This window comes from Liolophura sinensis, chromosome 13, assembly GCF_032854445.1.
Source record: "Liolophura sinensis isolate JHLJ2023 chromosome 13, CUHK_Ljap_v2, whole genome shotgun sequence".
Classification (NCBI taxonomy): domain Eukaryota; kingdom Metazoa; phylum Mollusca; class Polyplacophora; order Chitonida; family Chitonidae; genus Liolophura; species Liolophura sinensis.
In genome coordinates this window covers 1239146-1343521 of record NC_088307.1, presented here as the reverse complement: position 1 = coordinate 1343521, position 104376 = coordinate 1239146, and the positions used below count along the sequence as shown (strand labels likewise).

Sequence of the window (104376 nt, the reverse complement as noted above, 5' to 3'; positions counted from 1 at the left end):
TGAAGGTGTAATCACATCGATACAGGCGACTGTGCATGTACTCCTACATTCACAGCCAAAGAAGGGAAAATGGAACGACAAAGTGGCATGCGACTGGATTACAAATTAACTTCAGCTGAGCGACATCCGTCTATATAACATTTGGGTTTACATTATACAAGAGAACAGACTCAAACTCCCCCCCCCCCAAACCCCTCCTCGTTTCGTTGTGGTTGAACTGAGGGGCCACAGAACACATGTAAGTGGACTATTACGGACAAAATAATTATTCCATGTTCTGTTTTAATGGCAGTAGCTTTAATACTGTGAAAAGAATGACTAATCGTTTGTTTTGTTTGACGTCATACACAAGAGTGTTTCACTGATTTGTTAACGGTCAGTTTTATGTTGGGAGGATACTGGATAAATAAATAAGTAAATAAATCATTGGTCAACGGCCTATTGTGTATGTGTTTGGAACGGGGGGGGGGGGGGGGGTAGTTGGCGGGGATGTCCCTATCCACTGTGCATGTTCCACATACACTGTAAGATTGGATCTATGTTTGTTATTTCCGACGTGAACTTTAATCAAAGTTTTACTGGACTATACACGAGTTATGATGTTCCAAGTGTTGAATGTCGAGTCCGGTACGATCACATGCTGATACCAACCCTTATCAATTAATATCGCAAACTATGTATTTGTCTTCGTTTCTGAGATAAGATTAAACGTTATCAAGATGTCACAATTTTTTAAGGTTTAAACTTATCTTGTTCAATAACCACGTGCGCGACTCTGTCTCCGCCAGAACCGTCTGTCGACGTCAGATTTAGAAGAGGTAGAAGTCACCATGGCCACATTAATATTATTCCTTTTCTCCAAAAATGCGACCAAAGACAAAAGCTTTTTTATTCTTTTTCTTAAAAGCAAAATGCACAAACTTGACTGTCTGGTTAATAAGATAAGGATATTATGTCGCCGAATTCAATCTGGTAGTCCAGCTGCAAAATTTAAAATGTCTCGGAAACAGTTTGAACTTGATACATGGAGTCTCTGATATGATCGACCAGCGAACAGTAGTGCTAGTGTGTTTAGGTCGCGGACTTCAGTGGCCCCTTGGTTGGAGCGTCCATCTCTGAGTCGGGAGGTTTGGGATTAAACCGCGGTCGGGTCATATCAAATACTTTAAAAAGACTACCGGGTATGGTGTCTGGAAAAAGGGCTGGTTCACCTGGTGTCAGTATAATGTGACTGGGTGAGTGTCATGTCTGGTGTCTTGGGGATGATACTTCAGGGACGGCAGCACTTCAGCGACATGGACGCACCTTGCCACAAGAAGACACGACAGATATACACACACCTACATGTAAATGACCCCTCGTTGTCATATGACTGAGGAATTGATGAGGGTGAAGCCAAACGCACAGCATACATATATTCATAAGCATGTGACTGAAAGAAAATTGTTCCCACATCAGCAAACTCAACGATAAGTTTAAATGAAACATGGTTGGACAAAAGCGTATACGTTTTACGCCTATAAAACTGTGATCACTAAAACTAGTGAATGAAATACTTCTCGTTTTTGGCACTTCTTGATGTGAAAACCTTACTGAATTCCAACATATATATTCTTCAGCTAACATTTGATCCATAAACTGGTAGATATTGACGTCGTCAAATATAATGTTCTACAAAATGCAAACAAACCCGACAGAATGTCCTTGATCGTTGATCGATGGATCGGCAATGCAGATGGGAACATTCCACGGCATCACAATGCTCTCACAGTTAATATTACCTGCGTCGACAGCTGTGAAATGTCATATTTATGAATTACACGAGGAGAGAGTAAACATGCCTGACGTTTCTAAAAGAGAATATGCCTCCCGTCCCTCAGGGCGACGGTACATACAGTGATAAACGACAGGTTAACTTCTAGAGTGGAAATCTCCTTGCGGGAATATCGGAGTGTGCGCCGCGAGAGACCGTGTGTGGCTACATTCATCTTACATTCAATCTCACGCCCGCTTAGTTCCAGATGATTACGGAATATTCAAGCCGCCTAGGAAAGGGCGATAACTGCTGTCAAACTTAGTCATGGCGTTTTCGTGAGAAAGCACTTTGAATATGTCAGCACTGTGGCCGGTTTGCTGCTAGGACACCACTACACGTCTATGACAAAATTAATGTTCAGACAAAATTAGAGCGTAAGCGAACAAAGAGTCATCCGAGGAAGTTATTGTCCACCTTGTCCGCCTGCTAAAATTTTTAACTACGTAGTACTGTTAGAATTAGAATGTAACAAAGTAATTAGTGTAGATGCTTCAGGAGAAGTAAGAAAGAACATTTAAAAACTATTGGAGAATGAAACTTTTATTGTTATTTACTTCAAAAGCACTCTTTATATTGCTTCTTTCTCAAGGACCCCATTTCTAACAATATACGCAAATAAACTTAAAAGACGAATTTTCTGGAATGATCAAAATAGTAAACAGAATTTCTTAAATAGCTATACAAACACGAACAGAAATTGTTTATCAAAGGGTGCGTTAGAAATGAGCAATTCTGTACAAAAATGCGAAAAGTGCAAATGTACACACTCTTAATAGAACGCAAAGACCTGGTCAATCATATCCACAGTTTACCACTAAATGCCGCACAAATTCACAGTAGCTGCGACATACCACAAAATGTCGCACAAAATGTCACTACAATCATTGTAACATTTCGGAATGATTGATTTATTTGGGACTGCTTCACCAGGCGGTGTTGTATCGTGCTTTTACTCTTTACGCTCATAGGTCTGTGTGAATCAGGTTGAAGTAAGACTGTACTACCGGGTGCAAATGTGTTTGCCATTCCAACGTCTCCACATCTGCACTTAGCAAGGATTGCCCCCAGCACTACCTAAAGCAGATGTTTAGTCTCTAATATTTCCAGATCGTTTCAAGTCTTGTGATGTCTACATGAGGTCATGTTTAAAAACGTGAGATGGATTTTTGTTTTATTACGATGAATGTTAAGCGACTGTTAAGCGTGCAGTGGAAATTTTTACATAACAAAGTGAACAAAATAAACTGAGAACTGACTTATTTCATGCTATACCTCTTATCTCGAATGAAATGATAGAGGGTTGGCATCCTCTGATCAAAACGTTTACTTGGCTTTGTTCTGTGGTTATAAAGAAATACTGGGGCCGGGGCTAATGTATTGCATATAAAATGTTGGTCATTTTTGAGTTTTTTATAACCAGTCAGGGAACTCAAATAGACTAAGGAAATATAGAGACTCCATGCTTATATTCATCACATATAATAACTGTTTTTACAACTGTGATACAAACGACTGTTTACTTTATTGCGCGATAACGGCCAAATTTGTCTTTTGTAGCATTGGTGTCCCGATTGGTACATAAATGTCCAGAGTTGCATCTTCAGATTTTCACAACAGAGTGGGTCGTTCGCGATTGTTTTTCAGTACCTAGGAGGCACGAGATGCGGGTTAAATCTTAATCTTGAGCACTGCTTGAGTGGCCTTAGAGTCCATTAGCTGTGGACTGTCAGATTTGATCCTTGTGTGGCCTTACAAGTCATTAGCTGATGACGATCCTTGTGTGGCCTTACAAGTCATTAGCTGATGACGGTCCTTGTGTGGCCTTACAAGTCATTAGCTGATGACGATCCTTGTGTGGCCTTACAAGTCATTAGGTGATGACGATCCTTGTGTGGCCTTACAAGTCATTAGCTGATGACGATCCTTGTGTGTCCTTACAAGTCATTAGGTGATGACGATCCTTGTGTGGCCTTACAAGTCATTAGCTGATGACGATCCTTGTGTGTCCTTACAAGTCATTAGCTGATGACGATGCTTGTGTGGCCATTATTTGTTGCCACTGGCAGTCCGATTTCGTTCATTCATAAAACTACACTGTACATACAGAGTACGTGGAAATGTCTAGGATATGGCGTTAAACATTGGAGAATTGAACAAAGAATTCCAACAAAGAATTAAATCAGATTCTGAGTCCGCTTATCCCCTTTTTTTAAATATTTAAATTTATTAGGCCTTTTTAAGTTTACCGGTCGGTTAGCTGAACGCGAAATAACCTGCTATATTTGACAGACAATGACCAAGTGTCTTGGGATTCGTGCAAGTAGCCTTCTCCAATCAATTGTGATCAGGGGCCAGTGAAGTATTTGCTCAGCCTAAGTGATCGGGAGAGTTGACAACCCGACTTGTTTTCAGTCTTAACGCTTCTCCAGAACACAAACATCAGCGAGCTGTGTATTGTGTACCGATAGTATTAAACGTGGGTGGCGGCCCGCCATTTCGGAATTTCGGCAGATGTGTAAAAGGGGACGAAAGCGGTCTAAGTTTAGGTAGAGCTTTTATGCGAAGTTGGATCTACTTGAGAGGTACAAGTGAGTGGTATGCATATGGAGAGTAAGGATTTGTTTGTCCTTCAACACAGTGTTTTCCAAACATATCTCCAGTTCGTGCGTCTAAAATGTAAGTGTCCGTGCCAGATCTAGACCGATTGTGAACGCGGGTTTTATTATCGGCAGTAAACTATGGGTGATAAATTCTCCACCGGATCTGGTATGGACCTCTGCAGTCGAGACTCTGCTCGTCATCGATTGGTTATATTGACTCAGTTTGGCCCCAGTCGCATGTAACACTTGTACCTATGTCAGAGATTTGGTGTTTTGTGTCAACTGAGATCGTGACGACGCCTGATGAACGAGTTGAACTAGTCGGATCTAGCTTTTTTATAAGGGAGGTCTCCTAATACGGTCTCTGACGTGTGCGTCATGTGCTTATATGTCTATATAAATGAGATGGCTACAATTCTATTAAAGTTCCGAGACTACCATATTACCCGTGCGTAACTTATCACGGCGAGCTCAGCGAGTGAAAGAGATTGCGGTATTCTAGTCCTCGTGTCAACACGGTACCTCTTATAACTACACCGTGTGTTCGGGCTACTTCTTACCGCTAATCATGGACCACCTGGCACGAATTGAGCTGACAAAAACTTAGGCCGACTGCAGATCCTCGTTTCCTGTAGCCTCTCGAGATGTCGACCAGAAGTTCCTCCGCGCCAACTATGTACTCCAAAGTCGTCGATGTCATTTCGAAAGCTCCGGATGTACGGAAGGATTTCGAGGTCCATTCAATTCTGCCATGGTTTCGTAAAAAATCACAACTGTTTCAAAAGTTAAAAACAGGTAGGTGCATGATGTACCTTTTTCAAAGAAAGTATTGGACAGTTTCAGTTTTTCTTTCGTGTGATTCGTTAATTTAATGTGTTTTTTTTTTCTTGTAATGTAATGTATAATGTAATGTGTTTGTAATTAATTGTTTGTTGTAGTTTGATATAATAACCCAATACAATATAATCGTGGTTTTGTGCTAACAAAAGTGGATAAACAATATAGATAAGAAGGATGGAATGAGTTATCATCTGGCGGGGACGATATTTGAAGTTGTATTTTAAATGTAATCTGATTCTAATCAAAACGCCCCACTACCACATCTGTAATCTCCATGGACACACTTCCATAACAAATGACATGAGTTCTTATTGTCTGGTTTTCTCTTGACATTAGTGTGTCAGTGAGGCTTTTGTATATCATGCATGTAGCGTGACCTACGGTGCGTCAAATAACCATATTGCAAATTAAGTGATACCATGCGCAGTATAATAGAAATATATACTCAACAACCGTGCAAAACAGTGCCTCCCATTGCAATGCTGGCCCCCGCAAAAAGGATGAAATTAATTTTGCTTGGCATTTTGTCTTCTTTTTTCATTCTGTTGATTTTTGTTACATTTGAATAATATAATTTATTCCCCACGAAAAAATGTGTTTTTTGGTGTGGCATTTTGATTGCATGCGTTGAGGTACTTTACATGGCATTGTGAACTTGTGATGTTTCTTCTTTTTAATTAGACTTACGCACGAATCAATTTTATATTGTTTTCTCTCAGTATTAAATCACTCAACGGTTAGGGTAAGTATTCATTCTCAATTGTGGCTTGAATTTTCACCAGATTTTCACATTCTAGGGCAAAAATCAAATGAGCTATGACAGCGTGTAAGCAGAGTAGTCTGTAATCACAGTTCACGCTCTTCATGATAGTAAAAAGTGGACATACTCGGAACTCTGCCCTGTGGACTCGGATTACTGACTGTTGTAGTAGCTCGCGCTCGCTGTTCCCTCAATCAAAGCAACTAAACTAGTGCTCAAAAGAAAGTATACAGCTGTTTGATCAGACATCAAATAAAAACGGAAAGAAATATATTTGAAATTATTTTTAATTCCATAAGAATATTCCATTTCACCTGAAACGTCCATACATACAGTTCATTAAATGGTAAAGGTTTGGTTTGATGGTCAGTCAAAGAGATGTGGTGTCAACAGAACATTTACACATTTGCAAAATTCAAATGAAGCATTTTTCCCTCTGGAAATGTCATTCAAATCATGCTCAGTAGCGAGTGTGGCCTCCACTGGCACTGATGCAGGCCACAACACGTCGCCGCATTGATGACGTCAGGCGTCGAATGACGTTAGGTGTGATTCGTTGCCATTCTTGTTGGAGACACTCTTCCAGCTGTTGAACGGTCACAGGTGGCACTGGCAGTCTTCTGACTTGTCTGCCCAGGTGATCCCACAAGTGCTCAATTGGATTGAGGTCGGGTGAACATGCCGGCCATGGTAAGAGATCGATGTTGGCGTTCTGTAGAAAGTGGTTCGTCAATCTTGCAGTATGAGGTCTTGCATTATCATGCTGGTACAAAATTCCTCTTTGCTGTTGGTGGATGAATGGCACTACAACCGTTCGTAAAACTTCAGCCGTGTATCTGCGAGCATTGAGGTTCTCATGAATCACCACCAGCCTCGTCTTCAGATCGCCGCAGATGCCTCCCCACACCATCACACTACCACCTCCAAACGCTCGAACTTGCTGAACGCAATTCGGCACCAAACGTTCTCCTACACGCCTGTATACCCTAGCCCAACCGTCATTTTTGTACACGCAAAACCTGCTCTCGTCGGAGAACATTACCCGTGCCCATTCACGCCTCTGTCAGCGTAGAACGCGCCTGGCCCATATCAGCCGACGACGTTGATTTTGAGGCGTCAGATAAACTCCACAATACGGTCGACGTGCCCTAATACCGTGTTGACGTACTCGACGGTAGACTGTGTGTCGACTAATCGGGTGCCCTAGTGCCGTCGCCGCCGTTGACGTTGCCGTTACGTTCCGATTGCGGAGGTGAATGGTCCGGATGTGTCGATCTTCAGCGGGGGTGGTGACGCGTGGTCGACCGCTCCTAGGCCTGTCGGATGTAACGCCTGTCTGCCGGAGTCGCTGCATAAGTCTGACGATAGTTGCTCTTGTGCAACCAAAGGTTCTGGCAATGGCGGCGTTGGTCGCTCCTTGCTGGGCCATGCCGACAGCTCTCTCTCGCTCAACTTGGCTCAAAAGTGGCATACCTCTGGTGTTTTTCTGACGACTGTGTTCCTAACGTTTCCCGTCGACTCATTTATACCGCCAAAATGCACGTTCATGTCGTGTTACACGTGGAAGGGCCATTTTTCGATTTTATGCTAAGTTTAGGCAAATCTTGCTTTGTTGGGCCAGTTTGTTCCCTGGATGGATCGGCGTTTACACGGGTAATAGGGCTCATCATGGATAATTTCTCAATTTTTTACTTTGCGCGATTTTTATGTATTTGTTTTGGTGTATACTTTCTTTTGAGCACTAGTATAGATCGCTTTCAAACAAGTGCAAGATTTTATAGTACCGCACGATACACCGATATTCTCTATGCGCTTGGCTTAATCAGGATAAGATGTGACAAGCACTGCTGTGGTTGTCTGTTTATCGTTTAACATAACGCCATAAAAACCACCTCGCCTGGCTTTGCAGACAGAACATAGACATGTTCTTAATGAGGCTGCGTTGGCTTCTGGCATATGGATGTCATTGAACTCTGTGGATTCCATAGCTTCGATGAAACATCGATTTCCTCTTATAACGGATTTTGGGTTTAGCGCGAAACAAAAACGCGGAACAAAAAACAAAAAATCAATACAGTAGAGGCGTGGAATTCAAGAACAAGCAGTAAACCAATCTGCCCAGATATCCCGAGGTGAGCCTTGTTACTGTGAGACCGTTGACAATACACCTTCATCCATCATGGGGACACCTGTCGGAAACAGTCGTCCCCTAACACAACGGCCTACTACGTCACCGATATAAAACGGTGGAAGGTTAATACAAACTGACACCGAGTCCGTTGTTAGTGGAAATTGAAAACGACAAAACGCTTTATGAAATCCAAAAGTGGCCACATCCATTAAAGAAACTAGCCTGGGCCAGATGTCAGTGGGTTCTTGTTGAACCCGAGCTCATGCAGTCTATGTTGCTAGGATTTTACTGTTGGTATAGCCGGTGAGTGCAAATGAATTCACCAAGGTCGCTGCTCATGCAGGAGCCGGCGAGTGTAAATGAACTCACCTAGGTCGCTACTCATGCAGGAGCCGGCGAGTGTAAATGAACTCACCAAGGTCGCTACTCATGCAGGAAAGGGCGAGTGTAAATGAACTCACCAAGGTCGCTACTCATGTAGGAGCCGGCGAGTGTAACTGAACTCACCAAAGATTTGTTGCTGCTCATACAGGAGCGAGATGTTTAAATGCACACGATACATTAGTCAGGACTGAAGTGTTATCTTATGTGTTAAAGAAAGACTGTTAAAATTTTTTTATTTTTTTCTATATTAATTTGATTGGTGTTTTACGCCGTACTCAAGAATATTTCGCTTACACGACGGCAGCCAGCATTATGGTGGGAGGAAACCCGGGGTGAAACCCACAATCATCCACAGGTTGCTTGCAGACCTTACCACGCGCCTAGAATGTAGTAGAATTTGAACAACCGTTTCCGGACATCAGTTACAAGGTTTTTATCTCTTGACTTCGGTAGTCTAGAGTTGCTCTTTAACTTTGATGAATTGTATCCTCTGTGAACCAGTGGGTTCCTACACAAAATTCCTTTTATTTACGTTGTACAATATTCCGTTGTAAATGCATGGGCTAAAAGGCAATGTGCAAGGAGATTATTCGTAGAAATCACTTTAATTAATACAGTTCATTTCTAGTTTAGTCTGACTTATACTGACGCACACTGTACTAAAACATTTATATTGTTACAGTAAAATGATGCTTTATTATGGCTGTGAATACGTGGTAACACAATCAAAGTGCCGTACTGACTGTGAATACATGGTAACGCATTCAAGATGCTGAAATAGCTTCGTGTTTTTTCGCAGTCATAAATTTCCGGACACGTTAATTGTTTTTGTATTATAACCCGACTGGGTCAGTGTAGAAAGCGTCTCACACACTGACCTCTCCTCCATAGCATCTTGCACGTATAAGTTTGACGACGAATAAGATTTATTTTCTCGAAGTCCTTAATACGCCAATGCTAACCTCCTGTAGGTCGGTCCGACCTGCCATAGTCAGGCGCTTATAAATCGCGGAATCTGGGTATATGCATCGACCCAACTAGTCCATCCAAATGTGTCCCGTTAAATGATACTTATGATATTGTTGTCATTAACATGACACAAACTGTGGCCCGAAGTTCTAGTCGTGGAAAGGATCCCCAAAAAACAGTCTGGTCTGCTTGAGAGAATGGCGGAGAAATAATGGGCTGTACACTCGCGATGCGTCTATACTGTGCAGATTTGGAGAGCAATATAAATGTATCTTAATTCCTAACATAAAGCATTTATTTCGCTCATAGCAGCCACCTTTCCACAGTCAATATTGACCTGATTTTGGTTGTTTCTTTTTTTTATGACCACATGACTTTTACCAAGTCTAAGTACAAATCGCATAATATAGAGTGCCGTCAAAAAGAAAAGGTGCACAGATCTCATCGGCGTAGGCCTACATCCCATTAACAAAATAGCCTGCGAATCATTAAACAAGGTATGTGCAAAACCATACAAGAGCATACCATCATGTCCAATATAAGACTTAACATTAAGCATAATGTCCCATTCAGCAATTAAAGTGTACTTCGTGCTGTAAGCCTTATCTTTAACACATCGGAGGGGAAAATGTGTTTGTATTTTAAGCTTGTGGAAAACAGTTGATTCTCTCACGGGAACAGTATGCAATCAAACTTTGTCTTCGGTTCGGACAACGCGTCCGAGTTTTTATTTTCACCGTCTCGTTGAAAGGTTATGAATTTAATGTCTTTCCTAATTCCTGACACACTAGCTGATGGCTTCACCTTTAGAAACAGTTTTATTTACTTCAGCTCATTCAGGACAGAAGGGACCCGCATACAGGGCGATGAACAGACTAAATATGACGTTTGAATTAAATAAACATATTAAATAAAATATCAGTGCTAGTTGTAAATTATCACAGGCTGAAAAAGAAAACAGCCATGTCAAATTTGTCAAATGGCAAACTTGGTCAGTACTTTACTTGTTGTGCATTGCCATACCTATTTGATTGCCATGGATTCAGAAGCTTATGGATGGGTTTACTTCGTGTAGGGGATTTAATCGCAGTTGTTTTCTGCATAGGAAGGATGTAGAAATACAGCACATTTATACAGTACATATATACAGTACATACAGAGATACAACTCATAAATACGGTGCGCCTACATAAATATACCAGGCCTGTACAGTACATAAAAACGGTCCGGTTCATGAATTATAAGCGCATATTTACAGCACATAAATCAGATCATCCAGCTTAATTAATCTGTCATGGCCATTTATCTGGAATAAAATTCCTCCAAGCCAGCGTGTAATTACCTTTATGTCGTCTAAGCGCTCATGTTTGATCACGCCATAAACGCTCAGCTCGAGTAGTAACCGGGTTAGATCTGAACGATAAAGCATGGGTGTTGACTTCGACGTTCAAGCCAAATGTCCATTCAGCTCTCTCCAACCGGTGACTTTTTGTTTGGGATGTCAACAATTGCTTGATGCTGGTTAAACTTTTCTCCGCGTTTATGTGTACAAACACCTGGGACATTTCGACTCGGTATATACTCGTTATATGACATTGCTACATTCTAAACTTCTAAACATTTTGATGTACTTGAAGTGTAGACTTTTTGTACCTCAGTTGACAGAACAGATCTCAAGTTGTAGCTAGAAGTATAAATGAAACCATGTTGACAGGGTTAGGGGACGTATATGCACCAATGACCCAGGCTATGCGACCGTAGTTAACGAGCTGTAAGGTCAGAAAGCGATGCGAGAAAAAAATGCCTACAGTATATTTACTGTGATACATTCTCTATATACATATACTCTACTTAAGCCAGCATTAATAGAGGCATTACGTCAGCGTGGTACATGTAGTTACACGGTGGTACTTTCGCATGGCAAATGTGATGACAACCCAGCATTTAGTGTTATCGTATGGTACATGTGATGACAACCCAACATTTAGTGTTATCGCATGGTAAATGTGATGACAACACGGCATTTAGTGTTATCGAATGGTAAATGTGATGACAACACAGCATTTAGTGTTATCATATGGTAAATGTGATGACAACCCAGCATTTAGTGTTATCGAATGGTAAATGTGATGACAACCCAGCATTTAGTGTTATCGTATGGTAAATGTGATGACAACACAGCATTTAGTGTTATAGTATGGTAAATGTGATGACAACACAGCATTTAGTGTTATCGAATGGTAAATGTGATGACAACCCAGCATTTAGTGTTATCGTATGGTAAATGTGATGACAACACAGCATTTAGTGTTATCGTATGGTAAATGTGATGACAACACAGCATTTTGAGTGAGTGAGTCAGAGCTTAGGGTTCAATGTCGTACTTAACAATTTTTCAGTCATAGACCTATGACGACAAAGGCACAGCACTTTGAGTAATTCTGGACTAGTGACGCCTTATAAATTGTAGACAACATGACTGCATTTTTACCTCACTGTTCTTAATCCTTGGTGCAAGGGGCGTGTTATTTGCTACCACTTAACAGTTTCAATACGCAGTTAGAATAAAACCCTAACTGAGGTAAGCTGACAAGAGGCCGATTTTCACAGGTTACGTTTGACCAATTGCCAATTGCCAGCTATCAGACTGTCGTCACTGCTCTGGTTTTACTCTCTGCACTATATGTGTTTTATTATATTACATATACGTGCATATCATATAAATTTGCGATGAGGTCCATAATAAAGAAATTTCAATTGAATCAAAGCTGGAAGCCTGACTTCTATCATCTATCTTCTAGCTAATAACACTTACGCGAAAACGTATGTCAACGCGAATCTGATACAATTTCTACTCTTATTGCTCAACGAATTAGCTCTAAATCTATACTTAATATTGTGACTAGTTTAACTGAATACACGTCTGGAGTCAGGTGGTTTGGTTCACATTGTAATGTAAGACGATACACCTTGAAATCTTCATCGTTCATATAACACCTGGTGAAGTCACCTCCACTGTTGACATATGGCTTGTCACAGTCGGCCCACATTCGCTGGGTAATGTATTTACCTACACGTTGGGTAATCGGACTAAAGTCATGTTTTATTACTGTTTTATCAGACCCTGGCAAGCGCAGAGTAATCCTGTGTTGAAATTAAAACCGATGTATATTAACTGTAGATATACTCCACTCCTGTGTAACGGGGTAATACCTGTTGTACAACAGGCGAGTTTGAACAAGCCACTGACATACTGGATTTTGCAAAAATTTCGCCTTCAGGCTAAAAGTGTTGGATATCTTAGCACTATGAAAGTATCTACAGCTTTAAGCTCTGTAGGGTTGTGGTTACTTATACTATCACTTGTTCCATAAGCTTACCTTGAACACCTCTGTTCTTCCCTTGCTGGCTTTAATATACTACCCCTGGGCACTAAATTATGTGTTTGTCCGAAGTCATAGTCCTCTCAGTTATCAATACCAGGTAGGCGCTCCGTAGTGACATCACTAAGAAATCCACGAAAGCATGAAACTAGTGGAAACTGGATAAATCTTAGCTTCAACCGCCATGTTTGAATGCATACTCCTCACAGTGAAACGTTAGACCTTCTGACACGCAAACTGGCTAATTGTTCAGGATCAGCCTCAGCAGTGATGACATAGAAGGAACCCATTATTAACATTGATGAATAAAAAAAATTCTCAAACAATTAAAGAATATATTAAAAAAGATGTACAAAATATACTAGCTAAACAGTAATGTCAGTAGTTATCTCCCTTGTATGGACTGTGAGGAGTATGCATTCAATTATGGCGGTTGGAGTTAGAATTTATTCAGTTTCCACTAGTCTCATACTTGTGTGGATTTATTAATAGCCTAATGACACATGGGAACACCTGCCTGGAACTGATGGCTGAAACGACCATGACTATGGACAAACACATTATTTGATGCCTAGCAGTAGTATGTTGAAGCCAGCAAAGGAGGTACAGAGGTGTTCAAGGTAAGCTTATGGAACAGGACAGGGCTGTGATAGTATGTAGGTCACAGCCCTACAGAGCTATTACAACTCGTATGTCGAAATTTATCCAATAGAGTGTCATAAGGAAACATTTGATAAATTGGGTGGTTTCTTACCGTATAAATTTGATGTCGGAAATTTGCGCTACTAAATTATGAACTTTCTGATTACAAAAATCTTGCAACGAGCCATAAACCCCGCTACGAATGCAGGTGCGGCTAAACACATGAATCAAACAGACAGAGATAATTATCGAACCTTTCTACCTAGCCACGATAAGCAGCCTGTTTGTCTGTAAGTCGGTCAGTCGGTCGGTCTATCTATCTGTCTGTATCTTTGTCTGTAAGTCGATCCGTCTGTAGACCTGTCTGCTTGTCTTTTTGTCTGTAAGTCGGCCGGTCTGTGGGTCCGTGTATCTGTGTGTTTCTCTGTCTGTATCTAAGTCGAACGGTCGGTGTGTGTTTCTGTATGCAATCCTGTCTGCTAGTCTGTCGGTTGCTTGGTCGCCCTGAGTGTCGGTCTGTTTGTTTGTTTATCTCTAAGTCGGTCGGTCGATCGGCCTGCGCATCGGTTTGCTCGGCCTGTGTGTCTGTCTCTTTCTCTGTCTGTCTGTAAGTCGATCGTTCGATCTGTGTGTCTGTCTGTTTGTTTATCTGACTGTAAATTGGTCGTCGGTCGGCTTGTTTATCGGTCTGGTTGCCTGTGTGTCTGTCTGTAAGTCGATCGGTCGGTCTGTGTATTTGTCTGTCTGTAGGTCTGTCTGTAAATCGGTTGGTCGGTCTGTGTGTCTGTTTATGTATCTTTCTGTCTGTAGGTATGCCTGTAAGTCGATCGGTTAGTTTGCCTGTGATTCGGTCTGATTTTTTATTTGTCTGTAAGTCGGTCGGTCGGTTGATTTGTCAGTCAAAATGTTGACATCCTTATCGTTTAACCTGTTGATTTAAAAAAGATTCCAAGTGCAAGGCAACACCGGCTTTGTGACCCAAAGAAACAAACAAAACAAACAAACAAAAAAACAACAACAACAAGAAATAAACAGGTTTATCACCTAATTCATGAGTACTCAATTGTATTTTATTTGTACACACATTCGTTTTCCTCGAAAGTGTTGCTACAAATGTGTCAGCTTTTAACAAGGCTTATAAAATGCGCACAAAGCTCATGTTTACACCACACTTGTGTATGCTCACTCCGTGGGACTCAAACACAAAGCAAACGAAGTTGTCTAATATCATCATCTCTATGCAAAATTCTTCTTCTTTTACTGCCGGGACCTCTGTGGTCGACGGGGTTAGAAGGATCCAAAAGCCTCTCATTAGTGCGGCCTCTGTCAGTTCTAGTCCAGCTCATGCTGACTTCTTCGCCGGCATTACGTTAGGAGGTTTGTCATCATTCTGCGGATGGTCATGGCTTTACCTCGGGCTCTGCCCGTGTGACTCCCACCATAATGCTGGCTGCGGTCGTAAAAGTGAAATATTCTTGAGTACGACGTAAAACAGCAGTCAAATAAAAAAATAAATGTATAAATATATAAATAAATAAAATAAAATACTTTATTACTCTTTATTATCAAAAATTTTTTTCTTCTCTGCAGATTTTCTGAAAGATATCATCCGGAATTGTCGGTTCATTACCAAACAGAAAGATGACGTCATCATAAAGCAAGGCGACCTGGGAGAATGGTGAGAAGGGCGCCCTTGACATCTTCATGTAGCTATCTGTAATGTGCTTAGTTGTACTCTTGTAGTGGCTAGAATTTTAATTTGATTTACTGTAATTTAATGTAATTTACTAGATTTTCGACTGATATAGATACTGAAAACCATACCACATAGGTCACAACAGCTCGGTTAAATGAAAGAAAGAGCCAGCCAGTGCTGAGAAAAGCTCTGCTGCTAATCCGCACCTGAGAAACATGCTGACCTAAGGCCGAGGCCTTTAGAAGGCGAAACACGCTGGATTCGAATCTTCAAATGGGCTGGTTGTTTTTCCGGACAATTCGTTACAGAGCTGGGCTATAGTCTGTTTCATTTAACTTGCCATCTATATTTCAAATTGGCTTTTTTAAAATCACTCATACGTGCTTCATACACTAGAGTTATGGTTGAAATGAAATATTCGTCTCAAAGACAAAGTTGTATGGAAATTAACATTATGAATTAGAAACGAATATTCTAACTTCTTCCAACCGATGATATTGGCTCCAAACATCAGTTTGTGAAGTTCGTCGTGTTACGTGTCACTAACGAAAAGCAATGTTAGTAATAAGCATGAGAGATTTTACAATTAGCTGAACGCAGGCGACAGGTTGGAAGAAAGCAGGAGTTCTTTATTGCTATGTGTAAATCAAAAGTCTTTTTACCGCTGATAGTTCTAAGAACGTATATCGTACATCCATTATTTCGTCGCGCTATGGAACTGGTATGGTAAGGCGGGGAATGGGTCCCAGAGCAAAAAATTGTGCACTTCAACAAGCTAACCGGAATATAGCTGTGAGTGACACACTCGTAAGGATACTTCCTTGTTTAGTTCTGTTTTACTATTTTTTTTTAGTTCTGTTTCTTCTCCTTTTTCTCGTTTGGCAAGCATGTGACTTATAAAGCCCCAAACATGCTCTAACGCGAAGTGTAGGTCATAAAGTGGAAAAAAGGACAGCCTGCTCCAGTCACACTGATATATATATATATATATATATATATATATATATATATATATATATATATATATATATATATATATATATATATATTTTTTTTTTTTTTTTTTTTGCATTGGACATTGTAGAGTGCCTTATAGTCTCGCTATGCATAACATGCTAAAGGAGAAGAAAATTTTATGAATGGCACTATAGGCTGAAGAGCAAATTTTTTACTATCTGGTGGAGTCTGCTGCATAATTTTGCGATTTTTCCTCGCCATACACGTAAAGCCTGAAAACGGCAAGGCTGGCATGAATCGCTGAGTCCATGGCGTCCTCCATCTTTAACACACTGTAATTTATACTGGGGGTGTTTAGCCTCTGAGCCAGTGAGAGTCGTTAAAACTGCCGGCTTGTTCGTGTAAACTCGGACCCTATGTCCAAGATTCCGGTTTCCCAATCGTCAAGCGGAAATCACCGAAGCAACGCGAAGTACCGCGGGGCGGTTGGCAGGTCAAGTACATTTTCTACCGGAAATGTACAAACTGTACTTCGGCGGTTTCCGACACAAAAGACTTTAGGACTAGTTCTTAGGCAAAATGGCGACGCCTACTGCGGATTTTGGCGCTGAATTTATTTAGAATTTTATCAACTTGAGGTACATATTAGAATTTTTATGGCATGCACATGCGAGGAAAAACTCTTTCCAAAGGTATTTGTTTGATATTTAAATTTTCTTCTGCTTTAATGTTATTGATAGCTCGAGGCCTCCATGGCTCATTGGGTTAGCAATCTAGCGCAGTGCAATGTCCAGCTCATGCTGGCTTCCTCACCGGCCGTACGTGGGAAGGTCTTGCAGCAACCTGCGGATGATCGTGGATTTCCCCCGGGCTCTGCCTGGTTTCTTCTCTCCATAATGCTGGCCGCCGTCAAATAAGTGAAATAGAGTACGGCGTAAAACTCCATTCAAATAAATCTAATATGAATAAATAAATTAAGGATATCCAGAGGACCGCATGTGTTCTCAACCAGGATTCACGTCTGATTTGGCTATAGTTGCCCCACGTCACGTAATACCATAGTTTATCCAGTGTAATTCGTGATAACACTTATTTAATGTACTTTGGCTTATATCTTTGCTCACACAAAGGTATGTTTCCAAATAAAAAAAATAAAAAAAGCAGAAGCAAGAGGATTCGAACTCTACCTTTCACTTCGTTAGTCCATTGTACCATAAAAACCTGTGAGACTACGGTAGAAATGCAGATTGTAAACTTGTCAAAATATGACAAAAGTGATAACATTATAAAGTTTTGGTTTTGCCTATGAAGACAAACGTTAAGCAAAACGAAACTTTGACAGCTCATCAAAATACAAATGTGGAAGTTTCAGTAAAGATATTTTCCTGGTTAACGTTGATCACATTGGCTCGTTTGAACGAAAAATTGATGCTCTTGATTAGGACTGCATCTTTTTGTGGCTTTTTACAACGCAGCCATCTCTTTCATGGCCATATGACTTTTGTGGATGCTTCGACTAAATTTTATACACCTGATTTGGAAAATTACAGAATTGTACTGGGATTTTGAAATTTGCACTTTCTTATCCTACCCATCTAGGGCCGATTCTCCGCCTTCTCCGTACCAGGTCCTTTATGTTTGTTTAATTTACACGATGATCTTCATTCCAGTTTCTACGTCATCCTCGGCCTGAAAATCCCCATTTGTTTAACACGATGGTCGTCATTCCAGTTTCTACATTATCCTCGGTGGGAAAATCCCTAATTGTTTAACACGATGATCTTCATTCCAGTTTCTACATTATTCTCGGTGGGAAAATCCCTAATTGTTCAACACGATGGTCTTCATTCCAGTTTCTACATTATTCTCGGTGGGAAAATCCCTAATTGTTTAACACGATGGTCTTCATCCCATTTTCTACATTATTCTCGGTCGGAAAACCCCTAACTGTTTAACACGATGGTCTTCATTCCAGTTTCTACATTATTCTCGGTGGGAAAATCCCTAATTGTTTAACACCATGGTCTTCATTACAGTTTCTACATCATCCTCGGTGGGAAAATTTCCATCTACATCCTCAACAAGGAGGACCTGGACAACCAGGCCCCGGGGATGGGAGAAGAAGCCCCAATCCAGGAACTAGAGGAGGAGAGGGTGATGAAGGTTACAGACAGGAAACAGCTGGGAAACTTTGTCTGTCATCTAGGTACATTTATTTGTATCATTACGCGTTTTTCTTTTTCCCATAGCTACTGGAGATATCAAACAGAATCTCTCCGCGCGAAATGGTCTTTAATGCCAGATAGGGGCATTTGTGTGATACTGACAACCACCCAACGTTACTGAAGAGGAGATGATGTTCACCTTAATGGCCCTAGCCAAGTGTATTCGCTAAAACAAATAACAAAATGCTAAAACAGCGTAATAACTGTCATGACACTCATATTTGTAACCTCAAAATAACAGTTACATAACAGTTTATTTACATATTTATGTGCTTGGTGTTTGAGGTCAGAACGGGAGTTAGATTTAAGTTTGAAGACACCTGAAGGTTTGCAATAAAACACCGTCTTTGCCAGTTATAAAAGTAAGGCAATTAGGAAATATATTACAAGTTTGCTAAATAACGAGTCAAATCTTTGTTGGATTGCTGAAATATCAGGGCTTACAAAACCATAAGATTTACCTGTCACAGTCGACAGTAAGTGAATGTTGTCGTGGTTAATTCATTTCCATAGTTCATGGTCGTGGCTCAATTTTTCAAATGATAAAATATGCATGCAAAACATCCTCTATTACACTGTGATTTAATGATCTTTTGCACAGGAGCGGGCGAGCCGTTTGGTGAGGTGGCCCTAGTCAGTGAGGACTGCGTGCGGACGGCCAGTATCATAGCGGAAGACACGACCGACCTTGTCGTTGTCGACCGAGCTTTGTACAACCGGTCTGTTAGAGACGTCCTCGCGCAGGAGTTCGAGGAGAAGACAAACTTCATCAAGGCAACCCCACTCTTTTCAAACTGGGCTCCAAAGTATCGTAAACAGCTGGCTATGGCGATGTACAAGGAGACATTCCCTTACGAATCGTGGCTCGTCAAGCAGGGAGAAAATGTTGAAAATATCTATTTTATTATCAGGTAACGGTTTTAATAGCTCAATAACTTCAAAGAGTTGTTTTCGTGGCCCCTTTCCCTCCCCTTCATAGTAGCTACACCCGTCAATAAATCACCGATTTTGATGACACTAGGCAATTTTTCTCTACGAACGTACCATGACCTAAGCTATGTCGTCAGTTATTTAGTCCTGTCTTTGCGATGAAATGTTGTGAGCATCCTGGTAGAGTATTTGTCACCTTCGCATTTGAGATGGCCGCCATTTTTTAACAGAAATATTGTGAGATCTCGCATTACACGGGAGCTGGGTGCTAATTTTCATTTAACAGCCTATGATTTAACCTTGCGGCGTCATGCTTACTACATAAACTACCTGTTTCCTTGAAACTCTGCATTGAAAACCAAACCGTGCTCTCATTCACAGTAACTTTTAGTAAAAACTGGAGAAACTGAAAATGCCAAGTAGAAAGTGTTTCTTTCAAATGTTACTGCTTTACTGGCCGTGAATAGCAGCTGCAACCTAAAACTTTAAAAGGCCACCTTCGGCGGCTGGGTGTTAACTTTGATCTCGGCAGCTCTGTTGTGGCGAGTGTAGAGACGCGCAACCTGGAGTGCGAATGTGGCTTATTAGTCATGTGCTGCATGACAAAGAAATCCAGTTCAGCTTGGATTTATTTATTTGGCTGGTGTTTTACGCCGTACTCAAGAATATTTTACTTATACGACGGCGGTCAGCATTATGGTGGGTGAAAACGGGGCACCGCTCGGGGGAAAACCACGACGATCTGCAGGTTGCTGCAAGATCTTCCCACGTACGGCCGGAGAGGAAGTCAGCATGAGCTGGACTTGAACTCACAGCGATCACATTGGTGAGAGGCTCCTGGGTCATTACGCTGCACTAGCGCGCTAATCAACTGAGCCACACATGCCCCCAGTTCAGCTTGGGCCCTCGTTGCACGCTACAGTGCGAGCAAAGCTGACTCATTGTCTCCCTGACTTTCAACATACGTTACTCCAGCTTTTAGCTGCGCATGTAATCCCGATTTACCTAAAGTTACATGTGCTTGTCTTCATCATCAAACTTATGGAGCTCAGTGCACACGTATAGGCTTCTGTGTAGACACTTTTTTACAAAATTATTTTCCCTGAAAAGGCTAATGAAAAAAAATGTAGTCTTTTTAAGACGTATTACCAATTGAAGCATCTAAATTGTATTTTCGCTACTTACTGTACTTTTTCAATTTATGTATATTGTCATTAGAAGTGTTTAAATTTTTGAATTGCAGGTTTGGATTTATGCACCGATTTTACATGCATTCTACCTTGCCATTTTGCTGTGGACCAAATTGTGTTATTGATACTATGAAATGCGGCCTGATTCCTATATAGAACCATTTTGACATTACTATATATTATATTTATGCAAATATATTGTCGGTTTGTCTTTGTCCTACAGCTAAGACGATATTTATTTAAGTATTTTACCCTAGAACAACTTTATTGATTGGTTTTACTGTATCTTCTTGTATTTGTAGAATGAAGTACAGTTATATCCTCATTTTTGATCAAGGAGGCCTCCCTGACCTGGTGGCCTCTTGGTGTTCAAATCCAGCTCTTGCTAGCTTCTTCTCCTGTGGGAAGGTCTGGCATCAACTTGCGGATGGTCGTGGGTTTTCACCGGGTTTCCTCCCACTACTATTATAAACGCGTATAAGTGAAATATTTACAACACCAATCAAAAAAATAAATAAATAGATTTTCTGACTACTTTTTGTAGCAATGTAAACGCTGGGCGGTGTTTTGTAGACTATAATTTTTGTCTTCAGCGGCCAGGTAGAGGTACAGATTGACCCTAGTTCTCACCCCAGGCAGTACCCCAAGCTTTTTCCGGAGGAAGAATCCGAGTTTGGAGAAAGGTAAGATTGACTCGTACGTTTGTCAGGTGTAGTTGCATTGACACCGATTTTACAAATCGAAACTGTATATATTGTATAAACACTTATCTTTTAAAGCGGCAAAGTAAATAAAACATGCAAAATTCTACTAAAAATATTGCACAATGTCAATTCCTAGATATTCCATATGGCATTGTGGTGTTTTAGTTTTATGGTGTAGAAAAGTAAGCGGTCGCTGTGAGTTCAAGTCCAGCTCATGCTGGCTTCCTCTCCGGCCGTATGTGGGAAGGTCTGACGGCAACCTGCGGATGGTCGTGGGTTCCACCAGGCTCTGCCCGTTTTCCTCTCACCATAATGCTGGCCGCCGTCGTATAAGTGAAATATTCTTGAGTACGGCGTAAAACACCAATCAAATAAATAAATAAATAAATAAATAAATAAAATAAATAGAAAAGTAAGGACTAAGCTGATTTTTGTGCTTTTCGTTACTACTCGGTCTGAGACGCGGATTATCTATCCAGACTCACTATCCCTTCATCACCGAGATCTTCAAACGAGGACATTTGTCGGCCACTTTGCGGCAGGCTCTGATCCTCCCTTCATGTCCTCCCTATACACCACTGCTCTGCACATTTCACCCCTGCCACCCCTTCGGTGTACCTCAAAATACGCGTATTACTGATGAAACCGATGAATTGTAAACGGTCAACATATTACACTCATTAAGTTTGTTCGTGGTGTGTTTCTCAGAGCGCTTCCTATTTTTGTACGTAAATTAAGAGCCAAGGAAATCGAACAATGTTTATCTGTAGAAACTACATATCCTCATTTTCCCTTTTGTTAAGATACACAAGGGCGGACCTGGATGTGCATGTGCAATTGTAACCGAGTAGTTAAGTACTTATATTGCAGCCTGTCTTTTGTGTGCTCTCTGGGTCGTCCTATCTTAATATTCTTAACACTGGGGTTAATTCGAATGGTATTAAGTTCAGATATTACGGAGGGACAAATGGAAGGTCAATATGTATGAACGGGCACAGTAAATTAGCGACAGTGTTGACGGTGGGTATTGTGTTGTGCTTTATGGCCCTTGTGTACGATCTCAGGAGGCTTACAACAAATACTCCCCGAACATTGTAAATCTGCATCTGCGTAGTCACGACTGGATTTATACACCAAATATATGACCAAGTTTGCTTCCCTTAAGGTCAGAAATCGAACAGGTGTAAGATTTTCCATCGCTCACATATACTGTATTTCCTCAGCCTTATTGATTTTTTCCTTTCGGGGTATTTTGATATCACAGTGTGGCGTGTAGTTTAGTCAAGTTATTGGCAGTAAAGGTAGAGGACTCACTCAAGAATATACTCAGGATCAATGTATACATGTGTGTCTACTTAGACCTACTTTGATCTTTGTACACTAACGACACTTGTTTGTATTATGAAAGGGTTTGATAACTTACACTTTGTCAACCTGTTTTAGTGGGCATGTTCTCAACTTACAGCTACAGAATACACACTGATGAATTGGAATGAATTTTACCGGACCACCGTCTTTACTGTTAAACCACTCCCCTCCGGTTTGAACATCTCACCGTCGACATTCACCATTAGGTCTTATCTATGATTTTGACACCGGAACTCTAAACTCGGCGCGACTTACATAGAATTATAATCGATATGTTTGTTAATCGAAAGGCCTCGTACAACCCCGTCAAATCCATCACCACTGGCACGATCTAAAATTGTACGCTTGTCAATCTAGCCATTGTATTCAGACATTGAAAGCGATTTATGGATTTGCGGGCCGATTCCAACGGGTTATTCCGGTGAATTTATGAGCCGTGTAAAACTGTACAGCATTCGCGTGTTAGATTCCACGTCATTAGACTTGCTGTAATGGAGCGGAGAGGACGGATGGCGCGGCAGTTGAGAAATTTATCACTGAACTATATAAAAAATACCTTTTGGCCGTAAGCCGGCTCATTTATTTATTTATCTATTTATTTGATTGGTGTTTTATGCCGTACCAAGGAATATTTTATTTATACGACGGCGGCCAGCATTATGGTTGGAGGAAACCGGTACTCATTAATAACTGAAAGAACTAATAACCGTTACGCTCGTAGAACATACTCACAGCATTTAAAGAAATGTGATAAAAATAGAATATGCAGGCAGACGGATCTATTCCGGGAAGATCAGTCCTAAGTGTTTTTTTTTTTTTAAATTTGCCTGTCTGTTCATTTCCTCGTATATAGATGGATAGGGTCATGTCGCTGGTCTTCCAGCTTCCCTTATATACAAGGGTTACTTAGTCATGAAATGTCTTATTGTACATCAAGTTGTTTGAATTTCCCATTCTGTGTGACAACACTGCAGAAGTATTCCAGTGAGCATACATAGTGCTTCCTGGCTGATCTATACTTCTTTTTGCATGATAACAACTGTTTGTAAAAATTATTAAAAATTAATTTTTCACCAATCTTGATATGGTGTATACTGGTGATCTACTAGTTTTAAACATCTCGCATATAGCAAAGGTTGTCACAGATATACGTGTATGTCCATCTTCGCTGAATCTAAAGGGAACTACAGAGTCCCCTGATCGTGCGTCTTACCTGGACATGTATTTGTACAAAGTTAAGAACGGTTTTCTGTCACATCGGCTTTACTACAAGATTGATACTTTCAGCTTGACATTTTCTAAAATTATCCTTGCCGTGGTAGCGATAAACCCAATGGGTGCGTCAAATGGCGTGTAATATCTCGCCTGGAAGCATTTGTTACATTTTATGTGCTATGATTTATGTGAATGTCTCAAGTTATTGCTGCAAAAACCGATTTGTGTCATCAGACGCTTTCGTTCTAAGTCTCTTAAGTTTTACAATGAGTGTAATCCTCTTGTAAGTAATTCCAGACACAATGCCCGCAGTTTGTGGCCCTCGACTTCTTAGCCGTGTTTAATTCCGCTCAGACCGTATATTCGTCGTGTTGAATGAGATAGTCACGTTGGATATGTGAAAAATTGCAGACAAAACACAAGTGAGATACATCCTTGTTCATTGAAACATTATAGACTAGCATAGTACACGATTTAAATGCCTGGATTACTCCCTGTGTCTTTCCAACATCACGGAAAACTGTTGACCTTTGCACGAGTCCATCCTAATTTCTTACTTTGTATACTATCTTGATTCTTTGGTGGTTTGTGTACGGCGTGAACTGACTGGGAACTTCCATTTTGCTTGAAGGCTGATATGCGAATGTTTTGGAAAATAGATTCTGTGGTGTGTTTAGCTAGGGTGTCGTGGTGGGTTTCTTCTGCGTGGCGTTTGAGTGACGCAAAGCTTTAAATATGTCGATTGTGGGATAACTTAAACGGTCCAAATCTTTCTGATCATCTACGACTAAAATCAAACAGGGGTTAATCCATGTAGAACCAATGTATGGGTCAATGAGCTCAGAAAGAATGTCTTGATGTTGTTTCTGTTGAAGCTTAACGACTGCTTATCTCAAAACAAGTGTACAACAATATATCGTGTCAAAACAACGCTTTGTCATGGCTGAAAGTTGCACATACAAATGGCTGTATAGGGATGTGGTACAGTTTGATCATGGCTGAAATATGCAAAATAACAGATGGTGCTATAGCGGTGTAATAGAGCTTGATCATGACTGAAATATGCAAAATAACCGATGGCTCTATGAGGGTGTGACTCAGCTTGATCATGACTGAAATATGCAAATAACAGATGGTTCTATAAGGGTGTGACCCAGCTTGATTATGGCTGAAATATGCAAAATAACAGATGGCTCTATGAGAGTGTTATACAGCTTGATCATGACTGAAACATGCAAATAACAGATGGCTCTATAAGGGTGTGACACAGCTTGATCATGACTGAAATATGCAAAATAACAGATGGTTCAATAAGGGTGTGATATAGTTTGATCATGGCTGAAATTTGCACAAATAACAGACTGATCACCCTACCAACAAGGTCTATAGAATGCCTTAATTGAAAGCAGAAAAGTAATTGTGTAATATTGTTTTGACTTGACCATACATATACAGGATTACACGTAAGGCGGAGAGAGTACGACCACCAGCTGAAATCCAGTATTCTCCAAAACATAAGAAACGAGACAATAGTCGGTGTATCAAAGTGTGCTACCTTGGGATTAATGCTAGTATAGGTAAGTATGTTACGTATTAAACCAGTCAGGAAACCTGTGAGTAATTCTACACCGTTAACCTCTAACATAGCCTAATTACTTTTTTACATTTTTTGTATCTAATTCTACTCAAGTCATGGTGCTAAGGAACTTGTAATTTGCCTTTAAGCTGATGTGTAAGAATTGTCACAAACAATCATAATAAAACCCTAAATGTGATATAGTAACCGTATTTGACTGGTTACGTGTGACCATATGCCAAATATCAAAATGGCTTCGATACCCTGGTTTACACTCCATGGTGTAGTCTTTCAGAAACAGTCTGGAATCTCTGATGATATTTTACTCTACAGGTGGTTTGGAAGAACGCAGTTTGGAAATTTTGGCGTTTCAAATCAAATACTGCTAGCATGATTCATATCGATTTTCTTGAGACAATTAAGATATGTTACAACATTCATCAGCAGGTAAATCTTGTGACAATTCGAATCTTTTTTTCTGACAGGTAAGTCCCTCAGCAAGGTCCTTAACGGTTTGACTCAGTCTGATACATTTCAGGTGACACTGAAGTCCTCATGGAGATGAACACATATCTGCAGTCCGCCATTTGTTCCGAGAAAACCGAAGTGTTGGTGCTTGAAATGAAACATTACGAGCGGCTTTTCGTAAAACGTCACCCAAAGACAATCGACGCCATGAGACGAATTTTAGAGGTCAAAATGGCGGCTCGGTTAGCTCTGTCCGTCAACAAGGATCTTCCTCTCCTGGACAACTTGGTAAAAAAACTTCGGGACATTAATAACCCCCCTCCCATGAAGGAGAAGCCCAAACGTGAGATCGTGACCTACCACGAAGCAGAGAAACAGTTTCTAAATCACAAAGGGCCGCTTATAGACATGTGGGGCCCCGGAAGTGTCTTTTACGCTATACGCCTGCGGGAAAAATTCAAATCACGCAGGAGGTTTCACGCTCGACCAGGAGGCATGAGAACGAGGCAGAACGTTCCCCGAGGACAACCTTTGCAGCTAGCTGCGTCAAGGATTGCTCTCGCGCAAAGGGGAGGTAATGCAGATGGTGGAGTCACAACAGTGACGACTATTGCAGCCGAAAACAAACAGATATCGCATGACGCGACCGAAACCTCTATGAGGAATTCAGAGGAAATCAACGAGTCTACTTTCGGACGTTTACATGATCATTTGTCCCAGAAGAGTCAGACCGCTTTAGGTTTCTATGACAACCGAGACGGTCGTCTATCCCGTGCTGGCTCGTTAGGAGAGGGCCTTGACAGACATTCGACTTTTATGACGGAAAGCCGTTTACAAGCACGCCGATTTACTTCCCCTGACGAAGAACTTTTCCTTCAGAGTCTGGAGGAGCGCATGAGAGAATGGCTTGTGAAATCAAATCCGAAAGGTCCAGTCCAAGTGCAGCAGTTAAGGCGAATGGCGCTTCAGGTACGTTCAGACATTAACTACATGTAAAAATTTTCCTTATACAACAAATATTGTATTTAAGCCGGCACAGATCACAGGAGTCTAGAGATACGTGTGACATGGATTCTGTTGTTCGACAATCAAGAGAAATCGCCCTTAATCGAGGGATTTCCCTTTTGCTTGTGTTTATTGTGTCTTTTCTGTAGGATGAAAGGAAATGTCAGTGTTTGTCTTGATCTGCTTTACAATAAAAGTGGATTGAGTTATCATAACAAAGTTGAGGAATACATTGATCCGTTTGTTTGAACGGAGTCCATTTAATAATAGAGATAAACATATATTAGAGCATATGATTTTAAAGGTACTTTGTACATATATAGAGCGTATAAACTGGTGAAATTAATCCTATATAAGAACATAAAGATCAACACTCTGTGCCTATGTATCTAGCAAATGTGTTGGTCCACTCAGTGAGTCAGCTAATGGAACTCCATCTCGGAATCACAACGCTCTCCAAACTGGCTTATCCTATCAGATGTGAAATCACTAGGTAACATGCACATTTGTCTAAGACTAACGTAATGCATCTTCGGAGATTAACAAAGTATATCTTATGTAAAAGTAAGTGCCATATAGTTTTATTCACCAGTGATTCAAATATTTGCTGATCTATTCGCGGTGTTTGATCTGTGGTTTTACAATTGGTAGGACCTACGCAAAGGGAGATAAATCCTGCAGATTCTGAAGCAATGGAGCTCCGTACAGAATATTAAAATCCATATGTGAAGTCGTTATTGACGTTTATTTCGAGGGTAATTTTGTTGTTTTCTAAACCAATATTTGTTAGTTAAACAGAGTCTTCTTTCCACTAAGTTAAAAGAAACGAGCACATTTACACAACCTATTCCTTAAATAAAAAAGCTGTACAACTGTGGGGAATTCCATTTTTTTGAAGATTTTATTGGAAGATTTCCTAAAGGGGAAAAACGATTTTAAAAATCGTCATTGTTTTCAAAATTGACCGATTCGAGGCAAATTGAAAGCTCCGTCATGTATTTAAATTGTCCAATGAAAAACCTCTTTTCCTCCTCTTAAATGTTCATTGTGCTAAAGGTTTTACTCCTACCATATAATTAACGTGTATTTCCAGTAAATACTCCACTAAATACCCAAACCCAAATAACATGCACTGCAGGCAGAAATTTGAGATATTTTATTTAACCTTGTAGAGCTCTTTCATTTAAGGTATAGGTTGTATAAATGTGTTCTTTTCTTGTAAATACAGCGATCTGACCTGACGTCTATATAGTGTCATGGAAATGTAAAACAAGACCGCTTGTAATAGTCATATCTTAGTTTTGTCCAAGATGTAAAGCAAGAATCCCCATGCGATGATACAGAACAAATAATATCACAGATAAATAATATTGTCAAAATGCCTATTGACGTGTCCCGGAAATGGCATTCTAGCACATGGCCGATAAGGTTATATTTACTTTTTTATTTATTTATTTATTTATGTATTTTATTGGTATTTTACGCCGTACTCAAGCATATTTCACTTATACGACGGCGGTAAGCATTATGGTGGGAGGAAACCGGGAAGAGCCTGGGCGAAACACACGACCATCTGCAGGCTGCTTCAAGAACTTTCCCACGTATGGCCGAAGAGGAAGCCAGCATGAGCTGGATTTGAACTCGCAGAGGGGTCTAATATAATATATAGATATATCTGGCACGGTCTCTGTTGTGAGTCCGAAGGTTTGTAAAGTTATGTGTGCTTGTTTCCCCCACAGTGTTGAACAAAGGTTCAGTATAGTGTAAATATAAAGGCAGAAATAAATAAATAAATAGTCAGCGGTAAAGACGAAACAACACATGTGCTTCAAGTAGAACCGCTTGATTTTACGAAGATGTTCTTACAGATGTTCAGTGCTGTTGGCCAGTTGATCTTGTATTTTGATGTCCATGTATATAGTAGTGTATATAGATAAAATCCAATGCAATTCAGTAGAGACAGCTCTGACCTTTCAATAGATTATTATCATTCAACTCGAGAGACGGCCTCTGTCTCAACTCTGGGATACATTTAAATGGGCTTTAAAGATAGAAACACGAGATTAGTCTACACCTATAGGATTTTTCTAGAAGTACCGCTTAAAGATAGAAACACGAGATTAGTCTACACCTATAGGATTTCACCAGAAGTACCGCTTAAAGATAGAAACACGAGATTAGTCTACACCTATAGGATTTCACTAGAAGTACCGCTTAAAGATAGAAACACGAGATTAGTCTACACCTATAGGATTTCACTAGAAGTACCGCTTAAAGATAGAAACACGAGATTAGTCTACACCTATAGGATTTCACCAGAAGTACCGCTTAAAGATAGAAACACGAGATTAGTCTACACCTATAGGATTTCACCAGAAGTACCGCTTAAAGATAGAAACACGAGATTAGTCTACACCTATAGGATTTCACTAGAAGTACCGCTTAAAGATAGAAACACGAGATTAGTCTACACCTATAGGATTTTTCTAGAAGTACCGCTTAAAGATAGAAACACGAGATTAGTCTACACCTATAGGATTTCACCAGAAGTACCGCTTAAAGATAGAAACACGAGATTAGTCTACACCTATAGGATTTCACTAGAAGTACCGCTTAAAGATAGAAACACGAGATTAGTCTACACCTATAGGATTTCACTAGAAGTACCGCTTAAAGATAGAAACACGAGATTAGTCTACACCTATAGGATTTCACTAGAAGTACCGCTTAAAGATAGAAACACGAGATTAGTCTACACCTATAGGATTTCACTAGAAGTACCGCTTAAAGATAGAAACACGAGATTAGTCTACACCTATAGGATTTCACCAGAAGTACCGCTTAAAGATAGAAACACGAGATTAGTCTACACCTATAGGATTTCACTAGAAGTACCGCTTAAAGATAGAAACACGAGATTAGTCTACACCTATAGGATTTCACTAGAAGTACCGCTTAAAGATAGAAACACGAGATTAGTCTACACCTATAGGATTTCACCAGAAGTACCGCTTAAAGATAGAAACACGAGATTAGTCTACACCTATAGGATTTCACTAGAAGTACCGCTTAAAGATAGAAACACGAGATTAGTCTACACCTATAGGATTTCACTAGAAGTACCGCTTAAAGATAGAAACACGAGATTAGTCCACACCTATAGGATTTCACCAGAAGTACCGCTTAAAGATAGAAACACGAGATTAGTCTACACCTATAGGATTTCACCAGAAGTACCGCTTAAAGATAGAAACACGAGATTAGTCTACACCTATAGGATTTCACTAGAAGTACCGCTTAAAGATAGAAACACGAGATTAGTCTACACCTATAGGATTTCACCTATAGTATCGCGGAAATCTGGTACCACATGCATTTGCATGCGTTTGGACGGAAGAGTTTTTTGTGACTTCACACCAGTAATTGTAGTGTTTCCCATCCGAGGACCGTTTGGTGACAGCACAGATCTACTGTCAAGCGGAAACAATGTAGATGTCTTTCCTCAATCTGGGAAACTTGGTCACGCCCAACGTTAGCTTTTACAGCTGTATAGATGTTGACACCACATTCTGCTTAAGTGTGTTGGATAAGACAGACATCAGACAATGTAGTCAAATAACATAATCAATTAAACACTTCCAGAAAATGTTTGATTCAAACTCGTATTACATGTTGATATTCGTTTCACAAACCGTTTCCATGCCTACTAGTACAGTAAGGTCACAGACGTCATATCGTTGTCATACTGGTAATGGAGGTCATTTCGATACCACACTGGTGACAGATCATAACGTCCACATGTTTGTTACAGAGGTCACAATGTTGCTATGGCATCAACGTCGTGATATTATTTACAGATATCACACATCATTTACAGTCATGACCTCGCCACACTAGTTATTGAGGTCATGACGTCGCCACTCTAGTCTTTGCGGTCAAGACGTCGCCATACTAGATACAGGGGTCATAACATCACCACACTAGTTATTGACATGACATCGCCATACTGGTTACTGAGGCCATGATGTCGTCATATCACTGACAGAGATCACGAGGCCACTATGATATCTGCAAAGGTCATTGCACTGCGACACTAGGTTACAGTGCTCATACTGTGTCTAGAAACGTTACAGACGTTATAGAAGTTATAGCATTGGTGTGGTAGTTACAGACGTCTTGGCACCGTCTTGCTAGTCGCACAGAACATATCCTCGCGAGGCTAGTTACGTGTACAAATTCCTCTTGCGCTTTGTGAGACAGAACATGTGTCAAGCCTTGGATCACGGACCCCCAAGCTAGTTATAGTGGTCACAACGCCATTGTGCTAGTTACAGAAGTCACAACATGGCTGTTCTAGTTACAAAGGTTACGATGCCGCCATGGTAGTTACAAAGGTCACAGTGCCGCCATGGTAGTTACAAAGGTCACAGTGCCGTCATGGTAGTTACAAAGGTCACAAGGTTGTTGTGCTAGTTACTGATGAGGTCACAACGCCAGTATGCTAGTCACAGATCGAGGTCATAATGTTGCCAAAGCTGTTACAGAGGTCAGGACCTTATAGATATCACCTCAAAGCCAAGACACCTACCAACGTTTTCTCGCCTCTCTAATTTGCATCTATACCTCAAGCGTGGTGTTTGGTGACAGGCAAAAAAATTCAAACCCTTCTGGGAAAGCCTGATTATGAGGCATGATTAGTTTGCTACATATACTTTTCCATTTACTTACATGTTAACGTTTGGTCTCGCACCATCACCACGGTAACCATCATCCCCTGAGATAACTCCAGTCAAATTCCTGATGGGCTCGACCGATTTCTTTTCACACACAAGCTGATAGAGGTCAAACCCACCAAGGCTGAGGAAGGACTTTTCACTACTTTTGCCTAGTGTGCACCCGCCTCCATTTCGTTAAAAAAAATTTTAACCTAAAAAAAAAACCGAACAAGGAGCAAAAGAAAATATATCTAAAAATATCAGGGGATTACGTGAGCCGAAAAGCACGTAACTTCTATTAACTACTGGTGTATTTACTGATTTGTTTCCCCTGGTTATATGTTTTTATTTGCTGACCACTTGACTGGGGTGTATTCCAATCAATGTCCGCGCCTTATCTCGTCATACTTCCTTCGACCAGCCGCTGGCAAATGTTTCTTGATTCTACATTAAAACGCCTTTGTGACCCAGTTATCGGAGAGTGAATCAAATGTCCGAGATGTGCATGAGACAGCAAAAGTCCATACCAATACCCACAATATTATTGGACTGTTTACATCACGGGCAAGCTCATACTACATGAGAGTTGGAACTTTGAATGAGAAGGTGAATGTCATTTTGCCGACTAAACAGTGAAAAAAAATAAAGCTTTTGGAAAGTTGGTCCCGCAAAGGCCTTACAAGGATGAGTCCGGCGACATCCAGAGGAAAGTCACTGACAAGACAACAACGTCAAGCAGTTGGTCCGAAACGTGCGAAAGAGACGATGTTGTTGTTATAGTATCCCTACTATTCAGTTTCATAAACATACAAATGGACAAACTTACTTCCACTGGGTTTCCATCTGGAAGTGTGATCGGAAATCGACGGGTAAACATTCTGCGTATGACAGCCGAGATGTAGTGGAGCCCATTGCACCGATCATGTTTGAAGACTTTTTTCTGAATTGTTAACTGTTGAGATAGATCCTGTGTCACAGTTAAGCAGTATGTAATTGCATTCAATTGCTAGTTTTCCACACCTTAGCTGGGACTTTTTATGTACATAGCGGCCAAGACAACAAGTGGTGCAGGTAAATGGGAACTGGTTCCTGTCATATCTCTGTCTCAGACATCTCTCAGCCTGGGAGGGCTGGGAAATCCGTGCATTGTCATATCTCTTTTTCTGACATCTCTCAGCCCAGGGGTTGGGGGTTGGGGGGGGGGGGTGCTGGAAAATCCGCGCATTATCATATGTCTATTTCAGACATCTCTCAGCATGGGAGGGCTGGAAAATCCATGAGTTATCATGTCTCTGTTTCAGACATCCCTCAGCAACGTTAATACAAAATTAACATCAAATCCAAAATTTCAGCAAGTGATATGTCTTAAGAGATCCGAAGAAAAGATCATGTAGCACTTAGTTTTCGTCTCGGTGTTTCACACGGGATAGAATTTCATCACTAATAGTTTTGGGTGTTTAATAAAGTCGGTCACCGATAAATTAACTACATACACCACACTACATATAAGGGTTCCCATTTAGGTTTCGAGGCTCATTGAGTTGCTTGAATTCCTCTTTAATAACATTTCTGAAATTCGGGGGAACCATATATCAACAATGTATAGGTATCCCTATGGCTACAAATTGAGCCCTTTTGACCGACCTATACCTTTTCTCGTATGAATGCGACTATATGCAGGAAACTGTTATAAAGGAGTAATCCTCCCCAGACTCGGTCTGTCTTACTCACTAACCGGTATGTTGATGATCTGCTAGCTTTGAACAGCCCCTATATAACAAAGGCTGTGAGGGATACACCTTCGCTGGATTTAAAGGAAACTGCAGACTCTCCAGATGGTACATCTTATCTGAACCTATATTCTTACAAAGACCAAAAAGGTTTTCTCTCTCACTTTATGACAGGTGGGATAGTTTTAATTTGTGGCTTGACGTAAACCAGAAAAAAATGGTATAGAAGCAAGGAAATACCTGTAAACATTGCCTGATTTATTACTCACAACCAATTGTAGATTCAAGCAAAGTTTCGTTTTCTGACACTAGCGATTACTGAACAAGACGATGTAGTGTGGGATATTGCAACCAAAATTAAATGCTTCGGTATAAATGTATGTATTTCTGTAATACCCGGCCTAAGCAGCGGTCGGTTATTTACCAGATAGCTACAACTGAGCTCAAACTTCGGGAGAAATGCCTCCAATAATGAATGTGCTAAATGATAACAAAGATACAACGTCTAAATTTTCGTCTCTTTGTGGTGAAGAACTGTCTGACATCTCTGAAAAATGAACAATAATAGTCTTGATTTACACATAACAAAACTCTTGGTGTGATTCCTACCATCGCTACAGCTGTAACAATGACATACAAATTCACCCTTTGTGGACTGTTTCCGCTGTACAGGCGTTTTAACAGAAGAACCCGATAGACAACACCAGAGCTTCGCCATGTCATCACGTGACGTCACACGGACGAACTCTGAAGGGCGGCGCTTGATGATTGACGTGCAGACTTTCCCCATGTAGTCGGTGCCCGACGACGGTGCTCTGAGATTTGAACGTAGAATCATCCTGAAATGAAATATTGATTAGATTAACTCATATTAGATTGATTAAATGTGTAAAATGTATTTATTTATTTATTTATTTTATTGGTTGGTGTTTAACACCCTAGTCAAGAATAATTCCCTTGTACATCAGGGGCCAGCATTATGGTGGGAGGAAACCGGGCAGAGCCCTGGGAAAACCCAGGACCATCCGCAACTTGCTGCCAGACCTTTCCACGTACTCTAAAATGTATAGGAGCTACCTGTATAAATGGGCAGTTGCATTACAAGTTGATCTTTGAGAAGTGGGAATTTAGTATCATATGGAAAGCATTTTTAGCAACAGAACAACTATTTTATACGACTGTCGTAGTATAAGTGAAACATCATAAACAATTACTTTGAACACCAATGGAGTTAACAAACAGAACCGTACGTCATATAAATTCGTCAGTATTCTCTGTGTATTATTTTCGGTTCTCTCCCGTTGACATTTTTGGTTCAAAAGTCATTTCATGCCTTGGAACAAAGGCGATTTTTTTTTGTATTGAAAACCTTTTTAAAAAGGCGATTTAAAATTCAACTCCCGACTTGATTACACATGTTCATGACATGCCACGGTAGTTTCAACGGACTTAGCTTACTAATGGGTCAACAAGAAAAGTAAGTTTTCCCTACCGCTGGTTGGACAAAGGTAGCGATGCGTATCTCGATGACAGCCACGTTCCCACCTCGACATTGCGCTCGGGCGGCCTCCACTACCCCGAAAAGACAGGCAGCCTTCACCGTCAACAGCGAGATCTTCGGGTCAAAGCATTTCTCCCCGCCCGATCCGGTGATGTACGTGAAAGAGCTCCCTAAAAGAAATAAAACATAGCCCTGTGTCGCTAGCAAATTTTCTTCTTTATTGAGTTTTGACTGTTGTATAACGCCACATATAAGAAGGCGGCCTTCGCGACTCGGTTAGCGCGCTAGCGCAGCGTATTGACCCAGGAGCCTCTCACCAATGCTGTCGCTGTGAGTTCAAGTCCAGCTCATGCTGACTTCCCCTCAGCCGTAAGTGGAAACGTCTGCCAACAACCTGCGGATGGTCGTGGGTTTCCTCCGGGCTCTGCCCGGTTTCCTTCCACCATAATGCTGGCCACCGTCGTGAAAGTGAAATATTCTTGAGTACGGCGTAAAGCACCAATCAAATAAATAAATATAAATAAATAAACACATTCAAGCATTTTTCTGTATCCCCCGCTGATGTAACACGGGCCAAGTTTGAAGTCATTTGAATGCATGGTGCCATGTAGTGATAATATTATTAGTTTTCAGAAAATAAACAGGTGGCACCATATTTGGTTGTTGCTTAAGGCTGTACTTAACAAAATATTACTCTACGACGGAGGTACTCAGCTTCATGATTTTGTCATTCCGTTTAACCCGGGGCTAGGGCGCCGTACATTCATCGTGTTCAAACAGTTGGTCACGTTGGATATATGGACAGTTGTAAATAACGTGCAATTGATCGAGACTTCATGCTGAAATGCCCCCCTCATTTTATTTTTCTCACTTGGATTTTAAGTGAGAAGACGTTTCGTTACCTGGTCGTTCGGACAAGTATGGTAGAAATACTTTAGATACTAGGGAAATGTGTCCCCGCGCCGTTATGTATTTCCGCCCTGAAACTCCTCCAGGGGACTGGTCAGTTAAAACGCCTTTCTGAAAAAATATATACAGATACATGTATAGCTGAATATGTTGTCATAACAATCGCCTTGTGAAACCAAACGTCACAACAATCGCCTTGTGAAACCAAACGTCACAACAATCGCCTTGTGATACCAAACATCACAACAATCGCCTTGTGAAACCAAACATCACAGCAATCGCCTTGTGAATCAAAACGTCACAACAATCGCCTTGTGATACCCAAACATCACAAAAATTGCCTTGTGATGCCAAACATTACAACAATCGCCTTGTGAAACCAAACATCACAACAATTGCCTTGTGAATCCAAACGTCCACAACAATCGCCTTGTGAAACCAAACATCACAACAATTGCCTTGTGATGCCAAACATTACAACAATCGCCTTGTGAAACCAAACATCACAACAATTGCCTTGTGAATCCAAACCGTCAGAACAATCGCCTTGTGAAACCAAACATCACAACAATTGCCTTGTGACGCCAAACATCACAACAATCGCCTTGTGATACCAAACATCACAACAATTGCCTTGTGATGCCAAACATTTACAACAATCGCCTTGTGAAACCAAACATCACAACAATTGCCTTGTGAATCCAAACGTCAGAACAATCGCCTTGTGAAACCAAACATCACAACAATTGCCTTGTGACACCAAACATCACAACAATTGCCTTGTGACGCCAAACATCACAACAATTGCCTTGTGACGCTAAACATGACAACAATCGCCTTGTGAAACCAAAAGGACACGAATAGGTGTAAATTAAACTTGGATACCAACTTTTCCCAGTCACCTTTTCTTTGTGTTTGGGGGGGGGGGGGTATAGCTGTGAGGGTGTACGCGATTGGGTGGGTGTGCGGATGTGTGTGTGTTGGGGGGGGGGGGGGTGCGGGCTGGGAGGAGGGGGTGGTCCGGGTGTAGGTGTGCCGGTGCGCGCGCTTGGGTGGTCGTGCGAATGTACGTGTGTGTGTGTGCGTGTGTGCGCGTGTGAATACTGTTTCAAACATGCCTTTTCGCAACCTTATTACACGATCTGCCGCTGAATACACACTGCATTGTCTGACAATCATGAAACTGACCATTCTCCATACAAAGTGCAAAAAACATTTCTAGCCGAAGTATTCAAAGTCTACTTTAATCATGCATTTAGTCAAGAGTTCGATTCCGAATAGGGCCAAAATCTCTGGGTATTGATTGTATTGTAACTACCTTACGATTTCATACAGTTAATAAAACCACAACAGTGGAATTGTCTCGAGACAAAGATGACAAACCTGCCAAAATGATCCTAAAGACGTGACCACGTGGTCCACTCGGCCGAACTCTTTGATGATGAAATCCTTGGTTCTTCTGACGGCATCTTCCACGCCACAGTCTTCCTATTAAAAAAGAAAACCATCAAGATTTTTTAAACGTTGCTTATCATGATTCTGTTGTTCCATTGTGCATTAGTTTTTATCTTAGGTCTACGTCTGTAGTACGCAGTACCCAGTTTTCACACCCACACCCAAACATAACTTCAGCACACAGTTTAAAAAGCAAAATATTTATCAGCAATATATTTAAAATTATGCAAATAGATAAACTAATTTTATTTAATGAATAAATCAATGCATTTATTGGCTTTTAGAAATGCTGGATCAGGGAATTATTAGACGCAAAAAATGAATGTTTCAGTTTAGATATATACATGTACATGTACCTGTATAGTCGTTAGGCGGCGCTGCAGTTTGCCTGGAATACTGTTGTGGAGATCGTCCAATCGGCTGGCAGTTCTGGAGTTCACCACGACCTAGAACAAACAGGTATCAGTCTAATATAATGTATTTGAATTCCGCAGGTGTGGACACATGTACATAACAGATGAAATAAATTACGTACATTCCTTCCCAACGGCTACAATAATTTCCATGAGAATAGTAACGCTACATGACGGAGATACATGTACATGTTGCCTATTTATGGATAAACTAGATTATGGAGACATGAGGTCATGGATAAACTAGATTATGGAGACATGAGGCCATGGATAAACTAGATTATGGAGACATGAGGTTATGGATAAACTAGATTATGGAGACATGAGGTCATGGATAAACTAGATTATGGAGACATGAGGTCATGGATAAACTAGATTATGGAGACATGAGGCCATGGATAAACTAGATTATGGAGACATGTACGATACACTTGGAGTCAATTCAGCAGAGAGATACATGTATTTATGGATACACTTGGAGTCAATTCAGCAGAGAGATACATATACTTGAGGAAAAAGTCAGCGTAAATTCAGCAAAGAGATGTATGTACTTAATCCCATCGTGATTACAGCAACGAGTGAATATGCACTTACAGATAAACTCAGCAAAAGAGACATAGCCTTATTGATAACCTGAGTGTAAATTCAACAAAACACATGAACTGAACACGAACTGTACAAGACCTACACTGGCGCCCTCTTCAAGTAGCGACCGGACAATACCGGATCCAACAACACCGCAACCCCAGCCACGAAAAATACCTTATCTGTAATAAAGAAATGTATGTATGCAGATATTCGTATAATCACACGCTTACAAGCATGTCGTGTATAGCGCAATATAGGGCCTAACAAACTAAGCTATATTCTGAGGCCCATTCCCACTTCTGAATGAAGTCAAAATTTCCGTACTGTTTTTACGTCGTACTCCTCAATATTTCACTTATTCGACGGCAGGCAGCATTATTGTGGGAGGAAATGGGCTTAATAAGTCAGAAATATACACCTTAGTTTGTACAATCCGCCAAAGGAAACCATTTCTCAGTGGATAGGCACCAAGATTAAACTTAGATGGTTTGTCAGATACGTGACGAAGATGTGTGGTTCTCTCTGGCTTTCTTCACTCATATACCTGACCGTCATCGTGTCAATAACCGCAAATTTGCAACACGCAGAAATTCTCAATTGCTGCCACATCGTCTATGTCAGTCATGGACTTTGCGAAGAGGATATACAGGCTGTATAAAGTGTGACCGAATAACCGACCGACGGACAGACAGACTCTTACAACACAAGTGTTAAATGTCAACAATTTATAGTGTTGAAACGATGTTAGAAAATGTTGAATGGCATAAGATTTTAATTCAGACGTCTTAAATAATAGGACCCCTAACGACTGTTTCTAGGAGCCATTATTCCTCAGTGTAGTGTCAAATGCTAACAAAACAAGCACACGTTTGGTCCATCTCTGCTAACAAAACAAGCACACATTTTCATCATCTCCGCTAACACAACAAGCACACATTTGCACCATCTCTGCTAATAAAACAAGCACACATTAGCACCATTTCTGCTAACAAAACAAGCACACATTTTCACCATCTCCGCTAACAAAACAAGCACACATTAGCATCATCTCTGCTAACAAAACAAGCACACGTTTGGTTCATCTCTGCTAACAAAACAAGCACACATTTTTCATCATCTCTGCTAACAAAACAAGCACACATTTTCATCATCTCTGCTAACAAAACAAGCACACATTTGCACCATGTCTGCTAACAAAACAAGCACACATTTTCATCATCTCCGGTGACCAAAACAAGCACATATATGCACCATCTCCGCTAACAAAACAAGCACACATTAGCACCATGCATCTCCGCTACAAAAACAAGCACACATTTGCAACATCTCCGCTAACAAAACAAGCACACATTTGCACCATCTCCGGCGTCCACAAAACGTCCTCGTCGCCAACATTCAGAGCTGCCTTTCGGTGTTCAGTATCAATGTATAGCCTTCACTATGCGGACAGACAAGGACTTAGCACATGCGCAATTCGCTGGAGTAATTCCGGTGTCGGGTCATCTATGAGAGGAAAACACACACACTCTCTAGCGGCCTACTTTTATCATACACGCTGCTAGGCAGACAACATATACGTAAACTGTGACACAGATTGGTTAATGAGAAATGTGCTTACTATCTGCGAATTTCAGATCATGCATACTTGCTTTAGGTGTATAGTGTTGACATAAAGCGTAAATCAGTGGTCAGGATGACGAGCCACACTCTCACACCCTGTTAGCTGGATACAAGAGGATAGCGTGTATAAGTATACAAGGAAAACGGTATTTGTAAGGATCTTCCTGGCTCTTTTATGCTTTATTGTTTATACTGGCCGAACCAGATTGATGTACAAACAGGATAGTGTGTGTACGTGTGTAAGGAAAACGATGTTTGTAAGGACTTTCCTGGGTCCTTTAGGCTTTATTGTTTAAACTGACCAACTTTCCTAACTGGTCCCATGTAGGCCTCAGGCACTTACAATGCTATAGGTTTGAAGGTTTGGAAGATGCTCAGGAGAACGTAAATACATAAGGGCAGGACTTGATCGTGGGATTAACTGATGGATACTTTATGCCATACTCAGTGTTATTTAACTTATCCGACGTTGTCATTTTCACACTTTGTTTGGAGTATATTATTTGCCTTTGGCAAGTAGCTGTCTAACATTCACACATATGAAGCAATGGTTTTATTTTATTGTGGATAGTGTCATCCCATAAGACGTTTTTCATACAGATTTCTCTATTTCTGCTCTCAAAAGACATATGCACATAGGACAATAATTGCATTCGCGTAATAAAACTTGAAACAAACTATTTAATCAGTACAGCACGATGTATTAGTTCCAAGTTTTATCGTGAATAATAAGATTAGTCTTAAGACTTACATCTATATACCAATTTTATCGTAATTTCCTGTGAATGGAACTTTACCTCAGGCTGAAACCTTTTTTTAAACAGAAGACAAATTCACGGGATCGGGGTTCAAACTTACGCCGTTAATGGTGAATTGTGCTATTGCATATGGTAGACATGTTTTGACACTAATATTTGTTTATTATTTGTTTGATGCATTTATTGGTGTTTGACCATGTTCTCAAAAATATTTTATTCATACCATGGTAGAGCCCGCAGGAAACCTACGACCATCGCAAGTTGCTGCAAAACCTTTCCATGAGAGGAAGCCATCATGTGCAGGATTTGACACCCCACCCCACCCCTACAACCCCATCAACGTCAAGCTCAAACGTACGTGAATTTATTCATCAGTACTAGGGCACAGCATGTAGAAGAGTCGTACCGAATGTTTAGGTGTACATGTGGAGTGACCGCACCAGCTATCATGTATAACTGCATATATTAAAAAAGGCTAAGTCATACTTGAGTATCACAACACGTACCCACTACACCGTTTAGCTCTTATGTCACGATCACACAGTACTTTCACACCGATCACAGCTTGGATCCGCCATTTAACGAGATAAAGCCATACATGGTATAATTCTGCATGGTGTGACAGCTTGGTCACATGTAAGTAAGGATCGCTTACCCGCAAAAGCCATGTTGTCAGTAGCTCGTTCCGCATGGACTGGCTGCACTGTCTATGCATCTATAACCTACATAGACATACAGCTACACTCGTTACACTTAATTCACAGGACATCGGTTGTCATGGCAACCGAAACCTAATGCCCAATCTGCTAAGTGGGGCGCATATTTTGTGCAGCGGGGAAAGCGGAGAGAAGAATGATTTTAACTATCGTACAGGGTAGTCATTTATAAATGGACACTTGAACTTGAAAAAATATACATCGGTGAAAAAATCGTTGTCCCACCACTCATATTTGCTTTTTCCGACTGTAACTCGATTAACGTGTATTTAAACTATTTCCCGATACCTCGTGGTTATGCTAAATTTAAGGTGTATACCCTCGACTTCTTCCAGATACCTTGAGGTAATGCTATCAGGTGTGTAGGCTACTCTTGGTTTCTTCCTCATACCTCGAGGTAATGATAACAGGTGTGTGTTCTCGATTTCTTCCTGATACCTGGAAGTAATGTACTAAGTTGTGGGCTCACGACCGGATAACCCTATCTACAAGTACCACATTTATTTATTTATTTATTTGATTGGTGCTTTACGCCGTACTCAAGAATATTTCAGTTCTACGACGGCGTCCAGCAATATGGTGGGTGGAAACTGGGCAGAGCCCGGGGGAAACCCACGACCATCCGTAGGTTGCTGATAGACCTTCCCACGTACGGCCGGAGAGGACGCCAGCATGAGCTGGTCTTGAACTCAAAGCGACCGTACCACATTCATGTATAATATGTAAATACCCTCCGGAAAACCAGTGTTGTCTGGTTAAAATATTAACCTAAAAATAAATATGTCCGCTGAACTTTTCCTAGCAGATTGAGGAAGTTGGGCCGACAGAGTAACTCACCGTGATGCACGGTAGATCCTGTTACTGTGAACTCAAGTCACGTAAGATGGACACGTGACAATTAGTCGTCCTGTCAGAGTCCACTTCACACTTGCAGCCATGCCATGGTGCCGGACTCAGTTCGCAATTAATTTTCCGTTTATACCTACATGTTACCGTTTGACCTCACAGGACTGTTTTTAAATCTTCGGCGAAATATCCGAGCCTGACTGTCCTCGTTCCCTGAGACAACTCCATTTAAATTCCTGATAGGCGTTGACCGATGGAATTTTCCCCAAAACTGACAAACCGCTGATAGAGGTCAAACCCACCCAGCCAGAGGTCGGTGGAACAGGAATCTCCGAATCCAAAACTCTAACACAACGTCTCGTTAAGGTGAATTGTATAAGAACGTTTTACAATCTAAGGTTGTAACTGTCTAGAGCTAACGTAAAGCTCGTCATTTGGAGACTCCTTGATGTTGTGACGCCCCCCAGACTCAGAGCACTCTCTGCATGTTATTCCTTCATAGTGCACCAAACCAATCGTTTTTGATGGTATTCTGCACAAAATGTAAGCATGGCAGGGAAACAAGAAAGACCAATAAATTCGTGATAAAAGCCAAACTGCGCCAGAAAGCATATGTAATACACTCTATATTGCGCTATTAGTATATTAACTGTCTTCTTAATTGGTTAATAGGTTTGACTTGATAATATCGGGAATGATGAAAATTTTTCGACAAAAGCATGCATCACAAAAACAAAAAGACTGTTTTCGTGATTAAAGGTTCAATCTACGTTAAGTAACAGAGGTTGAATAATAATCCAATTCAACTCTTTTTTAAAGTGAGAAATATGGTAAGCTGTAGGTTTCTACAGTGTAAGAGATATACACTGCACTTGGCGACACTTGTTCCAACAGTGTATACAATTTCACCGAAAATTGGTAGTCCATCTGATTGACAGACCATGTCTCGTACGACTACAAATCCCACCTAAGTCACCGACCTGAACGAAGGGCTCTTTTCGATGGGATCCCTTATATAACAAGCGAATGTCGAAGGAAGACGTATACTCCACAATGTGCCAAACAAAGAGAGTATAAAAAAGAGAGGATGGAAAAACGCGACCCGAGGACGGTGCAAATCCCGCGAGAAACGTTCCGTCCTCGTGTCGTGTGTCTCGACCTGAGGGGCGCGGGACAAAGGTACGGGCACGGGCAGAGTTCGTGTTAAAAGCGGATCGTGCTGTCTAGGTGTCATAGAGTGCGGACGTGTACAAACCTTTAGAGGAATTACCTCCCCTGCACAGATCACGCGCAGTTCTCAGAAGTAAGTTATTTTCGATTTCAGTATGCAGTCTGAAATACTTTATCAAGTTGTGAAGGACGGTGGCAATAGTGTCGACAGGTAAGGATTGAAAGCGTGTATCTATTTTCATTTGTACATATTTCTATCTATTGTAAGAGTTACCTTTAGTTGATACTGTTAGACACTTATAGCTTTATAACTTTAACACCGGCGAGAGACAGTCACATTTCTCCTTCTTAAGGAAAACGAGTGATTTTGGTTAATACTGTTCATGAGGATCTTGGAACTATATATACAGCCCGACATTACCTTATTGATGCGAGCTTCTAAAGATATGACCCTGAAATACATTAAGCAGTTCTCCTGAAGGTCGATTGCTGGCGGTGACATAGGCTTAACAACCGGCCTATAGATTACTGTTTGTTTCCTGACAACGTTCTCTCGTCTGGTCTAAGCATTAAAATTGTCATAGCCTATTTAAGATTTCTCCGCATGGTGTACACGGTTTTTCATTCTATACACGTATGTACGTCTGTTATCTGACAAATGAAGCGCTCAAAACATAAAAACTTAAGAAGTCATGTAAACCTATGTGTGTAGGTAGCTAAATGGATATTTTGGGGGATCCCATGGCTGATCGAATGGTTGGCGCAATTGCGCAACACAGTGTCCTATTAGCTCCCCCCTCCCCCAACAGTGCGATCATAGTGAATGCAGATTAGGGCGAATATTTGCAGAAAATCAGAACGGTTCTTCCTCATGTCAATGTGTTAGTGTGGTATAGATTTTGCAAACTTGTTACGTTGAAAGGACCAGAACCAGGAAGTGACCAGACGGGCGAACAGACTAATGGCCAGCCGGAGTAATGATTCGTCAGAGAACATAGACATTACAGAGGGTTCTGCATACCTAGATCTACATGTTATATTTGTTTTGGTTACAAATTTGTCAGCAGGGTTTTTCAATTATAAAATTCAAATTTTATAAAACCTAATGACATCGACAAAATGTTCCACAGTCGCTGAAAATCAAAGACTTTTTTGCTCATGATAAATTAAAAAAGTTGTGTAAGTTTGATGAACATGAGGTAAAATAAAGAGAAAGAGATCCAGTGATAACGAGCCCTTGATAAAATGTAAACTGAAACTAAATGAAGTTGTGAAAGTTTAAATTTCAAGGAAAAATGACCTTGAAGAAATGTCTTATAATAGCTGAAAAATCAAGGCGTTCTTCTTTATGACAATGGTAAGTGTGGTTTAAATTTGGTAAACGTGTGAGGCTGTCTTTCTCCTCTGTCGTACGTGGGCTGTCTTTCTCTTCTGGTGTACTTGGGAAAATCTGCTAGCAGCCTACGGAGAACCCTTGTATGTGTCCAGGAACTGGCTCCCCAGACGTACTGTTACCTCTACACTCCGCAGACATGACATCCTGGCTCGGTGATAATGGACAATGGGGTGTGTAATATGACACAGCGTAGCATGGCCGGTATGCAGTTTACATACATGGCTTTACAGATTAGCTCGAGCTGTCTGTGTGGCAATAAAACGAAGGCTGGCCTACTTTTGCAGTATACACTGCACAGATTACATATCTCCAGTGCGGGTTGATAGGCTGTCTCTAAGTCGGCCCTGTTACAACACCTGCATGTTGGTCCGATTATGATATAAGATGAAGTCCCCTTCACCACCACTGTAGTCCAGACGCTTGATCCGATTATCATATAAGATCAAGTCCCCTTCACCACCACTGTGGTTCAGGCGTTTGGTCCGATTATCATATAAGACTAAGTCCCCTTCACCACCACTGTGGTTCAGACGCTTGATCCGATTATCATATAAGATCAAGTCCCCTTCACCACCACTGTGGTTCAGGCGTTTGGTCCGATTATCATATAAGACCAAGTCCCCTTCACCACCACTGTGGTTCAGACGTTTGGTGCGATTATCATATAAGATCAAGTCCCCTTCACCACTACTGTAGTTCAGACGCTTGATTCGATTATCATATAAGACCAAGTCCCCTTCACCACCACTGTAGTCCAGACGTTTTGTCCGATTATCTTATAAGATCAAGTCCCCCTCACCACCACTGTAGTCCAAACGCTTGATCCGATTATCATATAAGATCAAGTCCCCTTCACCACTGCTGTAGTCCAGACGTTTGATCCGATTATCATATAAGATGAAGTCCCCTTCACCACCACTGTAGTCCAGACGTTTTGTCAGATTATCATATAAGATCAAGTCCCCTTCACCACCACTGTGGTTCAGACGTTTTGTCAGATTATCATATAAGATCAAGTCCCCTTCACCACCACTGTAGTCTAGACGCTTGGTCCGATTATCATATAAGGTGAAGTCCCCTTCACCACCACTGTAGTCTAGACGCTTAATCCGATTATCATATAAGATCAAGTCCCCTTCACCACCACTACTGTAGTCCAGACGTTTGGTCCAATTATCATATAAGATGAAGTCCCCTTCACCACCACTGGAGTCCAGACGCTTGGTCCAATTACCGTATAAGATCAAGTCCGCTTCGCCACCATTGTAGTCCAGACGCTTGGTCCGATTATCCTATAGGGTCAACTCCAATTCACCACCACTACATTCCAGACGTTTAAATCCATTATCATATAAGATGAAGTCCCATTCACCACCATTGTAATCCAGACGCTTGGTCCGATTATCCTATAGGGTCAACTCCAATTCACCACCACTGTAGTAGAAACAGACAGTCAGATTTTGACATTTACAAGTGAAACGAGTGGTTTTGGTTCATACTGTTTATGGGGATCTTGTAACTATATATACAGACCGATATTACGTTATTAATGAGAGTTTCTAAAGGTTTGACCTTGAAAGACATTAAGCAGTACTCCTGAAGGTCAATTACTGGTGGTGTTATAGCCTTAACAATTGGCCTATAGATTACTGTTTGTTTCCTGACAACGTTCTCTCGTCAGGTCTAAGCATTAAAATTGTCATAGCCTATTTAAGATTTCTCCGCATGGTGTACACGGTTTTTCATTCTATACACGTATGTACGTCTGTTATCTGACAAATGAAGCGCTCAAAACATAAAAACTTAAGAAGTCATGTAAACCTATGTGTGTAGGTAGCTAAATGGATATTTTGGGGGATCCCATGGCTGATCGAATGGTTGGCGCAATTGCGCAACACAGTGTCCTATTAGCTTCCCCCTCCCCCAACAGTGCGATCATAGTGAATGCAGATTAGGGGGAATATTTGCTGAAAATCAGAACGGTTCTTCCTCATGTCAATGTGTTAGTGTGGTATAGATTTTGCAAACTTGTTACGTTGAAAGGACCAGAACCAGGAAGTGACCAGACGGGCGAACAGACTAATGGCCAGCCGGAGTAATGATTCGTCAGAGAACATAGACATTACAGAGGGTTCTGCATACCTAGATCTACATGTTATATTTGTTTTGGTTACAAATTTGTCAGCAGGGTTTTTCAATTATAAAATTCAAATTTTATAAAACCTAATGACATCGACAAAATGTTCCACAGTCGCTGAAAATAAACGACATTTTTGCTCATGATAAATTATAAAAGTTGTGTAAGTATAATAAACATGAGGTAAAATAAAGAGAAAGAGATCCAGTGATAACGAGCCCTTGATAAAATGTAAACTGAAACAACGTTCTCTCGTCTGGTCTAAGTATTGAAATTGTTGTATTTTACAATTGACGTATTATGTGTTCTCACACATGACGCGATCTGTTTGCTGAATGGGTTTGATGTACATTTGATACATTTTGTGTTTTCTGTATGATTTTGACCCCTGATGTATTGTGTGTTCTCTAATGTTTCTTGTACATTTCATGCATTCTGTGTACTATTCGGGTTTGTTTTAGGCCTATATATATATATATATATATATATATATATATATATATATATATATATATATATATATATATATTGTATTTTGTGTTCTGTTTGGGTTGGTTGTATAGATTAAAATATTTTACGTTTTGCCCATGTTAATAGTATAGGTAATGGAATTTGTGTTCTGTACGGGCTCGTTGTACATGTAATGTATTTTGTATTCTGTGCGTGTTGGTTGTACATGTAATGTATTTTGTATTCTGTGCGTGTTGGTTGTACATGTAATGTATTTTGTATTCTGTGCGTGTTGGTTGTACATGTAATGTATTTTGTATTCTGTGCGTGTTGGTTGTACATGTAATGTATTTTGTATTCTGTGCGTGTTGGTTGTACATGTAATGTATTTTGTATTCTGTGCGTGTTGGTTGTACATGTAATATATTTTGTGTTCTGCACGTGTTGGTTGTACATGTAATGTATTTTGTGTTCTGTACGTGTTGGTTGTACATGTAATGTATTTTGTATTCTGTGCGTGTTGGTTGTACATGTAATATATTTTGTGTTCTGTACGTGTTGGTTGTACATGTAATGTATTTGGTGTTCTGTATGTGTTGGTTGTACATTTCATGTGTTTTGTGTTCTGTATGTGTTGATTGCACATTTCATGTATTTTGTGTTCTGTATGTGTTGGTTGTACATTTCATATGTTTTGTGTTCTGTACGTGTTGGTTGTACATGTAATGTATTTTGTGTTCTGCACGTGTTGGTTGTACATGTAATGTATTTGGTGTTCTGTATGTGTTGGTTGTACATTTCATGTGTTTTGTGTTCTGTATGTGTTGATTGCGCATTTCATGTATTTTGTGTTCTGTATGTGTTGGTTGTACATTTCATATGTTTTGTGTTCTGTACGTGTTGGTTGTACATGTAATGTATTTTGTGTTCTGCACGTGTTGGTTGTACATGTAGTGTATTTTGTGTTCTGTATGTGTTGGTTGTATATTTCATGTATTTTGTGTTCTGTACGGGCTGGTTGTACATTTCATGTGTTTTGTGTTCTTTATGTGTTGGTTGTACATTTCATGTGTTTTGTGTTCTGCCTGGGTTGGTTGTACACGTAATATATTTTGTGTTCTGTACTTGCTGGTTTTACATTTAGTGTATTTTGTGTTCTTAACGTGTTAGTTGTACATGTAATGTATTTTGTGTTCTGTACGTGTTGGTAGTACATCTAATGTGTCATGTGTTCAGTACTTGTTGGTTTTACATTTAATGTATTTTGTGTTCTGTACTTGTTGGTTGTACATGTAATGTATTTTTGTTTTATCCGGGTTGGTTGTAAGGCTACATGCAATGTATTTTATGATTTCTCCGTGCTGAAAGTAGATGTGATGCATTGGCCCAAAAGGACTAATGATTGGTCAAGGATCATGGGAGTTACAGAGTGGTCTACATAGTTACCTAGATTTACGTGTTATGTTTGTTCAAGTTGTACAACCTTGATGAATTTGGGGATGAACCGTTAAACACATACAATATTTATGAGCCTTTCGTTAATTTAATAAAAGCTACAAAGTTGAAATTTCAACTTTGAATTACCAATGACTTTGGAGAAAAATTTCATGACAACTTGAACATCTATGGGGTCGTTCTTCAGGACAAATTGTAAGTGTGGTGTAAATATGGTGAATGTGAGGTAAATTTTAAGAGTTATTGTGTTATCGGACGGACAACAACCCCAGACCAATATGAAGCAAATGTGATACATCTTTTAAATGATATGTAATTATGAAGTAATATTGAGGAAAGTGGTATATTAGTTAAAATGTGACACTGAACAGGTGTCAAAGAGTATAAATATGTATAAACCTTAAGAGTAATTACCTCCCTTGCACAGATCACGTGTACTTGTTAGGTCAATATTTGGTTTAATTTCAGAAATTGTTTGAAATAAATCAAAGGTTTAATTTTTGTGTGTCTGCTGGGTGAATGGGTGGTGGATAAAGGGGGTCGGGCCGAACAAAAGTTTTACCAAACCTACGCCAGAGCAGTATCAGTCCAAACCTTATATTTATACCTACTATGAGGTTGTTGTCCGTTTGATAATCTTACGGGGCTACATGTATGTTAAATTATACAGAAACATATTTCTATAAATAAACTTAGTCCCATAAAGCTAGGCCAGACTGTGTCCTTTGTGAGAAATGGAATAAATTTAACACATGCATGGATCATCCATTTTAATGCAAGATCGATTATAGTGAAGATCCATGTAGCCGGAATAAATCAGATCTAAGGAGCAGGGTGTAAATTACTCTGCTCAAAGTTGAAGTTGGTAGCAAGACACATTAATAAAGAACTTCAGCTCAATACATAAAGAAGAAGTTGTGAATTTGTTAATTTATGACCGTCAATGTGTCGCCTGTGTCACTGTGCTGTACATGTACCGCTACCATACGTATAAACCTTAGAAGTCACATACATGTTATTGCTGTTCAAAACCACGTATAGTGTTTCCTAAAAATAATCTCGTGCGGTTTTAGTTATTGCGGCGTTCTCGAGTTCTCAAGCCAGGGGTCATTAAAACACGCGACAAGAGAAAGCAAGTGGTCGCATCCGACTTCCATAGTCATGGCCTATAAATCTCCTCTGCACAGATCACGTGCAATTCTCAGAGCTAAGATTTCAGTTTGCAGTCTGAAAAGCTTGATCAGGTTGTGAAGCACGGTGGCACTAGTGTCGACAGGTAAGGCTTGTAAGCGCGCGTGTATTTTGATGTGTACATATTTCTATTTGTTGTAAGAGTTGTCTTTAGTTGATACTGTTAGATACCGATAGTTTTAAGGTTATTGGTCTAGTCGTCCTAACATCGACACAAGCCAGACTGACGACCAGGGCGTGTCTCTGTACAAACACTTTACTCCATCGTGTGTATGAAGCTGTGACACCGGCGACAGACTGTCAGATTTCTCCTCTTCAAGGAAAACGAGTGGTTTTGGTTAATACTGTTTATAGGGATCTTGTAACTATATATACAGACCGACATTACGTTATTAATGTGAGCTTCTAAAGCTTTGACCTTGAAAGACATTAAGCAGTTCTCCTGAAGGTCAATTGCTGGTGGTGTTATAGCCTTAACAACGGGTCTGTAGATTACAGTTGGTTTACTGACAACGTTCTCTCGTCAGGTCTAAGTATTAAAATTGTTATATTTTACGTCTGATGTATTATGTGTTCTCTATGGACTGATTGTACACGCACACATGGTGTGATCTGTTTGCTGAATGGGTCTGATGTACATTTGATACATTTTGATCTTTTCTCTATGAGTTTGTTCGACCTCTGATGTATTGTGCGTTCTCTAGGGTTTTCTTTAACATTTCATGTATTCTGCGTACTATACGGGTTGGTTTTAGGCCTACATATGATATATTTTGTGTTGGTTGTACATGTAGAGTATTTGTGCTCTGTACGGGTTGGCTGTACGTGTAATGTATTTTAGTTTTATTCGGGGTTGGCTGTGCGTGTAATGCATTTTTGTTCTGTACGGGTTGGTTGTACATGTAATGTATTTTTGTTTTATCCGGGTTGGTTGTAGAGCAACATGCAATGTGTTTCATGTTTTCTGCGTGCTGAAAGTAGATGTGATGCATTGGTCCAGAAGGACTAATGATTGGTCAAGGATCATGGGAGTTACAGAGTGGTCTACATAGTTACCTAGAATTACATGTTTTGTTTGTTCAGTGAGCTTTGATTACAAAGTTCAAGAGATGCCTTGTGAACAAGGTTTCAATTCAGAAATTAACTAAAATGAAGGCCTTAACCTCGATCAAATAGTCCACGATTTCTGAAAAGCAGATAAGAATTTTCCCCATGATTTGTAAAAGTTGTAAAAAGTTGTAAACTTGTAAAAGTTGTATAAATTTGTTGAACTTTGGGATGAAACGTTAAACACATAAAATGTTTATGAGCCTTCCATAAATTAAATAAAAGCTATGAAGTTTAAATTTTATGTACCATTGAGTTTGGAGAAAAAATTCATGATAGCTTGAAAATCTATGAGGTTGTTCTTCATGACAAATTGTAAGTGTAGTGTAAATATGATGAATGTGGGGTAAACTTTAAGAGTTATTGTGTTATCGGACGGACAACAACCCAGTGTACAAGCCAATATGAAGCAAACGTGATACCTCTTTTAAATTATGTGTAATGCGGAAGTAATATTGAGGAAAGTGGTATATTAGTTAAAATGTGACACTGTACAGGTGTCTTAGAGTATAAATATGTATAAACCTTAAGAGTAATTACCTCCCTTGCTTAGATCACGTGCTGTTCTCAAACGTAAGTAGTTTCGATTTTAGTCTGCACAGGTTCAACAGATTGCGAAGCACGCTGGCATAAGTGTCGAAAGGTAAGTCCTACAAGACGATGTATGTGTATTATTGCGTGTAAATATTTCTATCAGGTGAAAGATTTATCTTTATTGGAACTTGTTACCGACTGTAGGACACCGCTTGCTTTAAGTTAATTGGTCTGATTGTCCTCACATCGACACAAGCCAGACTGACGACTTGGGCGTAGCCATGTATATGGACATATATTGCATATCGTTTTTCTTCAGAACCTCTCTGTTATTCTGGTTTACGGCCAGCCTGTATATGTATCCAGGAAGTGGCTCGCTACTGTTATGGCACTGTTATACCACCGTATCCGCCCAGACATATATGTCACATTTCTGGGGCACAGCCATGAAGGAAGAAGTATGCTTCTGAAGCAATGAGAATGAGTACAGGAGAGTTAAATGTTCATTTATCCCAACCATAGTAAACCTGCCTGCCGATTGAGTTTCGCCTAAATTTTGATCTAATATACATGCAGGTGTCCGATCTGTCATTTCACCGTGTGCCACATATACTGATCATTTGTGCCAATAGGCTTACTAGGGATAAATTGTATATCAAAGCTGACCAGATGTTATAGGAATTTACATTGTTTTAATTGGGCACGAGTTGAACAGATGGAGATAATCCGACACTTGGCCCGATTATCATCTAGAGCAAAGTCCCCATCACCACCACTGTAGTTTGACCCGATTATCACATAAGGTCCAATCCCCTTCACCTTTACTGTAGTCCAGATGCTTGTCATGACAATCATATATGGCTTCATCCGATTATCATATAGACTCATGTGCCCTTCACCACACCTGTAGTCCAGACCCTTGACCCAATTATCATATAGGCTGATGTTCCCTTCACCACCACTGTAGTCCAGACGTTTTGTCCGATTATCATATAAGATCAAGTCCCCCTCACCACCACTGTAGTCCAGACGCTTGATCCGATTATCATATAAGATGAAGTCCCCTTCACCACAACTGTAGTCCAGACCCTTGACACAATTATCTTATAGGCTGACGTTCCCTTCACCACTACTGTAGTCCAGACCTTTTGTCCGATTATCATATAAGATGAAGTCCCCTTCACCACCACTGTAGTCCAGACGCTTGATCCGATTATCATATAAGATCAAGTCCCCCTCACCACCACTGTGATACTCCGCTAAATTACTTCAATAAACACTGTTCTTTAACTATGCAATACTACTTTTATTCCGGACTATACAAGACAAATTTCACCACGATGTCAACACGTGCTCGCTTGAGCTATCGTCTGACTCTCCTGCTTCCGGAGGTATATAACAGTCTCGCTTCACAGGAAGTAGTATGACGTAGTATAAACAAAGTGTCCGACAATGAAACTGGACAGGATTCACAATTTCCCCTCTTTCAGTTATAAAATAAAGATAATTTTGAACAAACTGTTTGTTTTTTTTTCTAATTTAGCCAAACAAAATTAGTAATAAGATAACAGATATTGTTCTTTGGACAGCTTATAAATTCCAGACTCCGCTGCTGATTGCCTGTAACAAAACATTTCCAGAAGCACCTCTCTTAGTAAGGCAATTTGCAAGCTGCTGCTTTGTAGCAGACCACAAAATCTTGGAGATACGCTTTTCAGCCACCAGTTCCCGAACATAACTCACTTCCAAGCGCAACCGTTTCTCTGCAACATGTTTCGTTGAACGAATTGCATCGAGCAACGAATGACAATCTGTTACACAAACAATGGGTATCGACTGAGATCCAATTTTTCCTCCAGTAATCTCGGCATAGAGATTAGCCAAAAATAAACAATTGTCGATGCCTTCTGTCAGAGCAAGCGTTTCAGCAGCCAAGGTGCTCCTTACAACACGCCTTATTCGTTTTGACTGCCAATGAATGGGTGAAAATTTTTCTTTCAGCCCCCATTAGCACAATGAGGTGACCACCTTGAGTTGCTCCATCTGAAAGGTTTCCTAAGGAGGAATCGCTGAATACCACAAGCTGTTGTAACTCTGTATTGCCTAAATGCTGAAATTTTAGAACAACACGTTCAGCTTGCATTTTCCTGATGACTTTGTTAAGTTCAACAACATTTTGCACTGTTGCATTTTTTACCCCTGCAGCCAATGTTGACGAGTCAAACATCAAATCTGGCCTGCTTTGGCGAGCTAACCAGAGTATTTGGCCCACTTTGGAACGGTAGATGTTGGTTTCTTCTTCTGACAAAGGTGAATCAGTTTGTTGTCTTCTGGCCCAAGTAAGAATCATTGGATGTATGGTTTTGGCATACTCTTCCTGGTGCAGGTAGAGTTCCCCAGGACGGAACTGTAAGAGCTCCATCCCCAGGTATCGAAATGAAGAGCTTTGTTCCCTGCCCACACACAATTCTGACCGTATGGCAGGCACTACCGTTTGCATGAAATCCGAGTTGCCTCCTAGAATAAAGTCATCCACATGGCAGGCCAATACACCTTTCACACCACCAATATTGTCTGGCCAAAAAAACACAGCTGGGTCGACAGTGGACATCTGACCACCGCACTCCTTCATAACCTGCTTCACACGTGTATACCAGTACAAAGAGGCATCAGCCAGGCCATACACACATTTTTTTAGCTTCCAAACAGTTCCACCGGCATTTGCTTCCAATGGCGGTCGTACATACAGTTCTCTAGAAAGAAGAGACCCTTGTAAGAATGCTGTCTTGATATCCATGGAAAACGGCTGCCACTTATTTTGAGCAAACATTGCTATTATCAAGCGCAGCGACTCTGAAGAACACGTTGGTGAATCTTTTGGCAGGTCTTTGTCAAGTTCCTCAAAACCTCTTGCCACAAGGCATGCTTTCGGCTGTATCCCTTCCGCATTTTCTTTCAGAGTACATATCCACTTCGTCGACACACAACGCTGTCCCTCATCTTTCACTTCCACATACACTTCATTTCTTTTCCAACTTTCCAGCTCCTCCAGCTTAGCTTTATCAAAAGAAACATCCTCAATGTTAAACACATTATCATGAGAAGAACCACTTAAACTTTCAACATTTCGAACTTCAAGAATATCCACTTTGCTCAAATTCACAGATCCTTGTTTACCGGCTTTGTCGCCTGGCTCAGAGAATTGAACGTTGTACCAGTGCACATATTTACCAGTGACCTTCCCTGCCCTACTAAGGATTTGTGCTGTATGAGAAATTCCATTCTGCATGAATTTTACCTCCTGGCCAATCTTAATTTTGCTGAGCAGAGTCTGTTGTTGATGCAAAGCATATTTGTCGCTGCCTGCTTCTGGACCATAATCATCATCAGAGGTTTCATAGTTATCTTCCAAAATATTTTTGGAATTTTTGTCCACACTGACAGAACCTTGTTCAGACTGAAACCCCTTTAATTCAAGATCCTCTTCAATCTCTGCTTGACGTGTAATTTTTTGTAGTCTTGAGTGATGAACACGGATACATGTACCTCCATGTCGCACAAATGTCACAGCACCGTCCTGACCAATCACAACCCCTGGTCCTTTCCATTCAGGGCTGTCTATGCGCTTGTAGTAAACCATATCCCCAGTGCAAAATTTCTCTGTGGATGAGGGCGCCTTTTTCCGCAGTGCTCGACGAATTTTTTCAGAACATTCCGATTCAGCATACGCTTTACGTGCAGTGTGCAGCGCAGTGATATGTTTTCCCACAACAGAGCTCATTGAAGTACCCTCCAATGCTGGAGGCATGTCACTTACAACAGACGGCAGATTGGGGCTTTTACCGAAAACTAGCTGATGTGGACTAAAACCTTGTTCATTATGCATGGAGTTTTTCGCCATCAAGGCCCAGCTAAGTCCTGTTTCCCAGTCAATGTTGTTATCTGCTCTAATTTTCAATAATGTGCTCGTAAGCGTTTGGTTATGTCGTTCAGCTACGCCATTACTCCATGGAGAGTATGCTGCTGTAGTGAGAACCTGAATGTTGAAATTTTCCGCCATGTCTCTGAATTCAGAATTGTTGAATTCCCCACCATTATCTGTGAAAACTTTTTGAGGAGCCCCATGTATGCCTATCCAGTGTTGAATAAATCTTGCTGTGATTTCTGAAGCTTGTTTTGTTTTAACAATACATCCTGCACTAAATCTTGTAAAGAGATCAATGATGTGCAAGTACCAAACACCTGGTTGTAATTCATGAAGATCCATGGCTACTGTTTCATTAAATGAGGTGGCCAGAGGCAGGCTAACAGCTGGTTTGGGCCTGGGTTTTTTGTGTTTTTTACAAATGTCACAGTTTTCTACCAATTCCTGTAAGTTTCCCGAAAAAAACACTAACATTCTGTCCAGCACCTTTTAATAAACAGGACATCCGATCAGTTGATGCGTGGCCAAATTGCTTGTGTATTTTGGCTAATGTTTTTTGTTGTTCTTGTTTACACATTTTTGAGATATCCAAAACAGACAACACTTCATCCAGACTGTTCAACTCATCATCTTCCACACATTTTTGGTCTAGAATATCAATACAATAATGCCCACTTGAAGTGAAGTTAAGTGTGACAGGTTCATTAAACATTATAGGCTTTGTCATTTTCTAAGTCCAGAATTGCTCAGCTTTTTTCAGAGAAGCCTTGCTCAAAAGAAGAGGAATATTAACATCTACAACTTCAGTTTTTATACTACAGCATGTCCGTCCAATCTTTGCTGGAATAGTTACACATTTTGTTGACTGCACTACATTTCCATCCCCAAACTTAAACTTTTTCACACTGTTTCAGTTTGTATAATTTTCTGCTGATTTTCAAGTTTTGATATATAATCCTCAAGCCATGTAGCACCACAGACTGTTCTTGTACATGCGGTATCAAATTACAGCAGCTGAGCTTGCTTCAGCCATAAAAACTTCAAACTCACATTCCTGTCCGGTCTCTTTAGCAAAAAGTGTAATGTTACAACTTTCTGTGTCTTCTGGTTGAATCTCCGTTATATTAACATTTCCCTGTATTCTATGAGGGCAGTCTTTGGCCCAGTGGTAACTACTTTGACAGATTGCACACCGAGAACGCTTTCCAAATCTGTTCAAGGGGTTAGTTCCTTTTAATGGTTCTTGGGTCCTTATGTCTTGAGTGGAGTTAAATGCTTGTTTATTTTGCTTGGGGGTTCTCTGTGTGTAAAAAGCACTCTCAGTTTTAACTTGAATTCCTTCAAAACGGGTGTCTGAATTTGAGCCATTACCAAAAATTTCGTTTTAAGGACCCTTTCATTGCATCAAATGTTAAGTCTGTAGCAGCTGTAAGCGCAAGTTGTCGTTCTTGGTGAGACAGGTTTGCACTGTCTAACAGCTTGAAGGCGAGAACCGCATCTGGCAAAGTCATTTCAAACTTTCTGGCTTTATTGTAACATTGTTCAAATCCAATTATGTATTCTGTCATTGACTGATCGGTAGATTTTCGGTAAGTGTCAAATTTGGAGTAGGCTTCGTATGATGCGTCTTTAATCTCTTTCTGAAATACAGTTTTTAATTTTGTCAACAAAATGTCCATACCACCTCTTGAGGCTAATTCGTCAGCAGGCAGTTCCATAGCTGTTTCTCGGGCCCTTCCTGATAAAGATAGTGAAAGTGCCAGGGCTTGTTTTTCGGCTGGTAAATCTGTTACCCGACGCCATATTTCTACTTCGGTTGTCCACGTCTCGAAGGCTGTCTGGTCGTCAAACCGTGGAGGCTGTTTGTAATTAGTTGCCATTTCACGCTGTACTGCTACCAGTGATACTCCGCTAAATTACTTCAATAAACACTGTTCTTTAACTATGCAATACTACTTTTATTCCGGACTATACAAGACAAATTTCACCACGATGTCAACACGTGCTCGCTTGAGCTATCGTCTGACTCTCCTGCTTCCGGAGGTATATAACAGTCTCGCTTCACAGGAAGTAGTATGACGTAGTATAAACAAAGTGTCCGACAATGAAACTGGACAAGAATCACACACTGTAGTCCAGACGTTTTGTCCCATTATTATATAAAATCAAGTCCCCCTCACCACCACTGTAGTCCAGATGCTTGATCCGATTATCATATAAGATGAAGTCCACGTCACCACAACTGTAGTCCAGACGCTTGGTCAAATTATCATATAGGCTGATGTTCCCTTCACCACAACTGTAGTCCAGACCCTTGACACAATTATCATATAGGCTGACGTTCCCTTCACCACTGCTGTAGTCCAGACCTTTTGTCCGATTATCATATAAGATGAAGTCCCCTTCACCACCACTGTAGTCCAGACCCTTGGCCCAATTATCATATAGGCTGATGTTCCCTTCATCACAACTGTAGTCCAGACGGTTGACCTGGATATCACATAGACTCATGTGCCCTTCACCACCACTGTAGTCCAGACCCTTGACCCAATTATCATTCAGGCTGATGTTCCCTTCATCACACTGTAGTCCAGACCCTTGACCCAATTATCATATAGGCTGATGTTCCCGTCATCACCACTGCAGTCCATACGGTTGACCCGGATATTATTCAGGCTGATGTTCCCTTCTTAACAACTGTAGTCCAGACGGTTGACCCGAATATCATATAGACTCATGTGCCTTCATCACAACTGTAGTCCAGACGGTTGACCTGAATATCATATAGACTCATGTGCCCTTCGCCACAACTGTAGTCCAGACCCTTGACCGAATTATCATTCAGGCTGATGTTCCCTTCATCACAACTGTAGTCCAGACCCTTGGCCCAATTATCATATAGGCTGATGTTCCCTTCATCACAACTGTTAGTCCAGACGGTTGACCTGGATATCATATAGACTCATGTGCCCTTCACCACAACTGTAGTCCAAACCCTTGACCCAATTATCATCCAGGCTGATCTTCCCTTCATCACCACTGTATTCCAGACCCTTGACCCAATTATCATACAGGCTGATGTTCCCGTCATCACCACTGTAGTCCAGACGGTTGACCCAAAATATCATATAAGCTCATGTGCCCTTCACCACAACTGTAGTCCAGACGGTTGACCTGAAATATTCTATAGGCTCATGTGCCCTTCGCCACACCTGTAGTCCAGACCCTTGACCGAATTATCATTCAGGCTAATGTTCCCTTTATCGCAACTTTAGTCCAGACCCTTCACCAATTAGCATCCAGGCTGATGTTCCCTTCATCACAACTGCAGTCCAGACTGTTGACCTGGATATCATATAGACTCATTTGCCCTTCACCACAACTGTAGTCCAGACCCTTGACCCAATTATCATCCACACTGATGTTCCCTTCACCACCACTGTAGTCCAGACCCTTGACCCAATTATCATATAGGCTTATGTTCCCTTCATCACAACTGTAGTCCAGACGGTTGACCTGGGATATCATATAGACTCATGTGCACTTCACCACAACTGTACTCCAGACCCTTGACTCAATTATCATTCAGGCTGATGTTCCCGTCATCACCACTGTAGTCCAGACGGTTGACCTGGATATCATATAGACTCATGTGCCCTTCACGACAACAGTGGTCCAGACCCTTGACCCAATTATCATTCAGGCTGATGTTCCCGTCATCACAACTGTAGTCCAGACGGTTGACCCGAATATCATATAGACTCATGTGCCCTTCATCACAACTGTAGTCCAGACGGTTGACCCGAATATCATATAGGCTCATGTGCCCTTCACCACAACTGTAGTCCAGACCCTTGACCCAATTAGCATATAGGCTGATGTTCCCTTCATCACAACTGTAGTCCAGACTGTTGACCTGGATATCATATAGACTCATTTGCCCTTCACCACAACTGTAGTCCAGACCCTTGACCCAATTATCATCCAGGCTGATGTTCCCTTCACCACAACTGTAGTCCAGGCCCTTGACCCAATTATCATCCACACTGATGTTCCCTTCACCACCACTGTAGTCCAGACCCTTGACCCAATTATCATATAGGCTTATGTTCCCTTCATCACAACTGTAGTCCAGACGGTTGACCTGAATATGATATAGACTCATGTGCCCTTCACCACAACTGTAGTCCAGACCCTTGACTCAATTATCATCCAGGCTGATGTTCCCTTCATCACAGCTGTAGTCCAGACCCTTGACCCAATTATCATTCAGGCTGATGTTCCCGTCATCACCACTGTAGTCCAGACGGTTGACCTGGATATCATATAGACTCATGTGCCCTTCACGACAACAGTAGTCCAGACCCTTGACCCAATTATCTTTCAGGCTGATGTTCCCGTCATCACCACTGTAGCCCAGACCCTTGACCCAAATATTATATAGGCTGATGTTCCCTTCATCACAACTGTAGTCCAGACGGTTGACCTGGATATCACATAGACTCATGTGCCCTTCACCACCACTGTGGTCCAGACCATTGACCCAGTTATCATTCAGGCTGATGTTCCCTTCATCACAACTGTAGTCCAGACCCTTGACCCAATTATCATATAGGCTGATGTTCCCTTCATCACCACTGTAGTCCATACGGCTGACCCGGATATTATTCAGGCTGATGTTCCCTTCATAACAACTGTAGTCCAGACGGTTGACCCGAATATCATATAGACTCATGTGCCCTTCATCACAACTGTAGTCCAGACGGTTGACCTGAATATCATATAGGCTCATGTGCCCTTCGCCACACCTGTAGTCCAGACCCTTGACCGAATTATCATTCAGGCTGATGTTCCCTTCATCGCAACTGTAGTCCAGACCCTTCACCCAATTATCATATAGGCTGATGTTCCCGTCATAGCCACTGTAGTCCAGACCTTTGACCCAATTATAATATAGGCTGATGTTCCCTTCATCACAACTGTAGTCCAGACGGTTGACCTGGATATCATATAGACTCATGTGCCCTTCACCACCACTGTATTCCAGTCCCTTGACCCAATTATCATTCAGGCTGATGTTCCCTTCATCACAACTGTAGTCCAGACCTTTTACCCAATTATCATATAGGCTGGTGTTCCCATCATCACCACTGTAGTCTAGACGGTTGACCCGGATATTATTCAGGCTGATGTTCCCTTCACCACAACTGTAGTCCAGACGGTTGACCCGAATATCATATAGACTCATGTGTCCTTCATCACAACTGTAGTCCAGACGGTTGACCCGAATATCATATAGACTCATGTGCCCTTCGCCACACCTGTAGTCCAGACCCTTGAACCAATTATTATCCAGGCTGATGTTCCCTTCATCACAACTGTAGTCCAGACCCTTGACCCAATTATCATATAGGCTGATGTTCCAGTCATAACCACTGTAGTCCAGACGGTTGACCTGGATATCATATAGACTCATGTGCCCTTCACGACAACAGTAGTCCAGACCCTTGACCCAATTATCATTCAGGCTGATGTTCCCTTCATCACAACTGTAGTCCAGACAGTTGACCTTAATATCATATAGACTCATGTGCCCCTCGCCACACCTGTAGTCCAGACCCTTGACCCAATTATCATTCCGGCTGATGTTCCCTTCACCACAACTGTAGTCCAGACGGTTGACCCATTTGGCATATTATAAAGTTTGATCTTCTCAACAGCCATTGCTCCTTAAGTTTTTTTTTTCTCCTGGGCTGTTCCTGAATCCACATTTAAAATACAAACTCTCATTTTGCGCACATAATTCGCCTTATGTTTGCGTACATAAATCTGTATTAAGTTGTTAGAACAGGGGAGGTAACCAATCGCCAGGTACTGGACTACAGGCGCAGATGCCTGTTTAATCACCACGCACTGTGTAATACTGTGAAATCGTGCAGTTTTGTCTATGGGAACACATTCATTGGTGCCAATTTGAGTAATTTCGTGTTTTTATTTTAGGAAAAGCTGAACAAATAATGGCTGAAAGCAAGCAGAATCGAGGGGATGTTCTCATTTGTCCAATATGTGTGGACACTTTTCGCAACCCTGTGCTGTTGCCGTGTCATCACAGCTTCTGCAGGGACTGCATTGGTTTGTACGCTGACAAGTGTAAATCTACACAGAGAGATTCCCCCACCTCACGGGATCAACTCGGTCATCGCACGATACCATGTCCAGTTTGTCGGGCTACCACCAATCTGGGGAGAGACGGTGTGGCTGGTCTGCCTATCAACTTTCACCTGTCCGAAATTGTGGAGAAGTTTGCGTCTCATGTAAAATCTGATGAGGACATCCTGTCTTGTTCTGTTTGTGAGGAGGACAATAAAGGGAAAGCTGTCAAGTTTTGCACCAACTGTTGTTTTTCTTTACTGTAAGGACTGTCAGGCATCTCTTCATCCTATGAGAGGTGAATTAAAACGCCACCGGCTAATTTCAGCACAGGAATACATGACACAGAGAAGCACATCTGGTGAAATCAGCAGGGAGGAGCAAGCAAGTCCCGAGCCTTTATGTGCTAGACACAGCCAGCCATTCTGCATGTACTGTGTACCGTGCCAGACGGTGATCTGCACAGGGTGTGTGGTTGAACATCCGGAGCATGGTACTAGAGATCTAGCGTCAGCAGCTGAGAAAAAGAAGGTAAGACTTGCAATAATGTAGCCCATCATGGATGTAACCGTGCAAACATTAATAAGATGTTTATTATGTGGATTCCAATTATTGTGAACAAGACGTTGAATGTTTGTGGTGCAGAGTTATCAAAGAGAGAGTTGATGTCACTTCACAGGCGCTCGAAACCAGTCCTTAAACCATATATATGCCATATAACAGCGTCCTGCATATACACAAGAAGTAAAGGTATGATACGACTTTCGACCGGCACCAAGCAATGTCTTCTAAATTCAAGAAATAAAGCCTTCAACCTGCAACATTTCCACCGGTTTCCCCGCCTGGAGGTATTATCAGCTCAAATCCACCAATGACACTTTTATGTGGTGTCCTAGTGCCAGCTTACTCTTACTCCCTTGTAAAGGGAAATAACCCCAATAGAGACAAATTTCAAGTCTAAGCAATATAGCGTGTGGACACCACCGATGTCTTATGGGCATATATAAACTAGTGCTCAAAAGAAAGTATACAGCTATTTGATCAGACATCAAATAAAAACGGAAAGAAATATATTTGAAATTATTTTTAATTCCATAAGAATATTCCATTTCACCTGAAACGTCCATACATACAGTTTCATTAAATGGTGAAGGTTTGGTTTGATGGTCAGTCAAAGAAATGTGGTGTCAACAGATCATTTACACATTTGCAAAATTGAAATGAAGCATTTTTCTCTCTGGAAATGTCATTCAAATCATGCTCAGTAGCGAGTGTGGCCTCCATTGGCATTGATGCAGGCCACAACACGTCGCCGCATTGATGACGTCAGGCGTCGAATGACGTTAGGTGTGATTCGTTGCCATTCTTGTTGGAGACACTCTTCCAGCTGTTGAACGGTCACAGGTGGCACTGGCAGTCTTCTGACTTGTCTGCCCAGGTGGTCCCACAAGTGCTCAATTGGATTGAGGTCGGGTGAACATGCCGGCCATGGTAAGAGATCGATGTTGGCGTTCTGTAGAAAGTTGTTCGTCAATCTTGCAGTATGAGGTCTTGCATTATCATGCTGGTACAAAATTCCTCTTTGCTGTTGGTGGATGAATGGCACTACAACCGGTCGTAAAACTTCATCCATGTATCTGCGAGCATTGAGGTTCCCATGAATCACCACCAGCCTCGTCTTCAGATCGCCGCAGATGCCTCCCCACACCATCACACTACCACCTCCAAACGCTCGAACTTGCTGAACGCAATTTGGCACCAAACGTTCTCCTACACGCCTGTATACCCTAGCCCGACCGTCATTTTTGTACACGCAAAACCTGCTCTCGTCGGAGAACATTACCCGTGCCCATTCACGCCTCTGCCAGCGTAGAACGCGCCTGGCCCATATCAGCCGACGATGTTGATTTTGAGGCGTCAGATAAACTCCACAATACGGTCGACGTGCCCTAATACCGTGTTGACGTAGTCGACGGTAGACTGTGTGTCGACTAATCGGGTGCCCTAGTGCTGTCGCCGCCGTTGACGTTGCCGTTACGTTCCGATTGCGGAGGTGAATGGTCCGGGTGTGTCGATCTTCAGCGGGGGTGGTGACGCGTGGTCGACCGGTCCTAGGCCTGTCGGATGTAACGCCTGTCTGCCGGAGTCGCTGCATAAGTCTGACGATAGTTGCTCTTGTGCAACCAAAGGTTCTGGCAATGGCGGCGTTGGTCGCTCCTTGCTGGGCCATGCCGACAGCTCTCTCTCGCTTGACTTGGCTCAAACGTGGCATACCTCTGGTGTTTTTCTGACGACTGTGTTCCTAACGTTTCCTGTCGACTCATTTACACTGCCAAAATGCACGTTCATGTCGTGTTACACATGGAAGGGCCATTTTTCGATTTTATGTTTAGGCAATTCTTGCTTTGTTGGGCCAGTTTGTTCCCTGGATGGATCGGCGTTTACACGGGTAATAGGGCTCATCATGGATAATTTCTAAATTTTTTTACTTTGCGCGATTTTTATGTATTTGTTTTGGTGTATACTTTTTTTTAGCACTAGTTTAAATGTCAGCTGGACAAAACTCAGTTGATTTGGAAATACTAACAGTGGATTCGAGCAGATAATACCTCCAGGCAGGGAAACGAGTGGAAAAGTTGGAGCTTGAAGGCTTTATTTCTTGAATTTGGAAGACATTGGTTGGTGTCGGTCGAAAGTGGCTTCATAGCGTTACTTCTTATACAGTATATATGCAGCACGCTGGTATATGGCGTATATAAGGTTTACAAACTGGATTTGAGTGCCTGTGTGGAACTTTCAACATGTCTGTCATATTCAAGTGACATAGATTGCCATTCTCATACATACTAAGTTTTAAAAAAACGGATCAACTTTTCCAGGCCATGATTCCGGCTTATTTTCTTACTTTGTATAATTTCTTAGTTCTTTGGTGGTTTGTGTTATGCATCTTTTTAGGAATTGGCCATGAGATTATTGACCTGGAACGTCCTTATTGGTTGACGGCTGGTATATGAATGTCTGTTTTGGAAGCATAAATCCTTGTTACAGGCCAAGACCAGATAATGCTGACAATAATGTACTGCTGCCTTACTGCCAGTTAAGAGCTCGCTCTTTTATGACGCCTCAGCCAATCAAATTATACACACAGTGTACCTGTTCTATTGCTGTCATGTGCTGAGTACCAAAAGTGATGGTACCAAGATTACCAGTGTTAAAGTCTTCCGTACTTGTCTAAAGTGGTTGGAATTAACCTGGTTTGCGAGGACGACGCTCTCCTCCCATGTATAAGTAACAGTACATCATGTAAGGGCAGTGGTTAAACCCAAATAACTGACAAGCAAAAGTATCAGTCAAATGCTGTTCGCTATTAAATGGCCTCCGTGTGGCATTTGAAAAACGTTTACCTTACTCTTTAATAGCCAACCGTTTTGAACAAGGCCGGCCAACTGGAGAAAGTGTTACAAGAAACTAAAGAATCGCTGTCACGATTTGTGACACTGCACAGTGAGATACAGGTTGGTATTTTTGACAGTATTTGATAAATGTACTTGTAGTTCAGGTTTTATTCCAGTCTTCACTTTGAACAAAATGTAGGTTGCGATCATTCACAAAAGCTTGCTATGATTCACAAATTCGGGATATGTAACACTGAGCTGTCACTCATCCAGAGCTAGCCGTACGTGTCTGACATGTGTCTGTTTATCCAACATCATTGAAAACGTTCTGGCGACTGATGAGGGGACGGATGGGGCGTCTGATGTGGCGACCGATAGGGCGACTGATGTGGCGATTGATGTGAGGACTGATGTGAACACTTATGTGATGACTGATGTTAGGACTGACGTGGAGACTGATGTCGAGACTGACGTGAGGAGTGATGTCGTGACCGATGTGGCGACTGATGTTAGGACTGATGTCGCGGCCCAGTGTGAAGACCGATGAGACGATCAATGTGGCCGATGATGTGGCGACTAATGTGAGGACTGATTGTGGTGACCGATGTTGGCAATTCATGTAAGGACTGATGTGAGGACTGATGTGAAGACCGATATGGTGACCGATGTGGTGACCGATGTGGTGACTAATGTGAGGACTGATGTGGTGACCGATGTGGCAATTTGTGTAAGGACTGATATGAGGACTGATGTGAAGACCGATATGGTGACCGATGTGGTGACTGATGTGAGGACCGATGTGGTGACCGATGTGGCAATTTGTGTAAGGACTGATGTGAGGACTGATGTGAGGGCTTTTTTGGCAATTGATGTGAGGAAAGATGTGGCGACTGATGTGACGAATATGACCGATGTGGTGACTGATGTGGGAGCTGATGTGGGGATGGATTTAAGGACTGATGTGAGGGCTTTTGTGGTGACTGAAGTGAGGAAAGATGTGGCGACTAATTTGGGGACTGATGTTGTGACTGATTTGGAGACTTATGTGGGGACTTTTCTGAGGACTGGTGTGGCGACTTGTGTGGTAACTGATGTGGCGACTGAAGTGAGGGGCTGAAGTCTGAGCTGATTTGAAGACTGATGTTGAAGACTGATGTGAGGGCTGATGTGGGGACTGATGTGGGGACTGATGTGAGCACTGCTGTGAGCACTGCTGTGGGCACTGATATTAGGAGTGATGTGAGGACTGAAGTGGGGACAAATGTGACGACTGATGTGAAGACTGATGTGAGGGCTGATATGAAGACTGGTGTGTCCACTGATGTGAGGCTGATGTGAGGACTGGTGTGTCCACTGATGTGAGGCTGATGTGAGCACTGGTGTGAGCACTGTTGTGAGGACAGATTTGAGGACTGATGTGGGGGACTGATGTGAGGATTGATGTTGGGCTGATGTGGAGACTGATGTGAGGAGTGATGTGAGGACTGATGTGGCACTGATGTGGGCACTGATCGTGAGGACTGATGTGAGGGCTGATGTGGGAACTGATGTGAGCACTGCTGTGAGCACTGATGTGAGCACCGATCTGAGCAGTGTTTGTGAGGACTGATGTGGGGACTGATGTGGAGACTGATGTGGGGACTGATGTGAGGAGTGATGTGAGCACTGACGTGAGCACTGCTGTGAGGGCTGATGTGGGGAACTGATGTGAGCACTGCTGTGAGCACTGATGTGAGCACCGATCTGAGCAGTGTTTGTGAGGACTGATGTGGGGACTGATGTGAGGACTGATGTGGGAGACTGATGTGAGGACTGATGTGGAGACTGATGTCAGGACTGTTTTGAGGTCTGATGTAAGGGACTGATGTGGAGGACTGATGTGAGGACAAATGTGAGGACTAATGTGTCCACTGATGTGAGGCTGATGTGAAGACTGGTGTGTCCACTGATGTGAGACTGATGTGAGGACTGGTGTGTCCCCTGATGTGAGCACTGGTGTGAGCACTGCTGTGAGGACAGATGTGAGGACTGATGTGGAGACTGATGTGAGGAGTGATGTGAGGACTGATGTGGGGACTGATGTGAGGATTTGATGTTGGGCTGATGTGAGGAGTGATGTGAGGAGTGATGTGAGGACTGATGTGGGGACTCATGTGGGAACTGACGTGGGGAATGATGTGAGCACTGCTGTGAGCACTGATGTGGGGAATGATGTGAGGAGTGATGTGGGAACTGATATGGGGACTCATTTGAAGACTGATGTGGGGATTGATGTGGGGACTGATGTGAGCACTGCTGTGAGGACTGATGTGAGCACTGATCTGAGGAGTGTTTGTGAGTACTGATGTGAGGACTGATGTGGGGATTGATGTTGAGATTGATGTGAGGACTGATGTGGGGACTGATGTGGGGGACTCATGTGAAGACTGATGTGGGATTGATGTGGGGACTGATGTGAGCACTGATCTGAGGAGTGTTTCAGAGGACTGATGTGAGGACTGATGTGGGGACTGATGTTGAGACTGATGTGAGGACTGATGTGAGCACTGCTGTAAGCACTGATGTGAGGACTGATGTGGGAACTGATGTGAGGGCTGATGTGGGGACTCATGTGGAGAATGATGTGGGGAATAATGTGAGCACTGATGTGAGCACCGATCTGAGGAGTGTTTGTGAGTACTGATGTGGGGACTGATTTGAGGACTGATGTGAGGACTGAGGTGGAGACTGATGTGGAGACTGATGTGGGGACTGATGTGGGAACTGATGTGAGGGACTGATGTGAGGAGTGATGTGGGAACTGACGTGGGGACTGATGTGAGGAGTGATGTGAGGACTGATGTGGGTACTGATGTGGGCACTGATGTAAGGACTGATGTGGAGACTGATGTGAGGGCTGATGTGAGGACTAATGTGAGGACTGATGTGGAGACTGATGTGAGGGCTGATGTGGGGACTCATGTGGAGAATGATGTGGGGAATAATGTGAGCACTGATGTGAGCACCGATCTGAGGAGTGTTTGTGAGTACTGATGTGGGGACTGATTTGAGGACTGATGTGAGGACTGAGGTGGAGACTGATGTGGAGACTGATGTGGGGACTGATGTGGGAACTGATGTGGGGAGTGATGTGAGCACTGATATGGGGACTGATGTGAGCACTGTTGTGAGCACTGATCTGAGGAGTGTTTGTGACGACTGATGTGAGCACTGATGTGAGGACTGATGTGAAGACTGATGTGAGGACTGATGTGGGGACTGATGTGGAGACTGATGTGGCGACTGCAGTGGAGGCTGATTTGGGGACTGACGTGAGGGACTGATTTGAGGACTGATGTGGGGACTGATGTTGAGACTGATGTGAGGACCGATGTGTGAACTAATGAGGAGATTGACGTGAGCCTGATGTGGGGACTGATGTGAGGACTGATGTTGGAGACTGATGTGGCGACTGATGTGGAGACTGATGTGGAGACTGACGTGAGTACTGATTTGTGGACTGATGTGGGGACTGATGTGGAGACTGATGTGAGGAGTGATGCGAGCACTGATATGGGGACTGATGTGAGCACTGCTGTGAGCACTAATCTGAGGAGTGTTTGTGGCGACTGATGTGGGCACTGATGTGAGGACTGATGTAAAGACTGATGTGGGGACTGATGTGGGCACTGATGTGAGGACTGATGTGAAGACTGATGTGAGCACTGACGTGAGGACTGATGTTGAGACTGATGTGGGAACTGATGTGGGGACTGATGTGGCGACTGATGTGGAGACTTGATTTGAGGACTGATGTGACGACTGATTTGAGGACTGATGTGTGAACTAATGTGTAGATTGATGTGAGGCTGATGTGGGGGGCTGATGTGAGGACTGATGTGGAGACTGATGTGGCGACTGATGTGGAGACTGATGTGGAGACTGATTTGAGGACCTGACGTGAGGACTGATTTGAGGACTAATGTGGAGATTGATGTGAGGCTGATGTGAGGACTGATGTGGGGACTGATGTGAGGACTGATGTGGGGACTAATTTGAGGACTGATGTGGAGACTGATGTGGAGACTGATGTGAGGACTGATGTGGGGACTAATGTGGAGATTGATGTGAGGCTGATGTGGGGACTAATGTGGAGATTGATGTGAGGACTGATGTGGGGACTTATGTGGAGATTGATGTGAGGCTGATGTGAGGACTAATGTGGAGATTGATGTGAGGCTGATGTGGGGACTGATGTGAGGACTGACGTAGGACTGATGGGAGGACTAATTTGAGGACTGATTGTGGAGACTGATGTGGAGACTGATTTGAGGACTGACGTGAGGACTGATTTGAGGACTGATGTGGGGACTGATGTGGAGACTGATGTGAGGACTGATGTGGGGACTAATGTGGAGACTGATGTGAGGCTGATGTGGGGACTGATGTGACGACTGACGTAAGGACTGACGGGAGGACTAATTTGAGGACTGATGTGGGGACTGATGTGAGGACTGATTTGGGACTGGTGTGGGGACTGGTGTGGAGACTGATGTGAGGACTGATGTGGGGGACTAATGTGGAGACTGATGTGAGGCTGATGTGGGGACTGATGTGACGACTGACGTAAGGACTGACGGGAGGACTATTTGAGGACTGATGTGGGGACTGATGTGAGGACTGATTTGGGGACTGGTGTGGGGACTGGTGTGGGAGACTGATGTGAGGACTGATGTGGGGACTGATGTGAGGACAGATGTGAGCGCTGACACAAAAGCTGATGTGACTTGTTTTTCACAAGTTTTGTTCTACTGAAATCGTCTACATCATCGGCACTTTATCACCGCAACTCGAAAAGTAGAAAGCTGACGGTCGCTGGCGGATATATATTGTATCGGCAGTAACGCGTCATTGTGATCAGGCGGCCACTCGTGGGAAGCTGTACGAGCAGAGCAAGTGACGAGCACAGGAAGAGAACGCCCAGATGTGAGGCAGAGTGCGTGCAGAGTACATGATATCACACGCTCAATTTGCTTGTGGGGTACTGTACCACAGATACAACATGAGAGGGCGGTACTGTACCACAGATACAACAGAGATACAACACACATACAACATGAGAGGGCGATACTGTACCACAGATACAACAGAGATACAACACACATACAACATGAGAGGGTGGTATTGTACAACAGGTACAACATGAGAGGGCGGTACTGTACAACAGATACAACAGTCATACAACATGAGAGGGCGGTACTGTACCACAGACACAACAGAGATACAACATGAGAAGGCAGTACTGTACCACAGGTACAACAGAGATACAACACACATACAACATGAGTGGGCGGTACTGTACCACAGATACAGCAGAGATACAACACACATACAACATGAGAGGGCAGTACTGTACAAGAGATACAACAGAGATACAACACACATACAACATGAGAGTGCAGTACTGTACAAGAGATACAACAGAGATACAACACACATACAGTCTCCACAAACAAATAAACACTCAGAAGCACACAGGTGTAGAAGAGTACAATGAAGTAAAAGTTAATTTCTCTGGCAGGAAAACCGGAACCTTCACTGTCAGGAGGTAGAGAAAGCTTATCGTGCAGCCTTGGAAGCCTTGGAAGCCTGGAAACAACGCTCCTTAGATCAGATTGAAGCACGATACTCACAGTGGAGTGTGGAGTCTAGCGCCACCATCAAAACTCTGGGAATACAAACTGAGGAAATTGAGAGGATGGTACAAGCTTCCAAAAATCTGCTGTCCTCAATGGACGTGAAGTTTTTAGAGGTAAGTCAAATGTGCAGGTTCCCTAACATAGGTCCATTTGCAGGGAAATGAAATGTCACTTCATAAGGCTGTGACTGTTCTGCAAATAGCTGTGTAAAGTGTTATACCTCCCCTGATGACAGTGATCAGGAGTTCAAATCCGCCTCATGCTGCCAGATCAACTGAAGCTTCATTTCCAAGAGTTTAACCACGTTGTCATGTAGCGTCCACTCCGGTCACTGTCCACTTTGCTATCCATTAACCTAATCAAGGCTGTGGAATTAAACAAACCATGTGCATGAATTCCTTCTGAGTATTTCTCAGAGAGAGCTTAGGCCTGTTGCTTGTAGTTTGTCATAAAGAAGGTCCTTAAATGAGCAGTAATAAATCCACAGTAAATTGCTTAAACAATAAGCTAATACTTATAATACATGCATGCAGGAGCTGTATTTAGACGGCCATTTCTCATTTGCTGCCTTGATCCTCGCCAATAAATTTCCACTTTTCTGGAGGATAAGTGTTTGATGGTTTGAGCAGTTGGGCCAGGCCATTTGATTTGCCAGCATCGTTTGAAAGCCAAATCCCATTGGCGCTAATTGGCTAAAACATTGGTTACTCATACAACTTTCCCAGACACAGGATTTGATGGCATTTATTTTGTGACATTTCTTTGTCTAGCATTGTCAGCATCCTTTAACCTTATTTTATGCGCAGATATATTCCATTGTAACAAAAATGTTATTATTGTTTCCTTTTTCCTGTAAATGTGACAGTAAATGACAATCAAAAAGGTGTAGAAAAAAATGCTGACACTAGAGAACTCTTTTCTTTATACACGTCATTTTCCTGGTGAAGTTCTTTCCTTCTCTGCCGACTACTTCTTCCGTGGCCTTGTGATTACCGAGAGCTCATGTTTAATACCATATCTTCTCTTTACAACTGTTACCAGATTATTGTATAGGACATAACTGTTGTGGTCCCCATCATTGATATTTTCTGCTACCACATTAGTAACATTGACCAAAGGTTATTTCTTTGACAGTGGCATAGGCTGAGGCTATATATGTCACATATGTTACTAACTTCGATTGCGTTAGTATTTCACATGTATAGGTGTAATCTGTAGTCAAGATCGTTTCACTTTCATTGTAAATAGGGCAATCTGGTTGAAAGTGGTGAAAAATAGCATATTATTAAAACAAAAAGCAAATTCTGTGGAGCAGTATAGAATTGTCGTGCAGAAATGCTGGACAGATATGTGTGTGTGTAATTAACATGGAAATGGTCTAAATTATCTAAAGGAGCCATTTGGGGGGTGGGGTGGGGGGGATCTCCAAGGGCCCCAGCTGTCTACCAGCTAGGGGAGGTAAGACATTTGAGTTAAAACTGTATTCTAAGTGTATATAATGTTATATGGATGATTCATTCTGTTTTGTCCACAGACTTCAACAAAACGTACGTATAAATACTTAATACCTCTCTGGGTTTGTTCTTAACACACATGACTGTGAGCAACACAGGTGTTTCTGTAACACTGAGCATTGAGTACTGTCTAATATATGTCATTTTCAGAATATGTCATCTCTTTCCATGTTTTTCATCCGATGGGTTTATGGTAGTACTGTATTTGTTCCAGATATCTCCCAACTGAAAACGTAAAATACAATAAGTGCCCAAACCTGCTAGAAATAGTACCAGTACACCACTGTATTGTGATTACTGCTACACAGGATTACTACACAACTCTGTCTCTCTGTTTCTTCTCTTCTCACAGCACTGATTACCAGCTGAATGAGGTAAGAACAGCTCTGGAGAAACACGAGGTGAGCAGAGAGAAGCTTTCAGATTCTGTACAACGAGACCTGGTTGCCCCAAGACGAGTGACTGTGGAGGAGACAGGTGTAGAATCTGGGGTTGTGGAAGGAGCAGTCGGCAGGTCTGTAACTCAGACGAAACGTAAACCCACAACACAGAAGCTAGTGCAGTTTCCACAACATCCTGTTTTTGTACCTAGACAGGTGGTTGTGAAGGAGACAGCTGAAAGACGTCTGGATGTGGAAGTAGCAGTCGGTGATCAACTGATAACAAGTAGGTCATTCTCATCAGATTGTTATCAGGTGCTATTTTGTAACTTGGACGAAAAATAAAAAGAAGTGGGCATTCGTATCAGAAACAAGAAACAATGAAACGATATCTAGGAAAATAGTTCCATTTTATCTTTTAGAATTTTGTGACCTTTGGGAATGATTGACGTCTTATTCATAGTTTTGGCTTTAAATAATTTTCTTTCCCAGTCTATTCGGCGAACGCATTCGTCTCTATATACGAATATTGATTTTCATTGGTAAAAGGTGGTAGGCTGTGTTGTTCTGTGGAAAAAATGTAAAGTTAGTGGATCCAGTATGACCAGAAAAGGTTGCAGCAGAATCTAAAACTTCAAATGTATTTTACTATGTGTTAAAAAGAATCGAGTGTGTACCAAAAGTGCAGACTAATGTAAGGTAACCAGTGGGGTGTGATCAGAACACATAAACTAACATGAGGTATACAATGGAGGGTGATCAGCGGACATAAACTAATGTGAGGTATACACTGGAGGGTGATCAGCAGACATAAACTAATGTGAGATATACAGTGGAGTGTGATCAATAGACATAAACTAACGTGAGGTATACAGTGGAGTGTGATCAGAAGACATAAACTAACGTGAGGTATACACTGGAGTGTGATCAATAGACATAAACTAACGTGAGGTATACACTGGAGGGTGATCAAAAGACATAAACTAACGTGAGGTATACAGTGGAGTGTGATCAATAGACATAAACTAATGCGAGGTATACAGTGGAGTGTGATCAATAGACATAAACTAATGCGAGGTATACAATAGAATGTGACCAGAAGACATAAACTAATGTTAGGTATGCAATGGAGTGTGATCAATAGACATAAACTAATGCGAGGTATACAGTGGAGTGTGATCAATAGACATAAACTAATGCGAGGTATACAGTGGAGTGTGATCAATAGACATAAACTAATGCAAGGTATACAATAGAATGTGACCAGAAGACATAAACTAATGTTAGGTATGCAATGGAGTGAGATCAGAAGACATAAACTAACGTGAGGTATACAGTGGAGTGTGATCAGAAGGCATAAACTAATGTGAGGTATACAGTGGAGTGTGACCAGAAGACATAAACTAACGTGAGGTGTACAGTGGAGTGTGATCAGAAGGCATAAACTAATGTTAGGTATGCAATGGAGTGAGATCAGAAGGCATAAACTAACGTGAGGTATACAGTGGAGTGTGATCAATAGACATAAACTAATGTTAGGTATGCAATGGAGTGAGATCAGAACACATAAACTAACGTGAGGTATACACTGGAGGGTGATCAGCAGACATAAACTAATGTGAGGTATACAGTGGAGTGTGATCAATAGACATAAACTAATGTGAGGTATACAGTGGAGTGTGATCAATAGACATAAACTAATGTGAGGTATACACTGGAGGGTGATCAATAGACATAAACTAATGTGAGGTATACAGTGGAGTGTGATCAGAAGGCATAAACTAACGTGAGGTATACAGTGCAGTGTGATCAATAGACATAAACTAATGTGAGGTATACAGTGGAGTGTGATCAATAGACATAAACTAATGTGAGGTATACAGTGGAGTGTGATCAATAGACATAAACTAATGTTAGGTATACACTGGAGGGTGATCAGAAGACATAAACTAACGTGAGGTATACAGTGGAGTGTGATCAATAGACATAAACTAACGTGAGGTATACAGTGGAGTGTGATCAATAGACATAAACTAATGTGAGGTATACAGTGGAGTGTGATCAATAGACATAAACTAATGCGAGGTATACAGTGGAGTGTGATCAATAGACATAAACTAATGCGAGGTATACAATAGAATGTGACCAGAAGACATAAACTAACGTGAGGTGTACAGTGGAGTGTGATCAGAAGGCATAAACTAATGTGAGGTATACAGTGGAGTGTGATCAGAAGGCATAAAATTATGTGAGGTATACAGTAGGGTTTGACCTGAAGCGACAAAGTATTGTGTGATATACAGAGTGTGACCTGGAGACACAAAGTATTGTGCAATATACAGAGTGTGACCTGGAGACACAAAGTATTGTGTGATATACAGAGTGTAACTTGGAGACACAAACTGTTGTGAGTTATACAGTAGGGTTTGCTTAGGAAACACGAACTAATGTCAGGTATACAGAAGGGTGTGCAAAGGAGACAAAATAATGTGAGGTGTACACTAGGGTGTTCACATAAGACACAAACAAATGTGAGGTATACAGTAGGGTGCTCAAAAGACACAAGTTACTGTGAGGAATACAGTAGGGTGAGCACAGAAGACAGGTGTTAGTGTACCACTCAGTGCCTGGGTGATATTTATCCCATGTATACAAATCAGCAGGTGTACTGTTAGAACAAGACAGGTGTTAGTGTGCCACTCAGTGTCTGGGTGATATTTATCCCATGTATACAAATCAGCAGGTGTACTGTTAGAACAGGACAGATGGTAGTGTGCCACTCAGTGTCTGGGTGATATTTATCCCATGTATACAAATCAGCAGGTGTACTGTTAGAACAGGACAGGTGTTAGTGTGCCACTCAGTGTCTGGGTGATATTTATCCCATGTATACAAATCAGCAGGTGTACTGTTAGAACAGGACAGATGGTAGTGTACCATTCAGTGTCTTGGTGATATTTATCCCATGTATACAAATCAGCAGGTGTACTGTTAGAACAAGACAGGTGTTAGTGTGCCACTCAGTGTCTGGGTGATATTTACCCCATGTATACAAATCAGCAGGTGTACCGTTAGACCAGAACAGGTGTTAGTGTACCACTCAGTGTCTGGGTGATATTTATCCCATGTATACAAATCAGCAGGTGTACTGTTAGAACAGGACAGATGATAGTGTGCCCCTCGGTGTTTGGGTGATAATTACTGTATGCAAACAATTCAGCAGATGTAAGTCTGTGTGTTGTTAGAAAAGGACAGTGTCTGGGTGATATTTATCCCATGTATACAAATCAGCAGGTGTACCGTTAGAACACGACAGATGGTAGTGTACCATTCAGTGTCTGGGTGATATTTATCCCATGTATGCAAATCAGCAGGTGTACTGTTAGAACAGGACAGATGATAGTATGCCCCTCGGTGTTTGGGTGATAATTACTGTATGCAAACAAATCGGCAGATGTAAGTCTGTGTGTGGTTAGAAAAGGACAGTGTCTGGGTGATATTTATCCCATGTATACAAATCAGCAGGTGTACCGTTAGAACAAGACAGATGGTAGTGTACCACTCAGTGTCTGGGTGATATTTATCCCATGTATACAAATCAGCAGGTGTACTGTTAGAACAAGACAGGTGTTAGTGTGCCACTCAGTGTCTGGGTGATATTTATCCCATGTATACAAATCAGCAGGTGTACCGTTAGAACAAGACAGATGGTGGTGTACCACTCAGTGTCTGGGTGATATTTATCCCATGTATACAAATCAGCAGGTGTACTGTTAGAACAAGACAGGTGTTAGTGTGCCACTCAGTGTCTGGGTGATATTTACCCGATGTATTCAAATCAGCAGATGTACCGCTAGAACAGGACAGATGTTGTTGTACCTCTCAGTGTCTGGGTGATACTTACTGTATGTAAACAAATCAGCGGATGTATGTCAGAACACCCAGACACAGTTAGAATGAGACAGGGTCTTGGTGATATTTGACCCATAACTCTTTTAGCGTATTTAGAAATTATTGTCTGTGCTAATAAATAGCGGACAGATGATTTGGGTTTTATGTTGAGTGTAGTTTGAATTTTGTAAACTTAGAGTATGATGGACACAACTGTGACTCAGCATTTGAGAACACCTTACTGGATACACCTAGCTTTTACATGTACGTTATCCAGACAGTAAAAACACTAGTTTTAGATCCAAAGATGATATAAAATTTTGTACTGAACAATGTAAATATTGGAAAATCTACTTGTAAATACTTCCATTAACTCAATGTACAAAATAGATTGACCAAATTTTAAGGTGGACATGTTTGTGTGGCTTGTATGTGTAATAAAATGTGTGCATTTTGAGATGATGGGTAGGAAACCAAAGCTTAAATAAGCTGTAAGTTAAAGAAACGTGATGATCATAAGCTGACTGAAGTGAAACATTTTCTGACTGATATACCTTCATGTACACAATGCACAAAACATTCATAGCTGTGTGTTCTCTCTGGTTGATTGCTACAGGTAAAAGTCAGGTAATGTATGTATACTTGTTTCATGCTTAGTTTCCAGAAACGAGAAATCTGTCTAAATATAGTAAATACAGTATCCCTTTTTGATTCTACATAAACTACCGGGCAAAAGAAACTTTTAAATGCAGTTTTTTCTATGGAAAAATAAATTGAATAAGTTTGAATGTGAATACGTTTGCACATAAGCACCCTGTGTACACGTCACTTTTTAATGAGATTCATTGAAATTGGTGTAAGACATCATGAAAAATCGGAAAAACAGAGTTTCGGGCCCTGTTGAAAATTCTCGATAATGACCGCCGTATAAATACCGATGTAGCACATGGTAAGGGTACAATACCATAAAAAAACATCTAAGAGATGCAGAGACTCACACAAGCAGAACGTGATAGAGCCACTGGTATGGCCGACATGGGGACCAGCCAACACCACATTGCCAGAACATTCAATTGCAGTCAAGCCACCATCAGCAGACTGTTGGGTCGTTACCGCCTGACAGGCAGGACACAAGATCGTCCAAGATCGGGCAGGCCAAGTGTTACAACGCCTGGCGAAGACCGGTACATCCGCACAATCCACCTGCGTAACTGGTTTGTGACGGCGACGTCAACGGCGGAAACGGCACTGGGACACCCCATCAGCAGATGCACAGTCTTACGACGACTCCGCGTGAGTGGTATCAGAGCCTATCGCCCCTTCCGTGGAATGGCATTGACTCCTCTACACCGTCAAAACAGGCTGCGTTGGGCAAGAGTTGTACGTTGATGGCAGCGACGAGACTGGGAAAGGGTGCTGTTCACTGATGAAAGCCGATATAACCTCTTCAGAAATGATGGTCGAATTCGTGTGTATCGACACAGGGGAGAGCGATTGGCACAAAACTGCATTCAGAATGTCCACCATTTTGGTGCTGGTGGGGTGCTTGTAATGGGGCGGAATTTGTGGACAGGTGAGAACGAGATTGGTCATCATCCAGGGAAATCTGACTGGCCAAAGATACCGGGATGAAATATTGGAACCTGTTGTGGTGCCATTCGTGCATCAACAGCAAAGGGGCATCCTTTTGCAGCAGGACAATGCACGACCTCGTACTGCCAGAGTTGTACTAAATTATCTGGACACCGTTTATTTCAACGTATTGCCTTGGCCAGCACGATCGCCAGACATGAATCCCTTAGAGCATCTGTGGGATCATCTTGATCGACGTCTGAGACAACGCGCCCCTCCCCCACAAAACAGGCAACAGCTCGAACAGGCTTTATTTGAGGAGTGGGACAGAATTCCTGATGATGTCATCCGGCGGCTGACGCCTTCCATGAGGAGACGTATTTTGGCTTTAATTGATGCAATGGGTGCTCACACACGCTACTAACGATCTGTCTTATGACATGATAGGACATTAGGTACACCTTTTTAAGGGAGCCCCTTTACTTGCTTTTGTGTAATTTTTCAGATTTACCCCATGCCTTCTTTACTCGGCCTGACAGCAAGTGTAATATCCATATGGCTTTGAATTTTGGAACAGAACTTGGAAAATGGTTTATTGCAATATAATGCTTATCATGTTGATACTGTCTGTCTTTCTTTCTCTTTCGATCTTGTGGTGCTGAACAAGGTTATACGTTTCTTTTGCCCGGTAGTATATAATAAACTAACCATTCAAATGAAAGCAAAGCCTTTTTAAAGCACATTTTTAGGTATTGTTTGTATTTATCCAGAAAAAAAATCATAAAACTAAATACTGAAAATTTTACTTTTTTATATCTATTGATAAAAGAGATATTTATAAAAAATAAATATCTTTTTTATCAATAGATATAAAAAGGTAAAAAGTAAAAAAAAATAGATATTTATTTTTTATAAATATCTTTTTTATTAATAGATATAAAAAAGTAAAATTTTCAGTATTTAGTTTTATGATTTTTTTTTTTTGAGTTCATTGATAAATATATGAATTATTGTTGATGGACATATACAATATTTCCTCACTTGTTCAATCCTCACTCCTCACTAATGTTTCGTATAATCCTACCGAGACAAACATAATCAAAACACTGTATATATATTTGCAAAAATCTGTCTTACGGAGTAAACAGATTTTGGGGCACTGTGTCCCCCCCCCCCCCCCCCTACTGCACGAATGACAACCACAGCGTAGTAGTGTGAACTGTCTGTCCTCATGTGACATAACTAACACCTAAAACGAAGTACACGATACAGAAAGGTATTGTTCTTGTTGTAGATGGTAAGATTTAAACCATGTAGTGCACTATAAGTTATATCTGAGTTTAGTGCTTAGCCTTTATCATATGTGATGGGTACAGTTTCTGGCTGACCTGTCTGAGCCCACATCTTCTTCAAACTGCTTGAAAATTGTTCAGCACTCAAAATTAAGAATAAGACTCTTGTGATCAGTAGGTGTCATTTTATTCCAAGAGATTGTGTGCAGAAAGTAAAACCAGGCATGTGTACAGGTATTTACACCTCTGTCCTACAGCGTATGTTTATGGTTTGCTATTGTTTATGCTGCTTCTGTTGTGTTTTTGCAGAGCCGACGCTGAGATTCACAGAGACAGACGACAGTGAGCTGAGAATCACTGACAGCGGCTGTGTGGTGAAGGTTGAGGGCTTGTCCCGGGGGTTGAGGTGGAGGAGAGCTGTGACAGACGGGCGTTACCAGACGGGCAGGTACTACTGGGAGATACACATCACCTGTTCACATGACTGTAACTGTCGTGTAGGAGTGACACAGGAGAGCTGTGGTGTGAGTGGGGAGACAAAACCTGGCCGTAACTCCTGGTACATTAGGATGGCGTACAGTGGTGATAAGGTCATGTGTTATAGTCTCCGTGGTGGTGGTGGTGAGATCAAACCTGACTATCTACAGTACAGACGTTACACACGACCTCATCACCTGGGTGTGTACCTGGACTGTGATGAACACACACTGACAGTCCTGGACTGTGACAACAACCAGGTAATGTACACTGACAGTGATGTTGTCGTCACAGAGCCTCTCGTGCCATGGGTTGGGTTTGATGTCGGGTCTGGATCTGTGTCTGCTCGTCTGCTAACGGGTGACTCTGTGACTCTGCCTCAAGTTCTCTCTGATATGATAAGCACTTCCTGACCATCGGGTAATTATTCATTATATTATTTCCATTATGTTAGCATCTGTTGAAATAAACCTTAGTTAATTAAGTCATTTTAAACAGACTTGCATGTACCAATTTGCCTATATAGATGTTTGAGTTGATGTCAGCAGTGTAGCTAATTCAGTATGTACCTTATGCAAAGTGGTCAGTGATCTGTCACAAGCTTACAGCTTCAGTGTCGTTTTACTTCCATACAAGGTACATCTAGATGATAATGACTGGGTAGATTTATTTTTAGTAATGATATATGTGTGCTGTATTGATTTTAAAATCCTTATTAATTATGTACACCTTATCTTCAACCCCAAAAATATATATACATGTAGTCCCAAACTTTCGACCCAGTCATCAATCTCTAAGCTGATGGCAAATCTTGGACCCAGTTGTATTAACTGGATTTCCATGTATAACCAATAAGAAGAAAACATTTTTGTGGGTGTGTATACAATCAGATGATGCTGGCACTAGAACCAAAATGGTTAATGGTTGGCAATGGGGATCAGCAAGTGTAAATATACACAAAGGAGACCTGCCCTGATGATATGAAGGTGATAGGCAGACTTAGGCTTGTTTTCTGTAGGTTACATGGGTGCATTGATTTTCCATATTATTTATGTCATAACGTTGTCCACTCCACCCCTCAAATTATATACTCCTAAACTTCCACAGGATCACATCCAGTATTGTCACTCTACACAATATATGCCCGAAATTTAACTTACCATATGACCATTATGTTTTTGTGTTGTTGACGATGGAAATGAGGTCATAGCATTTTTGTCACCTTGGTAACCTCCTAGGGAGATGGGTAGTTAGGCCTACCCTGGGCAAAAAGTTTCCAGTCCTCTCTAAAATGGACATTTTGTTTAATATTGCACTACATGTTACTGTAACTGTAAAACAACAATGCAGAAGTCTATGATGTATCAATAACCTAAAATGTCTGTGTGGCAGTATAATCGAATGAGTACTGGGTCATATCAAAGACTTTATATATGGTACTTGTTCCTGCCTTGCTTGGAGTTCAACACTGATAGGTTAGAGCAATTACTCGCCCTGCAACAATCAGACACAGGATATATATGTATACACACACACCTTATCACTCCTCGTCGTCATATGACAGAAAACTTGTACATTAAACCCAAAGCATTGATTCATTCATTCTAAGCAGTGCCCCTTCATTCTTCGATGTGAAGGCAATTCTTGGACCCAATATCACAATTTGTGCATGTGTACACTTCCAGCTTTCAACCCAAAAGATAAATCAGAAAGTTAGAAAAAAGTCATGTCATAACATTGTCAGTTGTTATGTCCTGATTTTCTGTTTCTTAATTTTATCTGTTGGAACATTTTGTTGAATATAAACACTTAATTTTAATGAGTATGTACATAAATAATTTTATGCATCAGAGGGTGAATAAAGACACTGTCAGTGCTTTGACACTTTATGTACAATCACAGTCACTGCTTTAACACTTTATGTACAAGCACAGTCAGTGCTTTGACACTTTATATACAAGCACAGTCAGTGTTTTCACACTTTATGTACCAGCACAGTCAGTGCTTTAACACTTTATGTATAAGTATAGTAAGTGCTTAAACAGTTTATGTACAGGCACTGTCAGTGCTTTAACACTTTATATACAAGCACAGTCAGTGCTTAAACACTTTATGTAGAAGCACAATCAGTGGTTTGACACTTTGGATGGTGTGTTAGTGTACACCTACATATGGGGCATGCTGATGGATGGTGTGCTACTGTACATCTACATATAGACCTTTCTGATGGATTGTGTGTTAGTGTACACCTACATGTGGGGCCTGCTGATGGATGGTGTGCTAGTGTACATCTATATATATAGGCCTTTCTGATGGATGGTGTGTTAGTGTACACCTACATATGGGGCCTGCTGATGGATGGTGTGCTAGTGTACATCTACATATAGGCCTTGCTGATGGATGGTGTGTTAGTGTACACCTACATATGGGGCCTGCTGATGGATGGTGTGCTAGTGTACATCTACATATAGGCCTTGCTGATGGATGGCGTGTTAGTGTACACCTACATATGGGGCCTGCTGATGGATGGTGTGCTAGTGTACATCTACATATAGACCTTGCTGATAGATGGCGTTTTAGTGTACATCTACATATAGACCTTGCTGATGGATGGTGTGTTAGTGTACACCTACATATGGGGCCTGCTGATGGATGGTGTGCTAGTGTACACCTACATATGGGGCCTGCTGATGGATGGTGTGCTAGTGTACATCTACATATGGGGCCTGCTGATGGACGGTGTGCTAGTGTACATCTACATATAGGGCCTGCTGATGGACGGTGTGTTGGTGTGCACCTACATATGGGGCCTGCTGATGGACGGTGTGTTGGTGTGCACCTACATATGGGGCCTGCTGATGGACGGTGTGTTGGTGTGCACCTACATATGGGGCCTGCTGATGGACGGTGTGTTGGTGTGCACCTACATATGGGGCCTGCTGATGGACGGTGTGTTAGTGTGCACCTACATATGGGGCCTGCTGATGGACGGTGTGTTAGTGTGCACCTACATATAGGGCCTACTGATGGACGGCGTGTTAGTGTGCACCTACATATAGGGCCTACTGATGGACGGCGTGTTAGTGTGCACCTACATATAGGGCCTACTGATGGATGGCGTGTTAGTGTGCACCTACATATAGGGCCTACTGATGGATGGTGTGTTAGTGTGCACCTGCATATAGACCTTGCTGATGGATGGTGTGTTAGTGTACACCTGCATATAGACCTTGCTGATGGATGGTGTGTTAGTGTACACCTGCATATAGACCTTGCTGATGGATGGTGTGTTAGTGTACACCTGCATATAGACCTTGCTGATGGATGGTGTGTTAGTGTACATCTACATATAGACCTTGCTGATGGATGGTGTGTTAGTGTACATCTACATATAGGGCCTTGCTGATGGATGGTGTGTTAGTGTACACCTACATATAGGGCCTACTGCTGGATGGTGTGTTAGTGTACACCTACATATAAGGCCTACTGATGGATGGTGTGTTAGTGTACACATACATATAGGGCCTACAGATGGATTGTGTTTTAGTGTACACCTACATATAGGGCCTATTGATAGATGCTGGAACTTTTTTTGTTGGTTTTAGATGGATTGGTTTTGTGATTTTTTTATTTTAGTCAGTTTGGTTGCAAGGGGTTAAATGAAAAAAATTTCCATCTTGATAAAAATTTTCCAGTGTTAATAAATTTCATTTTGTTTTCTGTGGTAACACATTTTCTATTAAGTGTCTGTGGAGGGCTACAATTTCGAGTACACTACCTTCTGTGTCTATTTTTAAAGATTTAAGGACTTTGCCAAATTTACCCATTTTGTGGACTTGGAAAATTTCACTATTAGTTTGCAGGGAAAAGATCTTGCATAATAATTGTACAATTTCTGTCAAAATATGAAGCTTTCAGTTTTCTCTCGTAATCATATTATGTACAGAAAATGTTAATGTAAGGACTACAATTTTTGTGCTCCGGACTACGTACATGTAGGAGAACAATAAGGGTATTGATTTTACCAGATCTCTGTTTTGTGATCTCTTTACTCTGTTTTCTCCTTTGCTCACATATTTCTATAAGGTTTTCATTCAGGGCTGTGGTTTATGATGCTAATAAATATCTAGTTAAGCTCATTGTTTCTGTAGCAATGTTACCAGATTCATGGACTGCCAAAGTTCACTTATTCTTTTGGACTTCATTTTCTCATGTATATACATAATCTGTAGAGAGCTTTTTCCACATTTGTATGAGAACTAGTAGCCTTTGGCACATGCCCATGTGGATGTCTTCCTAAAGACTACAGCCGGATGTTTAATGATAATGATAACTAATCATGGGTAGCAATTTGCATATCCATAAGCACTCCAGTGAGTTGGTGCCAGAACACGCGCAAAGTCCGCCACAAGGAAGTTTAGCACATGCAAGTAAATAAAGCAAATTAGATTCTGAACAAACAGTAAAATGTTATTATTCCGACATTTTCATTTGTACATATGTTAACGTTGTTCAAGTCTTATTAATATGTCACGTGTAATTATCTTTATCCTAAGCTTTAGACCTACAAATGGCTAAAACTTAAGTATTGATGTAGAAAAGGAGGAGTCACAAGTTGGGCTCTTCATAGTGTTCACTGGTAAATTACAGATTCAAGCCTTTCAGAGAAAAAAAAATTTGAATGTCATGAGCCTGCAGCCATTGTTAATGGTCCACGTGACTGAAATTTGTTTAGGTTTGTGCCCCTTTCTCGTTAAGTTCATTATCTGTTAATATTTTTATATTGTTGTATTGTGTATTATATATTTATGTTAATGTGAAGAATTATTGTATGATTTTACATCCATATGCACATATGAAATAAGTGTGCATGCACATATCGGTATCGGATAGGTATTACATAAATATATTGATGTAAAGAATTATTGTATGATTCTATGTTCATAGGAACATGGGAATAAATTGTGGTATCAGTAAGGTATTACATGTGTATATTAAGTAAAGAATTGCTGTATGTTCATATGCGTATCAAGTGGGTATACATATCAATTAATTGTGTATTTTTATATACCAATATGGTCTTATTTTTAACAATTAAGATGTAGGAATAAGTGTGTATTTTGTCATGCTAAATGCGTAAGACTTATTAATATTGATTTATTAGGTACATTGTTGAAATCAGTGCAGTCTGCAGGCCTTTCCGTAATTTGGGGTTGTTTAATAATCAGTAGTCCTGTGGTTACCATGTCTAATCAGACGGTGATTAGAGATTAGCTCACCATAGGGAACACAACACAAGCGTAACCTGAAGGGACACGTCGTGGTTGACAGCTGTTCTCTGTGTCTTTATAAGGACAGCCATCAGTGAACACGTTACTCACAAACTGGACTGCCCAATAAAGAGAAGAACTAACTGTCAACACGGTGTTTACCCTTCAGATTATTATGTGGAACACAACAATATTATAATATAGGTGAATTTTTGGGGCGCTGAATCCAAATGTACCAAGAGTTTTAGCGAAAGTTTTACGGTATTGAGATTAGTGAGAATAGAACCAGTGAAAATTGCAGAAATAGGGGAAAACACTCAGGTAAACCTCTAATACACATACAGTAAACCCTTGACAAGTTCAGTGGCGCAGGTCCAATGCTTTATTTTCATGTTTTTTCTAAATATCCGCCATTTTGAAGAAGTGACCTGTTGAGCCCTAAAGAGAAAACTATCGAGCTAGACCGTTGAGACCTGTGCCATATTGTAGCCTGTACTCAGATCTTTAATGGGGATGTCAACAGATCAGTGTTTTTTATTGTATACATTTTGAAATGATGTAAACTGGGACAGGTTGGGTGAAAATATTGTCCGTCAATATCAGTTTAACACGACACTCAGAGACACAAATAATTCAACAGGAAGTGATGTCATCTCAACCAGCATGAACCTACAGCTATATCAATATTTTTGAAGCTGATTGCTATCTGCAGGAATGTCTTAACTGTTTGAATAGAAATAACATGATAGTTATGGTAAAATTTCGGATAGGAAACCGTTAATGAGTTGTCAATTGAACTTAAACAAGCTGTTGGCAAAACGTGCCAAGAACAAGCCAATGGTGCTTAATTTGAGATACCTTTTGGACTGATGATACATCCTGGCTGAGATCAAGTTTAGTTCTTGATATCTCTGTATAGTTTTTCACGTTCAGTCTATTGTTAATGTCCGACATGTTCTTTATCTATGTGTCCGCTTTCAGTTTTTGTTTGAACAAGCTCTACATTGTACCTATTCAATTGTAATATACCCTCCATGTGCAACTGTGCAATGTCTAATACCTTCTGTACCACACTTTGTGAATAAAGGAGCCAGTATAGGTGAATTAAATTGAGTCAAATCAGTGTTTATGTACGTTGCCGACACAACATGACTCGAGCCTTGTTACAACTGTGGATTCATGCTCTCTAGATTATTGCAAGTCCTCGCGCGCCCCCCTGCTCGTCGTCATGCGTCCCCTGCTCGTGAAGCAGCTTTTGTCACATGGGTTTAAAAGTATATTTACGTGATTCGGTTACAAGAAAAGCTGTCTATTTAGGCGGATGACAGAATAATGACAGAATGGACGTCAGACCACTTTGACTGATCAAAGCAAACGAATCCGGTAACGTAGCGTTGGAAATATCATGTTTGAAGGCAGATGATTAAAAATATGTATTAGAAACAAAATCAATCTAGAGGTATAGTAGGGCCTAATGACAACACAGGTTTGCATATGGATGAAAATTTTTGGTTTATTGGATTTATAACTTTTCAATAGACATGTACATTCTATAACATCGCTCTTGGTGACAAAGAAAATCCATATACAACGCATTACAGGATGGTTTACGTCAATACATTCAATTTTAAGATCCAACATGACTTACTCCAGGTGTGAGCTGGTCAGATAACTGCGAAGGAGATAAAAAAAAAATTCCAACAGTAATTAGTAAATTTAAATGTGATCAATATGAAGGTATTGAAGAAAAGATGGGTTTGCGTCTATGCCAACTGGCAGTGTAAAGTCACTGTACTGCCCCCAAACCCACGCGTGACTCCATGACTCTGAGGTCAAGGCAACAACCGCTGATCAAGCGACCCGTCCGACATGATGGAAGCCTACGATGTTATAATATCCCTACTAGACAGCCATATCAAAATACATGGCCATAAACTGACTGCCGGCTGGTTTTCAGTCGTAAGGGTGATGGGGAATTTCACCAGGGATGTCACGACCACTGTCATGGTAAACATTCTTTGTATAACTGGCGATGTAGTATAGACGCGTTCCAATGGTTGACGCAGCGTGATGAAGTCTTGCCTAGTGATGTTATGAGCGTATCACAAGCTGTGGACGGGATTTACAGGTTAGCAGGAAGATAACCATCGTGTCGAGGCGAATGTTTTAACAACAGCCAACCGTCCTGAGTGAGTTACTTCCCCTGATCAGTAGGACCTACGAATGCGGCAAGCTCGTGAACCTATGATAACCGGCTGTGTAAAATGTACGAATGTAGTGTTTACAAATTCAAAAGAATTCAAAATTCAATCAACAATTTCAGATCCTGAGCTCCGGTGCCCGTAACCCCCTCAAACCGGGTAAATGGCGCAAACTAATGGTAAACGTAATTTTGTCGTACTCTGCAGACCTGAATGTAGTTAAAGAACAGTAGATGCAACCGATAGCTCCTTAAATATTTATTTATTTGATTGGTGTTTTACGCAGTACTCAAGAATATTTCGCTCATACGATGGCGGCAAGCATTATGGTGGGAAAAAACCGGACAGAGCCCAGACGAAATCCACGACCATCCGCAGGTTGCCTGAATATTCCATCCTGGGCACTGTACATCCCAGGTAAGGCATGAAGGGCTTCTGGATATTTTATCCTGGGCACTGTACATCACAGGTAAGGCATGACGACCTACTGGATATTTTATCCTGGGCACTGTACATCACAGGTAAGGCATGAAGGGCTTCTGGATATTCCATTCTGGGCACTACATCACAGGTAAGGCATGACGACCTACTGTATATTTTGTCCTGGGCACTGTACATCACAGGTAAGGCATGACGACCTACTGTATATTTTGTCCTGGGCACTGTACATCACAGGTAAGGCATGACGACCTTCTGTATATTTTGTCTTGGGCACTGTACATCACAGGTAAGGCATGACGACCTACTGGATATTTTATCCTGGGCACTGCACATCCCAGGTAAAGCATAAAGTGCTACTGGATATTTCATCCTGGGCACTGTACATCACAGGTAAGGCATGACAACCTACTGTATATTTTGTCCTGGGCACTGTACATCACAGGTAAAGCATAAAGAGCTAATGGATATTTCATCCTGGGTTCTGTACATCAAAGGTAAGGCATGAAGAGCTACTGGATATTTTGTCCTGGGCACTGTACATCACAGGTAAGGCATGACGACCTACTGGATATTTTATCCTGGGCACTGTACATCACAGGTAAGGCATGACGACCTACTGGATATTTTGTCCTGGGCACTGTACATCACAGGTAAGGCATGACGACCTACTGGATATTTTATCCTGGGCACTGTACATCACAGGTAAGGCATGACGACCTACTGGATATTTTATCCTGGGCACTGTACATCACAGGTAAGGCATGACGACCTACTGGATATTTTATCCTGGGCACTGTGCATCACAGGTAAGGCTTGACGACCTACTGGATATTTTATCCTGGGCACTGTACATCACAGGTAAGGCATGACGACCTACTGGATATTTTATCCTGGGCACTGTACATCACAGGTAAGGCATGACGACCTACTGGATATTTTGTCCTGGGTTCTGTACATCAAAGGTAAGGCATGAAGAGCTACTGTATATTTTGTCCTGGGCACTGTACATCACAGGTAAGGCATGAAGAGCTACTGTATATTTTATCCTGGGCACTGTACATCACAGGTAAGGCATGACGACCTACTGAATATTTTGTCCTGGGCACTGTACATCACAGGTAAGGCATGACGACCTACTGGATATTTCGTCCTGGGTACTGTACATCAAAGGTAAGGCATGACGACCTACTGTATATTTTGTCCTGGGCACTGTACATCAAAGGTAAGGCATGACGACCTACTGGATATTTTGTCCTGGGCACTGTACATCACAGGTAAGGCTTGACGACCTACTGGATATTTTATCCTGGGCACTGTACATCACAGGTAAGGCATGACGACCTACTGGATATTTCATCCTGGGTTCTGTACATCAAAGGTAAGGCATGACGACCTACTGGATATTTTATCCTGGGCACTGTAAATCACAGGTAAGGCATGACGACCTACTGGATATTTCATCCTGGGTTCTGTACATCAAAGGTAAGGCATGAAGAGCTACTGTATATTTTGTCCTGGGCACTGTACATCACAGGTAAGGCATGACGACCTACTGTATATTTTATCTTGGGCACTGTACATCACAGGTAAGGCATGACGACCTACTGGATATTTCATCCTGGGTTCTGTGCATCAAAGGTAAGGCATGAAGAGCTACTGTATATTTTGTCCTGGGCACTGTACATCACAGGTAAGGCATGAAGAGCTACTGTATATTTTATCCTGGGCACTGTACATCACAGGTAAGGCATGACGACCTACTGGATATTTTATCCTGGGCACTTCTCAACATGTTATATATGTTTCATCATTTCTTTTCATAATGGGTATTGGACGTGTAAATCACTGGTAAGGGAATCTTTATAAGTATTTCATCTTTGGCCCTGTACAACAGTGATAGTAAAGGAAGGTCATCTGTCAGTATTTCATCCTGGAAAGATCTTAGTTGTCCTCTCCATTGGAGAAAGTAGGCCATACTGCAGGCCTAGCATGGCTGTCAGGTGCTGCTATCAACTTCACATACTTGTCAGGATACTTGTGTTTTGAACATTAGAAGCAGGCATCAATGATGTCATGTATGCTCAATACTTTGTTATTAGTCAAACTTCTGTCGCAATGGAGAGTGACACCTAAACAAGGGTTGCGGTCACGTGAAGTTGAGCCTCTATCTGATTATCTCAAAGGTGACTCATACTTACATCATGATTTACCCCCGTTTAAACTGACCGGGGTCTTACCTACTCATGAACGTGAACAGAACAATATTTGTACAAAGTTCTGTTTTCATCTATTTATGTGAAAAATACATTAAAAAATTTGTAAATGAAATGTAGTTAAAAGAAACTGCTAAATATTTAAGGATTTTGTGGATAAATTACTCAAAGCTACATTGAGTTTCATATAAAACATGTCATTTTAATATCACGCAGCGAGCATTGCATCTTAACAGTACATCATTAAATATGTAAGATTTAATTTTAAGATAAAATTGTTACACCTATCTCAAAGCTTTATTTAATAGATGCAAATTAATTTGAATGGTAAATAAAGCATTTACACCTCTCAAGATTTCCACGCATGTATCACAAAAGTCTATACTTGAAACAGTCTTAATAAGACCTGTGAAAGACCTATCTGCAAGGACAGATAACAGGTATAGACAGTTATGTCCCTTAGTGTACAGCCAACGATCAGTACATAACTATCTATCTTCAATAATAATGTAAGGGCCTATGAAATTTCTAAAAAGTGAAGTGTAATTGTTCAGTGAATTATTAGAACTGTAGCTACATTCACCACGAATTACGCCTACGTGCTGTAAGTTTGACGGTACATCATTACAGAAAGGCCTAGCTTTCTTGTTTTACACTTACCTGTACATGTACCCGCGGATGAAAAAGCAGGCCTACATTTACACCTGTGCTAGCGAGATGTACTAGGATACCTCATAAAGAATACAGGAGACTTGTGTGACCGAGTGGTTAGACTTGTGTGACCGAGTGGTTAGCATGCCAGTGCGGTGAAATATCTCAGGAGCCTCTCACCAATGTGATCTCTGTGAGTTCAAGTCCAGCTCACGCTGGCTTCCTTTCCGGTCGTTATTGTACGTGGGAAGGTTTGTCAGCAACCTGCTCAAGGTCGAAGGTTTCTCCCGGGAATTCCGGTTTCCTCCCTCCATACTAGTGGCCGCCGAGCTAGAAATGGACTATTCTTGAAAACGGCGAAAAGCACCAAAGAAACAAATACCGGTAAATAAAAAAATACCAAGAATGTTTTCAAAAGGTATTTTGATTTCAGTTGTGTTTTGTTGCATATTTGACTCGGTAATATTTTGCCCTGCGTTGTTTTGCTGCTCCGTGGTCATGTGGCATTTTCACTAAGAGACAGGATGAAATTCAACATTAACTCTCACTATCGGGGAATTTTATAGTTACCCTTTGTGCCATGACGTCGTCGCTTTAGCGCATCGTAGGGGCGATTCTCAGTGTTGTACGTGTACAGTGTATGTACACGCCTCTGCCATCACGTCACTGTGCACACGGCTATCAAACTAATTTTGTCACGCCGAAACTCGAAATTACCTTATCAATGCAGAATACCGGTACATTGTATCCGTATATTGAAACTAATAAATTCACCTCCTCACACAGTTGTAAAGGCAACGTTCATCCACAGTATTCACCGAGCTGTGCGGGAACTGTGATCGTATTCACCGAATTGTGTGGGCACAGTGGCCGTTTTCATCGAGCTTTGAGGGAATGGTGACCGTATTCACCGAGTTGTGTGGGCACGCTGACCGTATTCACCAACCTGTGTGGTAACTGTGACCGTAGTCACTGACCTGTGTGGGAATTGTGACCGTATTCACCGACCTGTGTGGAAACTGTTACCGTATTCACTGACCTTTGTGGGAACTGTGACCTTATTTACAGAGCTGTGTGGAAATTGTGACCATATTCACCGAGTTGTGTGGGCACGGTGACCGTATTCATTGAGTTGTGTGGCATGGTGACCGTATTCACCCATTTGTGTGTGAACTGTGACCTTATTTACCGAGCTGTGTGGTAATTGTGACCATATTCGCCGAGTTGTGTGGGCACGGTGACCGTATTCATTGAGTTGTGTGGCATGGTGACCGTATTCACCGAGTTGTGTGGGAACTGTGACTGTATTCACCGAGTTCTGTAGAAAGTGTGACCGTTGTCAGTGTGACAGTGTGAAAATTGTTGACAGTAACTGATTACTGAAACCCGTCTAACAATTTTAAACACAGTATTCTAAAAGTCAACACCTCGTGATTCTGCACTAAACCCTGCTAAGCAATAATATTTCAAGAATTACGTTACAAAGATAATAGATTCATTTTAAATTTCATGGCAAATTTTATTTACTGCATTAAAAAAATACATCTCTTTTTGTGGTAACAAAGTAAGACTGCCTCTTATCGCTTATTGATTCGCCAGGAGGACTATTACATCATCCTTGTTCATCGTCTCAATCTGAAACATGCATTTTATATTTTGTCGTTTGTAACAGATTTGCAGATTTGGTGTTATTTTACTCTGACCGTCATTCCGTCCAGTTATCTGGCCTGCTGTATTCTTTAATGTTGGCATGGAATCGTTTCAGAATTCTTGACATATCATCTCGTGAAGACACTCTAAAGAGTTCGTGCGCGCGACCTCGTACAATGGCGGCGATCACCTGACCCATGTAGTCATTGCCCACTCTGGTACGATGAAATCCAAAAACCGAATCGGCCTGTGAACGTTAAAAAAATAAATACCTGTAATAATAATAATAATTTGTAACGAATGGAATGATTTGCTTGGCATGATGATTGGCATTTGAAGTACTTAGTATTTCTGACTTGGCCAGAGTTTTATACTACAGTACTCGTAGAATAATTTGTTTAGCATGATGATTGGCATTTGAAGTACTTAGTATTTCTGACTTGACCAGAGTTTTATACTACGGTACTCGTAGAATAATTTGTTTAGCATGATGATTGACATTTGAAGTAGTTAGTATTTCTGACTTGACCAGAGTTTTATACTACGGTACTCGTAGAATAATTTGTTTAGCATGACGATTGACATTTGAAGTAGTTAGTATTTCTGACTTGACCAGAGTTTTATACTACGGTACTCGTAGAATAATTTGTTTAGCATGACGATTGACATTTGAAGTAGTTAGTATTTCTGACTTGACCAGAGTTTTATACTACGGTACTCGTAGAATAATTTGCTTGGCATGATGATTGACATTTGAAGTAGTTAGTATTTCTGACTTGACCAGAGTTTTATACTACGGTACTCGTAGAATAATTTGTTTAGCATGATGATTGACATTTGAAGTAGTTAGTATTTCTGACTTGACCAGAGTTTTATACTACGGTACTCGTAGAATAATTTGTTTAGCATGATGACTGACATTTGAAGTAGTTAGTATTTCTAACTTTGACCAGATTTTAATACCATGGTACTCGTAGAATAATGGGCTTGATATAATGATTGACATTTGAAGTACTTAGTATTTGTGGCTCGGCCAGAGTTTCATTCTACGGTGTTCGTGGCAATGCAGATGACCATCTCAATTGAGTTTCAAATATTTCTTAAAATTTCCCAGCTCAAAATGCCAACTATTTCAGTGTATAATATAATGTTCACAATTTCTGGGTTATTGAAGTATGTTCTGTGTATGTATAAACAGCCGGCCCGGTTTATTATTGTAGGTCTAAGCCAGGTATCCACAAATACTCATGATGTAAACTGCAATGTACAGCCATCGGAAGCTAGATTTGAACTCGCGATCCCAATGGTCAGGCTTTACTGACTGTCCTTTCTTTCTTTTTCTTCCTACCCTTAACAGTTCGGTCATACGGAATGATTTGTGTGTTTGATTGGTGTTAAATGCTGTGCTCCAAATTGTTCCATTTATATGACAGTTATTAGGCTTATGCGTGGAGGGAACCGGAATGGTCTGTCCTATTATAACCTCTTGGTTTAAAGTCACAACTGAAACAGCGTCAGCTGCATTCAAACATGTTGCCTTATTGCCAATTGGACTCATACACAGCGAGAGCTTTAACTCTCTGAACGAGCTACAAAATCAAGATTAGTACAAAGCTAACATTTGTCGTCTTGTTTCAGGATGGGGGGGGGGCGGGGGGGGGGGGAAATTGTTGTATTGCGAGTTGTCTTCGCCACTGTGTTTAAATGACAATAATGATAATAAGTCGCCGGGTGTCTTAGCCACTGTGTTTGAGTGAGAATAGTTAGTGGTCGTGCGTTGCCCGGTTTCTTTGCCACTGTGTTTGAGTGAGAATAGTTAGTGGTAGTGCGTTGCCCGGTGTCTTTTGCCACTGTGTTTAAGTGGGGATACTTGTTGTATTGTCTGGTGTCTTCCCCACTGTGTTTAAGTGAGAATGGTTACTGGTAGTGTGTTGTCCGGTGTCTTCCCCACTGTGTTTGAATGAAAATACTTATTGTGTTGTCCTGTGCCTTCGCCACTCTGAATGACAATAGTAACTGTGCTGTCCGGTGTCTTCGCCGCTATGTTTGGGTAAGGCAACACCAGAAAACATGTCAGCACTAACACCGATCTACAGCAAGGAGACACCATAAAGCTGAAACAACGCTGATTACGACATTATATTGTAACTGATTACCTGCGGCATTATGAAAACCCCTAACCTAGCCTCATTGACGGCCACTTTGCTCTTGTAAAACTCGGCCCTGGCCGCCTCGGCGATGCCATACAGACATGCTCCGCTCACTGTACCCAGCGATATTTTCTTGTCATAGCATCGCTCTCCTATCTGACCCGTCACGAACGTGTAAGTCGACCCTCGAATAAACAAGAAAAGTAAACATGAATAGATTCAATATATTGAGATTCGTCTTTTTTCACTGTTACTATTTATTTATTTATTTATTTATGTATTTATTTTTTTATTTTATTGTTTATTGCCAAGCTCAACTATTTTCCCCTTATACAACGGCCGTCAGTTTAATGAGAGAGGGAAAGCAGGCTGGCCAGACACGGGTCTTTGGCATGATAGCGAACTTTCCCACCTGTGACTTACATATATGTACACTCTATTGTTGAAAACCAAGTGGTTTACAACAAACGATAGCAACTCGAAAGTCCTGAAGAATACTAAATAAGAGTGTTATTTGTCACTCGGGTGGAATTTTCCACATAAAACAAAGAGGTGTTTGATGAATATGTTCTGTTATTTACTTCAGCCTCCAAGGTAGGCCTACCCCATTCCCAAACCCCCCAACCACCCAACAAGACAGAATATTATTCACTTGCTTGACAGATGAGTGTGCATGCGCCACGATCACTCCAACAATATACATGTATCTAAGGATAACGCAACCGTTGTAAACATACGTACCTTCAGTTTTTGCTAAGTAAGGTAAAAACGCCTTGCTAACTAGAAAATGCGTGCCAGCTGAGTTGTGAATTTCTTTATTAAACGTCTCTAAACTTTGTTCTGTCAACGGGCCTCTCTGGAATAAAAAAAATACAGCAAACACATTTTACACCGGCTTGGACTGTGGATGTAAGGGGGAAGGCTTGTTTTGCAGGTCTAACTGACAATGAACAATGTACATATTTAAGCACAATATGGTAAACAAAAAGCCACCGTAGAATAAAAACCTTCAAAAGCACTCTGTTAGGTTGGACAAATTCTAACAATAATTAATAAAACTATCTTTTTGGATGATCTTTAATGATCTTTCACACTTTATGAAAGTTTTTTTATTGCCTTCATTTCGCATTTAACACGTCTATACTGCCGTTCATCTCTTCACTTATTGATGGTAACATCTACCTATTTGATAAACATATATACATAAAAGTACGAAGAGACCATAAATCATAGCCACTGGGTGAAAATTTATTTACAAAGAGCTATGTTCACTTACCTCCCACCATGATCCCAAAGAAGAAATGACGTCGTTAACTTGACCATGGTCGGATATGACGCCATCTTTTATTGTCTCGACTCCATCTTCTGTACTGATATCTCCCTATTCATTATGAAAGTTTGCAAAATTAAAACGCTTTATTTCTCATCAACCAATCCAAATGTTATTATTGAAAAGTCATGCAGTTAGAACCAAACATGACACAATGGACACGTTGCTACAGGCACCTTTCGCAGTGCTTTTCTTTCCAAGCAGATCACCCTGAAGAAAAACACAGAGATATCACATGTGGAGTTTTTCTGACATGTTGCCCTTCCTTTTTATCTAACATCTTCTCTGACTTTGTTCTGAATTTGTATTTGTAACTTGAAATTTAATATTGGTGTGGACTGACCTGCTATATCCGTCTTACGAGTGATAGCTATTCAACAAATATGATTCCTCATGTCTACATTTGCTCCAACCAGCTCAACTCACCGTATAAACCTAAAGGTATTGTGTCCGAGGTTCACAGTTTTACCCAGCCTCATACATCTAAATGCATCTACTCCACCAAGATTTACATATATGCAAAGCACATGTTTTCTCCTTTTTCTATCTGCCCTTCTCTGCTCACAGTGGCGGTATGCCGGTATATTGTCAACGATATAAAAGTCTGGCGGTAAAAAGGTATGGTGCCATCTGTATGCAGGTGTGCTACAAGCGGTATAAAACACTGGCGGTATGATTTGCATGTTGTCATCGATATAAAACGCTGGCGGTATGACTGCATGTTGTCATCGGTATAAAACACTGGCGGTATGATTTGCATGTTGTCATCGATATAAAACGCTGGCGGTATGACTGCATGTTTTCATCGGTATAAAACACTGGCGGTATGACTGTATGTTACCATCGGTATAAAACACTGGCAGTATGACTGTATGTTGTCATCGGTATAAAACAATGGCAGTATGACTGTATGTTGTCATCGGTATAAAACAATGGCAGTATGACTGTATGCTGTCATCGGTATAAAACACTGGCGGTTTGACTGTATGTTACCATCGGTATAAAACACTGGCGGTATGACTGCATGTTGTCATCGGTATAAAACATTGGCGGTATGACTGTAGATTGTCATCGGTATAAAACATTGGCGGTTTGACTGTATGTTGTCATTGGTATAAAACACTGGCGGTATGACTGTATGTTACCATCGGTATATAACACTGGCGGTATGGCTGTAAACTGTCTTCGATATAAAACCCAGCGGTATGACTGTTTGTTACCATCGGTATAAAACATTGGCGGTATGATTTGCATGTTGTCATCGGTATAAAACCCTGGCTGTATGACTGTATGTTGTCAACGGTATAAAACACTTGCGGCATGACTGTATCTTACCATCGGTATAAAACGCTGGCGGTGTGACTGCATGTTGTCATCGGTATAAAACACTTGCGGCATGACTGTATCTTATCATCGGTATGAAACACTGGCGGCATGACTGTATATTGCTATCCGTATAAAACACTGGCGGTAAATTCCGAAATTATCCAGTATGTTTTACCGGTGAGTATTTGCCTTACCTGAACCGTAATGAGCCTCTCTCGAACTTTTTCCGACGTGTTTTTCCACATGGATTCTAACCTCTCACGTGACCGTGACGTCACGATTACCTGGCGAAAGGCAATGGTTAACAGATGGATTTCACTGATTAATAAAACAAACATATACTGATATTGTCCAATGGAAATTAAGGCAAATAATACAAGTGTATGCAGAATTGACAATATAGGTGTGTCAACGTTTGTAGAGTAAGTGATCAAAAGTAAGTAATTAAACATCAGATTTAACACCTTAACCTAATTGTACAATACACGAATTCATGTTTATAAATTCTGCCGATATGCCTAATAACCAGCCTACCCCTCGCTCTTTCTTTTATTTATTTATATATTTATTTGATTTTTCGTTTTACGCCGTACTGAAGAATATTTCACAGCGGCGACCAGCATTATGATATGACAGGTAACCCGACGACCTTCCGCAGGTTTCCGAAAGATTGTCCGATGTAAGTAAGGTAAATTAAGGCGTATGTCCTAATTCCAGAGAGCACAAAACACATTTAATCTCCTCACTTGGAGTTGAACATTTAGAAATATACAATGCAGCGCTGTCAGTGTCTGCAATGGTAGAGCATATACATAAATGACTATGCGTTTGGGTCTCTCTCTCGTAAGACCCGTTCTACGCATGCGTATTCAGCGGTGCTACTAACCATTATATGGCGTACTACTCTAAACTTTGTGCCTTACCTTTGCGCCTTCCTTCAGGAAAGCTTTGGCCACACCTGAACCCACGAAGCCACACCCTCCCGCAATGAAGACGATCCGACCTAAAAAAAATGTGCATTGTTTATTGATGACTGCCTCCGTTGAAAATAAAAAAATACAAGTCAGTTACAGTTCAAGATCATGGACTGGGGCAAGTGGGCACTGGACTGTTTTCAATACTAACAGACGCCTGCATATCCACATATATTTAGTCATTTCTTGCCACTACGCATGTGCACTGAGCTGCTGTGTATTCTACACATAGCAGAAAATTGTGTATACGGTGCCCGGATGGCCTTGGCGGAGTTGAGTCCGCAAAAACAAAACTTTACATGTAACAAGCACGTACAACAGTCCCAGAACAGGCGGCTTCTTGAAAGCCTATTGCACCTAAATGTAGCTGTCGTATCGTCCCATTAATTAGACCTCCATCGAGAACTGTTCTTCTCATTTCTGTTTTCACACGACCAAGTACGCCACAGTTCATTTTAAGCAGTAGCTAAGTGACACTTTTCACTTCTCTTTAGAGCATGCTCGGTCATTCCGCCTGTCTGTCGGCCATTCGACGTATCTGTCTGTCGATTGTCCGTTCGGGCAGTCCCGTCTACCTGCCTGTCTGTCTGACCGTTGGTCGGTCAGTCTGACAGTCTGCCTATATGGTCTTGTCGGTCAAGTTTTGTTAAAAAGCTTTTTCATTTGAGTCTCCTATCTTTTAACATCGGTCATTCACTCAACAAGGTGTCCGAGCGCAGGACAACAGGTAATTATATATGGTGGGATGACGCAGCTATTGCAAATTTGCGCTTAATGTTTCACAGATGACCATATGCAGCAAATCTTGTCCACAGACTCACAGGAAAGATTTGTACTGTTTTCTTTTGGGGCAGCTTTAAAAAAAATTCTGCTTTCAAAGCAGGTAATGTTTGTAGTTATTTCATTTCTCCTGCTGGGAAATTACCATCCTATCTTGCCAAACATGTTTTCATTCTCTCCGCATCTTAGTTTTTTTCCATTTTGTCCAACTCAATAGATGGACCCCAAATAATCTCGTCAAAAGCCTTTCTTGGAACATAATTGCATTCCGTTTCTCCCGATGAAGGACGTACACCATCCCTAGACATAGAAATACAGTGTTTGTGTAAGGTATTATATTTTTTCATTATTTATACTTCAAAAATTTTATTACGGCACTGTATGCCTGTCAAATACATGGTTAACAGATTTTAAACATATGCAAGGGGACTTCACGCACGGGTACGTTTAGTGGAAATACAAATGAAAATGACACACCTACAACGCATGCATACAATTCATGTCATATCTTCCATAAGTTTAATCATCAATCAAAATTGTAGACTGATTCTCTTTAGCATAATTTCTTACAGTATACATTTTCTTTAATACTTCTTTGGTGGTTTGTGTTAAACGTGGTATTGGAAATTGATCTTAGGAGTATTGACCAGGAACGTTCATTTTACTTCAGGACTGAATAGCAATGCATATTTCAACGCCTAGATAGATAAAGATGTTTGCGTATTAATGTGGACTGTATACTTGTCTAGATGAACTGTAGACATGTCTAAATGAACTGTATATATATTGTCTAGATGACCGCTTTACATGCAGTCTAGATGAACTGTATACATATTGTCTAGATGAACTGTATACCTTTTGTGTAGATGAAATGTACACATATTGTCTATATGAACTGTTTACATATTGTCTAGAAGAACTGTCTAGATAAACTGTTAGTATATTGTCTATATGAACTGTATATATGGTGTCTACTTTTTTGTACCTATTAACCTTGAGTTATGGCTGAGGCATGTGTATACAATGATACCTTCCCACTGTTTATCAGATCTCTAATGGGAGAGCCTTGGTAAGCGCAGAAGTAAATCCAACACAGCTGTATGGCTGTCATTCATTACCAAAGAGACAAAACGTTGGGACCAGTGGAAAACCACTCCCTTCACTCAGCCGAAGAAAAACTGTGCCAATCATTTAAAATCCTCACACACATGGAGAGGAACTTGTCTTGGCGTTACGTACACACCCCAGTCCCACGCACAGACCCTCCGTATAAACGAGAATCCGGGTCACGGCCGACGATGCTATCTAAGAATATAGGTCAAGGCTAAATGAGGATAGCTTTGACCCGCAAACCCGCTAAACTCGGCTCACTCAGAACAAGAAAAGCATGACTGAAAAATAGAGGGGCAGAAAGAAAAAGTAGGAGGTGTTTAATGCTAGCACCACAGACTATCATTTTAGTCAATAAAGTTGTACAATTAGACTGACATGTGTGATTACCGGGACGTCAATTTGTGATTAGTAGCGTTGGATGTTGAAAGATGAGAAGATGGTATTTATTTCCTTCTCCAATAATGTCAGACAAGTGGCACAATCAAATGGTCTTATTCAATCGCACTTTCAGTGCGGGTCCATCCGTAAACTTGTCCTCATTACACCCTCAGTGTGGCTCTTTCCGTAAAGTTTTCGTCATTCCACCTTCAGTGTGGCTCTTTCCGCAAAGGTGTCCTCGTCACGCCCTCAGTGTGGCTCTTTCTGTAAACTTGTCCTCATTACACCTTCAGCGTGGCTCCTTCCGTAAAAGTTGTCCTCATTACACCTTCAGTGCGGCTGAAGTTTTCTCCTTCCGTAAACTTACAATCAGAGCAAATACTGATTAAATTATTTTCGTTTATTGTAAAATTCCTTTTTTCGGTTCCGTGCGTGATTGTAAGTCTGCGATAAAGTTGTCCTTATCACACCTTCAGTGTGGATCTTTCCGTAAAGTTGTCCTCATTACGCCTTCCTTGTGGCTCCATCCGTAAAGTTGTCCTCATTACACCTTCAGTGTGTCTCCTTCCGTAAACTTGTCCTCGTCTCACCTTCATATGTAAACTTGCCCTCATCACACCTTCAGTGCGGCTCCTTCCGTAAAATTATCCTCGTCACACCTTCATACGTAAAGTTGTCCTCATCACACCCTCAGTGTGGCTCCATCAGTGAACTTGTCCTCATTACACGTTCAGAGTGGCTCCTTCCGTAAACTTGTCCTCATGGAAACTTTTTTTTTATAGAGTTTGACGCATCAGATCAGATAAATGTGTGAAATATTCAACTGTTGTTAAGTCAAGAGCAAATACTGATTAAATTATTTTCGTTTATAGTAAAATTCCTTTTTCGGTTCCCTTAGCCACGTGCGTGATTGTAAGTCTGCGAGAACTCCATTAATGTAGAGAGTTGCCATTTCTGTAATGGAAGAATAGAATCACCACGGAAGATTCTACAGTAAAAGAAGAACCTCCCTGGGAGTGCTGAGCGTATATTAGTGTGGTGCAATGACCCAGCAGCCTCTCACCAATACGCACGCTGTGAAATCAAGTCCAGACCATGGTGGCCTCCTCTCCGGCCGTAAGTGAGGTCTTTCAGCTGTCTAGGGATGGTCGTGGGTTTCGTTCGGGCAGATCCTGTCACCATAATGCTGGTCACCGTTGTATAAGCGAGATATTCTTGTGTAGGGCGTAAAACATCAATCATATAAAAAAAATAAATAAACACAGTAAAAGTTCCCATGATAGAGTCAAATACTCATTTGGATGTTTTCATCTCTTGGTTTATTGTACCTCATACGGGATTCCATTTGCATTCATTCCGGGCACGGTTCTTGCTGTCCATATTGTATCGGCTTTTTGTCTTCCCTCTTTTCATTGAACTCCAATTTTCCCTCACAAGCAGTGGATGTGCCGGCCACATTATGTTTTTGTTTCTGTATAGCAGGTTGCAGTAAAGTAATAAAATCAATAAATAAATCAAATAGTTCCTTCTAAATTCCGTTGACTTCAAGATCGGTCCAGGTTTTACAAAGTTCCTTTTCTGCCTTAAGGAAAAGTCGTGAAACCAGGCCTACGCTCGTCAGGTTTTAGGCCTTGTTAACATTGTTGGATTGGTTTATTTTCTGGATGGCCAGAGCACTAAATCAGGTTATTTTATCTATAGAGATCTCAATGGGGCCACTAATCGGCAATGAACTGCACACCCCACCCCCACCCCACCACCACCAGCAAACAAACCAATGAAAATATGTGCGTGTTTTTTGTCAGCAATCATCACGTCACAGACGAGAACACGCATATCAGATCTTGACCTCTCTAATCCAAGCCGACCGTCCTTATAATTAATCGACCTGCCTTTTTATTTAGTTCATATGAAAGATTACGAAAAGTAAGTTGTAAATGGTCTTCCATGTTTTTGTTTCCGTTTTTCTTGAAAGGGAAACAGTGATTTTTAGTATGGTGGGAATTTAGGACTACCTAGTGCATATGTTGTCTTTGCGTAATAATGTGATAAACGAGGGTGTAGCACGTGCTTAATACATACATTTGCACAAGGATATGGTCTTTTAAGTGGCAAATGTGTTCAGCCTTCATTTTGACCATTTTATATTTTTAATATATTCATAAATATTATATCATCATTCAGATTAAATGCCTGTGTTTGGGAATACACATCAAATTTACATTTAAATAAATTTAATGGACATGCATCACACCCTTATTTAGAACATTAATATGCAAAGACCTTATATACCAGGACTGGTCCGAAATACCCACAATGTACAAATATTTTAAACGCCCTTTTCTCCTGAAAGAAAATATGAAAAAAAAATAAAATAAAAATCATATATTCGCCAATAAGTTTTCACCCTAATCAATCATATATTTGATGATATTTTTATGTGTTTTCTTTCTTTTTAAGCATATCCCTTGCACACTTTTCCCAACAGCAATAACGTTTTGATTCCTGCCCAAAATGAGCACATTGCTGTGCTGGTACATCTATCAAAGAATACGTTTTAGTTGTTTGCGGACGACATCGGGGGAATTTTAAACAGTCGGCCACCTTTTAGGGAAGTCAGTTAATTTTTACACAGTAAACTGATCAGTATTTCATTATGTTTTGTGAACATATATGGAAGTCTCTTGGTGGCAGCCTGTTCTGTATGGCCAGTTATTTGTACCTGGTTGTTGTGGTTGTCTGGTAGGTGTATAATTGAGTAATGAACTTACCGGTACGTCGCACAGATGTTATACACCTGGCCAGGTATAACAATCAGGAACCTGTTTGTGTTAACATTGACATAGTGTAAGGTGAGTGGACGTTAATAAAGACTACGTCCATATACATCAAAAACCAAGCAAACACTCTCAGCTATTCAAGAAATCCCCGAGCCTAAGGCCATATAGCTATTTCAGAGACCACGCTGAAGAAAGTAGCCACATAGTAATTATATAATGTGGTGTTTTTCTGCCGGCACCGTTCACGTCCTCTACGATATACTCATGTCTAACGAGCGCATAGATACATACAGGACATGCATATGCAGTACGTGTGCTATTCTCATTGACACAGGCTAAATGAGTTTGAACTGAATCAAATTCCACTCCTACGGTCTCTGTTAGTCTGTTCCGTTTTGTAATATACCTACATGCCTAAACTAACACCGTATATGTATAAATTGACATATTCTTATGAAGTTAGTAGTAACGGTTAACTCGTGGTGTGGTTTTACTTACCGGCCGACGCCATGATGTCTTGGGATGTGATTCGTCAGTGACCCCGATCCAATTTCTAATCCCCCAGCTTTCTGTGTATCTCTCCATCAAGCAGTGCATACGTCAGTCTGGTCCCGAAACTAGGTCAACCGTAACGTGATGGGAAGATGCTAAGTATAGCCGGTACACTGCAAGTGTTACTCCCTAAGGCTACACATACATATATGTCCCCACGTGTCCTTTAATACGTGTCCCCGATTATTCATGTCTAACGCTAGCGGATAGCCAGCGTGAATGTCCAGAGTTCGATACCAAGTCGGACGAAAAGAATTATGCAACTTTGCGCAAAGAGGCAGGGTAATGACAAAGAATGTCCGTTGTCGGGTTTGGGTTTGAGAAAATGGTTCAGTAAGCAAATGAATTTACACATTTGTATCGCTGGTTTAGTGTACATTGTAAACACGTCTGGAGTTAAACTCCCAGACCATTCATGTACGGACTTCCAAAGTTTGGTCTTTTCCAAGTGCCGGTATTGTCAGGATGGGTGTTCGTGTAACATGACCGTGTGGAACACCCTGACTATTTTGTTCGGAATGGTATTTTAGTGAGGGAACTCTATGTACATAACAGCATAAGGGCTTTCTTTTGACACAAGGAAGTAAAAAAAAAATGTGAAAAAGAACAATATACTCAGGTGACCGGATGCTGAACCAAAACAAATATATCTGAGCCTAAAACAATAACTTCAAATAAAACAGGTACTCAGACATATACCGGAAACTGCGCTGATTCAAATTTGTCCCTCAGATATGTCGCCT

At 41.2% G+C, this 104376-nt stretch overlaps 4 protein-coding genes across 5 annotated transcripts; 2 read left to right on the top strand and 2 right to left on the bottom strand.

Moving 5' to 3' along the window:
- Positions 1–4704: 4704 nt before the first annotated feature.
- Positions 4705–26850, top strand: LOC135480373 (uncharacterized). The gene is made up of 7 exons (XM_064760203.1): positions 4705–5211; positions 15116–15203; positions 18215–18384; positions 19005–19314; positions 21117–21206; positions 25266–25387; positions 25925–26850. The coding sequence occupies exons 1-7, from the start codon at positions 5061–5063 to the stop codon at positions 26848–26850; spliced, it is 1857 nt and encodes a 618-aa protein (XP_064616273.1). The 5' UTR covers positions 4705–5060.
- A 7165-nt stretch (positions 26851–34015) lies between these two features.
- On the bottom strand, positions 34016–46260 carry LOC135480372 (uncharacterized). The gene is made up of 8 exons (XM_064760202.1): positions 46219–46260; positions 45476–45968; positions 38271–38344; positions 37526–37615; positions 37098–37202; positions 35708–35825; positions 34797–34975; positions 34016–34143 (listed from the first exon to the last, which is right to left on the bottom strand). Exons 1-8 carry the CDS (start codon positions 46258–46260, stop codon positions 34027–34029), a joined length of 1218 nt encoding a protein of 405 aa, XP_064616272.1. The 3' UTR covers positions 34016–34026.
- A 3669-nt stretch (positions 46261–49929) lies between these two features.
- LOC135480749 (E3 ubiquitin-protein ligase TRIM9-like) lies at positions 49930–71502 on the top strand. 2 transcript variants are annotated; one of them, XM_064760670.1, is made up of 4 exons: positions 49930–49994; positions 61476–62156; positions 65045–65140; positions 70581–71502. In XM_064760670.1, exons 2-4 carry the CDS (start codon positions 61800–61802, stop codon positions 70860–70862), a joined length of 735 nt encoding a protein of 244 aa, XP_064616740.1. In that variant the 5' UTR covers positions 49930–49994; positions 61476–61799; the 3' UTR covers positions 70863–71502. The 2 variants fall into 2 exon arrangements, with proteins under 2 accessions (XP_064616740.1, XP_064616741.1); XM_064760671.1 differs by lacking the exon at positions 49930–49994 and having other exon boundaries at positions 61285–62156.
- Positions 53475–55610, bottom strand: LOC135480371 (uncharacterized). The gene has a single exon (XM_064760200.1). It carries the CDS (start codon positions 55608–55610, stop codon positions 53475–53477), a length of 2136 nt encoding a protein of 711 aa, XP_064616270.1.
- Positions 71503–104376: the final 32874 nt, after the last annotated feature.

What these genes read in the sequence shown, in the direction of transcription:
- LOC135480373 (XM_064760203.1), top strand. Translation starts at nt 5,061, where the DNA reads ATGTCGACCAGAAGTTCCTCCGCGCCAACTATGTACTCCAAAGTCGTC. An exon ending in GTTTCAAAAGTTAAAAACAG is followed by an intron (nt 5,212 to 15,115) that starts GTAGGTGCATGA and finishes TCTTCTCTGCAG; the next exon opens with ATTTTCTGAAAGATATCATC. An exon ending in GAATCCGAGTTTGGAGAAAG is followed by an intron (nt 21,207 to 25,265) that starts GTAAGATTGACT and finishes ATACATATACAG; the next exon opens with GATTACACGTAAGGCGGAGA.
- LOC135480372 (XM_064760202.1), bottom strand. Translation starts at nt 46,260, where the DNA reads ATGTCTTTCAAGGTCAAACCTTTAGAAACTCTCATTAATAAC. An exon ending in GCCGCCTAACGACTATACAG is followed by an intron (nt 37,203 to 37,525) that starts GTACATGTACAT and finishes CTTTTTTAATAG; the next exon opens with GAAGACTGTGGCGTGGAAGA. An exon ending in ATACTTGTCCGAACGACCAG is followed by an intron (nt 34,976 to 35,707) that starts GTAACGAAACGT and finishes TATTTCTTTTAG; the next exon opens with GGAGCTCTTTCACGTACATC.
- LOC135480749 (XM_064760670.1), top strand. Translation starts at nt 61,800, where the DNA reads ATGAGGACATCCTGTCTTGTTCTGTTTGTGAGGAGGACAATAAAGGGA. An exon ending in CAGCAGCTGAGAAAAAGAAG is followed by an intron (nt 62,157 to 65,044) that starts GTAAGACTTGCA and finishes ACTCTTTAATAG; the next exon opens with CCAACCGTTTTGAACAAGGC. An exon ending in CACTGCACAGTGAGATACAG is followed by an intron (nt 65,141 to 70,580) that starts GTTGGTATTTTT and finishes TTTCTCTGGCAG; the next exon opens with GAAAACCGGAACCTTCACTG.
- LOC135480371 (XM_064760200.1), bottom strand. Translation starts at nt 55,610, where the DNA reads ATGGCGGAAAATTTCAACATTCAGGTTCTCACTACAGCAGCATACTCT.